The sequence below is a fragment of the Equus quagga genome, chromosome 1 (assembly GCF_021613505.1).
Source record: "Equus quagga isolate Etosha38 chromosome 1, UCLA_HA_Equagga_1.0, whole genome shotgun sequence".
NCBI lineage: Eukaryota > Metazoa > Chordata > Mammalia > Perissodactyla > Equidae > Equus > Equus quagga.
Window position 1 is genome coordinate 165057788 of NC_060267.1, and position 144179 is coordinate 165201966.

Genomic DNA, 144179 nt, shown 5'->3' on the forward strand with positions numbered 1-144179 from the left:
TTTCACCAAAGAAAATCTATTTCCAATGGTCATTATGCTAACTAGCAAAACACCTGGTGTTGGTTAGGTATAAAGATAGTTGAAGCACTGGCAGTAGCCGTCCCTGGTGTGTGGCCTTTTGATTACATTGTACTTGACCATCCAGATTAGGCAATCCACTTCTCCTGTGGCATAGATGAAAACTGAAACCCACACGCCATACTGTGGGAAAATGATCTAAAGATTTTACCAACCACATTACATCCAGGATATGGGAAAATTCACTGTGCTCTATGTGGCTAATGTAGGAATTAAATTATAAGCCAGAATGTCTTTTTTTTTTTTTTTAAAGATTTTATTTTTTTCCTTTTTCTTCCCAAAGCCCCCCCGGTACATAGTTGTATATTCTTCGTTGTGGGTCCTTCTAGTTGTGGCATGTGGGATGCTGCCTCAGCGTGGTTTGATGAGCAGTGCCATGTCCGCGCCCAGGATTCGAACCAACGAAACACTGGGCTGCCTGAAGCGGAGCGCGCGAACTTAACCACTTGGCCATGGGGCCAGCCCCAAGCCAGAATGTCTTTAATCAGCCTTGATTAAAATTAAGTTTAATAATTTCCATAGCTGTAAATTTGAAAGGATAGTAAGTTGTCAATGCAAATGCCTTTGAGAAGGTAAAGCACTGCTTTACGTAGATTAGGAAGATTAGAAAATATTTATATACCAGCTGCAAAAAAATGGGATTAAACTTAATTTTTAACCTGTGTCTTGTCATCATAAAGTTTGGGTTAAGTCAGTTTTCTAGAAAAGCAGAGTTTCCTGTAATAGTCAAAAGTTTACTTAATATAACCCTTGGAAGGACCTTTGACTAGTAACCTTGAAACCATTAGTTTGTGTTATAAGGAACTATATTTGTTGGAATATTTATTATAGAAGAGCGCTGTTTACCACTTAAAATTGTAAACTACTTTTGTCACTGGAGGTTGAATTCATGGCCAACCTTGGGGTCATTAATCCCTGACTATGACCTCTTGATCTGATTGTAATTAACTAGTCATTGTATGAAAATTGAGCATTATTTTGGAGGGAAGAATGTTATTCTTCCTTGCACAAGTTCTACCCAAGTAAATGTTAAATACGTGACTTTAGCAGATAAAGACACAAAGCAAATTCTCTTTCTCCCACAATGGGTTTGGACCTGTTTCCCCGCAGCCTGATGAAGTTGTATAACAGAATTACTGAACTTTCTGGGTACAGCTTTGAAAGTGAAAATATCATATGAATGACCAAAAAGCCCAGGCTTTGACTGTGCAACGTTAGCTATTTTTTTGCTTATATTTGGTTTCTCAACCCCTTCCTGTCTGCTCTTTGTCATGGGGGCAGAAATCTTGTCTCTCCAAGCAGCATAGCTTTGGGGATTAGTCCTGGATTCCAAGAGGCCAGTGAAGTGCCACTTCTGCTGTGAATACTCAGCCAGCATTTGTTGGTGATAACTGGGGCTCTTCATCTCTCCAGGGATCCAGTTTGGCGGTGAGGACGGAAATTGGATAGTTTAAAAATCCTTGATGCCTTCCTCTCTGGGACAAAATGAGGAAAGCCTTTATGTCTCTGTGTCTTTAGGGAGTGCGAGTGGGGAACAAGACTGTAGTCCTACGTATCTTTTCCAGCTTCCAGATCCAAAGGAATTTGAGAGAGATGAGGCTGATGTTGCCAATGGAAGCTACTTCTTCCACTAATAAGCACATGTTCTTCTGATGGGGGTCTCATATTGGTTTATGGAATTGACAATGATTTCTCTTCTTCATGGCTGCCAGCGTCTTATCTCCCAAAGACCCTGCAAAGATATTCTGAATCACAGATTACATTATTTGAGTCATTTCCCCTCTTGCTATTTCTTACCCAAGAAGGGCTTGTGAGAGGTGGCTTATCACTGAGATTCTTCCACAGCCTGGTTTTTATACAGATCTAATTAAAAACAGTACATTACAAATTTGTGCCTAGCATTGCCTAATTCATTCTACTAGGTGTAAGTAAATGTCTTTAAGTTTTTAGAGGAATATAACTGTAACCGTGTTTTAGGAATTCCTGAGTTTAGTACCAAGTCTTCTCTTGCCAGTCTTAAAGCTCCCCCTCCCTGGCTCCTTAACAATCCCTTCCCTTTCGAAATCACTGTGAACTCCCTCTCTTGTGTAAACTTCCCAACTTGTGTAGGATCTGAACAGTATTAATTCCTTGGTTAAATCCCATTATCTCTGCCCATTTCCTTCCCTACTTTCCTGGGATCATCTCTTCATCTTCTGCCATCTGGCTTCACATCAGTGAAGATGAAAACGGAAATGCTCTTATTTGAGGCACTTTTCAATAAAAGAACAGAGAATGTAAAGAGAGTAGAGTGAATAGATATGATCAGCTATCCAAGAAAATGGCTGTTAATTGCTGATGTGTCCTTTGGGCAAATTGCATCACCTTTTTGACCTCAAGTTTTCTCTTCAAAATAACGAGTTTTGACTAGCTGATCCATAAGATCCTTTCCAGGGCTAAATTCTGTGAATGTACAGGCATTTGCTGCAGCTGGATGTTGTATTCAGCTCTAGGATTCCTGGTAGCAAAAGAAAATTGGAAAAGATGTTGAATTATATGGCGTTCATTGGCTGACAGAAAGAAGTGCAGGCTTGCATTTGCAGAGATGGAATAAAACTCAAGCAAGGAAGTATACTATAGGACCCTGGGAAAGGTTTTAAACTGTGTCTACCCAAAGTCATAGTGATGACTCTGAGTTACAAATGACCAAAATTCAAACTGAGCTAGCTTAAGCAAATAAAGTGATGTACTGACTTTCACCGAAAAAAAAAAAAAGTGGAAAGGCAGGCACTTGAATGTCCTCATGGTTTCATCTCTGCTTCCTTCTGTGTTTTGGGGTCAGGCTGGCTGTGCCACAAAGCTGAAACCATGGCAACAGGCAATCTTAGTGTTATATCTTTAAAACTTCTTAGCCAGAGATGTTAGGAACAAAATCTAAGGAAAGATTTTGATTGGCCAGGCTTGGGTCACATGATGATTCCCGGACCAATCATAATGTGGGAACTGCAGCTTCTGCTGGAGCAGAGGGCGAAATGGAAGTTTCCCATCGGCAGGGTGGTTACCGTTCCAGGAAGGCAAAGAGTATGACTGTTTCACCTTGTCTTGGTGGCTGCCTTCACCTCTTCTCCCCTATTCAGGTCTACCATCTAAATGTGCCCTTCTCAAAAGTCCATTATACTCTCAAAGCCCCTATGTCTTTTGAAGAGTTTACCTGCCCAGTCTTCTCAGTCTCCCTCTCTAAGAGCTCTTCATAGCGGTGACTAGCAACCTTGATAAATTAATCTGTGCTGCAAACAAATTGGCTAGAGGTGCTAAAGGCCATCTGATAGAGACCACCAAGGACACACCAACAAAGTTAGGTTAACTTGCTGAGCAAGGGGACCACCCACCAGACGGATGACTGGGCATGTCACCAGACAAAGGAACACATAGGCTTGCTATGTGATTGGGGGGAAAGGGTGAGGTTCTGGTAAAATTTTGACAAAGTAGTGTTGTGCTTGTTCAAAGCAAAGCAGGGCCGTGTATAAAGGGGTTGACATGAGGCCTGAGCTGAGATAAGAACTCAGGGTCCTGTTTCCTTGGAAACAACAAAGTTAAGATAAATGTGGAATGTTGTGTGCAAAAGCCTTATCTGAAGCTCTGCACCTGGGTTGGAAATTGAGGCTGTTTTTCTGTGTTACAATGACTTGGATCCTCCAGGGAAGAATGAGGTGTTTCATTCTCCCTAAATGTGGTTTCAAACAGTGTATGATTTTAGAGAACAAGTTTTCTCGTGTCTTTTTGTCAGTAAACAAAGGCATTTTTTTCACAGCTTTACAGACAAGATTCTTCCTCCTCCACTCATCGGATATACACTTGATCAGGGTCTCTCTTGACATAATAGCATGTCTTTTGTAGTCAAACATGAAGGAGTGAGTTAAGGTGGAAATGCCACGTCAGTTACAAGGAGGTTGGAGACAGTCTTTTGGTGTTTAGGTATATTATTGAGGCGATTATTTGCCGTTTATTCACTCTGCAAATACTTGTTGAGACTCTACGAGGTAACAATCATTGCAAAGGAGATAGGATTCGTATCCTTGAACACCTCACAGTTTAGTAGGGGAAGCATTGTGGAAGGAAACAAAGCCAGAACTCCACGGCTAGTGCAATAGTGCATTTTGGCATAAACGTTTGCGAGAGCAAAGAGGAAGTAGTGAACTCCAATCTGAGGAATTTGGTGCCATTCATGGTGAGTATAGTGTGGGAGGGGGAGTGTGAGGTTTTAAGGTGAGGAGATTTCGTTTTGAAGAGGTTGGCAAGTGCTGCAGACACTGTCCATTCTGCGCCTCAGATGCGCTCGGTGCATCTCCGAGCTCCGTGGACAGTTCCTGAGCATACGCGCAGCCTCCCACCGCAGAGCCTTCCTTTCTCCGCCGCTGGCTGTCTCCGTTGCTAAGGGAGTTTACTCAGCCTATTCACAGGCCAGCCTGGAAGTGTGGATCCCTAGGGGCAATCGTCAACCACTGACGGGTGGCGCTGGGTGACTAAATCCCAGCCATCTCTCACTGGGACGGTTCTGAGGGTCGTTCTGAGTTTCTCAGAGGGTCCCCAACAGGATGCAACCCCAGTTGCCTACAGAGGTGATGCAATTATCGAGGCACACTTTTTGGCTTTTATCCCTTCAGGTCTTACTTAGTTTCTTTCTTTTTTTAAAAGATTAGCACTTGAGGGCCAGCCCGGTGGCACAGCGGTTAAGTTTGCACATTCTGCTTTGGTGGCCTGGGGTTCGCTGGTTCGGATCCCGGGTGTGAGCATGGCACCACTTGTCAAGTCATGCTGTGGGAGGTGTCCCACGTATAAAGTAGAGGAAGATGGGCATGGATGTTAGCTCAGGGCCAGTCTTCCTCAGCAGAAAGAGGAGGATTGGTGGTGGATGTTAGGTCAGGGCTAATCTTCCTCAAAAAAAAAAAAAAAAGAAAAAGATTGGCACTTGAGTTAACATCTGTTGCCAATCTTTTTTTTTTCTTCTCCTCCCTAAAGCTCCCTGGGACATAGTTGTATCTTCTAGTTGTGGGTCCTTCTGATTGTGCTATGTGGGACACCGCCTCAGCATCGCTTGATGAGCGGTGCTAGGTCCGGGCCCAGGATATTAACCACCGAAACCCTGGGCCACCTGAAGTGGAGTGCGGGAACTTAACCACTCTGCCACAGGGCGGCCCCCAGGTCTTACTTTCTGTATTCCCTCTCTTGCTTCCTTGGATTGCTTTCCAAATAAATTGCCTACACTCAAGTCCTTGTCTCAGGATCTACTTTTGGGTGAACCTGAACTGAGATAGCAAGCTTCTCTCCTGTGGGAGAATAGCGTACAAGGAGAAGTGGGAAGATGGCTTGAGGATCAAGGAGAGGATACAGAGTAGAGAAAAGTGGTGAATGCTCTGGAGTAACAGAGGAAATAAGGACCTTGCTACTTAACCAGGGTCGGTGTTAGAGTTCAAGACCTTGAACCTAAAGTCATCTTGGTGTCTAAGCTGCTGCCTTGGGGAATGAAAGGGAGTCTAGAGGAAGGGGATGCTGTTGGGTGGGTGAGTCAGAGGGGAGAACATGGCTTCCTGAGCAGGAGGGAAGAGAAGACTAAAAGCACTGGTTGGCATTAAATATCTGAGCTTAACTGTTTTTGCTGAAGAATTTTACCTGTGATAGCCTAATTATTTCCCTGAGAGAATCAGAACATTTAGTGAGCGCATATGTGAAATGACTCTAAGTAGAACAAAGCTTTGCACCTGCTAACCCCACTTCATGAATAACTAAGGGATAATTGATGAAGAGTGAACTAGCCTATCGTTTCGGAAGTTATCTTCTGTGTAGGAGGCTCTCTAGGTTTTACATCAAATTTAACAATCCTGGAAAAACACAGAAAAGCTTGAATTCAACTCTGTTAATGACAGACTGTCCTTCTATTGACCGTTTGTGTCAGGAAACTTCATCTGACCCTGTTTCCTTGAATACTTATGCCAAAAACTAAACAACACTCCTTTGCAAGTATGAGTCTTTGGATTTTGAGATAATGGTGATAGACATGTGTACAAAATGTGACTGAGAGGGTAGCTGACCAGCTCCTCCTCTCCATCCATCCTCCCTTTCCTCTTCTATGGTAATAGAGTTGAGCTGGGCACATGGCTGCCTAGTTGGAAATCAAATCTCAGGTTGTTCCTGCTGCTGGATGTGGCTGTGGGACTAAGCTGTGACCAACGGAATGTGAGTGGAAGGAATGTGAGCAACTTCTGCCTCACTTTTTGGGAGGAAGTCTCTAGATTTAACTCTTTCACCCTTCCCAGTGGCTACCCTGGTGGTCCTTGCAGGAAGCTCAGATGCCATTAGCCTGGTTTCTGAATGATTGTGGAGGAAATCCTCTTGCTGACCTGGAATACCCAGCTTGGACTGAACCGTGTGAGAGGGAATTGACCTTCGTTGTTCTTTAGGCCATATTATTGTTAGGTCTCTTGTTACAGCAGCTTAACTCTTACCCTAACTCGTGTATGCACTCATATAAGTACTTGTATATTTCCTTTGCCTCTATCCTGATCCCTGATCCGGTTGGTCTAGGCTAGTTTAGAGCATCCAAGATGAATACAGACACTTGAGCTTTATCTTGCCAAGTAAAGGTTGTCAATGCAGGGAGTGTTTGTCATTGGTCAATTCATTAATTTATCCATCCTTCCATCCAAGCGTCCATCCATCCATTCATCCATCCAAGTATCCATTCACCATCCATTACACATGCTATTTTGAGACCTAATGTGTACAAGACTCTTTGCTTGGGGATACCCAAGGAATATGAATGACACAAAGATGAATGATACCCAGTCTCTGCTCTCAAGGAGTTCACAGTCTAGAGACTTTAGGTGGAGACTAAATCATTGAAATAGGAATAATTATAGTTAATTTTTCTTTTGTAAAATTTTAATCAAAATTGAAAAAGGTAGGCCTGGCCTGGTGGCAGAGTGGTGAAGTTTGCATTCTCCACTTCAGTGGCCTGGGGTTTGTGGGTTCAGATCCCGGGCGTGGACCTACACTCCGCTCATCAAGCCATACTGTAGCAGTGTCCCATATACAATGTAGAGGAAGATTGGCACAGATGTTAGCTCAGGGCCAATCTTCCTCAAGCACAAAAAAAAAAGAAAAAAATTGAAAAGGCTAGTTTCATTTATATTACTTTATTATTGTTATTACCACTATTTTTTGAGAATGCTGTCTGCTGTCCCTGGTGAATTTTTGTATTCATTTCTAAGACCAGCGTTTACAGAATGATCATTTTCATTTAATGGCAATAAAGCATGCTTAAGCACAAGTGATGTGTCAGTCACCATAAACACAGTCCTTGCTCCTCCCCTCGCCCCCCTTTCTTTCCCCCAGGAGAGTATTAAAAAGAGCTGGAAAAGCTGATGTGTCATTGTAGCCTCAAACCTTCCTGTACTCTAGGGAATTCCAGAGGCTCAAACAGTTTCTTAAGGGATGAAGATAAGAAGGAGCAATTGAAAGGACCAACCTGAAAGGTTTTGCCAGGTAGGAGGAAATTCCTTTTGCCAGGGACAATTTTGTAGGTGGGAAGTCTAGTTTGTTTCCATTTGTTTTTGCAAATGCACTGCTTCTCTTTCATTTCCAGGCAGAGAGAGGCAGAGACATAGACAGACAAGAGAAAGAAACAGAGACTAAAAGAGAGACTTCGAATAATGAAGAGATGGAGAGAAATTGAGACAGGGGTAGAGATGCAGAGAAAAAACACCCCAAAGTATCTGCTAGATATACAGAGCAAGAGTAACCTCTAAGATGAAAACAATGATAGACAGAGATCTGTAACACTCTGAAGTTTTATTGAGCAGGAAGATGTGAAATATTTTGAGATTGCACTTGGAATTTTCTGTCTGCATGGAAAGGGAAACGTGACTTATGGGGACTCATGCAAGTTCCACGAGTTATTTCATTGATGCATTATCTCTTTGGGGGATATTAAAAATGAAGAGTCGTGTTAGAATGGTAAGACCAAAGGAAGAAGAAAACACTAAACATTTAACAAATAAACAGGCTTAGTAGAGATATAAAACTCTGTTATAAAATGACTCTCCCTCTCAAAGCATCCCCATGGGCAATGGGGACAATTTTGAGTTAGAAATAGGAGTTCTTTTCTTCTGTCTAGCTTTCTAGGATTCATATAATTTGACTGTCATTTCTCTTTCCATTTGACTACCATAGACAATTTTAACAAATAATTTAAATGATTATTCAAATTGTTTATGAGAAATTTCAAACAGACATCAAAATTTAAAGAATTCACAGAAAATACGTGTATACTCACCACCTAGATTCGCCATTAACATTTTAGTATATTTTTATCACACACCATCCCTCTACCCATCCATTAATCCATCCTATTTTTTAATGCATTATAAAGTAAATTGTAGACATCAGTACACTTCTCCCTAAATACTTCAGCATGCATATTATTTACAAGAGTTCAAGAAAATGATCTTTTTATAAAGCACTTCAAGAAAAGTTATTGTATTGGGGCCGGCCCAGTGGTACAGCGGTTAAGTTCTCATGTTCCGCTTCAGCAGCCTAGGGTTTGCCGGTTTGGATCCCGGAGGGTGGACATGGCACTGCTTGGAAAGCCATGCTGTGGCAGGTGTCCCACATATAAAGGAGAGGAAGATGGGCACGGATGTCAGCTCTGGGCCAGTTTCCCTCAGCAAAAAGAGGAGGATTGGCAGCAGTTAGCTCAGGGCTAATCTTCCTCAAAAAAAAGAGAGAAAAATTAATGTGAAATTGATCAGGATTAGATTTTGTGTGCAATTTTTAGATAACTGGGGCTGATATTTCTACATTTAAATTGGCTGAACAAACCTGGGGACGGTGACAACTATTAAGATGTGAGGTGAAAGGATCAAACATTGGCAGAGAATTAATCCACAAGATCTACAGGAGAAAAATCGATTATACTTTTATTCTCTTTGTATTGATCTTCAGAGGCTCAGAAATAGGCCCAGGGAATACAAAATACAGAAGGACCCTTTTTTAATTTCAGTCCCTGAGTGTGTGGCCCACAGGCCTTTAAAATTTGTCTGCCATCACAGATTCCTGTTTGGTGGTTTCCGACTCATGAGAATGGGCTTTGAAAGGTCTGTGGATGTGTTTCTTCTGGCACTGGCCAAGAGTGATGGAGCCCTGTCTCCATTTTTGCAGAAACAGCAAGTATGGCACATTACAGAGTCACTAGGAAGTGAAGTGATGAATTTGTCTACCTGATATTTTGGCCTGAAATATCCTGAGCCTAAAAACACAATCACTCCTTTTAAAAAGATCATACAGAAAATTGTTTTGCCCAAACATTCCAACCTAATCTTGTATCTTATGTTTAAGTAACTCTCTATCTAAGTGAAATTTTTTGGCTGTGAGTTTTAAAAGATTCAACATCCTGGTCGCGTCTCTCCCCTGCCTCCTTGGGTGTGGGTTGCAGTCACAGTCTGGCTCCATTTTAGATTTCGCAGAGGTCTCAAACCAAGTCTCTTTTAAATACTATGCCCAGGATCTGCTTTTACTCATTCTACAAATTTGCCGAATGTTTACTTTTATCCTGTTTGTTATGATGATATTTTTAGCACAAGCGAATTAAAAATATAATTGTAATTAAAATATATAAGTGAACCCAGTTGGCTCTGAGTTCTCCGTTTACTAAAAAATAATGGCCTAGAGGGCACCAATCTTCCCAAGAGTGCCTCTAAGTCTTGGTATAGAATATTCTATCTTAAGAACAGCATGTCATTTTTTTGTTTTTCTGAGCAAATGAATTAATGCAACAAATATTTGTCAAACACCTGCTATGAGCCAGGCATTGGAGATGCATCAGGGAAACAGAAAGATTCCTTGTCGCTCTTATATTCTAGCTGAAGGTGGGGGCGTGACAAAAGATAATAAAAACCACGATAAATATTATATAGCGTGTTAGAAGGTGATAAGAGCTATGGGAAAAGAGGAAAAGCAGAGCGGGGTAGGGGGTTGGATGTGCCTGGAGAACAAGGGTGGGTAGCAATTTTAAGTAGAATGGCTAGGGTGGACCTCACTGAGAAGATGATATTAGAGCAAAGACTTGAGGGAGGTGAGGGAATCAGCCACGTGTATATATCTGGATATACGGGGAGAAGCCTTCCAGGCAGAGGAAACAGCACATGCAAAAGACCCTGAACGGGGAGTGTAACTGGCTTGTTTGAAGAACAGCCAGTTGGCCAAAGTGATCAGAGTATAACAAGTGAGGATGAGAGATGAGTCAGAGAAAAAACGGGGCCAGATCACAATAAGGCCTGTGGCCTATTTCGTCTTGAAACAGGGAACCAGTGGAAGGCTTTGAGCAGAGGCGACTTCGGTTTTAAAAGATCTCCCTGGGTATACGTTGAGAATAGACTTCAGAGAGAAAGGTTAGAAGAAGGGAGACCTATGGAGGTTGTTGCAGTCATCCAAAAAGAAAGATGATGGGGGCTTGAACAGGCTATTTGCAGTAGACGTGCTGAGAGAGGACCAGTTTCTGGATAAATGGCTTTAAAGGTACAGCCAACAGGATTTCCTGATGGCTTGGATGTAAGGGTGTGTGTGTGAGAGAGAAGTTAATGATAACTCCATGGTTTTGGGTCTGTGCTAGGAGAAGATTGCAGTTTCCATGCACTGGGAGAAATTAAGGGAGGGAGGGAGAGAAGAAAAGAAAGGGCAAAGAAGGGAACTATTCTAGGTGCTGAGCAAATATAAATGATGAAGATGTGGTCATAACAAATCCCAGTTATTCACTGAAATAAGTGTACAAAGTTCAGAGGAAGAGCAGAACAGGGGGTGACTCCCCATCAGCCTTGGGTTAGGGAGGTGACATCTGAGCTGGGTTTTGAAAGATGAATAGGAGCCTACCAGGTGTGTGCGAATGTAAGTGTGTGTGCATGTGTACTGGGGCCGAGGAGTGGCGTGCAGCCTTCTAGGCGGAAGTAAGGAATAAGTAACATATTCTGAATTTGCGATCTGGATGAACTTGGCATAACTCACCGTCTTATAATTGTGTAACCTTCGGAAAGTTTTGTAGCCTAGTCAATGCATCCTGCAAGTTTTAAAGCAATATTTTTATCTTTCTGAGGGCTGGATAGGTTTGTGTTGCTGCATTTAGTGGGTAATTTTTCAATTGTCTTTAAAAAACTTATTATACATGATTTGAGATATTCAAAAAGATACAAAGACTGCTTCAATGGCACTTAGTTATTTTAAGCTGAAGTCCTGGAGACAAAAGTGAAAGATTCAGCTCAAAGAACATAGACAGCTAGATTAAAAGAGCTTATCTCATCTAGATGACCACACTGCCACCAGCCTGGTGTCGCTCCTGGTACCCTACTCCTTCAATTTAGGAAATCTTCTCTCACTGCTGTAAAAAGTGTGTCAATCCAAACTCCCACTTTCATCATGGTGTGGTTATTTCCTAGATATAATGGAGCAAATATGTGTTCGCAGCTCTTTGATTTAAGCAAAGCATTTATCTTGGAATAGAAAATGCTGAGGTTTGGTTCTGTCAATGAGAAAGTTCTAAATTTGGGGGATTTTGTTCCATAGATGATTGCTTGACAAAAGTGATGGTAACCTCTCAAATCATGTACCTTTTTACAAAGTCCTTCCTCCACCGTTAGCTCTTGCTGTGCTCGCAACCACCCTGCCACGTGGTGGTGGCAAGGTATCATTGGCTCTATTTTATGCTGACAGAGCTGAGGCTTAGAGAGTTCAAGAGACTTCCAAGAAGCCACATCACAAGAATGTGGCAGGGCTGACACTTGAACCAGAAAATTCAAAGTCAACTTCTGTGCAATTTTTACTGCTCCGTACTATACTTTCTCTCCAGTTTCTGGAGCAACATTCTTCTTAAAGGACATAAAAGAAATAAAGGACTTTGTATATGATGCCCGGCTAGACAATTGCAGAGGGCCGCCAGACTTGCCCTTATTCACTATCATGACCTGCTCTTTCTGTTTCCTGGTGACAGGAAGTAGGGAGTGGCAGAGTGCCCTGACCTGCCCAGGGTGTTTGGAAAGGCCTGCTTTGCTTAGTAGATTTTAGACATCCTCCCTGAATGAAACACTTCAGAAAGATGGAGTAGTTATTCCTATTTCTCTGGCAAGACCAAGCTCATGAAATGCTTGGATGATGGAGTTTATAAGCTACACATAAGTAGAAAGAGTTTGAGTAAATATTCTTTTTTCTTTGGATTAAATCATTTAGCAGTTTGTTCAATCATTTATATAATGATCATAAAAGGAAAAGATTAATTAGTTGGATTCAGTGTATCCAAGACTACAAAAATTTCTCAGGCCGAGGCTCTGCCCTCTGTGTGTTCACAGCCCAGTGACGGAGATAACAATTAAGTAGACCATGACAATGCAATATGACAATTGGCGTAATTGAGGTATGAACCAGGCATTACGGGAAACCAGATGACTCAGGATATGAAGAGGGTTTAGAATAGTCAAAAACTGCCCAAGAGCTGAGATTGCGTTCAGTTCTAAAATTTTAAACATTTCACAAATTGTGTGCTAATCTTGTAATTACCACGGCTAATGGGAATATGATGGTCATCAGCACCCATTTGTCGTGTCGACGAAAATAATCCATATCCAATCTATAAATGAAAATTTGGGTGAGTTTATTCTGCACTTAAATCTGAGGATTATAACCCGGGAGAGTCTTTCCACAAAGGAACAGAGCACTCCAAAGAAGTGGGGGTATAAGGGTGGTTATATACCCTCAAAGAGGATGTTTCACATAGGATTGAAATGTCCCTCCCACAATAGTCGCGAGACTGCTCTGTCGGCACAGGGATTGATGGAAATAGCAGGTAGGTCTTCTGTCTCTGTGAACACAGCAGGGTGGCAGTCTGTTGTCTCCAGCTGGGTGGTCACAGGTGAGCTGGGAGGTGAGTGCAGTAATCAGTTCCTAGCCTAAAGAAAAATGCTAATGTCGGGGGGTAAGTTGCATCTTTATCTCAAGGGCCTTTGTTCTGGCCAAAGGAAATGTCTAAGCAGATATGCAATGCGTGCTCAATAGCCAGTCAGGCCCTTTTGGAGGAAAAAAAAAAGAAGTCAGGCCGAATTAGGTTTATACCAAATGGCTTCCTCATATACTCCAATATATCCTATTGCTTGCCATTTTTATTTGTCAGTCGCTTTGTACAATGCTCTGCTGAACTCTGGCATTCTAATCCTTATCCCTCCCTGGAAGAACACGCCAAGATTCTGCATCTTGTTATTTTTTTTCTGAGCCTAATGGCGCATTAATTGTCATTGAAATGTTTGACATAGCCTCCCTCAAATATTTTACAACAAAGTTGTATATATATTCGAGCCGTCATAAGATTTGTGAATGGGCACAGAAAGCAAATGTTACTGTTTATGCAATAGGTTAAGGTGAACCTTTAGTTTTTTTAACTGTCAAACATGCTGTGTGGATTCTAACGTGATGTGTACAGAAGAATCTGACCATGTCCTCCAATTGTTTGCCTTCTGGAGCTTCCTGTTGCCCAGATGTGGTACACTACAAGACCATCTTGTAAGAAAGCCAAAAATGCAGTGCTTAAAATAACCCTAAGTGACCAGAAAAAAAAAGAACATAGCTCTAGACTTTTGAGAATAATTAGAAAGCAAGTTGAAAAAAATGTGTTAAATTAGTTTTGCACGTTTGCGTTGGGTCTTTCATCCAAATATTTTGAAACTTCTGCTTATCCCTCAGTCATGTCTATATAAAGAAAACATTTTTAATAGGTCATCTATTCCCTTTCCCCACTTAGTTGATAGACACAAATAGACACTTGATTTTCTCCATATGGAGCTAGACATGCTGTTGAAGGTAAGTGGACCACACATATGCCTGGGTGGGAACCATTGCATGCTAAATGCATAGAAGAATGGTTTTCAATGTGTGGTCCCTTGGACCAGCTCAGCATGCAAATTCTCAGGCCCTACCTCAGACCTACTGAATTACAAACTCTGGAGGTGGGGTCCAGGAAGCTGGGTTTTAACAGGGCCTCTGGGGGATTCTGATGCTGTGCTCAAGTTTGAGAGCCGCTGGCGCAGAACATTAGTGATGGCATCTTTTCATTTTATAGTTGAAGGGTCCACAGAAGGAGAAGAGAAAACTTGAAGGAGACTGGGATATAAAACACTGTTGATTTAATTAAATGAAGTTAAGGTGGTTTATGGTTGAAGACTGAGAAACTCTTCCCAGATCCCCTCTTCTGTCCCACCTGCTCAGTTCAGGCATTTCAGGAAACCAAAGGTCTCCATTAGACTTACCACACCTTCAGAGCTTATACAGCACAGGTGTATGAGCTAGTGAAGGCTTAACTGAGTCCCCTACACTCCAAAACCTTAGCTCCCGAGGCTTTGGATGAGCTCTACTTGGGGTATCTAATACCTCTCCTGTGTTCTTGCACATGCTGTCCTTCTGCCTGGAACTCTCCTTCTCCACTTGCTCACTTGCAGATTTCCACTCATCCTTCAAGTCTCAACTCCAGTGTCACCTGCTCTGTGAAACCTTCACCCAAGAAGGTGCTCGCCCAGTGTGTTCCTCGGCACCTTCTATTTCTATATAATTCTATTTCTATATAATTTTACTCACCCTATGATATTGCAATTTATCCATCTCTCTCTCCACTAGAGTTCCAAGTCCTTTCAGGATCTCTCTATTCCATGATTTTTAGTGCCTAACATATTGTCTGGTAAACAGTAAACACTCAGTTAAAAAGTTGCAAGAGTATTGCAATGCTTTCCTCCTCTCTCTCTATGAATTGTTGTAATTCTGCTGAAGATTTGAGAGTAAGTTGCTGACCTCAAGACTCTCTGCCTGATAATATATCATGTGCATTTCTTAATAACAAGGATATTCTCTTACATGACTATGATACAATGACCAAAATCAGGAAATTTAACACCACTACAGAATTATTATATAATATTCAGTTCATATTAAAATTTTACCGACTACTCCACCAAATGTCCTTTTATAGTAACTCTTTCCAATCCAAGATCACGCTTGCCTTTAGCTGTCATGTCTCTTTAGACTGTTTTAACCTCAGCTGTTTCCTCAGCTTTTCTTTGTCTTTCATGAGATTAATGTTTTAGAAGAGCACAGACCAGTTGTCTTTTAGACTGTCCCCAAGTTTTGTATTAAATGATTGTTTCTTCATTACTAGATTTAGGCCATGGCTTTTGAGGAGGGCTACCATATAAGTGATGTTGAGTTTTCTCATGCATAACATCAGGAGAGATGTGATGTTGGTTTATTCTATTATTATCCTATTAATATTGTTGATGTCAACTTTGAACACTTGGTAGTGTCCACCATGTTTCTCCATTGTCAAGGTACTTTCTTTGCCCTTTGTAATTTATAAGTAATTTGTCAGGGGATACTTGGAAACTGTGTTAAAATCCTGCTCCCCAACATGCTTTTACCTGATGGTTTTAGCATCTCTTGGTGATTCTTCCCTGGATCAATTATTACTGTGGTGATTGCCAAGTACTTGCTTTAATTGAATGACTTAATCTTAAAAGATGGATTGTTCTGGTGAGTTAACTATTTGAACAGCATACTTTAAGAGAAGTTGCTCTCCTCCCCAGACCCATTAGAATTATTTCCAGAAAGAACTGACATCCTATACTATCCCTGCCTAATTACACCTCATTTAATCGCTTCATTTTTTGCTTCCACGATGAGCCCTACATATTCAAATGCAAAACCTCTTCAGCAGCTTAAATTAAATATAAACATCTTCATGAAATAGTATATATAATATAGATGTTAAGTCCTTAATCTACAGACATTTTTCTCTTCATTGAAATAACGCACACATAGACACAGCTGTGAAATGTTTATACACTTTTGACTTTCCCACTAGATTTCCATAAACAGCTCTAGTGCTTTATTTACAACTAACTAAAAATACTTCTCATTTCTTATGACTAAGTGCATTAATGCTAATAATTAGGACATAATGAAATATGAAAATGTAGATACCATACTTGAAGCTTTTATATTTCATCTAACTTTATTAACCCGACTTTAAAAAATTGAAGCACAGTATTTTATTGTGATAGTAATCATCATCATCATCATCATCATCATGGTAAATTTATTTTGGAACATTCTTCCTGGTACTTTCAAACTTGCCAGCTCTTTACCCTCATACTGTCCCTAATCCATTAGAACAGTTTATTCTTTAAGATTCATCCATCCATTTATTTGCCATTAGATGAAAATTTACTGGGGAATAGGATATTTACAGTCTTAGAGCATCTTCCCTCAAGTTACTTATATGCCTCCTTGAGGTATTAATGGGAGGTTGACATAGAAACCGAGGAACAGAGAAATCCAATTATATCACATCTATTTATTGGAAAATCACTGGATGACTATCCTGGGGAATGCTTATAATATAGTGGGGTATATAGTAGGTGTCCCAAAGCAGCGCGAAGCTCTCTAGAGTCATCACATAAACCTTGAAAGGTGAACCGGCTTGCTGTGGTTCCTGGAGCAAATGGTCAAGCTGAAACCAGAATCAAGGCCTATGGGCTTCCTCTGAAGTCAAGACTTCTCCTGGTATTTTCTGTGGGCATAAAATAATAAAATAGATGCGGTTATCTCCATCCTCTGGTTACTCTGAAGGAGTAAATTAAACGTGCACAGTAGCAATGTATCCTTAGGGAAGGAGGGTGGCTACGCTTATACTTTCTGGAAAGAGGCCCTCAATCCTTGGGGAGCTGCTATTTCTAGGCACCACGATGTCATTTCCACACAACATTTTGCTTAAAGGTCCCAAGACTGAAAAGCGATATAGGTACTGTGAGATTCTTGCTTAAACTCTTTGATACGTTTAAGAATGTGCTTTAAAGTTTACTGAATTTCTTATTGTTTCCAGTATGTAAAATTTCTCTTCCCAAATAGATTGTTCAGTTCTCTAAACATGAAAGCAAGGTTTATAATTCCATTCTCTGGAGCACCAAATACAGTGTTTTGGATATAACATTATGCTCTTTGAAGACCTAATTGGTGGGCAAAGGAACTTATGGCTTGAGCTCACGTTTTTACCCCATGGTAAATTGCTCCTAGGTCCTCATCTTACAAGAAGTGGACTCTGGGGGATCGGTGACAGTCTGGACTTGGAGACTTTCATTGAAGGGTTTGAAGCAGAGGTTTGAGGTCGAGCCATGCACTAGAACTGGAGTTGGGTTCCCTGGGACAGAACCTGACAGTGCATGGCTGTGTAGCTCTGGTACGCTACTTAACCTCTCTGGGACCCGATTTCTTTATTTCCATCAACAAAGTGAGCAGACTAAGGCCTGATCTGCTGGCCTTTCCCAGGTGTGAGGTGAGGAACGTAGAGATATTAGTCTAGTAACGTACAAAGCAGCAATCAATTGAAAGTGAAAATTAAAGGAATTAAATAAAAAATATAAATTAAAATATACAGAATGAAATAACTGCTTTCTTAATACACAATGCAAAACATTAGTATCCCTTTACCTCTACAGATTTTGAGTTTCAAATTAAGGAGAATACTTTTTTATTCTTACATAGTGGGTTTCCAAGAAGACTTACTTTATTTAACAAACACTTAAAGAGTGCTTTTTATGTGCCAGGCATAGGTACGGTGTTTTACAATAATGAACTCACTCAGTCCTGATTACAAGACCATGAGGTTGATGCTATTATTGCCCCCATTTTACAAATGGGGAAACTGAGGCACAGAGAAGCGAAGCCACTTGCCCAAGATCAACTATTAAGTAGTGGATCTGGGATTCAAACCCAGGCAGTCTATCTTCAAGAATCCTTACTTTTAACCCCATTACACTCTGCTGAGGATGGCCGTGAGGTTGGCTGGTTAAGAAGATAAAGATGAGGTGTCCCCTGTTCCAATTGCAACATCTCAGTCAATGTGATTGTCATGTTGGTCTTATTTTTCAACACATGGGCTTTCTTAGAGCCGAAAAACAGAAATGAAATTGGGAGGGGATAATTTTTATGGAGGCCTTTGAAATGGGATCCAAATTTAGGGGAGGGAAGTATGATGTTCTGCTTCTTCTGGGAACATATAAAATATTTTCAGGCTAGCTTGATGTTATCAGGCAGATGGACTCCTGCAATATCTGAATATTTCCGTCTGCCACAGATGTTTACCAGGTCCTCCAACACGTGTATAAAAATACAAGCAAAACCATCCAGAAATGTTTATGTCCCACCAAATGAATTCAGTGTGTGAAGCGGAAGTTCAACCCCACGCGCTATATGCTTTCTCCTTTTATAGCCATATCTGGGCAACTTCAAACAGTGGAATCTGAGGTATACACTGTGGGTGTTTACAAAATTCTTCCTTAGTTAGGTCAGCAAGACCATTTTCCCTGCACAGTTAAGATGATGTGGCAACATGTCCTTAATTTTTATAAAGCTTTCATTGGTCTTGGGAAGGACAGTTGTGTTTTTTTAAAATCAGTTTTATTGAGGTATAATGAACATACAATAGGATGCATTCATTTTAAGTGTGTGAAGACGTAATTTTAATTCTGAGATTTCTTTTTCTGTCTAGGAACATATCGAGAATGGAGACTTGGAAGACGTTTTGGGGGCTCATCTTCTTTGCAACTAATTTTGGTTTTATCAAGTCACAGAGAATTGGTAATGCATCAGATTCTTTAAGCCGAAAATGATGACCTTGCCTAGGAACCTAGAGATAGTGACAATCTTAAAAGCACATATTACAGGAGCTTCATAATTAACAAAAGGAAAATGATTCTTTCAAGGAGAACTTAGACTCTGGAAACTTCTAGTGAATAGTGGGCACTGATTTTTTCAAAGCTTAACTTGGAACGAGAAAACAAAAATATTAAAAAATACTATACTTTGGACTGCGTTTCCAGGCTCTCAAATGCTTTTGTAAACATGGGCCTGTCCTATTGACTCTGCATTTTGCTTTGTCTCCTTCTATTCCGAGGGGTAATTGTCATCACAATTACCTAAGCTACTGATAGATAGCTTCACCAAATGCTGGTGACACCTCTGCAATTTTTTGCAGTCATTAACAGATTGTTGGGACTTTTCAAGATGAAAGTCTCATCAAGAGAAGATTGTTTGAGTAGCCTGAAGCCCCACTGAGACAGTATTGAGGTTTAAATATTCAAATACAATTACATAGACTGTTACTTGTTGGGAAAAAAACATGAAGCTGTCTAAATTTTCCCTTTGGCTCCGACTCCCCTCACTTGTGAACAGAAGCTGTGACAGTCAGTCTTTTCAGGTTTCAAACACTTAAAATGACAAAGAACTAGTGGAGGGGTTAAGAAAGTAACAACGTATGAAAATGTAATACATTTCTCAAGTTGCACAGGATGGAACCAATACTTATTTGCCTGAAAAATATTCTCTAGGAAAGATCAGGGAGACATTTGTTAGATCTCTTCTGAAAGAGATGTTAAGGGGACAAGCCAGTCAGCCACCCCTGGAGCATTCAGTGAATTCTCTCCTCTCAATAGGATTGCATTCTGGAGGGCCAAAGGGAAACAAAGCTTAATGGGCCTTAAGCTCATTTATTTTCTGACTTTTCCATACTCATGACTCTACTTGGCTTTATGACCAAAATCGGGCAAACTTCTGAGAGAGGTGGGACTCAGGACTCTCGAAGTGGACAATGGATTTAATGCCCCTGGAGAACACCAACCTTCCCCAGCCCTCTGGTCTAAACTCTCACGTGGTCTTTGCCTCTCTCTCATATGGACTTTTGATTTAATCTTCTTTATGGCAGTCCAGGGTGTGGACTGGATGGCAGGAGACCTGGTTTCTAATATAGTAGTCCCCCCTTATCCATGGTTTTGCATCCTGTGGTTTCAGCTACCCATGGTCAACAGCAGTCTGAAAATGTTAAATGGAAAATTCCAGAAATAAACAATTCATAAGTTTTAAATTGAGAGCCATTCTGAGTAACATGATGCAATCTTGAGTTGTCCCACTCCATCCCACCTGGGACACGAATTATCCCTTTGTCCCGCATATCCATGCTGTATAGTCGCTTAGTAGACATCTCAGTTGTCAGATCGACTGTTGAGGTATCACAGTGCTTGTGTTCACGTCATCCTTATTTTACTTAATAATGGCCCCAAAGCCAATTTTATTATTAGTTATTATTGTTAATCTCTTACTGTGCCTAATTTATAAACTAAACTTTATCATAGATATGTATGTACAGGACAAAACATAGTCTATATAGAGTTCAGTACTATCTATGGTTTCAGGTACCCACTGGGGGTCTTGGAATGTATCCCCTGTGGGTAAGGGGAGACTACTCTACTGGCTTTTTGAACAGATTTACACAAGTTACTTTGCTTTTCTAGGCCTTATTTTCTTTATCTATGAGATGGATGAATTGGTTTCATTATTCTATATCCGTACAGTTCAAATACATGGCCACTAGCCACATGTGACTATTGAAATTAAAATTCAGTAAAATTTAAAGTTTAGTTTCCCAGTTGTGCTAGCTACATTTCAAGTGCTCAATAGCTACGTGTACCTAGTGGCTACAGTATCGCGTTGCATAGTCTCATGGGATTATTTCTAGTTCTAAACTTTTCTAAGTCCCTTATTTGGTTTCATTAATGTTCAATATTTCCCTCCTTGTAAGTGATGTCTTCCTTCCTCCCTCCCTCTCTCTTTCCCAAATATTTCCTTCCTCAAATATTTTTTGAGTGATGGCTCTATGCTAGACACTCAAGTGGTGGACAAACAAACAAAAGATATGGTATCTGTTTTCGTGGAGCTCACAGCCTGGTGGGGAAGATTGTCATTAACTGAATAAGCACACTGATAAATGTTACATTACAAACCAAGATCAAAGAACCTGATTCTATGGAAATTTACCAGAGGAAAAAGAAACCCCATGGAGGGATTAGCATGTTAAAGGCCAGTGGCAACTGGGAGCATGAGAGTTTGAGAAACCAGATTAAGGAGCCTGGAACCCAGAGAACAAAGTGGAGAGGGTGGAGAGAGAAAGCCAGAGAGATAGTGCAGGGCTAGTCCCAGCCAGTGTTTTAATCCTCCTGGCACAAAATCAAATGCAAGTATGTTTGACCAGCGTGGGATAATTATCCCTGGTTTTCCAGCCACTTGAAACTAAAATCTTCGTTAGCTGGTTTCTGCCTTTGTTCCTCCTCTCATCACTAACTTATGTGTTCTCTTCCCATCATCACAGATAATCAAATTGTGAGATATGAGGGTCTCCCCCATGAGAAATAGATAAATCATAATCTCCTCTTCCTCTTTTTGTCCACACGAGCACTGTACTTAATCCACGTTTTACTTCTTGTCACAGAAAAGCAAAGTTTGAGTCAGAAGAGGCCAGGTCATCTGGTCAACCCCTTATTCTAGAGAACTGCAATCTGAGAACCAGAAGATCAGCTATTTGCTCAAGTCCTGTAGCCACCTGGTGCCTGATCCCTTCCATGCAGAAGACCGGGGTGGACCCAGCTGGAATACCACTTGGTCTGGCCACTGTTGGGGTTGTGGTTCCCAGGATGAGAGCTGGGTTCGGGAGAAGTAGTTGCACAATGCAGCCTCGAGTTCAGGCAGCCAAAGGACAAACGTGAGCCACACATGTGGTAATGCCATGAGTCAAACTAACAGAGGCTGGTGGTAGCCAGGCAGTGCCAGAGATGAAAGCTGGAGAGCTGCTGTCTTAGGTCAGGTTTTCTAGAAGCAGATCTTAGGACTGGGATTTGGTGGGCATGTTATCTTGAAGGAGTGCTCTCTAGGACAAACCTGTAAGAGAAGTGAGATAGGGTAGGGGGCAAGGAAGCCAAGGAAGGATGTAGCCGTAGGTAAAATCAAGCCTTGACCTGAGCCACACGAGATGCTGGAGCATAAATAGCACTATGAATTGTTTCAGTTAAGGCAAGGGGGCCAGGTGTTTGTATCCCCACGTGATCAAACATTTGCCACCCAGGGTGGTGGTGGTGGTCGTGTAACTTCCTGGGTGTCTCCAGATGAGGCCACTTCCTTCAGCCAGGAGCAGGTCTCTGGACAAAGTCTCACAGGGGAGCAGTTAACTGTAGCACTTGAAGCAGCTGTGGAATAGATGTGCTAGCCAGCAAAGGAGATCTGGGGGGGTGCCAACAGCATCCTCTACTGGTAGAAGCTGGTTTCTTTTATCAAGTTTAAGCAATGAGTGGAGGGCCACGGTCAGGAATCTAATTGAAGGGTCAAATGTCTGTTAGAATGGAACAGAGGGTGGCAGGTGAACAAGGGTAGATGGTGACCGTGAGGGAGCAACGGAAGATGATGGCGTGCCTGGGCTGTGCGCGTATTGGCCATCATCAGAGAGCTGGGCAGGCAGATCTGTGGGGGGTAAAGGCAATGAATTGGGAAAGATGGATTCCAGCCAGCCAGGAGTTGTCAATTTTGTAATGTTTTATCTTAAATTGACCCTATTCCCCAGTCTGCAGGGAGGCCTCTGTGGGAGATGTCGTGTTGCTGGTGGATGCCAACGTCAACCCCCAGCATGCCCGCAGCATGAGGAACTTCTTGTACACCCTGGTAAATGGCTTCAATATCAGCAGAGAGACCATCCGTGTGGCGCTGGCCCAGTACAGCGATGTGCCCCATTCAGAGTTCCTACTTTCCACCTACCACCGCAAAGGCAATGTGTTGAGACACATTCAGAAGGTTCAGTTTAAGCCTGGGGGCAACAAGTTGGGCCTGGCCCTGCAGTTCCTTCTAGATGACCACTTCCAGGAAACAGCAGGGAGCCGGGCAAGCCAGGGTGTGCCTCAGGTAGCCGTGGTGATCAGCAGCGGCCCAGCTGAGGACCACGTGTGGGAACCTGCTGAGGCATTTATGAGGGCAGGCGTCCTGCTTTATGCCGTTGGCCTCAGAAAGGGAGCGTTGGCAGAGCTCCGGGAGATTGCCAGTAGTCCTGTGGAGAAATTTACCTCCTTTGTTCCCAACTTCTCTGGTCTGGACAGTCTCGCTCAGAAGCTTCAGCAGGAGCTCTGTGATATTTTGGCAAAGGCAGCTCAACCTGCTGACCATGCCTCTCCAGGTACAAAGGCTTTTCCCTTTTCCTTTCTGATCAAGAAGTCACTGAACTCAAAGCTTTCTCTCTTATTCATCCTCCCACCATCCTTCTTATTTTCCGTGTGTGTGCATGCTTAATTTTACTATTAAAATTTCACTAAACCATCTGTACTCTATGCTCCTCTCCAATCATTGATCAAAAACTTATGAACTCTTTTTATTAATCCTGTGGGCATTATGCTGGTTTTATATATGGATGTAGTGTAAGTCCATTTTTGAAGGAAGATATAGTTACTCCTAGAATGATGTTATTCCTAGATTAACTTACCCATGTTGCCTGGATGCAGGGCAGAGGAGGGGAAAGGGCAGTAGATCCCCCAGGAAGCTTGCTTATTTTATTGCCAGTGTGTTGCTATGGTACTAGTTAAGAGGATGAATTTAGGGAAAAGAAGCATCTGGGTTCAAATCCAAGTTCTCTACTTTCTGTCTCATCTTGAAGAAGTTACTTTATCTCTCTGAATCTAAATTTTCTTCGTAGAATGAAAGTATCTGCCTCAGAGAGTTTTTAAAAGCATTAAATAAAATTATGCAAGTAAAGTACTTATCACAGTGCTTAGCCCATCAAAGGTGCCTGTTAGCGTTATGGTCATTACCTGTGATGATACACCTGTCCTCAGCTTTGTACTTCTGCTGGTGGTGATGGGGCATGTAGAGGAGGAAGAGAAAGCCTCTACCATCTGGGTCCTTCTGGCTGGTCTACAAATTAAATTGACATGAGACAGAATAACAGGAGAAAATCAAGCGAAGCTTTATAACATGTATACATGGGAGAAACCCAGGAAAACTGGGTAACTCAGCCAGCACGGCTGAAGGTCTCACCTTAAATACTGTCTGCAACTAAAGACAAAGGAGGATGTTGGGGGTAGTGCTTTGGGGCTTCAAAGGGGAGGAAGGCAGTTCACATGGAAAAGCAAATGTTTGGTAGACAGAACTTTGATAAGGATGGGCTTAGCAAGGACCCTCACAGTCTACTGATACCCAGAGTTATCTGTGGTGATGGCCTGTCCTGGGGATGGGGCTTTTAATCTTTTTTTTGGCTATTTTGTGAGGAAGATTGGCCTTGACCTAACATCTGTTGCCAATCTTCCTCTTTTTGCTTGTGGAAGATTGCTGCTGAGCTAACATTTGTGCCAATCTTCCTCTTTTTTTTATGTGGGATGCTGCCACAGCACGGCCTGAGTGTTGTGTAGGTCCGTGCCCAGGATCCAGACCCACAAACCCTGGGCTGCTGAAGCAGAGCATGTGAACCTCATCACTATGCCACCAGGCTGGCCACGGCCACAGGCCTTTTATTTTAAATTCTTTTTTTTTTAAAGATTTTATTTTTCCTTTTTCTCCCCAAAGCCCCCTGCTACATAGTTGTTTTTTTTTTAAGTTGTGAGTCTTTCTAGTTGTAGCATGTGGGATGCCGCCTCAGCGTGGCCTGATGAGCAGTGCCATGTCCACGCTCAGGATTCAAACCTGCGAAACCCTGGGCCGCCGAAGCTGAGCACGTGAACTTAACCACTCGGCCACAGGCCCGCCCCGATCTTATATTCTTTTAGGCAGTTAGGGGGAGGGTCAAAGTTTTTTTTCAGAGTCTTTTGTCTTTAAAATTAAGCCAAAGAGACACATTTTGCGGTGGCCACTTCTGATCCCCCACGGGCATTAACTGGGAAAATTCTTTATAAATCAATTACTAAACTGTATAAGAAAGCATAGAACTTTGAGCAGAGGGGAAGATTGCTTGTGGATTCCATCAAAACCCACAAGAGGTTAGAGCCTCCGTTACTTATTCATTCTTTTGGTATTTCTGCATGGGGGAGGTGAATTGGAGGAGGTGCTAAAACTTTCGACCCATTTGATGCTGCAACTGTGTGCTGGTAGATTGCATTTGTACAGCCAGATTACATACCTTACTTTGGTATAGTGCTTTAAAGTTTACAAAGAGGTTTTATATACATAGCAATGATAACTACCATTTGCTTGGTGTTATATAGTTTCCAAAACTTGTTTACATGCCCCATCTGACTGATAGTTAGATACATGAGGCAATTTTTGGTTCGATACATAGAAATATGTATGATACATAGGGCAATTAGTATTTGTTTTTACATGGATATGTAAGGCACTTAGTATTATTATTTGCATTTTTTTTTTTGAGGAAGATTAGCCCTGAGCTAACATCTGCCACCAATCCTCCTCTTTTTGCTGAGGAAAACTGGCCCTGAGCTAACAACTGTGCCCATCTTCCTTTACTTTATATATGGGATGCATGTCACATCATGGCTTGACAAGTGGTGTGTAGGTCCACACCTGGAATCTGAACCAGTGAACCCTGGGCTGCCGAGGGGGAATGTGTGAACTTAACCACTGCTCCACCAGGCTGGCCCCTATTTGCATTTTTTTATGTGAGGAAACTGAGGCCAAAGGTGCTATAACTGGATGGCAGAGCTGGGACTTGATCCCAGGTCTTTCAGAGCAGATCCATCCCAATAGAATGGTTATTACAGATTGTGTCCCCAGAAGCAGAGCCTGAGGCAAGGATTTGAATACATGTTACTTCTTACAGAAGAGCTCCCAAAGGTGGTTGATAAGGATGTGAAGGATGCAAGACAGAAAAAGTAGAGGAAAGTAAGGAAGGGTGTGATCTCAGGCAAAAGTTCCAAACAGAGTAGTTTTAGCTTGATCTTACAGGAGTTCTCAGGAGCATAAGTTATGCCTCAGGGTTGTCTTGACCTAAGGCAAGGAGATAGGCTTTTATATATTGCAGGCAAAGCAGCTCCAGTAGCCAAAGAGAAATCCTCCAAAGATCAGTGTGCAGAAATGGTAAAAAGAAATCCAAAAGGACTTGTGCAGAGTGTTGCTATTGTCTGCTGTGATAGATTATCTTATTTTATCCTTAAAACAACCCTGTGAGAGTATGAGCGCTGGTGTAAAGATTTCAGTGCTGCTGCAGAGAAGAAAATTGAGTCTCAAAGAGGTGAGTGATAAATAGGTCACAGCACTACTAAGTGGGGAGCTACAATGAGATTTACCACGGAACATGGACTACATTCCTGCTCTCTGAGCTGTTGGTGCCAGCACACTCCCAGAGATGAAGTTTATTCCCACTGGAAAGAGGACAGCCCCTTTCTCAGTGTGCTGCTACATTTATAGAAGTGTTTTTCTTCTGAATGCAATTCAGGGGATTGTTCGAGTGGATTTCAAGATTGGAGGTCTCAGTAGAGCAGGTTAGAAGCCTCAGAAGGTGATGGAATGGAGGGAAGGAAGGCACAGGGGATGTTGTTACTTCTCTGAGCACACTGTCATTTAGGGTGTCTAAGGACCACTGACTATAGGCTTCCTGGCATTGCTCTCCTTTCTGTACACCATTTAGCTCCATTGGCTCTAAGAATTTTGAGTGAAAGCCTGCAGACCTCATCCCTTTTGTCCTCTCTCTTACAGCTTGCAGAGAAGCAGTCCTGGCGGACATTGTCTTCCTAGTAGACAGCTCAACCAGCATTGGACCACAGAACTTCCAGAAAGTGAAGAACTTCCTTCGCTCTGTTGTCTTGGGGCTTGACATTGGTAGTGACCAGGTCCAGGTGGGACTTGCTCAGTATAATGACAACATCTACCCAGCCTTTCAGTTGAACCAGTACCCTCTGAAGAGTGTGGTCCTGGAGCAGATCCAGAATCTACCCTACCGTACAGGAGGCACAAACACAGGGAGTGCCCTGGAGTTTATCAGGACCAACTACTTGACTGAGGCAGCTGGAAGCCGGGCCAAGGACAGGGTTCCTCAGATAGTTATCCTGGTGACAGATGGGGAGTCAAACGATGAAGTCCAGGAGGCAGCTGACAGGTTGAAAGAAGATGGAGTTCTTGTGTACGTGGTAGGAGTCAACGTCCAGGATATCCAGGAGTTGCAAAAAATAGCCAGTAAGCCATTTGAGAAGTTTCTCTTCAGCACTGAAAACTTCAACATCCTGCAGGATTTCTCAGGAAGCATTCTTCAGACTCTGTGCTTGGCAGTGGAGGGTGAAATAAAAGGTAAGAAGCTGTGTGAAAACCCACCCTTCCAACCAGGACACCTAATTCCAATGTGAACCAGGATACGTTGAATATAGCGGGAGGGCAGGAGAAGCTGTCCACCACTGCGGGACAAGCTGGGGAGCCTTCCTAGATGAAGAACCATTGGACATGGGGATCGAAGGATAAATGAAGTTCTCATGGGTAGGAAAGAACATGGGTTTTAGAGTCCAGAAGACCTGTTTTTAATCCTACCTTTTCCACATTTTAGTTATGTGAGCATGAATGAGCAGCGTCACTTCTTCACTTCACTTTTCTCATCTGACAATGAAGATAATAATACTTGCTTAGTAAGATGGTTTATGAGGATAAAATCAAATAAAGTGCATAAAAATCTCTAGCACAAAGTGGTGGCTCAGTATGTGTTAACTTCCTTTGCCTCCTCTATTGGTTGAGGAAGAATAATTGGAAGGTGCTTTAGCCTAATAAAGCAGACAACAGTGGCAGCAGAGTGTGAGAGGGAGAAAGCTTCGTGATAGAGTCTCATATGGAGGAGGTGAAAGTATAATCTACACAGTGTTGCATAAATAGAGTACCTCTCCCTCTTCTATTCCCCACACAAACCCCTCCTTGTGTTCCATTTTCGTGAGATCTTGACTTGATTTACTTTCTCCTTTCCTTTTCCTTCCCCCTTCTCTCTTCAATTCCAGAATCCACCCAGGCCTATGCAGATGTGGTTTTTCTTGCTGACACCTCACGGAACACATCATGGACCAGTTTCCAGTGGATGCAGAATTTCATCTCCAGAGTTGTTGGCATGCTGGATGTTGGCAGGGATAAGTACCAGATTGGGCTGGCTCAGTATGGTGATCAAGGTCACACTGAGTTTTTGTTCAATACGTACCAGACCAAGGATGAGATGATTGCTCACATCCACGAACACTTTGTGCTCCGGGGTGGCTCCAGGAGGACAGGCAAAGCTCTGCGATACCTTCATCAGACCTTCTTCCAGGAGGCAGCGGGAAGCCGGTTTCTCCAGGGCATTCCCCAATATGCAGTGGTCATTACCTCAGGCAAATCTGAGGATGAGGTCCAGGATGCTGCACAGACATTGAGGGAAAAAGGCGTGAAAGTCATGTCTGTGGGCGTACAGGACTTTGACAGGAGAGAACTGGAGGGGATGGGGACCCCACCCCTTATTTATGAAATGCAAGGACAAGATGGAGTCAGACAGATGATACATAATGTGAATGCGGTGATTCAAGGGACTGGGCAGCCCGAGTTCAGCACTCAGGCAGAGAAAGAGGCTGCAGTAGGTAAGATTTGGTCTCTAGGTGTGTAAGTCACTGAGAGGTCTGTGCATAATAGAGAAGTCTGGGGAAAGAGCAGAGAAGAGGGTGCATTCTGGATTCTTCAGTTCTGGGACATTAGCACCAGTAGATGAGGAAGAGGAGGATGCCTGGGCTACCTCAGGCACATACCTCGTATTAGTTAACTATGGTCACAATGATGTTGCATAACAAGCCATCCAAAAAGTCAGTGGCTGAACAGAATCATTTATTTTCCCAGATGTGCTGGGGGTCAGCTGATCTTTGTTGGGTTCAACTGAATGGCTTTGCTGATCTTGCTTGGGCTTATTCACAGATTTAGCATTTGGCTGAGGGTTGGCTGATCTACATTTGGCTTTGCTCCGTAACTCTCATCTTCCTGGGATCATCAGGCTAGCATGGGCATATCCTTCCTATGGTAATTGCAGAGGTGCAGCAGGGAAAACCCAATTGTATAAGCACTTTTCAGATTTCTACTTCATCATCTGCTAACATTCCATTGGCCAAAGCAAGTCATATAGCTATGTCATCATCAATGGAGTAAGAAAGTATATTCCACCCATAGAAGTGAGGTGTAGGGAATGAATATTTCTGAGCAATAATCCAAGTTACTCCATACCTTTTCCAGAAGAAGGAGCATTCAGACTTCTCTCCAGAGATTAAATAAAGTCCCTCCTTAAGTTGGTATTCAAGGTGCTCAAGGGAGATGCAAATTGGCATTTTGGGTGGAACAATTCACAGTGTAGTTTTTGTCCTGTGCATTGTTGGGGTTTTAATATCCCTTGTCCCTGCCAGTAGCATCCCTGAATCTTAAGACAATCCAAAACATTGCCATATATTTCCAAATGTCCCCTGGGAATAGGTACCACTGTTGGTTAAGAACCACTGAGTCTTATCTCCTGCCAAGTCCTTTCATATATTATAAGGAGTAGCCTAGATGAACTATTCACCACTTGCTGTATATATGTCAGATGTTTTCACCTCTGTCTCTGCCCTTGAACACACTATACCGTCAGCTTGGAATGCCCACAATCAAAACATTATCCTTCAGTTCTCAAGTTCCCCTTAGCATAGTGTCCCTACAACTAGAATCTTGGTGGAACTTCCAGTTGATCCCCACAAATGGGAGTGACCAATCCTTCCTTTCTCTGAACTATCACAGCTCTGCCCAGACCTCTCAACATCTAGAGCCTGAGGGTACTTGGAATTTTACAGGCATAAAAGACAAACACATGTGAGACAAGAAGAAAATCCAAGCAGAGATAATAAGGAACTAAGAAGCACCTTCTAGACATTACATTAAGTAGAAATAGAGCAAAATGAGGGTATAGTGGAGAACCAGGCCCGGGAGGAATTGCATTGGCCCCTCAATAATGAATGTGATTTTAATATATAGGGAGAAGGGAGGAGGGTACTCTCGGTAGGGGGAAGAGCGTGAGTAAGAGTGTGGAAGTGGGAATGGGCTGAGTGAATGGGGAAGCAAGTGAACAAATGGAGCCAATTGGGGTTGGGAGGAGGGTTTAGAAGTGGTGAGGGATGAGATTGGATTAGGTAGGATGGACCCTGATTATGGAGTCCCAAAGGCACTGGAAAGTAACTGTAAGCTTTTAAGCAGGAAAACATGACATGACCAGAGTGGTCTTTAATGGAGACTTCAGTGGGCAGCCTGGATTCCACATGATACTTCAGACTCTGAAGGACTTTAAGGCTGAGCTGTCATCTGTCTACATAGGGAGGATACCTGGCTCTAGACCAATGGTGGCTCTGACAATAAGGAAAGGGGATGAATCCTGAAGAAAGCTCAAAAGGACAACAATAGCTCTTGGTACCAGTACTAGGTGAAGGAAGGGAGAAGTCAAAGATGCTTGCAGTTCCTAGAGAAGGTGTTTTAGACTTGGCAAAATCATAGGCAACAGCCTCTTTTTAAATTGAGCATTGTTTTGGTTCTTTATAAAAAAGGACCAACAGGGAAATTTCATGACACCAAGAGACCAAAGATAAGTCAAAAGATTATACTGTTGCCCCTATATTCTCTTCTCTAAACTTTGTTCCACAATATTCAGTTGTGTACACATTGGTTTCAACCTTCTGTACATGTGGTTTTGGCTCTCTGCTAGGGAGATTTCTTTTTTTATATATCAAAGCAGATTTGGACCTTTTTTGTATGTGGGCACAGTGGGTTTCCCAACATTAGTTACTGCCTTAAATTGGGAGGGAGGTGTCTGGACTCCTCTCGGAGGGGAGTTTATGCAGTCAGAACTCTGTGACCCCATTTGAGGCAGGTTGAAGGGAAGACTGTTTCATAGCAAAATGAAACGGCCAGTTAGCTCAATTTTTGGTGAAAGATTTTTCATAGGAGCTTGCAACATTTCATGTTACCTCTATTGAAATGACATAAAATTTGTCAGAGAAAGGCACGCGAATTAATAGTCATAATTTGTAATTTCCATTTTTTACCGAGAGAGGAAAAATGATTAAGTCAAGGAAGTTTCAGGCCTATAAAAAAGAATTTGATCCAGGGTTTCCTAGCACTGGAAAACTGAAGAAAAAATTAGTTCAGCAAGACTCAAATGCTTTTAATGGACTTAGATGAATTGAAAAATCATTTTAAAGCACTTGCTTGTGGGTGTTCGTGTATTTACAGATTTTGCAAGTGATGTGAATACTTTTTCATGTGAAGAATTTTGAGATAGGTAGGAACTCTGTGATGCTCTTTGACCATCGTGCCAAATGATGGTCATAAAGGCTTCTACTGAATTCTAAACTGCATTAATATGTTAGTATAATATATATTATTACAATTCATAGTAGTAAATATATTATTACAGTATATAAAATATAGCATAATACAACTTTTATGTACAAAATGAGTGTTGCCTTTATTCCCCTGTTCTCACGCTAAAGCCCTTCTTTCTGTTTTGTTTCTTTACAGTGTGTCCAGTTGCTATCCCAGCTGACTTAGTATTCCTCATTGAGGAATTTAGCAGGGCTGGACGATTGAATTTCCAACAAGTTGTCAATTTCTTGAAGACCACCATCAGCTCTCTAAGCATTCATCCTGATGCTGTGAGAATTGGCTTGGTCTTCTACAGTGAGGAACCACAACTTGAGTTTTCACTGGATACATTTCAGAATTCAGCCAAAGTCTTGGAGCGTTTGGACAAATTAACCTACCAGGGACAAAGAGGAAGGATCAAGACTGGGGCTGCTTTGGATTTCCTAAGAAATGAGGTTTTCATTCAGGAGAAGGGCAGCCGGTCCAAGCAAGGTGTACAGCAGATAGCTGTGGTCATCACGGATGGCTTCTCCCAAGACAATGTGTCCAGACCGGCTTCTCTCCTCCGGAGGGCAGGGGTTACTATCTATGCAGTGGGCACCCAGCTTGCCTCAGAGAGTAAGGACCTGGAGAAGATAGCCTCATATCCTCCTTGGAAGCATGTCATCCTCCTGGAATCATTTTTGCAACTCTCCGTTGTGGGAAGCAAGATTAAGAACCAGCTCTGCCCTGAGATTGTGGGCACAAGGGCTTCCATTTCTAGGATGGGCAATGCCCTGCAAGAAGGTAGGAAGACCTTTCCCAGATTTGATTGTTTTTTAAAATCTTTACTCTGCTGCTCCATTCATTCACCTACTCTACCCTCCATCGAAGAAAAGATTTTGGAGTCAGATCATTGAGAAACAGAAACACAAACTTGTAAAATCCTTATTTTGTCTTGATTCCAAATAGTTCAGAGAATATGAAGTAAAAAGTGAGCGTTCCTCCCTCTTCTGTCTTACCCTCATGCCTTTTAAGAGTTTGATGAAAATATGCGTATGTGTATTTACAGTAAAGCCCTGGGGATCTGAGAATGGATTGACCAAACCTTTAATCACTTAAAGAAGAAAATTATTTCTAAAGAGATAGACACATTCTTGAAATTGGAAAATTTTAACTTAAAGCATAATAAATGAACATTAATTTGGCAATCTTTTGTGTAAGGCCAAGGCTTCTTTGAATATGAGCCCTGCTGATTGGAGTTCCCTATGTTTTCTTCATCAGTCATCCAATATTGTATTTCCTATAATTTCCAGTTTCAGTTTCTTTGAAGTGAGATGAGAACTTAGCCACTTTTGAAACAATCTGAGTATAGAAGTCCTTATTGATTTTTTATGATCTCAAAAATTCAATCTTTGTAGTGCTGTCTAGTACACCAATAATTTCTTTTAAAACACCTTGCCTTTATTGGTTTTTTTCTAAGCAGTTAACCTGATTTTCAGAGACACAATAAACCTGTTTTATTCACACTCATGTCCTATTGATTTGTACCATATTTGATTTGTTGTGTTATTATAATAACAAAACTGCCATAAACAGGCTGGGGACAAACCCACTTTGGTCTTGGTCGGCTTATTCTTCCACTGAGGGGAGCAGAACTGTATGATGTCCTACTGCTCCAGAGGAGGGCTCTGGATGTACTGGAGGAGCATCACTTGTGTGTTACAGAAGGAAGGGAGAACGTCAATTATCTGGTGAGCTATTTAAGAGGAGGTCAGTTAGGAGAGCTCCTACTATACACGTAGTTAAAAAAAAAATACCAGAAAAAACATAATGGTTAAGTATATACACCTTGGAGTCAAACTTCCTGAATTTTAAATCCCAAATTTGCCACTTACTGGCTCTTATAAATATCTGTGTGTCTGTCTACCTACTTGTCTATTTTTGTCTACCTATGCTAGTATTTCTTAGATTCAAATCAGAATTATAGAAAGAAGATGACAGCTTGAAGTGTAGATAATTAACTTAAAAATTCAAGGCTGTGATTATATCATCAGGGGGAAATCACTGAGCTTTCCTTTTTTTTTTCTTAAAACAATCATTAACTGATCCTGTAGTTTCTTGATTACTTGTGCTGAGGTCTAGAGATTTGAAATATCTGAATAAATTCTCCTCTTTCTCTCTGGCCTGTATTTTCAGTCCCTTTCTCTTTTCTGGGAATGGGGAACAAAATTGTTAAATATGAATTTTATTTCCTTGTACATCCCCTGCCTATATTCTGTAGGGGAGAAGAAAACACAACTTACAAACAGTATAAAGAGTTGAGAGTTGATTTCTTTCCCAGACTGCATAGCAGCTAAAAATAAACCTGGAATCAGGAAAATCAGCCCGAAGTCTAGAGTGGTTGGGGGTGGGGTAGCTTAGGTAAATAGAAGTTGGGGCAATTTTACCAGAATTCTGTCCTGGGTGATCATAATGATCATCATATATACCATTTGTTGGTCATTTGCTATGTGTCAGACACTCTGCTAAGAACTTTGTGTATGTAATAGATGTGGATGCATAGCAGCATCCAGCTTGTAAAAAACATTCTCTTTCTCTCCCCTGACTCGCCAAATTTCCATCTGCCAAGATTAGCAGGAACGTGTAGTGCCAGACAATATTCAGGACTCTTGGCTCCTCTGGACACTGTCAGGGCAAAGGCCCTGGGCTGCAGGGGAGCCTCCTCGACCACTGCTGCCCGGGGCTGGCTACAGAGATGGCCCTTCCTGCACAGCGGTCCTTTTCTCAGCCTCAGGCAGCCATCCACCTGTCACCAGTGGGTGCTGGCTTGCTACAAGGTCTGAATTTCTGCCTTCTTTTTCTATAATTTCCCCTCCATTCTCCAAGCATTCAATGAACACTTACCATCGGGGCAGACCACTCCTCTTCGCATCCCTTCCAGTGCCTGCCCCTCTAGGGGAGGGTTGCCAGATAAAACACAGGATGTGCAGTTAAATTTGAATTTCATTCAGATGAACAACAAATACTTTTTCTAGTCTAAGTATGTCCCACATGTTGCGTGTACAAGCTCTTTCCAAATGAAGGTCTGAGCAAGGGAGCCCAGTGCCTGCCTCAGACCGTTTCCCTCTCAACCAGGAAGCATGAAAAGGCTTTTGATCCTTCCCTGAGTCAAGAGAATCCAGAGATTAATAACAAAGACTGGGCTGCCCTTAATGAAAGGGGCAAGGAGAAAACTATGTTTCATTCTTTTTGCGAAATCTGCTATGTGACAAAAATAGAACACTGGATGATCTTAACGGTGAATTTTTAATACTCAGCTCGGCTGTGTTTCCCTGACCTTATTTCATCCTCACAATAAACTTACTGAGTAGGTGTTAAGATTCTTGTTTGACAGATGAGGCAATTGAGATGCAAAGGGACAAGCCGGCTGGTAAGTGGTGGAGACAGGATCTAAATGCAGAGCCATTTGCCCTTTGGAGTCTAGGCCTTAATACAAAGCGATTCATATGAGAAAGCCTCAGTTAAAACAGAAAGTTTTAAATTAATTAAACTAAGTTAAATTTCAGAAAATGCAGTCTTTTGCCCATGTATTTAAAAAGTGTGACTTGCGTGGGAAGCAGGAATATTGGATCCTGAGACATTTCGTAGCTTCAGATATGCTCTGATGTTTTACTCTTAGCTTGTTCTAAACTTCCTCATTTGAGAAATGTCAAGTAATATTTACTTCATGTTTTAAGTGAGGTTCTTCAGAAACAGACTCTGAGATAAGGATTTGGATGCAAGTGATTATTTGGGAGGTGACCCCAGGGGACACTGCTGGGGGAGTGGAGATGCGAGAGAGGAAGGGAAGACAGCCAATACAGGCTGAGTTAGCATGAGCAGGTTATTGTAGGTTATTGTGGGCAACTGGGTCTCAGTTCTGCTGGGGCCTCAGGGAAACTATGCAGAACTCACCTCCCAAAGGGCAAGGAAGCTGGGGTGTTTATCCATCAACCCCTGTCAATCATTGGTTGGTGGTTGCTCCCAAATTCACTCCCAGGTATTCTGGCCTGCCCAGTGTATGGGCTGATCAAGCTCCTGGCCAGACAATAGCCTTGGGCAGAGTCACAGGTGCTTTCGGTAGAAAGCTATTGGTTCTCAATGGAACAATGAGTGCTGCGGGGGTGTGGATGCAGATCAGGATCAACAGCTTTGGCTGTGCCGTCTCACACTCTGTTCTAATGGGTTGCTCTTCTTATTGCCTAGGCTGTGTGCACATTGAGAAGGCAGATATTTACTTCCTTATAGATGGATCTGGCAGCATCAATCAAGAAGATTTTCTTGAAATGAAGGCATTCATGAAAGGGGTGATAAACGAGTTCCATATAGGACCTGACAGAGTACGGTTTGGAGTTGTTCAGTACTCAGATGGAATTAATAGTCAAATTATCCTCAGCCAGTATTCCAGTGCAGCAAGGATGAAGGTAGCCATTGATGGCATCCAGCAGAGGGGAGGCGGCACCATGACAGGTCGGGCCTTGAGTAATATGGCTCGAGTCTTTGCAGACACTGCTCGCAGCAATGTACCTTGGTATCTCTTAGTCATCACTGATGGTAAATCTGCGGATCCGGTGGCTGAAGCTGCAGAGGCACTGAGGGGAGATGGAGTCATCATTTACGCTATTGGAGTCAGAGATGCTAACACTATTCAACTTAAGGAGATAGCTAAAGACAAGATGTTTTTCGTGCATGAGTTTGACTCCTTGAAGTCCATTCAACAAGAAGTGGTACGGGATGTCTGCTCCTCAGAGAGTAAGAACTTTTTTCTTTAATCTTTCTCTCCAAGTATATATGTCTAATCTATTTGAATAGGTTTCATTCTCGAAGTGTGGATTCACTGATCCAAAAGTGAATATTGGACACAGAGTGACCATGGCCTAGTATGAACCAAGCCGGTCAAACTTTATGTCTTTATCATACAGCTGTGTCTTATTTTGAGACTGGTTTGTGCTGGGTCACAGAAAATTTATTTGATTGACTTCCTCTTTGACCCCCTGTAAAAATATTTTCATGTTGTGTATATGTCACCCCAGACTGTCCCTGGGGCCTTGTAATTAATTGGTTTCAGGCTCTGAGTGAATGTTCTGTTCTGCTCCTTTTTCCCACAGCCTGTAAGAAAAGGAAAGCTGACATTATCTTCCTGATAGATGGTTCAGAATCCATCTCCCCAAAAGACTTTGAAAAGATGAAGGCATTCATGAAGAGGATGGTGAGCCAATCCAATATAGGTGCTGATGAAATTCAGATTGGCCTTTTGCAGTTCAGCTCAAGCCCCCAGGAAGAATTCAGGCTCAACCAATACTTCTCAAACGTGGATATTCAGCGAGCCATCGAGAATGTTCAGCAAATCTATCATGGCACCTACACTGGGAAAGCCCTTGATTTCACTCTGCCCTTTTTTGACAGTTCAAGAGGAGGGAGACCCAGTGTTCCTCAGTATTTGATTGTGATCACCGATGGGGTGGCCCGGGATGATGTAGCCGTACCCGCTAAGGCTCTCAGGGACAGAAATGTAATTATTTTTGCCATTGGGGTGGGAGAAGCCAAAAACTCTCAGCTCTTGGAGATTACCAATGACCAGGACAAAGTGTACTATGAAGAAAAATTTGAGTCCTTGCAGAACCTGGAGAAGGAAATTCTTTATAAGGTCTGCACTCCACAAGGTGAGTGACAGAGGGTTTGTTATTTGATCCATAAGCCCGTCATAGATGTCAGGGACACTGTTGGCTCTCTCAATGAAACAAAACTGATCCTTCCAGTTGGAGGAGTGAGGGAGGGTCACTGTGTGGGGAGGACATCTGGCCTGAACTCCTGATGCTGTGACTTACCTTCCCCTGGGGATTCTTTTAATCATTCCCACGGCTGTCGCCACTCTGGACTCCAGAGGCCCAAAACTTCTCAGAACTCTGTCTCTCGAAAGTCCTCCCTTTCTTCTTTGTAGATAGATGAAACCGGAGTGGAATGTGTAAACACAACTTACTGAAGATTTGGGCATATCGAAAGGGAAAACGAAGCAGAGAGTATCAGTCAGACAGGCTGTCTTATGAGATAGAACACACTGTCTTTTCTCTGTGGCTCTGTACAGGGGTCTTCTCTCTATGTTGTTGCCAATCTGCTCCCATACGACTGAGGTCATCCTCAGTCCTGTTTTATCTCCTCAGGCTTTCATCCCAAACAGCAAGGCCCAGAGACAAGGGTTCCTCCTCCTGACAGCCTAGGTCTGCTCTTCTGCTCTTTTCCTGAGTCCTGCCTTTCAGTGGGTGATCGACCCAAGGTCTTCATGGATGAACCCACATCTCCCCCACAAGTGGTGAGATTCTGTGGCACAACTACGTTATGAGCAGAATAGCTAAAGTTTAGATAGTGCTTTCTTGTGCCAAGGGTTGTTCCAAGGGCTTCCAGATATTAAAACATTTAATCTTCACAAAACCCTATGAAATAAATATTATTTAACAGATGAGGAAACCAAGGCACAGCAAAGTCAGATTATTTGGCCCAAGCTGAGATCTGAACCTGAGGCAGTCTGGGTCTACAGTCTGTGTAGTAAATGCTGTCCTATATTGCCTTTTGGTATAGTACAGTAGAGCATAGCGGGGACTCTGAAACTTTAACGTGCATTTGAATCACCTGGAGATCTCGTTAAAATGCAGATGCTGATTCAGTAGCTTGAGGTGGGGTTCTGCATTTCTATGAAGCTCCCAGGTGATGCTGATCCTGCTTGTCCTCAGAGCACACTTTGAGTAGGAGGGTAGTATAGTATGGTATGGTGTGGTGTGGTGTAGTATAGTGAGGTATAATGAAGCATAGTATAGTATAGAAGTATAAAATAGTATAGTATAGTATACTATACTATATATCGTATAGACGAGTATATAACGGAACCCATAAAGCCTAATATTTCTAAATCAGCCCCATGGGAAGCAGATGCTATTATTATGATACCCAATTTCCAGATCAGAAAAACAAGAGAGAGGGTAAGAAACACAGATGGGAAATAGTGGCAGCAGAGTTTGAACTTCCCTGTAGCTTAGTGTCAAAAGCCTGAGCCAATTTTCTGGATTATTAAATCAATATTTTTGCTTATACCATTTAAAGAGTATCACTACTTTGCAGCGTCCTTGGTGAATTCAGAAATCAATTGAGGGCCAGCCTTGTGGCTAGTGGTTAAGTCTGGCCTGCTCTGCTTTGGTGGCCCGGGTTTGGTTCCTAGGCGTGGACCTACACCACTCATTGGGGGCCATGCTGTGGCAGGAACCCACATACAAAATGGCAATGGATGTTAGCTCAGGGCAAGTTTCCTCAGCAAAAAAAAAAAAAAAAAAAAAAAAAAAAATCAATTGAAAAGGAAAGAATACATGTGTAAAATTAGTTTTTAAATAAGCATGGATTATGGGATATCCTGCATTAGGCAGTTCAGATTCTTCAGGGATCAAAGTCTCATTTTTTTGTTTATAGGCACCTGGGTATTATCCTGGGAGAAGAGAAGAGATATAGGATTCCAGCTTCTCTTTTCAGTTCATTTTGCTCCATGTAGTAAATTAGGATTTATATTTATCTTTGTCTTTTAACATTTTTGATAAAATTAGCTGGGTACATTAATAGTGGCTTGAACCTAATTAATTCTAGAATTCTAGAATAGTAAAGCTGAATTATAAAAACTTCAGAAGTTATCTGGCAATGTTCAACCCTCTCCACTACAAAATAAACCCAGCTGACAAAGTTCCTGGGGAAAATGTAGATTAGAAATGTTGGAATAATACACTATACTACAAAAAGGAAATTCCTTTTTTTCTGAAATTAGATCCGATATAGAAATGAGATTTACATCTGTGAAAACTCCTTTTGGTGAATTTCAATTAGAGATTTAAAAAATTAAAACAAAGCCAAGATGTTTTACATGAAAGGAGAGGAGGAAGTCATTTTCTGTCTTGGCAATTCCAGAAACGTATCTGGCCAGCTAGCATGGAGTATAATATGTCGAGGATTGAAAACTCACAGCTCAGCCATGACTCTCAGGTCCCTGAGAAAGTTTAAGCCACCATCCATGACCTTTTTCATTAGTGAAGAGTCTAGTATTTACTTATTTTCCTCAAAATTGCCCACCCCCAATAGCTGCAGTTTTATTTTTATTAATTCTGAGCCAAATAGTCCAATGAGTGCTGGTCTAAGGAGAAAATGTCCACATGTCCTGGCTTGCCCTGGAGAGTCCCAAGCTATGCTTTTTGTCTAGAAGTAGTTAATAATTGTGGCCCTTTTATAATTGACATTTAAGTCATTGACATTTTAAGTCATTCATCTAGATTCTAATGCAGGTGTGTCTGTGACAATCAACTTTTGCCTCCTCAGTGGAATTTTGTGGATGGCCTTATTATTCACCTGTGAGAGGGTGGGTGTAGTCTGAAAGATCAATGGGCCTTCAGATTCTGGCTGTACCCTTCTGTGAAGGCTTAAAAGTTTTCAAGTAGAAGAAACAGAAATTGAGCGTGATTTTCAGTCTTGATCTTTTCTGATATGGTTTCCTGAAACAAGGTCTATGTGTGGGTGGCGAATGAGGAAGGAAACTTCCAGAGGAGAAGGAAATAGTACAGCTAGAGCTGAAAGAAACTCAAGGCTCATTTATATTTCTTTCTTCATTCATTTGTCAAACATGTGATGAGCTTCTGTATTAGGCATGGGAAAAGTAAGATGACATAGTCCCTACTATGAAGGAATCTTTATTTAGTGGGAGAGAAGGTCAAGTAAAGTAACAACGGACATGCAGGGGCATTTAATAACTTGATTGAAGCGCTAGGGACATGAGTCAGACAGGCTTTGAGAGGGGGTTACGTGACCTGCTCCTCGAAGGACGTGTATGAGTTAACCAGACTGGGGTGGAGGGGGCGGGATAGGACACTCCAGGTAGAGGGAATAGAATCTGCAGCAGCGTAGAGGTATGAAACAGTATTTATTATATCAGTTAGCTTTGGCTGTGTAACAAACCATCCCCCCCCAATTAAACAACAACCATTATTTAGTTTGCACTTCTGTGGGTTGGCTGGGGGTTCTTCTTTTAGGGCCAGCTTGGTTGATATCTTCTGGGCTTGGTTGTGCCTCTATAGCTGACTAATTTGATTTACTTCTCTTCCACTTTCAAAGGATGCAACGTAGAGTTGTCTGTAGGAATTGATATCTCCTCCCCCACAAGGCAAGTTCAGCAGAAGCTTCAAAGGTTGCTGCCACAGCTGATGCAACAGCTGGCCTTGCTTTCCAACATCAGCTGTAGCGTTTCTGGGCAGTTCAACATGATGTTCCGCTATTTGGTTCCTGGCCCAAATGGGCAGCTTATCTTTGACTCAGGCTTTGAGAAGTACAATGATGAGATCATTCAGAAGTTCTTGGTTCATCAGGCTGCCAAGAGCAGCCATTTGGATGTGGATTTTTTGCAGTCCCTGGGAGATAATTCTATTCGCCTCTCTTCTGCTAAAGTGAAGGTAATAAATGCCGAGAATCCATGTCATGGGGGCCATTGGGCAGGGTTGGAGGGATAATGCTTTTGTGACTGAGGCCAAGGAAACTGTTCTTCATTGGAGATCCTACATAGTCTTACCCAGAAAAGACCAACAAGAGAAGTGTTGTCATTCAATCAACAAATGTTTACTAAGCCCTAGAGGCTCTGTGCTGAATGATGCCAGTAGGCATAAAAGGATAAAGACCTTGCTCTCAAGTTGCCCACAGTTTAGTGATCCAGAGTCTTCCACTGAAGAAATTCATTCCAAGACAGCTTGGAAGATATTTTAAGACTCCTTAGCTCCTATGGTCACTCATTGCCATGTAGAGTAGAGCCATATTTTTCTAGCCAGCAGTTTGAACCATCTTTAGTGACAGCTAATGACTGGCTAGCGTAGCCCATCTCCTCCCTTGCTGGTGCCCCAGAATTATACACCCACAGAAGTCCACAGAGCTGGAAAGATCTCATGTGATGTCTGTTAAGGAATGACATCCCCAAACTTTGACAGTTACATTTAGTTTTCCCTTCGATCATACATCCAATGGATTTATTTCTTGACTAATGTAATTCACTTTTTAAATTAAATTTTTCTATGACTAACAGTGACAGATTGTAATTGTAGAAAATACAATAAAATTTTGGTATTTTTGCATTGATAAAGATGAATATTGTAAGATAAAGATAGAACGCCTTTTTGGAAGGTATTTTTAGGTGAACACATTAAGCTGGTTCAAATTCTTTTTTTGGGGGGGGTGGGGAGGTTGAAGTAAAAGTGAATGGGTAATAAAAGAACAAGTAAATGAAGGGGTAAAAATGAAGAGGGTGAAAGGCGGGATACAACCAGAAAAGCTAAGCTTACTCTTGTATTTTTAAGAAATGTGTAATTTATAACAGCCATGTTTCCCATCCCCCTTCCCCTCTCCGTCTCCTTCCTTCCTTCCTCACTCCCTCCGCCCTTCCCCCTCCATCTCCCCTTCCTCCATCCCCCTCTCTCTCATAAACAATAGGTCCTCTTAGTGTTTACAGATGGACTGGATGATGATTTAGAGAGACTGAAGAAAACATCGGAGCTTCTCCGCAGCAAAGGTAGGTACAATGAGTTGCCCTGCGTGGGCCTCGCTCCTCCCACAGGGGCTGAGATACTCTTTCAGATTTCCCGATGCACTGGACTCCATTAAGCCTCCTGTATGCTAACCCAGGTGGTTGGAGCTCAGTGCCCCTGAGGCTGATGCCCAGTCTCCCTCTTTGTACAAAGCAGGGGGCTCTTCAGGGCTGAGAGACCCCAGGGCCCCATATCCCTGACACTGACCAAGGGTCTTTCTGACAGAGACAGGACTGACCAATTACCACCCTGGCATCTGCTTTGAGGGTTGAAGGTACAACTCCTCCTTGATGGCCAATGGATGTTGTTTGCTCTTTTAGGCTGCCTAGGGGTTGGTATGTCTCTTTTTCCTAAACTCTGGAGTCAGCCTAAAGCTGAGCCTTGCTCTTTCCACTGCCCTTCCTCCATCCTTTGCTTCCTAATTCTTCCTCCTTTTCCATCTCCAAGGCCTGCTAGTCTATATGGCATCCTTGTGAAATTAGGAAAAGATGCCCAGTGCTCTGGGTGGAAGCAACTCCTTCACCTGGCTCCGTGAGCGGCGTGCTGGCTGGATTTCGGTGCCCGCCAGCTCCCTCAGCTGGGTTCTTGGGCAGCACCACCTGTACGACTGTGAGTGGTTGCTCTGGCTGTTCCCATTTTGTGCCACAGTAAGGCTCCAAAGCAAACGTGGGATGAACAACCAGCAACTCGACTTGTTCAAGCTCTTTTCACCCTTCTCCCTCCTCAGTAGAGTATGTTCAGTATTTTCTTCTGGGGATGATGTTTTCCATTGGTTAACAATGTGCTGGAATATTTTTTATGACAACTTGTGCCCAAGTGAATTTATCTCACAGGTTGCCACTGGAAGTTTAAAATGTTGCATGTTGCAACTTTTCTGGAAGAGATTTGGGAGAATAGGACAAAAGTTTGCAAACAGCCCATGTCCTAGGTTGGCAATTCCACTTCCAGGAATTTATTTTAAGGAATAATTAAGAATATATATACAACTTTAACTACAAGATTGTTAAACAGCTTGTTTACAATAGCAAAAAGCTAATGTGCGCTTGTGAATTTACCATTCAAAATATTAACAGTAATATTTATTCTGAAATTCTACAAACAGTGATTTCTAGCCATATTTGAAAAACATCCTTGTCCATTTGTTCTGTATGTGGACAAATCCATGTGATCTTCTAGCGCCTGCATCAGTAGGATAGGCTGGGTTATGCTGCAATAACAAACAACCTCCAAATCTCAGTAGCTTAAATCAGCAAGAATGTATTCATTTCATGCCTCATGCCCTTTCATCTCTGCCTGATGCTCACCATCCAAAGACCCAGGCTGAAGGAGGGGCAGGGGAAAGGCTACAGGGCGAATTGTGTATTGCTCTTAAAATTTCTCCCAAGGAGTGACACATGTCGCTTCTGCTCATATTTCATTGGTTAGAGCAAGCCATATGGACACTTTTAACTTTCAGGAGATAGATAATATTTTTACAGGTAAACAATTTAAGCTTAATGAAAATTTACAACTTTCTCAAAGAAGTGAAATCCTACCATGTGCCCTTAAGTAGAAGAACCGGAAAATTCATGAACAGTCCCAACGACTGCCATACTTTCTAAGAGTAAACCAAGTCTATTTCAGGAATGGGTTTAAAGGATGTATCTTAATACAATAAGAGATGAAAACCCTCTGCGAAATAGAAGTAGCGGCTATCAGAGAGCTGAGAATCCTTTGTGGTTCTACCTAACTGCTTAACTTTCAGCCGGTAGGACTGAAAGATTATCAGATCAATTCTTTAAGAAGGCACGCCATAAGCTAGTTCTGATTTTAACAGAAGTGCAGTTTGAGACAAGACAGGTGAAAGATATGGGAAGGGTAGGATGATGGACGAAGATCTGAGGCTGAGAAAAAGACAGACCATTCAGAAGACATGCAAATAAATTGCCCACCTGTTGGTATTTTGAAGGATTCTCTGGACTCCTCATTATTGGCCTGGAGGGTGTGCATAGATTAGAAGAGCTCCAGGAGCTAGAATTTGGCAGAGGATTTGCATATAACCAACCTCTGAGTGTCAAACTGCGATCCCTCTCAAGCATCTTAGTGAAGCAACTTGTAAGTATTTTTTTTTTTTAACACCATCCTTCACTAGGTCTATTAATTCTAATACTTTTTAAAACCTTGAGGGAATTTTGTCTCTTTAGTGTGTAGCGTGATGTAGATTAACACAGGTGAAAAAATTACATGTGATATGGATTCTGTTTTTCAGAACACAATCGTAGAAAGAACATGCTGCAATATGTGTGTAAAGTGTTTTGGAGAAGATGGGCACAGAGGTGATGGTGGGAGCCCTGGCAGGAAGGTGAGAATTCCTTGGGTGTGGATGGGGGAAGGAGAGAGATGACGTTTTAGTATCTACAACATATCAGGCCTCGTGTTATGTCTTTGACACACCTTTTCTAATTCTGTCCTCTTACCAGACTTTTGAGGTAAATGTTATATTACAGGTGTGAAATTGAGGGTCAGAGAGGGAACATCACTTTCCCAAAGTCACACAGTTGAGAAGAGGCATTTTGGGATTTAAACCCCTATGCCAACCTGACACTAAGTCTCACATTCTTTCCACTATAGGATGCTGCCTACTTATGTTTATCTGAGAAATGCTTTCACATATTCCACCACTGCACAGACGTTTCTGCTTGTCTACAAAATTGTCTCCTATCTAACATTTTATATTATAGCATTCAACTCTGAGGAAAGATACAGTCAGTGGTTCATGAGTGGTTAACTTGCATTTCTCTAGCTCCAGGGTTAACTGATAGGAAAATTACTACTTCACACTTTTAAGGGAGAATATCTCGTTAGAAACGGTCCTCAGATATCCAGGGCTGACAAAGTTCCATTCTCGCAGGGACTATAGCTTTATGGGGGGGGTATCACCACAAATCCCCATGTAAGGTTGAGTCAAATCCACCGGCTTTGCCCATCATTTTACGTTCTCTCTTTCTAAGGTTTTCCATGAGATTGTTGCAATGAGCTCTTAATGACTTTGCGGATCAGTCTCATTTTAGCACAGTATAAAGTGTATAGTTACTTTTTGAAAAATAAATTGTAGTTATGACTTAGCACTGGATTCTGCCCCCCCGCCCCATTGTTCTTTAATATCAGGCTGGAGAATCAGAAAATCAAACTTGGGAACCTGTTGATATATTTTCTCTGCAACTCAAGGGCACTGAAATCTTGACTTCTCCGCTCTTTCTGTTTGCTAGAATTCAGTGGTTGATTGACTTTTATGTCTTTCTTGATCACAAATAGACCATGGCTGCTATATCTCATTGACCAGTTTTTAGACTAAATAAACACATCCGGCTATAAAATGGCAAGCCAAACTTCCTTGCGAGGAAATGGTTTGTGTGTTTAGGTATCTCAGAAGAAGTATTTAAAAAAAAAAAGGAGACTAAATAGCTGAGTCATACAGAAGTAAACAACCATTTCTCATCATGGGCATTAACACCTTTGCTTACTGATATTTTGTAAAATAATGTCAAAGACCTCTTGAACAGTACTAACCGTTTTCCTTAAACTATTAAGTAGAAACTAGCTTTGGTTTGGATTTTCACAATAGGATGGCTTAAAAAGATATTTTAGAAAAATAAGAATATGTTGATGTATGGACTATGAAGACAAACAGGTATTCAAGTTTTTACTTTAACACAGACCAAGACTCTTTGTCTCTGTAGGTCTCTGCACATCATGCCCACCACTTAGCAGAATCTCAATGAAATGTCAACTCAGTGAGACCAGTGTATCTACTAGTAACAATTTTTATTTCAGGTAGATTTGAGAAATGAAGACTTTAGAGTTTAAGCTATTTATTTCAATTGGTTTTCTTCTCAGGGAGAGAAGGGTTCTGACGGATTACCTGGTTATCCTGGTGAAGAAGGTGGACGTGTAAGTACTGAGTCTTGTTTTTTCCTTCAAAGGAATGTGGTAAAATGGGTCAGGTATTAGCAAAACTTAATTGCGCTTAAGTCATGAAAGTTTTCTCATCTAAGCCGTTTAAAGTAGGTATGCCATCCATCTAAAAATAACCATTTATTATAACAAATGTCAAGTGGATAAACTTTGTAAAGATATAGTCTCAAAGATGTGCAGTGATGAAGTATGGTCATTTTGTTTTTTAATCAGTGAACTTGAGATAGCTGAAAATGTGGTCTGTGTCTAATCTGCTGCATGTAATAGTAGTTGTTAATCATGAGCTAAATTGTAGGTAATTTATTACTGTTAATGAGGTAGCTGTGTTTGTAGTGGTTTGACTAAATTGTAAAGAATCCAACGCCATTCTTATAACAAGGCCGCTCAGATGCCTCTCTGAGTGGGAGAAGATGGTGGAGGTGTCGTTACCCACCAATGGCTTCCCTATGACCATGGACACATCCCGGGGAATGAGCTGGGCAAGGGAAAGCTATCTATCGTGTGCGTGTGGAGAGAGCTGTTTATACAGAGAGAATTATTAGCTAGGCGACTGGGATGTGGGAGGGACCATTTTTATTACAACACATAGATAACAGAAGGATTTAAAAACCCCATGGTTTATTTTAGTTAATTTTAAGTTACAGAAAACCTCTTTGCCACAGGTGTCTATTTTAAAACTGACTTATACATACCACTGGTTCTCAAACTCTGTGGTCTCAGGATACCTTTATACTCTCAAGGATGGTTGAGGATCTCAAAGAGCTTTTGTTGATGTGGTTTCTATCTACTGATATTTACCACATTACAAATTAAAATTGAGAGAATTTTAATTTTTTTAATTTCAAAATAACAAAACAAAACCCCACTATATGTTAACATAAATGACATATTACTTTACCAAAAATAACAAAATATAGAGTGAGAAGAGTGGCATTGTTTTACGTGTTTTCAAATATCTTTAATGTCTGGGTTATTAGGAGCCAGCTAGATTCGTGTATTCTGTATTCAGTCTTGTGATGTCACTTGCTATGTGGCCTCTTAAAAACTCTTCTGTACACTTGGGAGAGAATAAGAGTAAAAAAAGATAATAACATTTTAGTGTAATTGGGAAAATAGTTTTAGCTTTGTGAGCACCCCCTCCCAAAAGGGTTTGGGGGACCTGAGGGGTTCTCGAACCAAACTTCAAACTGCTAGTCTATATAAGTATTAGTGTTCTCATTGCTCCATTTAGAGTAGCCCACTGTTTTATTACTCTGAACCTTAAGGCTGCCTGAACTTGAAAATAAGCAGAAATCAGAGAAAAATGCAGCTGCTGAGACCTATGTAAGCCGATCCATTTCTTTGATTATGTTTATGGGAGAACTACTCAACTTTTCTCTCTTTATTTTACTTCAGTAAGCATAGTCTTAGACGTTAGAAATACATTCAGAAATGTGAATTGTGGACTTTTGCTACTTTGTTTAGGAGTAGTGAAAATATTCCTTCCTATTTTTTTGATGTTTTAAAATATACTTTAAGTGTTGTTTTATTTTTTTTGCTTGGCCTTTGGTTCAATGAGCCTGGCCAAAGTTAAGAGGATAATTTAAGGTGACCAACCCATTATTAGCATCATTGACACCAATTTCAGACAAGTGGTATAAATAAGCCCTTGTCGGTTTAGGGTGGGAGATGGTTTTGTCCTCCTTCTCTGCTGTCTTAACATCCTAAAACCAAGATGTTTTATAAAGACCCTCTAGTACAGAGCTATAAATATAATGCAAGTGACATATATAATTTAAAATTTTATAGCAGCCACTTTAAAATAAAAAGAAACAGGTGAAGTTAATTTTAATAATATATTTTATTTAACATAATATATCCAAAATATAATCATTTCAACATGTAACTAATATAAAAATTGATGAGACATCCTACTCTTTTTAGTATACTGTCTTTGAAATCGAGTGTGTAATTCACACAGCACATCTCAATTTCGACTAGACACACACATTTCAAGTGCTGAGTAGCCGCGTGTGATTAATGGCTACTGTATCTGCCAGTGCAGCTCTAGTTGGTCTCATTTTCTTTTCATTTCATTTTTCCCAAGAGAAGGTGACTTCAAAATGTGTTGTCCTCTGAATGGCTTTTAATACTGTTTCCCTGCAAAGCGGGTCAGATTGTTCTGCTCAGCAGCAAACATCTCTCTTGCAGATGGAACAATTTCAGAATGGGGCTCATAATTTGTAGTTCAAATTGAAAGCGTATAGGGACAAATAACTAACTCACTGTTCTTGTTATTTATTACTACTCTCTCCTCCTTTCCCTCCAAAAAAATCCTTAGTGCTGTAAAACAACAATTATTTTACTCAAATAGTCCCCCACCTTATCCAAAGGGGATATATTCCAAGACCCCCAGTGGATGCCTGAAACCGTGGGTAGTACAGAACCCTATATATACTATGTTTTTTTCCTACATATACACACCTATGGTAAAGTTTAATTTATAAATTAGGCATGTAAAAGATTAATGACAATAACTAATAATAAAATAGGACAATTATAACAATATACTGTAATAAAAGTTACCATAGATCTTAGCTACCTCAGGATATGATTTTTTTTCTTTCGTTAAGTCGAGAACTTTCACCTTTTCACTTACAGCAGCACTTTACAGTATCTCTTTGGCAAATCCAAATTGCCAGCATCACTACCCTTGTGCTTTGTGGCCATTATTAAGTAAAATGAGGGTTCCCTGAACATAAGCACTGGATATGGGAGCCAGTCGGTCTGATAACTGAGATGGCTACTAAGTGACTAACGGGTGGGTAGCATATATAGTGTGGATATGCTGGACAAAGGGATGATTCACAGTGGGACAGAGCAGGACATAGCATGAGATTTCATCACACTACTCAGAATGGGTGCACAATTTAAAACTTCTGAATTGTTTATTTCTGGAATTTTCCATTTAACATTTTCAGACCATGGTTGGCCACAGGTAACTAAAACCATGGAAAGCAAGAAGTGGGGACTACTGTACATTCAGGGACTCTGTGAGTGGAGAAACTGAAAAGGGAACAGTGGGGCAGCTCTTTGCTATGAGTCTGGGGGCTGAGGGGCTGACTAGACCATCTGGGAGGACCAACTGCCAAGATGGCTTCCCCTCTAATGGGTCCGGTGCTCGGCTAGGCTGGGATGGTGGCAGGACAGGCTGAGTGGGAATTGTATTGTGGCTGGGTCTAAGAGGGAGCACTCAACAGGGAGGGTCCATCCTGAGACTGAGTATTGCAAGAGACCAAGACTGAAGCTGCAAGGCTTCTGAGTGAGCCTCAGAAGTCAGGCAGTAACTTGTCTGCCACATTCTATTGGGTACAAGTGAGTCACTAAATCCAGACCGTATTCAAGGGGTGATGTTGAGGAGGGAGGAGTTAGACTCCTCATCTTGATGAAGGAGTGGCAAAGCCACATAGCAGAAGAGCATAGAGATTTTGTTGTGGCCATCTTTGGTCTTTCCGACTCATGAATTCTTATTTTAAAAATTTGCCTACTATGAGGTGGTGGTTTGAATAGTAACTTATGCATTGCTTACACATTGAAGACTTAGTTATATATTAAGTTAATCAGATATTCTAAGGTCATAAAAAATTATTACATAACTTCAGTAGTAACAAATACAACTAATGTATATTGAGAGCTTCCTATGTGCTGTACAGAGGGCTGAACAGTTTGTATACGTTTCCACATTTCATCTACAACATAGGATATTATTATTAATGTTATCCCCATTTCTCATAAAACAACTTGAACCAGCCCAGCATTTGAATAACTTTTGGTGATGTTATTATTTCCATTAAATTGTGGTTATAATCAATAGCTTTAAGAAACTTCTGTGAGGGAGGCCAATTTTTAAACATGATAGATCTTAATATCTGAATGAGAAACACAGTCAGAGCCAGCCTTGATGGCCTAGTGGTTAAACTTTGGTGTTCTCACTGCTTCAGTGGCCCAGTTCCCCAGTTGCAGAACCACACCACTCATCTGTCAGTAGCCATGCTGTGGTGGCAGCTCACATAGAAGGATTTACAACTAGAATATACAACTGTGTACTGGAGCTTTGGGGAGGGAAAAAAAAAAGGAAAGATTGGCAACAGATGTTAGCTCAGGGTGAATCTTTCCCAGGAAAACAAACAAACAAACAAAAACGAATAAAAAGGCAAAAGGAAATTATCTAAAAAAAAAAAAAAGAAACAGTAGAGTTGGTGTCAAGATGATGGTGTAGGCAGACTCTGAACTCGCCTCCTCCCATGGACACAACAAATTTACAATGGGAACAATTATCCCTGAGAGAGAACTGAAAAGCAGATAAAAAGAACCTTTGCAAAAATGGACAGTGCTGACTGAGGTAGAAGAGGCAGAAATTCCTTTCTGGAGACAAAAAATGCCACCTTCATGAGCTGCAGTGCTTTATGGCTGGCTGGGAGCAATCTTAAGGTATGCAGCCTTCCCTGGAGGAGTGGGGGAGCTGAGCAAAGGAGTACTACTGCTATAAGGAGCTCTTGGACTCAGCACAACCAAGACAAGTGTCATAATATCTGGCTTTGCTGGCTACTAACAACAATGGGGAATACCCCCAGAAAAGCTATTGGACATAAGGAAAAAAAAAGCTTGCTCTTAAAGGGCCCACACACAAATTCAGCTATTTTGGAAAGCAACCTGAAATCACCAGAAAGAAAGATGTACAGTCCTTTGGTGAAGAGACTCACCTGACAGGCTCTGGGAGCAACTTGGTGAGAGGTGAGACCTCTCCAGGGACTGAGACATTGGTGGCAGCCATTATGGTGACCTAGTACAGGTGTGCTGACACAGACACTGGCAAATGCCATTGGAATTCTTCCCCTGGCTTGTTAGCCCAGGGGCTTCCCCACCCACTAGAGTACCAATTTAATCCAGCTCTGCCAGGGCAGGCAGCCCACCCAAGGACTGGCCCCACTCAACAGCAAGCCCTAGGACAAATTGTGGGCCTGCATATTTGGGGTGCCTGGGTCCTCTGCAGCTGCTGTGTGAATGGGTCCATTTCTGCAGGGCAGAGCATGCACAAGGTGTAGATGGAGTTTGTGGGGCCTCTGCAGTGGGGCTACTGGGTCCACTTCAGGGGGTCAGGGCACATGCACAGGGCAGGACTGTGTTGATGGTGTGTGTGGCCCTGTGGGTGGTGGGACCTGTCAGCTACAGAAGACTTGGACTACTCAAACAGCCACATAGGTGATCGGCCCCACCTTCCAAAGCCTGAAATAATTGGGTGCTCCTGTGCCTAGGGGGCTGACTCCACTCAGCTGAAGTCCTGAGATAGCTGACAACAGCGTTGTGGGCTGGAGGCCTACAGCAATTGTAAGCCCCTGAGCCTAACAACCAGCCATGCTGGGGGCCTACTCACTTAACAGAAAGATTGCAACAGAAATGTGTTATTAGACCTTGCAGCCAACTGTTCTGGTGCTCTGCACATACAATAATGTGACTTAAGGGTCCATAGCAATTACACACAGCTGTGCATGCATTACAACCAGCTGGCCAGGGGGATAGCCTAGCCTCCCTGGGCAGCTGCAGCAAGGGCAACCCTACCACAACAGAAGGACATACGTAGCCCACACATGGGTCACTCCTGGAACATATGGAACTGGTGATGAGAAGGAAGCACGCTGTTGGGCCTTATAAGGCATCTCTGACATAAGGCCACCTCTTGAAGATCAGGAAACATAGCTGATCTACCTAGTACAAAGATATAAGCACAGAGAAAGAGGCAAAATGAGGAGGCAAAGGAATACATTCCAAGTAAGGGAACAGGACAAAACCCCAGATAAAGAACTAAATGAAACAGAAATGAACAATCTACCTGATGAAGAGTTCAAACAAAAAGTCATAAGGATGCTCACTGATCTTGAGAGAAGAATGGATGAACTCAGTGAGAACATCTACAAAGAACTGGAAAATATAAAAAAGAACCAATAAGAAATGATGACTATGATACTGAAAATGAAAAATTCACTAGAGGGACTCAATATCAGAGCAGATGATATGGAAGAACGGATGAGTGAGCTGGACAAAAGACTAGAGGAAATTCACTCAAGCTGAACATATAAAAGAAAAAAGAATTAAAAAGAATGAGGACAGCCTAAGGGACCTCTAGGACAACATCAAGCACACTAATATTCATATTAGAGGTGTTCAAGAAGGAGAAGAGACAAAGGGGAAGAGAATCTATTTGAAGAAATAATAGCTGAAAACTTTCCTAACCTAAGGAAAGAAACAGACATCCAGGTACAGGAAGCACAGAGAGCACCAAACAAGATAAACTCAAAGAGGCCGACACCAAGACACATTATAATTAAAATGTCAAGAATTAAAGATAAAGAGAGAATCCTAAAAGCTGCAAGAGAAAGGCAACAAGTTACATACAAAGGAAACCCCATAAGGCTATTAGCTGACTTCTCAGCAGAAACCTTACAGGATACAAGGGAGTGGCACAGTATATTTAAAGTGCTGAAAGGAAAAAACCTATAGCCAAGAATGCTCTACCCAGCAAGCCTATCATTCAGAGTGGAAGGAGAGATAAAGAGTTTCCCAGAGAAGCAAAAGTTAAAGGAGTTTATCACCAAAAAACTAGTCTTACAAGAAATGCTAAAGGGACTTACTTAAGTGGGAAAGAGAAGACCACAGATAGGAATAAGGAAATTATCCAAAAAACAAAAAGCAATGAAATCACTGGTAAAGGCAAAAATACAGTAAAGGTAGCAGATCAACCACCTATGAAGATAATATGAAGGTGAAAAGACAAAAGTACTAAAATTACCTATTTCCACGATAAGAGGGTAATGGATACATGCACACACACACAAAGAGGTTAGATATGATATCAAAAACATAAAATGTGGGAGGAGGGGAGCAAAAGAGTAGAGCTTTTAGAAAGAGATTAAACTAAAGAGACCATCAACTTAATATAGATTGCTATATATGTAGGTTATTATATATGAACCTCATGGTAATGACAAACCAGAAACCTATAATAAATACACAATAAATTAAGAGAAAGGAACCCAAACATAATATTAAAGAAAACCATCAAACCACAAGGGAAGAGAGCAAGAGAAGAAGAAAGGAACAGAGAAGAACTAATAAAACACCCAGAAAAAAAGTAACAAATGTCAATAAGTACATATTTATCAATAACTACTTTAAATGTCAATGGAGTAAATGCTGTAATCAAAAGACGTAGGGTGGCCAATTAGATAAAAAATAAGACCCATATATATGCTGCATACAAGAGATGCACCTCAGACCTAAAGACATTCAAACTGCAAGTGAAGGGGTGGAAAAAGATACTCCATGCAAAGGGCAAAGAAAAGAAAGCTGGGGTAGCAATGCTTATATCAGACGAAATAGACTTTAAAACAAAAACTGTAACAAGAGACAAAGAAGGACGTTACATAATGATAAAGGGAACAATCCAAAAAGAGGATATAACATTTGTAAAATATCTATGCACCCAACACAGGAGCACCTAAATATATAAATCAGTTATTAACAGACATAAAAGGAGAAATAGACAGTAACACAATAATAGTAGGGGACTTCAACACTCCACTTACACCAATGGATAGATCATCCAAACAGAAGATCAATAAGGAAAGAGTGGTCTTAAATGACCCATTAGACCAGATGGACTTATATACAGAACATTCCATCCAAAAACTGCAGAATACACATTCTTTTCAAATGCACATGGAATGTTCTCCAGGATTGATCACATATTAGGCTACAAAATGAGTCTCAATAAATTGAAGAAGATTGAAATAATACCAAGCATCTTTTATGACCACAAAGGTATGAAACTAGAAATCAACTACAGGAAGAAAATCAGAAAAGCCACAAATATGTGGAGATTGAACAAAGTGCTATTGAACAATGATTGGGTCAGTGAAGAATTCAAAGTGGAAATAAAAAAATACCTGGAGGGGCCAGCTCCGTGGCGCAGCAGTTAAGTTGGCACATTGTGCTTCGGCGGCCCGGGGTTTGCCGGTTTGGATCCCGGGTGCGGACATGGCACTGCTCAGCAAGCCATGCTGTGGCAGGCGTCCCACATATAAAGTAGAGGAAGATGGGCATGGATGTTAGCTCAGGGCCAGTCTTTCTCAGCAAAAAGGGGAGGATTGGCAGCAGGTGTTAGCTCAGGGCTAATCTTCCTCAAAAAAAAAAAAAAGAAAAACCTGGAGACAAATGAAAATACAGCATGCAAAAATTTTGGGATTCAGCAAAAGCGATTCTGAGAGGGAAGTTTATAGCAATATAGGCCTACCTCAACAAACAAGAAAAATCTCAAATAAACAATCTAACAGTGCACATACAGGAACTGGAAAAAGAAGAGCAAACAGAGCCCCAAATCAGTAGAAGGAAGAAAATAATAAAAATCAGAGCAGAAATAAATGAAATAGAGACTAAAAATATTATAAAAAAATCAATGAAACTAAAAGCTGATTTTTTGAAAAGGTAAACAAAATTGACAAACATTTAGCTAGACTCTCCAAGAAAAAAAGAGAGAAGAAATGAAAGAGGGGAATTTACAATGGACACCTCAGAAATACAAAAGATTATAAGAGAATACTATGAAAAGCTAGATGCCAACAAATTGGATTATCTAGAGGAAATGAACATGTTCTTAGAATCATACAAACTTCCAAAACTGAATCAAGAAGAAATTGAGAATTTGAATAAACCAATCACCAGTAAGGAGATCTTTACAGTAATCAAAAATCTCCTAACAATTAAAAGTCCAGGACCAGATGGCTTCCCTGGCGAATTCTACCACACATTTAAAGACTTAATACCTATTTTTCTTAAACTCTTCCAAAAAAATTGAAGAACAGGGGAAGCTTCCTAACTCATTCTATGAGGCCAACATTACCCTGATACCCAAACCAGACAAGGATAATACAAAAAAAGAAAATTACAGGCCAATATCACTAATGAACATCAATGCAAAAATCCTCAATAAAATACTAGCAAATTGAGTACAACAATACGTTAAAAAGATCATACACCATGATCAAGTGGGATTTATTCCAAAGATGCAAGAACGGTTCAACATCCGCCAATCAACCAATGTGATATAAGACATTAACAAAATGAAGAATAAAAATCACATGATTGTCTCAATAGATGCAGAGAAAGCATTTGACAAGATATAGCATCCAGTTATGATAAAAACTCTGAATAAATGGGTATAGAAGGAAATCATCTCAACATAATAAAGGCCATATATGACAAACTCATAGCTAATATCATTCTCAATGGAGGAAAACTGAAAGCTCTCCTTCTAAGAACAGGAACCAGACAAGGTTGCCCACTTTTGCCACTCTTATTTAACATAGTACTGGAGGTCCTAGCCGGAGCAATCTGGGGAGAAAAAGGAATAAAAGGGATCCAAATTGGAAAGGAAGGAGTGAAATTGTCACTATTTGCACATAATATGATTTCATGTATTGAAACCCTAGAGAATCCACCAAAAGACTTTTAGAAATAATAAATGAATATGGTAAAGTTGCAGGATACAAAATCAATATACAAAAATCAGTTGCGTTTCTATACACTAACAATGAAGTAGCAGAAAGAGAAATTAAGAATGTAATCCCACTTATAATGGCAACAAAAAGAATAAAATACCTAGGAATAACGTTACCCAAAGAGGTGGAAGACCTGTACACTGAAAACTATAAAAGATTTTTTAAAGAAATAGAAGACACAAAGAAATGGAAAGATATTCCATGCTCTTGGATTGGAAGAATTAACATAGTTAAAATGTCCATACTTCCTAATGCAATTTGCAAGTTCATTGCAATCCCTACCAAAGTTCCATGACATTTTTCACAGAAATAGAACAAAGAATCCTAAAATTTATATGGAACAACAAAAGCCCGAATAGCCAAAGGAATCCTGAGAAAAAAGAACAAAGCTGGAGTTATCACACTCCTTGACTTTAAAATATGCTATAGTAACCCAAACAGCATGGTACTGGCACAAAAACAGACACACAGATTAATAGAACAGAATCAAGAGCCCAGAAATAAACCTACACATCTATGGACAGCTAATTTTTGACAAGGGAACCAAGAACATACAATGGAGAAAGGAAAGTCACTTCAATAAATGGTGTTGGGAAAACTGGACAGCCACATGCAAAAGAATGAAAGTAGACCATTATCTTACACCATGCACAAAAATTAACTCAAACTGGATTAAAGACTTGAATGTAAGACCTGAAATCATGAAACTTCTAGAAGAAAACATAGGCAGTACGCTCTTTGACATCAACAAAATGAAAAGACAACCTAAGAATTGGGAGAATGTCTTTGCAAGCCATATATCTGATAAGGGGTTAATGTCCAAAATATATAAAGACCTCATACAGGCACATGAAAAGATGTTCAACATCTTTAGCTATCAGGGAAATGCAAATCAAAACTACAATGAGATGTCACCTCACTCTGGTCAGCATGGCTATAATTAACAAGACAGGAAACAAGTGTTGGAGAGGATGTGGAGAGAAGGGAACTCTCATGCACTGCTGGTGGTAGTGAAAACTGGTGCAGCCACTATGGAAAGCAGTATGGAGATTCCTCAAAAAATTAAGAATAGAACTACCATACAATTCAGCTATTCCACTGCTTGGTATTTATCCAAAGAACATAAAAACAAGAATATGTAAAGATACAGGCACCCCTATGTTCATTGCAGCATTATTCACAATAGCTAAGACTTGGAAGCAACCTAGGTGGTCATCAAGGGACGAATGGATAAAGAAGATGTGGTATATATCCACAAGGGAATACTACTCAGCCATTAGAAATGATGAAATCCGGCCATTTGTAACAACATGGATGGACCTTGAGTGCAATAAGTCAGAGGGAGAAAGTCAAATACTGTATGATCTCACTCATAAGGAGAAGATAAAAACAACGACAAACAAACACAGAGAGACAGAGATTGGATTGGTGGTTACCAGAGGGGAAGGGTGGAGGGAGCAGGGTGAGAGGAGTGGTTAGGCACATGTGTGTGGTGATGGATTGTAATTAGTCTTTGGGTGGTGAACATGATGTAATCTACACAGAAATTGAAATATAACGATGTACACCTGAAATTTATGTAATGTTATACACCAAGGTTACCATAATAAAAAAAAAAACACAGTAAGCCCAAATTTTGTTCTCAAAACAATTTAACACATATACCCATTATACAGTAATTCCCATTTTCTCACAAGAAAATCCTAAAAAATATTTTGCCCATTTAGAGTATATGAACTTTTAGGGATATAGGCAAACTAGACAAATGTCTACTTGTTATATTTAACTTATTTAGTTACACATAAGCATTTTAAAGTCTTTCATTAGGACAAATGATACATCACATTAGAAATTGTGGGTTTTTTCTCTCATAGTTTATCAAACTATTTTATTGAAAAATTCTTCCGATGTAGTTTTATATTTATTACTGGAACCACTTTTTGGAAACATCTCACCCGGTTTTCTAAAGAATTTTGTGTTTGCCTCTAAGTTCTGTGAGAGAAATCGCTTTTTAGACTATTTATGAAGTCTGTTCTTGCAAAGTTTAAAAACTTATTGCCTCATTTTTCTTGTAGGAATATTTTCATGATCTCCCCAATGTAATCACGAGTTCCATTGCTCATAAAAGTGATTTTTAAAGGCCTTGTTTGGATAGCACTTAACATTGGTAATCGTGATGTCTGTCCTCAAATATAATAAATAAATCTCAGATTTCTTTACTTCCTTTTTTTAGCTGATCTGATAGGTTCTATAAACATACATATATATTCCAAAAATATCTCAAATTAACACTGACCTGGTGTCAATACTATGCTGTTCAAAGCTAAGTAATGGAGAGAGTACTTTGAAATAAGAAACTTTATGCAGACTTTGTGAAGACTCAAATTTAAGAATACTCTTTTTTCTGAAGGCTCATTTTGGGAAAACACATGCCTAATCATGTGTGAACAGCAACTGAAACTTTAGAAACTGGGAATAAAAGTCATAAAAGTAGGTTTTTTTCTTTTTCTTCACCATTAAAAAAATTTAATTGTGATAAAATAAACATAACATAAAATTTACTATCTTAACATTTTTACATGTACAATTTAGTGTTATTAAATACATTCATATTGTTGTCCAACCTTCACCACCATCCATCTCCAGAACTCTTTTTATCTTGCAAAACTGAAATGCTGTACCCATTAAACACCAATTCCTCATTTTCCTCTCCCTCCAGCCCTTGGCAACCATAATTCTATTTTCTGTCTTTGTGATTTCAACTGCTCTAAGTACCTCTATATGTAGAACCATACAGTATTTGTCTTTTTGGCTTATTTCACTTAATGTCCTCAAGATTCATCCATGTTGTAGCATGCCAGAATCTCCTTCCCTTTTAAAGTTGGTGACTATCCCATTGTATGTATATGCCGCATTTCATTTATCCGTTCATCTATCAGTCAAATAATGGAAGTTTTGCCCATGATGCTTGATTGAATTGATGAAAATATAGATAATTTGGATTTGTATGATTAGGGGTCATCAATATGGGCAGTTGATGGATGAACAATCTGATTGCCTTGAGGTGATCTGGTCAAGTCTTTGAGGACGTAGAAGTAATTGTAAGGACCATCTCATATTTTAGTCATTCTGATTGTCATTATTGCTGGTTTGAAATGGTTGGGTGGGGATAGAGACAGTTCCTTGACTATTTCCACTTGTGTCTTTATTTCAAAGGGAGAAAGAGGCCCCCAAGGTCTTCCTGGACTCCGAGGTGAGGAAGGATGCCGGGGTATAAAAGGACCTAAGGTAAGTGTGACCTTGAGCTGTGGAATTCTTTCCCCTTCTCTGTTTCATCCCTTGCGTTTGAAGAAAATCTTAACTCTTCAGCATAGCTATAGCATCTTAGCTCCTCCTCTGAGTGAGGGTTTCCCAGCTGTAGAGCCTGAGAAAAAGAATCAAGTGCAAATAGTTTCCTGGGAGGGGCTCTCACTGCAGATAGTTTACTAGTAGGGAGGTAGGGAAGTTAGGGAGGGAAGGTGGCCTAAAAAGGATGCGTTATCAATTAGGTTACCACTGTGGGTAGACAGACCCTAATCCTGCTGAGGAACTCTGGGAGCCAGTGTCGAACATGCCCCTCAAGGTTATCCCACTAAAGAGGTGGGGGAGCTGGGGTATTCATACACCAAATCCTATCAGGCATTAGGTGAGGCTGCTCCTAGGGAGCATGAATTCCCCAGCACTTCTGGCTTGTCCTGCATGTGGACAGGCTCCGGTACCAGAAAAACCCACAGGAAAAGAATCACAGTGCTGGCCGCTGAGAACATTGGAATTTTAAAGGCTAAAGGATAATGGGTGGGGAGCCCTTTTTGAGTGGTTGCATTAAATATCTCCTAAACTTCCAGGATTAGAGAATCTCCTTTAATAAGGCCAGAGAAAATTTTCTACAACCTCAGAGACCTATAGAGAATTTTCTCTGGTCACAAAGACCATATTCTGTATGTTGTAGCAAGTTACTCTTTCAATTAATTTGTCCTGCTGTTCCTGGCAGCCCTCTCATGCTTGTTAGCCAGTGCATTATCATTTTTGTTTGAAAAACCTGATTGTTATAATAATAGGGGGCATGCCACTGCTGTGTCTTGCTCACCCCTACTATGAGAGGAGTTACAGGGTGCAGGTTTCTCCAAATCACAGGCAAAGGGGCATGGTAGTAATCAGAGTGCTGTGACATCCATTACAGTCACTGGAGAAGAAATCTTCATTTTGGTCTAATAATTGCATTTTCTTGAAATTAGAGAACATATTGTTTCCTAAATGAAACAATGGTTTAAGAGTCTCATTCAAGCTCAATTTTTATTTCTTCCTAACTTTAGGGAGCAAGAGGATTTTCGGGAGAGAAGGTAGGTGACCTTCCTTACTCTGCTTATACTGGAGAGCAGTTTCTTTGGGAAACACAATACTGAGTCCAACTGCTTTTCCTTTACTTGAGTGAGGTGGGCTTAAGACTTTCAAACGAGGGGCTATGTTAGATGGTATTAACAGCCAAACTGCCGTGCTAATGAATGGTTATTTGTAAGACACATATTTCAGGTTTAAGGCGGGGGCACGTATTATCATTTTCAAACCTTGCTGACTTTATAATAATTGAGCCACCGTATTTCTCCCATGATGGTTTGGAAGAGTTGGTCCTGGATTCAAGTGGTGATCAGGAGGGTCTCAAAGTGGGTGTCAAATGGGAGAGGGATGCCAGGACAGGATTGATAGGAAAGGAGCTGGCACAATACGGAAATGACTTTACATTCTGATTCAGAAGCAAAGTATCCATTTGCTCATTCATTCATTCAAAAAATATTTATTAGGTATCCACTTTGTTCCGCACATTATCGTAGGGAGTGGTTCCAAAGTGATGAACAAGACAGACAAGGGCTGATAGAGCTTCTTCACTCACATCTCCTGGTACCACCCATGTACCCTCTATGGCCTGTGGCAAATGTATCATGTGACTTCAGTCTGAGAGTTTCTTCTGCTTATTTTCATGCACTAACTCAGCTGTACTTTCTTTAAAAAAAATGCCCGAAAGATGACTTCCTCGTGTAGACAATAGGAGTAGATCACTATTCCACACATGTAAAATGCATTTTATTCTGCTTGCAAAACTCTGGATTTTTTCCCCCAAAGATACTTTATAGTAAATATATTAACTATCATCTTGAGATAGTTGGCAAAACCAAGGGCCAACTAATTTGAAATAATTTGAAAGTGATGGAATATTTGTTGAGATGTCACTATGCAACTGCCGGTTTTTACTCTTATTATCTAGTTAGACTCAGTTTTTCAATTCTTTTCTTAAGGAGTTTTTTTTAATTGTAAATCTCCCAAAATGCACACATATGGATAAACTCAAATTTAATTCCTCCTTCATCTGAGATCTTCCAAGTTTCCATTATGCAGGTTAATTCAGGAACATTTACCAGTCTTTTGAAATTAAAAAAAAAAATCAGTGACAAGAGGACCATCTTTAACGTGCAGACAACCCATGGGAAACGTTTCATTCAGCTTTGTGAAAGTGCTGCTTGTTCCCAGTGCAAAAGTTTAAAAGGAAGTGTTACTATCCATTCAAAATTTGCGTTACTTTTTTTCTTATGTTTTTTTTTTAGCATCTGAAACTGTCAGGAAAAACAATAGGTAACACTAATCACTCTTTCTGCAAGAAGAAAATCATTGCTTTTGAATAATTGAATGCAGTATATAAATGTTGTTTTGGAAGTTCTAGAGTCTTCTACCAACTGAAAAAAGTATTAGCAAGGAAATTAACATCAAAGCAATAAGCACGTAAGAGCAATAAGCACGTACTTCTGGTCCTCTTGTTGCTAACATTCTCACCTTCCTTTGTTCCACAGGGAAGCCTTGGTGATGATGGTGTTGATGGCTTGGATGGAGAACAGGTACAGAAAGTTTCTCATCCTGTTTCTCTCCTCTACTAGTTTGGCATTTATACTCTCTATCTGTATTTTTCACGATTAGTCTAGAAATGTTAACATGCATACTCAGCAATGTCTAAAGTTTACATATTTGCCCTTATCCCCAAAATACAAGGACCCTAGAAACTTAACTCTAATCAATTGCCTCCCATATTACCTATTATTGTTCAGTATTTTATTTCCATTTTTTGTGAAATTCTACGTTAGACATCATTATTATTATTGTTTTATTTAGTCAATGCTCATCTAGCTGTCCCCTCACATTTGTTACTTTCACTGGTGCCTTCAAAAGAACCTGAAAAACGTCATGTTTCTTTTGCGTAAGGTACACCTTTTAGAATTTCCTTTAGTGAAGTTCATAAACTCCCCTGGTTTCTTTTGTTTCTCTAAAAATCTCTTTATTTTATTTTTTTCTTGACGGAGTTCTTGGGTAAATAATTATTTTCTTTCATCACTTTGAAAGTATAGTTTCAGAGTCTTCTGGCTACTGTTGTCTTCTGTCTTTCATTATTGCTGTTAAGAAGTTATCCATCAAATGAATTGTTGTTCCTTTGTCAGCAATCTTAAAAAAATTTGTCAGGCTGCTGTAAGAGTTCCCCTTTGTTTCAGTTTTCTGCAGTTTCAATACGATGTGTCCAGATGTGGATTTCCTTTTATTTATCTACTTGGGACATGTTAGGCTTTTGAATATGAGCAGTTGCACCTTTTATAGGTTTTGGAAAATCCTTAGCAAATTATCATTTTGAAATTTTTATCTTTCCCCTTCTCTCTATTGTCTCTTTATGGATGTCCAATAAGAAATTTGTGAGAACCTCTCTTTCTATCCTCAATGTCTCTTAACCTCTCTTTCATATTTTCTATTTCTTTGTCTTTCTGTGCTGCCTTCTGAATAATTTCTTAGTTTCTATTTCACTATTCTTAACGTCACTTGTGTTTAATATGCCATTTAACCTGTCAATTGGATTTTTAATTTCAATTATTCTAATTTTCACTTCAAGAAGTTCTATTTGATTCTTTCTCGAATCTGCTTGAACTTTTGAAAAGTTGCTTACTTTTTACTCATTCTTTTTTTTACTTATTTAAATGTATTAAATATAATTAATTTATATTCTGTATATAATAATTCCAATATCTATAGTAATTGCAAGGCTGATTTTGTTGTCTGTTGTTTCTGCTGGCTTCGCCCCCATGGTGTCTCCCTTGTGCATGTTGTGACTTGATTTAAACTCATTTTTTATTAAACTTGATCTGTGAGAAGTCATTTAGGCCTGAGTTCAGGTTGTTTGCTTCTGCCACGTACTTGATGGCACTACCTTCTGGAACCACTTTAAAATAAATGATCAGCTTGTGGTTTTTCATACACACACATCCAGAGTGATCAGAAGTCATCAGGACAGGTGGTGGCTATGACTTCCCTGGATTCCTGCTTTCTCTTTATTCTGAACTCTAAGGATTTCTGTTTTTATTTATCAGCTCACTAATGTAAATGAAAGATATTTTAATTTATTTTCTAGAATTTTGAGTTGTTTTACAAAGGGAAGATTGCTCAGGGCATCTAGTCTGTCACATAGTCAGAAATAGAATGGTAAATAAATTTTTTATTCTTGGTTAGAAGGTGAAACTACGTGAAAAAAGTTTCTAGTGTGACTAATATAACAAAGATTCTTTGTATATTTATTTTTTTTTCTAGGGTAATCGTGGAGTCCCAGGGTCATCTGGAGAAAAAGGAAATAGGGGAAATAGGGTAAAGTATGAGGACATTCTTCTCTCATATTTCTACTTCATAAACTGATCTTGAAAGTTCATTTTTAAGCTCTGGGAAAGAATCATCTAGTGCCTTAAGTACTAGATTGGGAGATAAAGGGGAGTAAATATTAGGTGACTATTTGGAACCTTTACTTAAGGCTTGACTCTGCAGATAGTGAAATGAGTAATGTAAACCGAGTTACTCGACCTATCATGCTTTAGAACAGTAATCCTCATTCCCTCTCTCACAAGCTGTTCGTGGCTTCTTGCCCCCAATGATTTAGTGTTACATTCAAGGCCTTTCAACCACATCCTTTACTAATCTCAGTCAAGAAGTATCCTTCCCAGTCAAGTTGTACTACTCATTGTCCCCTGAAGATTCCTTATGCACGCCCTGCTCTGTGTCTTGGCTCATGCTAGGTACCCCATCCTGGAATACCTTTTCCTTGCCTTCATTTTTAGTGCTTCTTTGAACATCACTTTTTCTTCACTTTCCAGCTCCTGACTTTCCTCCTCATGATGCCCTCCTTGACCATGTCAGTCTATAGCGATCTCCTCCTCTACATCCTTCCAATGTACGTTATTTGTACTATCTCCTTGACAGTGACTATACACTGCCTTGTGCTGGTAATTATATTTCTATGTAAGAGAAAGCAGATACTTGGCATATGTACTGTAACTCTCCCTTCCTGTTCCCATGGCAGACATTACTAACTGATTATGGAATCTCGTCTAAAGGATGTGTCTCAACACAGTACTATAATCAGCTTCTGTTGATTGACTGGGTTATATAAGAGGGGTGAAATTTATTTACTTACTTTTTTTTGTATCCTTCATGGAATTAGAATGCTGCTTTTACCCCAAGGTGTGGATTGATTTCCTGATAAGTAAAACAGGGAGTCACAAGAAATGGCTCTTTATTGAGGTTTAATTTCCAACCTGCAGTTTGTGGATCAGATTTTGGAGAAGGTGGACAACACCATGCTTCCTTCAAGACTGGGGACTTCGAGACTCAGTTCCCACTGAATTTAGTTAAACTCAATAACCACCTGTCAAGTGCTTCAGGGCATTTTGCTAGACACAGGAAAGGGTTCAAAGATAAATAAGTTATGGTTTTGACCAACAAAGAGCTTATTATCTGGTACAGGAGATAAGATTTATATAGGGAGAACTATAATACAAGACAGGATGAGATAAAGGCTGTTAAGAATGGTTCAAATAAAGAATCAATGGGAGCACAGTGACTTGGAGAGGAATCTAGAAGAGAGTGGTATTTTTTCATCCAATCTATCATCAAAACTTATTGAGCATCTATCATAATCCAGGCATGACTGTAGAATGGGGAGCAAAACAGATGTGGGTTCTGTATCTCAGAGCTGGCCTCTTTAGGGAGATACAGACATTAATGAAATAATTATGGAAATAGATGTAAGATTACCTCTGAGATAAATGCATGAGGGAGGGGTAAATGATGGGGATCCGCTCCAGCCTGTGCAGTCACAGGGGTGAAGATGGGATGGTATTTAAAGAATGAGTAACAATCAGATGATGAAGCAGGAGGGAGGGGCCAGAGACCAACCTTCCATACTGAGGTCCTATGGCATTTGAGAATGGTGCCGAAGGGTGGAGAAGACTCTAGAATTCCAGGGAAATCAAGACATTTTTCACTCAGACCTCTGTGAGAGACACACACAGGATATTCCAGGTTAAGAAAGAAGGTAGGCTTAGAGTTAGAAGAACTCAGGGTAGGTTTGGACAAACAAGGATTCCAGTTCCATAGGAGTGGAGGGTGAGAAAGAAGTATAAAGAGTGGGAGGAAAGTCTGAAGTGGCAACTTGGAGTCAATTTAATGCCATGTTTGAGGTTTTATTTTTTCTACTGAGTAATCACGTGCTATCAAAGGTTTCTAGGCAAGGAAGACACTGTATTTTGTATCTGTGGAAGATTACTGTAAAGCCAATGTCTAGTCAGAAAAGGAGGGACTAGGAGTTGGGCAAATCATAATAGGAACCATATGCCAGGCTCTGTACTCAGTATTTTAATTTATTATTCCATGTAATCCCTATAATAGCCCTATAAGATGGGTATATCTGTTTCACAAATAAGAAAATTGTGAGAGGTCAAAGAAATTTTCCTGGCTAGTAAACTAAACAACAGGATTGCAATTTTGAATTAACTAAGTCCCTTTTATCATTATATCAGGCCAAGTAAGAGGTAAGGAGGAGTCTTAAGTAGCATTATGAGGTGGCTTCTTTTGGGGCCTAGAGAACATTCCATTCCCTGTGTGTCTGAGAGCCAGATCTTAGAGAGGGGTCCCAGTTCGCTATTCTCAGAGTGTGGTGTATCCCCTCCAGAATCAGGCACATAACATCATCTGAGGAAGTTTCCTGGGGTGGGGGCTCTCCCCAACTCTGTAGGAACTACTACACAGAGATGGTTCCATTAATGGCAGGTTTTAAGAGAAGAAACTATTTGCTTATCATGTCATAGTCTCATGGCAAGTTGCTTCACTTCACTGGTCTTCCCTGTCTACAGCAGTCAGGAGCTCTGGAAGCATTTTTTTCTTTTCTCTTCTTTTTCATGAGATCTTGCTCTCCTAATGCTGCCTATGCCCATGAGGGAGAAAACCTTCTTTTTCTTATATGTGTTTCTGCGTGGGAGCATCAGGGGGGAGTGGAAAGATCAAGGGACTTGGTAGTAGGGAGTCCTGGGTCCAACTTCTCTGAACCTCAGGTGCCTTGTATGCAAATAGGGTAATTTCTGAGTTGTGAGTGTTAAATGAGGTAATGCACACCTAAGGCCAAGCATATCATCGATTTCTAATGAAAGTGTGTTCTTTTCTAGTCTCAACTTCACCTCTTTAGTAGCAAAAGCTTTAAGTTCAAGTACTAAATTGCTCTTTTAATGGGATTCTCATTTTTCCTCATAATGTTCTCTTCCCTAGACAATAAGTGATTTTAAAAAGTGACACATTTTTTTTTTGTGTGACTTAAGGGCTTGATGGGACCACCTGGACGACCTGGAGAGCATGGACAGCCTGGGTTAAGGGGCGATCCTGTGAGTGGTGGTTGGGGGGATTTCTGCTGCTTTGATCCAGGGACTTGTGAACTATTTGCTTATGGCACAAAGGTGGAGAGAAATTAATTACTCATTAATGAGACATCTGCTCAGCCTATCTTAGTATTGCAACAAATAAGAGATTTGAAAGGAAACCCATCCTATAGAAAATTTGGGTTCTTAAAGAGTTTGGAATTTTAATTGCGTTGAGTATTTGGGAATTATTGAGCAGGCCCAGACAATTAAAAGGGTCCACTTTGGTTTGCCTTTCTTTTTTAAAAAATCATACTTCCTGTCATTTCTTTTCCTTTCTTTCCTGTCCATTTGAGGTAAGCAATCTTTTATTTTCTCAGGGGGATCCTGGAATTGATAATTACATCCAAGGTCCTAAGGGAGAAAAAGGAAGGCATGGACATCAGGTAAGATGGTCCCTGTTTGCTTGGCAATACTGAAGTGCTTAGGAACAGATGCTAGCTGTGCAGAAGATGTGGGTATTCTGGTTGGATCAGTATAGAAAACCAGAGAGCAAACCTGTGGGATTCCATTGTCCACGGAGACAGGAGCTCTGAATGTTAATCCCCACTTATATCCTTGTCCTTGCATCCTTGTCTCCTAGGGATTTCCTTTTTCTTTCTTTTTTTTTTTTGTACAAATCTTTTGTCCCACAACACCAGTAATACAGGTTACTTTACCTCTTTTGTCCTTGGTTTCTTCATCTCCAAAATGAAACCATCAGACTCAGTGATGCCTAAGATCTTTCCAGTGTTAAAATTCCCCAATTTTATAATAATGTCTTGATTTAAAAGATACTCAGGGTCATTACCCTGTTGGCTTCCTTTCTATTACTGACAATGTTGATTGATGTGAATTGGGTACTAGCCATTTTTAAAGATAAGATCCTTGTCTAGTTCTGAAGACTAGGAGCATCATGACAGAAGACATCTTAGAAAGAAAGAGACTTGTTAACTTGACAGATGCTGACTTGTTGGAAGCCACTTTCAGATTTTTACGTCCTAGATATTAAAATGCATGACTCTGAAAAATGATTAAAATAATACAAGTGCCTCAGTCCTCATATCTCATCATTGCCAATTTCCAGAAATGAGGTCTGCATAGCAAAATGTTTACAACTGTAGAGGAACCTTTATTTGCTTTGAGCTCCAATTTTGCGTCCTTTGACAAAACCTTAGGACATCTGTTCTCCTCCCTGGATTGTGGCAAGTTAGCATCCATTTCATATATGTACAAGTCCTGAATAAAATCCAGTTTGTAACAAGAGCATTACTATGTAGCTGTGTGAGAAAACTGTCATGACTTGCTGCAAGAATTTCTCATTTTGTGGCTAATTACAGTTGGTTTGGACAAAGTAGATTGAGAGAGTTCTTTCCGGTGAGTTGAGATCAGAGAGCCCTGTGAATAGCCACTCAATCAGCTCTGGGATTGAGCTAATAGCACAGCAGGTCAGCAACCCTTAACCAATCTGGGTTCCAGTTTCCTCCTCTGTAAGGTGGGAAGATTAAAGAAACCATTTCAAAGTTTCTATGAGTTAGTGATTGTCATTGGAAGAAAGGTTGTAAACTGAGCTTTGGTTTCATGGTTCACTCACAGTTTTACTGCTGGGAAGGAACTCAGGCCTCTAGACAAACTGTCCAGGGCTGTGTCCATCACAGCACCACAACCATGGGAAGAGCCTCACACTCAGCTTTCAGAGGTCTCTGTTGTTGACTTTAGCTAAGGGTCAACCTTGAACATCAGACCTCTGAATTGTGCGCACAAACAAAAATTGTAACCCTCTGAGGCAGTGCCATGCCATTTTGCATTTGTGTTCCCCAAGGTTTCTATCCCATGCTGAGCTCAAACAAGGGTGCTAACTAAGTATTCTTTGAATAGACTTGGTTAACAGAAGTCACTCCCATCAGTTATGTTGCAGCTGCTGGATGCTGAAAATTCTAGCCTGCGAAGTGCTATTAGAAGATAGTCCTCTAGGGGACAATCTTTCCTTGCAATTAGTTTAGCATTGAACCAAAGAGCACATTCCACGCTGCATGTTGGATGGAGAAAGTGCCCTGGTGAAGCAGTCTTTCAAACCAAACAGAGAACCTTTATCATATTCCTCGTATTGGGAAGGAGTGGGAAGCCAGTCATGCTTTCACACTTCTGGGGAGAATGAAAACCAGTACGATCTTTCTGGAAGTCCATCAGGCAAGATATATGAGTTAGGACTGCTTTTTTCTTTTTGTTATGTTTTTTAATATACAAATGACAGAAAGCCTGAATGGCAGTGTTTAGCTAATAACCATATTTGATAATCCAGGCATAGGTGATTCTAAGTTTGGTACACGAGCTTGATGATTCCATCAAGATCCACTGATGTCATCAGGGGCTCAGCCCCTCTCCTTCCATGATGCCATCCTCGGTGTGGTCCTTAGGCTTGGCAGCCCAAACATTTTGTCTTCACCTTTATGTAAATTGCCAGAAGGAAAGGGACATTCCTTTCATCAGAGCGTTCCCAGCAATATTTTCTTTATAGCTTACTGGCCAAAGCTAGGTCCTGTACTCCCCACCTGCCCTTGCCCCATTTTAAGAGAGCCAGAGAAAGCAAGTCTCTGACAAAGGAAATGGGATTACCATGATTGGCTTAGACCTGTCATCATCATCTCTTGGAACTAGGCATGTTGTTTCCTCAAACAACACTAATGTTTTCTTAGTATGGAAGAGAGGGGAGAGTATATTGTATAGGTACCAACTGTGTCTACCATGGCTTAAGATGTGTATGTCCTTTGATCCAGCCTTTCCAGTTCTAGAAACTTATTCGGAAACTAATCATGGACCCATACAATGATTTAGCTCCAAGGATGGTTAATGTCGTGATTTTTAATCACTACAATGCTTAAATTTCCAATGATAAGGGATTGTTTAGACAAACAATGCTACATCCACATGATAGAATATTATTAACCCGTGAAACAGTTTAGAAGACTATCTTAATAAAGAAAACATTCATGATGTAATATTAAGTGAAAAACCAGATTATAAAATACTATATTCAACAGGAATCCAAATTGGTAGAGTATATCTACATCTATTTATCCTGGAAGGATAAACACTCGGAAATTATGCATTTTTTCCCTTAACCTTTTATTTTCTGAAGTTGTTGAAATATCTGTGATGAAGCTGTATTGCTTTTTACCCCAACTTTTCACTTTAGAAAATTTAATATCTACAGAAAAAGTTGTCATTGCAAGAATAGCACAATGAACACCAATTGTTATCATTTAGCCATATTTGCTTTATGTCTTTCTATACATATACATAGATTTTTAAAGGTATATATATATATTTTTTTCTGAATTATTTGAGCATTAATTGAAGGCATCATGACATTTTGCTTCTAAATATTCAATAGGTATCTTTCAAAACAAGGACATTCTCCTATATAAGTACAAAGCAATCATCATACTCAAGAAATTTAATATTGATACAATATTACCTTCTAATATACAGTCCATATTCAAAATTCTCCACTTGCCCCAGTAATGCCCTTTCTGGCTATTTTGGTTGTTGTCGTCATCGTTCTGGGATCCTATCAGGGATCATGCGGTGTGTTTAGTCACCTTGCCTCTGTACTATCCTTTAAATACAACTGTCACTCAATTATTTCTTTGTTTACATGACCTTGGTATTCCAGACCAATAATTTTGCTAAACATTCCACAATTAAGATTTGTCTATTTCCTCATGACTAGACTCAGGATAAACATTTTTGGCAGCATATTAAGTAATGCTGTGTCCTTCTCAGTCACGAGGAGGGACACTGTGTCAGTCTGTCTCATTATTGGTGCATTAATTTGATCACTTGATTAAGATGGTGTTCACCTGATTTATCCATCATGAACACACCTTTCCCCTCTTTCTAATGATTAAGTAATCTAGGCAGTGATACTCTGAGACTGTAAATTTCTTGTTTCCCAACAATCTTTTATTCCATGGTTACAGTATCTGCCCAGATCATTCCTTTACTGTGCTGCCTGTAAAAAACTGTTTACTATTGAAACGAGAAAATGATAAACATTTTAAGAAAGAATCCTTATTATATGTAGACCAATTGTGAGAGTGCTTTATCTAAAGCTTTCTCCCTCATACAACCTACTTTATTTTTTTAAAATTCCCATTATAAAAGTAACATTTACTACAGATATTTGGGAACACAGAAAAGTCAAGTGTATAGAAAACAAAGCATCAGTAGTTCCAGTAAGCAAGAAAACCATCAGTTTACTGAACTTTCCTAACTTGTGGATGACAAAGTTACTGTCCCTGAGAAAGGCAGATGAGGATCCCACGGGCTGATTAAGAAATGTTCTAATATAATAGGAAAAAAAGAGGAATCATCATTTTGTCTTTCTCTAAATTTGGCATGACTTATTCTTTGAGAGAATTTAGTGTACTTGAAAAGAACAACACTGTAGCACAGTTTTTTCTACTTTATAAACTTTTGATAAACAGAATTTTTAATTGTTGCATTCTATTTCAGTATGTGTTTCTACCACAATTCAACTAGCATTTCCCTCATATTAGATTGTTTTGGAATTTAATTTATTATAAATAACAGTAGGAAGAACAGCTTTGCACAAAACATCTTTGTTTCTGTATTTCACAGTCTTTCCCAATTTATGTCTTCTTATTGAGTTATTATGTGACTTCACTGAATAATTATATAAAATGTCCCTACCTTGTTTTTCCTACAAGATGATTTCCAATTCTCCTGAAAGATGGACTCATTCTTTCTCTGGACACCACTCATTTTCCTACTTCTGACCTGAAAGAAATGAGAGCATTGGAGAGTTTCCTTATTGTGACTGTGTTTAACCTCTTTCTCCATCACCATGTGCATCTATTGACATTCCAAATGTACAGAGACACACTCTTATACCTTCTGTTTCTGTTGGCCACTCTGTACCCTATACAATGCAGGTAGAAAGGAAAGTGCCGATATTTTTCAAATATTAAGCATGGCTTGTTGGAGAATACATACAACTACTGTTCCAGCATGTTGAACCCTGAGGAGTCATCAAATGAACAACCTTTGGGGAAAGATACCTACAACAGGGATATTTTTAAAAACCAGAGTTAAATCCATTTGCTTCTAGGAGCAAATGGAGCGTTGACCAATAGAACTTTCTTAGATCACGGAAATATTCTGTATCTGTGATATCCAATATGGTAGCCCCAGCCACATGTAGTTATTGAACACTTGAAATGTGCCTAGTATAACTGAGGAACTAAAATTTTAATTTAAAGTAATTTTAATTAATTTAAACTTAATATTGCCTGTGGCTAGTGGCTTCTGTATTGGATAGCCCATGTGTAGAGAACAAATCCAGAAGTGTGTAGACATCTAAACTGATCTTTCCTTTACCTCTTACTTTTCAGGGAAGCTCTAGTTTCAGTGGACCTCAGGGAGAAGCTGGAAATGTTGGCCCCCAGGTAGGTATAACTGCTTGTTGGATATATTTCACCTGCTTTTGTGGAAGAGAGCGGTGGGTGGGGGTAAAAATTGGTTTATTTCCTTCTCTAAGGTCTCTGCTTCCCGTCTATTCTTAGGGGTCAAGAGGAAGACGAGGTCAGCCAGGGTTGAAGGTCAGTGTTTTCTGGAAAGAGTTGCTTTTTGTTCCACATACATGGCTACCCTAAAGAGCTCTCTCTGAGGTCAAGGGGAGTACTGGCTGGGCTGTCTGAGGGTGCGTGCATATCACTGGGAAGTTTCTCTGGGGGCTTTTTCCATGAAACAAGGAAAGCTCACATGGTTCTTCTCTGCTCCCTCTCCAGCCTGCTGTAATATTCCATTTAGATCAAAAAGAAGCTAATACCTTAGAGAATGGCTTTTGCCTCTGAAATAATGATTTTTCCATTTAAAGAAGTGGGACCTCCTAAAAGTGCATAAGAGGACCTCATAGTCACTAAATAAAGGAAAAAGATTGAGTTTTTGTTATTTCCAAAGGGGAATGATGTGATTTGAGGGTGGGATGGGGGATATCTCTGTGGAGGAATCATATTTTACTGAGCATTTATCTAGTACCAGTCACTGTACTAGGCCTTTATTTATATTACCTCGTGTAAACCTCTCTAAACTCCAGGAGTTATGAGCATCATTGGTTATTTTTTATGGATAAGAGAGGAAATATAGGTTTAGCAAAGTGAAGTTGCTGGTCGGAGGCCACATAGCTAGTAATTGGTGGAGACAGACAAAGATCAGGATGTTGTTGGAAATTTTTGTGCAAAATAAGAGTTAAGTTTATGAGGTAGACTTCTCTCTAACATAGTCTGGTCATGCTCTGCTGGAATTATTTTTTCTAGCATTCTCATGATTTAGGGATTGTGGAAAAGTAAGAGATCAATTTATGTCATCTCTGAGTCTGGGAATGGATGAGTGTGTGTGCGTGTGCGTGTGTGTGTGTGTGTGGTGGGCAATGACCTCCCAGGTACAAAAGAAGATGAGTCTCCTGTGTCTTCAAACCAAACATGTTGGAAAAGCATGGATATTGAGAAAGCCCAAGTCTCAAAAATCCAAACAAATTTTGTTGACACCAAGTAAAATATTATTTCTCATAAAATGTTAGGATTTGAAATAAATTCTTAAATAGATAATTTCTTGTGCCGTTAATTCAATTTTAGCAATTGTGAAATAAATAATATCTTGAACTATCATTTTAACCTATTGTTTTTAATACCCAAAAAAGCAGAAGGAAATAGACTACAAGTTGACTAGGCTAAGTTTTGGAGAAATTAAGTGACTCTGGGCAGTGGAAGGAATTTCCTACTCCTGAATTCTTTAATTCTTTTGTGGTGCTATGTGTAGTTTATCTAAATGTCCATTAACAGTGGGTCCTGTGCTCAGTTGAGTCTTGGTTATTTTTGGTTCCCTGTGTCGCTCCATTTCCTATGTCTTTCTTTTTTATTTAATTTAAATCAGAGCTCAGCATGTGCACAAATTTAAAGTCAAATTGCACTTGCAAGCTTATGATGAAAAATATTTCCCTGCCCATTCTAACTGCCTGCTCCTGATTCCCAGCTCTTCAGGAGTGCTTGCTTTCATCTCTTTGGGCTGTTTCTTCTGGTTTATTGACATTTTTCTAAACAACATGCTTAGTTCGCTGTTTCTTGGTTTTCAGTTCTGGATGTTTTTCTATTGATTTTTTACTATAGAGGATAAAGATTTTTCTTAACCTGTTCATCTCCTTCTCTGTACACTTCCTCCAAACTCATCCTTGCAATACACTTATTTTCTCCACTTTTGATTAAATCAATTCATTGTTCACACACTGACTGGGGAGATATTCTTTACAGCTGCAGAACTTCTGTTGGCCTCCAGTCGCCTTTTCTCCCGTTTGCTTTGTGTTCTAGGTGCCTGTTACTAGTTAATCATCTTTAACAGAACTGATAACTTCCCAATACATTCAAATGTGTGAGGGTTATTTTTCTTGTATTCCTCCTTCCTGGGCCCTCTGTCCTGCTCTAATCCAGACTGATTGCTCTCTGGGCCTCTGCACTCTTGTCTTATTGGGACAGATTTTGGAACAGCAAGCTCTCATTTTGAGAGCAGAGAAAAATGTGTGCAAACTGCTGTTTTTGGTAGGATGCCTCTCCCTTTTTAATACACGGTAATCTTGATGAGTCTCTTTAGTTCTTTGCTCTTTTTCCTATTCAAGCTCTGATTTTTAAGTAAGAGATAAAATCATAACTATTTGCAGAATCCAGGGTGAACTGAGTTTATCTAATATGTCGATGGTTTGCTAGTTAATCCAGGGTTGGAGAATTGGTCACATAGACTTTATGTTTTTGAGGCTACAACTTGCTAAAGATCACCAGTACTTTTTGAAGAATAGAGCTTACAGAGGTGCTGAATTCCAAATTACAGCATCCCGTGGACCTTGGGAAAATGTGGCTCATATTGTCTGAAAAATTAGGTATGCTGGCTTTTGCAAGATGCATAATAAAATGGAATTCTAAATAAGATTTTATTTATGGAAAAGATTGTATAATGGCAAACAAATCAAGGCATAAATTATTTTGGCAGTAAGAGAAAACTTTAATTTGTTAATTATGATAAAACTAAGAATATCATTAATTTTTTAAATGTCTGTAAACACACCATCCTCCTGCAATTGTTTTCATGTTTGTGTATTTACTTGTATAGATAATAAAGGGTTATCATAACGTATATACTATTTTACATTCTGCCTTTCTATGTTTCCAAATCTTCTAATTATAATTTTAATATACCATATCTTACTCTGTTGAAGAACAATGACTGACTAACCGATTCTTATGTTAAACATTTAGATTTATTTATTCTATTTTGTTAGATGACATGGTCAGTGATGTAAAGAAAAATTGTATTACAGATTTTTTGCTTTGTTCGTACATTCGCTTTGCTGAAAGTGTTTCCTTACTATAAATGTATAGGCATGGAGTTGCCATAAAAGAGTGTGAACTTTGCTATATGGAGCCACATTGTTTTCAGAAGCGTTGCAGTACTATGAATGTCACTAATGTGATGTGCAAATTAGGTAATATTTCACACCCTGTTTCAAAATTTCTAGCTACATGCCTTTTAAAACTTGGTTCATATTTTTAAGTCTAGAGATCAACTCTTGAAGAGCAAAATAATAAAGCAGTAATGCTTAATAGAAGTGCTTCCCAATTATCTGAATAGTTTACAAAACTTAAGAAGCACAAGAAATTGATCCACATGTTGATTAATTCTGAGTTGAAGCTTTTTTTCTCTCTGCAAATCTATGAATAGTCAGTAACCTACTCAACATGTGAGCAACAAGAGCAGGAAGGGGCAGAATAATTCACAAAATGGGTCTTATCCTCAGTCTTGGAAAATGCATCTTTTCTGTAGAAATGAAAATATTAATTTGAGGGAGAAATTAAATCTGTTATCAGAGAAATCATTTTAACAGCCAACTCTTTGCCTAGAGAGCTAGCTTAATGCTCTAAGAAACTATAGGTTTTTAAAGCCAGTTTTCTGCTATTTCTCTGTGTGTTTTGTGCCTTTGTCCTAGAATATCACACTTGCTACTGTGTTCAACATTCTGAGTTTCCTCACGTGGGGTAAGAGTCCTTAACACCAGTGAGCATTTTACCCATATCCCTTAAAAGGATGGATGGGCTCTTAGGAACCAGTTATTATGTAAGATGGGAGTTTGAGTTATTTAAACAAAGTACTTTTGCTTCCATCACTAGCTGAGGCATTGGAAGATGTGCAAAGACTGGGAAAGACAATAAGCATCTGGTCTTGCAATTTCCCAGCATAAGTAGACTCTCCCCATTTCCTCTCCAGCTCCGTATCCTAAGAGGACTGAGCACAGATAGTCAAATCTTGGTTGTCTTTCTCTTGTGGCTTTCAAGTTTCGTCTTGCAGGGAAGGCTGCCTTCAGTAGGAAAACTAAAGATGCCTGGTGAGCTGACTACATTTTATTTATTTTGACAGGGTGTACATGGAGAATCCGGTGAACAGGGTTACCCAGGAGAGCTTGGGTATCCAGGCCCACAGGTTGTATCGGTGAACTTGTTTTTAGTGCTAAAGGATATTTGTTTGAAATTTTAACTTAGATTCTTTTATGGAGATTTAACATCTATCAGAATGACCTCGGATACCTCCCCCTCAGGACCTCCCAAAACAAATTGTGTAACCTCTCTTCTGGGAGGATTAAACCCCAATAGCTATTTATTGAGCTCTTACTATGTCCTAAATATGGCCATAAGCACTTGTATTATCTCATTTAATGCTTCAATGGGGCTAAGGCATTATTATTCTCATTTTACAGGGGAGAAATATTGGGGGGATGAAGAAGTTAGGTAAATTGGCCAAGCTCACACAACTAATAAGTGATAAAGATAGGATTCAAACTCAAGGAGTCTAGTTATAAAATCTATGCTCTTAATTACTGCGCTGAAGCTGTGTATTCAAACAACTCAAATAGTATTTAATTTATTAAAATTGTATTCAATCTGGCAGGAAAATCAGCAAAGTGTTTATTATCTATTATACACAGGGTGCTTTGCTAGTGGGCCTGGGACGTTCAGACCATTAAGGCAAGGGTCTTGCCCTCGAGGAGTTCAGTCCAGTGGGGCATTGAAAACTATTCAGTGACAACCAGAAATTTAAACTTCCAACCAGTGCTTTTGGAATCTTCTAAGCATAACCCAAAGCTGTCATTCTGTAAGCCCTTCTGGAATACTTTCTACATCTTTCTTTTAAAAGCCAAATTGTTTCCGAGTATCCTCAAATGGGGGAACTTTAAAACAACAAATTATAGAGGCCGGCCCCGTGGCTGAGTGGTTGAGTTTGGGTGCTCCACTGCAGTGGCCCAGGGTTTGGATCCTGGGCGTGGACATGGCACCGCTAGGTCACGTTGAGGTGGTGTCCCACATCCCACAACTAGAAGAACCCGCAACTAAGATATACAACTATGTACTGGGTGGAGTTGAGGAGATAAAGCATAAAAAAAAAAAAAGATTGGCCACAGTTGAAAAAAAAAAAACCAAAAACCCCCAACAAATTATACTAACACATTGAATCATTCTCCATAACTTTAAAAATCCTATGAGTGTCAGATGATAATTCGAGAAGGTTTCTGCTGCTGTTCGACTTAACAAAGGTGCTAAAGGAAAAAATGGGTAATCAAAGTGTAATTAGAGATTATATTTATTTTATGATAGAAAATAATATCTGAACATAAAGGGAAACAACTGAGAAATGTATTTTTGCCTTTTCTTGTGATTACTGGCTTGAGTCAAATTTGGACCCCCCACCACTGTGGTGTCCTGATCTTCTCCTTTATAGTCACTTTATTACACAGCTGAGTGCAAAGGGAGCAAGTCGTGCTGTGAGCCATGAGCAAGATAGTCAATAAAACCTCTCCTTAATTCTCACTTCCCGCTGGGGTGTGGGTATGATGGTCTATTTAAGCACACGGTTACAATACCGCATCCAACAGTACAGAAGCCGTGATCAATGCTTCCAATAGGAAAGCATTTCTCAAAAAAGTTGGAGAAAAATTCAAGTGTCAAAAATCAGTAAAGTAAAATAGATTGGGGGAGAAATGAGCAACTCCTCAGCAATGTGCTCAGTGAGATTAGGCCACTTAAATGTGCTTTTGGTTCTTGATAAAATCAGAATGCAATCGCTTATCTTTTGCCTTTGTATGTACAAGGAAAAGGTTGATTTTTCAAAGGAGATCAGCATCTTAGCAGCTCCTCTCGTTCACCTTTTAGGATTTAAAATTAGTTGGGTGAATTAAAATATAAAAGCAATGTTCTCAAACATTAGTGTTCATCACATTTAACTGGAGAGATGGTTGAAAGTCTAGATCCTGGGGACTCATCCTGTGCTTTGGACGGAGGGAGTTTGGAGGGAGTGTGTGGGGGTGCTTCAGAGTGAAGATGCTGCTTGATGGAAGTGTGATAAAGGAGATAGTGATGCATCCGCGCACCTTAATTGGCGTTTCCATCCGCATCCAAGATGATTTTGTGGGTACAGGGAAAATAAATAGCTCTGTAAAAGTTGGTTGAATTTTATTTTCATCTTCGGGCCAGGGACCAAGAGGAAGGCAAGGAGTACCAGGAACTTTTGGACAGAAAGGTTCACAGGGTGCTCAGGTAGGTTTGAAACTCTAACAGCTACAACACAGCTGCTCGTTAACAATGGCCGGTTCGTGTCCCTGAGTGCTCCTGGACAAACGACATAAAGCTACATGGTTTGTTCTGGGATCTGTGGGTATCAGGACTTTCTACAAATAGCTCATTCGACACAATAGACATTGATCACCAGCTGTGTGCCCCCTTCTACTTTAAGTGTATTGTGGGAATATAGTGATCACTGAGATTGGATTTGAGCCTCAAGGTTGTGTAACACAGCTCATACTTCCCTATAGTGCAAGAAAAAACAGTTCTGTGAAAGGGGTATAAATGACTAATTTACTCCTCATAAACATACAAGGAAGCATTACTATACCAATTTTACAGATGAGAAAACCAAGGCTCAAAGGGATTAAAAGACTTCTCATCTGGATAGTAAGTGGCCAAACTAGCTTCCAATTTGGGTCTTTCTAGTGTCTATTCAGCTCCCCACCCAGTATCCCAGTGCTTTATAGAAAGATCAGACCAGATTGAGACAGGTGGTTAGGAGTGGTTTCCTGAATAAGGTGGCATTTGAGATGGCCTAAAAACCTGGGCAGCATGATTAATTTAGGGATGAGCATCCCTATCTGGAGATTGAAAATAGCAGCTCCAGGATGGCCTAAGCCCTCGTTCTGTCCTCGATCTCTCTCTTGGTCGGGAAGAACTGGCCCCATAAGTGATTGTATTATTTTCATTCTCATTTGATAATATTTTCTATTTGGAGAGGGTATAAGTTCAGGCGTTTGTCTTCCCAATTGCTTAATCAAGTGACGTTTTTCCCTCTAGTAGCCAGGTAATTCCTCCAGTTCTCGGTACATGGTGATGTGGCCTTTCGCACAGAACACCTTACTCCCCCACCCCAACACCCAGCCCAGAGATTAAAAGTGTATGTTATGCGTTTTGTGTGTAGGAGGATAAAACTGTGTAAAACATTAAAGGTGCTTCACGAGCATATTACCAGTTCCAGACCATTTCAATAATAACAAGAGAGTCAGATAGTTAACTTTTTGTACCTTGAGGTGATTTTGGTCTTGGTCTTGTTGCAGGGGAATCCTGGGCCTCCAGGGCCTAATGGTTCAAAAGGAAAAGCTGGACCAAGAGGAATGAAGGTAAATGTCAGAGAACACAATTTTCCTTGATTCCAACTCGGTATTCTTACAAGAATCTCTCCTCACGTGATCATTTCCAGCATGAGTTTCTGATGTGGTTGGTGATGTTATTGACTGTCCATTACCTTATAGCTGGATAGATGGATACAGAGAAGGAAAAATTTATAGACAGACATATAGAAAGATGGATAGATAGATGGTCATATATATCAGTAGACCAAACATATCAATAGATAGATAAACTTATGGCCTGATCACAAATATAGATTCACACACCCATACCTAGAAAAAGCCATAATAATATAGCATGCTGGAACCAGTGCTGTAAACCTGGTTTTGCTGATTTTCAGTACTAAAATCTTTACTATATCTGTTAGTTATCTATATTTAACAAAATTTAGAGGAAGATATTTACCTTGGACTGTATGGTGATGCTAACAGGACTTGAAAAGATTGACTGTAAAATCTAAGGAAAATGACATAAAATCACATGAACTCACAGGAGAAATTAATTTAATCTTTATCCTTTACTATAAAAGGGAGAGCTCGGTGATGAAGGGGAAAGAGGCCCACGGGGTCAACAAGGACCAAGAGGGCAACCTGTAAGTCTAATTTCTCTGTTCTGGACTCTTGATTGAATCTCTTGTTTGTTATTTGTTCTTGTTTCACATAAAATTCTAATGTTCTTAATGAATTAAGTTTGGGATCACAAATATGATGTGATCACTAGAGCTGCCGTGAATCTAAATACTCAAAGATTCTCAAACTCCTTGTATAAAGAAAGACTCCAAAGATGTCCTGGGAATTATTTTGCCTTCTCACATGTTGAAGAAGGAAGTGCCAGTCAGCCTCTGCTGTTTGACAAAGAGATTTTGTAAGCAATTGAGTCTTTTAGGAATACAGAGATGTTCAATGAAACGTTTTTTCCTGGGGAACAAATAAGACAGCCAATCAGAGTTGCAGTCTTTTAAGGTGTGAGTTCAATTATCCAGAGCACAGAAATGATCTTTGGAGCCCAAGGATCATAAAATGTTTGCTTCACAGATAACATTTCCAAAGACAGGACTCTACATTTTTACCTTAATCATGAGAGCGAGTTAGTTATTTTATCGATATTTTCAATTCACCACCTTATTGGAATTAGCTTTATGATGCAGTAATGTTGTCTTTCCTGCAACTCATATTTCTGAGATTTCTTTCATCAGCAACGGGAAGGACCTGAAGTTGTTTTGCACTCAGCACTCACACTGCATTTGAGCAAGGAGAGAAAACAGAAACTTAAATGTGGAAAGGGAAAGAACAGAGTAAGATTACCATCAAATGGAGTATAGGGCAAATAGTGTTTTGTACCTACACTCAATTCAGATGATGAAGTTAACACTGCTTAACTTTAGTAAAGTATCCTGATTTAAAATAACAGAAAGCTTGTTCCTACTGACCTCTCCCTGGGACAGACTAAGCTGGGGAGCAATGCCTTTCTTGACGGTGTCAATCAGGTGTCACATCACATCAGAGGGGACATCTCCAAAATATACAGTTTGGGTTTCTGGGGTTGCAGATGCTGGAGGCTCTGCATGTCCTTCAGCAGAGAGAAGCTGGAGTAACAGCAAATGAACCTCATTCGCATCCTTCTTTTTCTTCAAAATAATTCATTTTTGGTGATCTTCTTTATCTTATTTTTCTTTCTTTTCTAATACTTCGCTCTCTTGTTCTTAGGCCATAGGAATGATCTTTGTGGCTTAAAATTTTTAATTTTTCTTCTCAGTTGACTTACTTGATTTTGGTGCAGTCCTTGTCCTTTCAGCAAAAGGCACCTAACAGGTTCTGAATTCACTCTTTATTACAGGAAGCTCGCTGTACATATAGATGCTAAGATCTCCAGTAGTATCATCAAAATTTTCATAATTATCATCATCACCACCACCTCCACTCCACCATCATCACCAATGCCATCACCGTGACCTTTATCACCACCACTACCACTACCACTCCCCTGCCGAACTCATCACTGCTACTGCCGCCATCAGCAGCAGAATAATGACCACTTATAAGTATTTTCTTGGTGCCTGGCATCATGCTAAGTGCTTTCCATGCACGATCTCACTTAATCCTTCCCCAAAGCTTACTATGTAGATGATATTATTATCCTCACTTAGCAGATGTGGAAACTGAAGCTTAGAGAGGTTGAGTAACTTGCCCAAGGTCACTCACATGAGTGTTGGAAGTGGAATAAAAACTCAGGTCTGTCTGGGCTTATATTCTGTGCACTTATTCACTAAACTGCATTTCCTCTATTCTGGTCTTTTCCCCCCAAAGTCTGTCTTTCTCCCTAGAGATTTACCAATTCTGGAGCTTCTTCCATTGTTACTTTATACTACATGGAAAGCAAGTTTAGCCCAATGGGAACTTTGTACAGTGATTTGGCTTCCTACAAACATGCTCTTATCTTGCTGAGGTACAGAAGCTTGCTGAAGAGGGGGTTAAAAATTTTTTTAAAAACCCACAAAAAACTTACTTATATATGGTCTCTCAAAGTTTTCAACCCTTATCCCCTCCTTATCCTGTGAAAGTCGTCTAGTGGTCCTCTGTGAAGGTGGGATACGCCTCCACCCAGCCCCTCCCGCCTTCCCCACCTCCTTGTGCTGCTGATGTACCCAAGAGTTCGGAGAATATTACCAACCACGTGTTAATCTGGATGACTCTACAATTTATCGTGTATCCTTTTCTTAGGGTCTTTTTGGTCCAGATGGATATGGACGTCCAGGAAGAAAAGGAACAAAGGTGAGGGTTACCTTACAGAGTATGCTGAACTAAAGACATGGTTTTTATTTTATTTTACTAAAGTAAGAGTTATTACCCAAGTGGTCTGCCAGGACCGGTTTCTACATGCTGTTTATAACATGTTGTAGCTGCCAGAGTTTCCTCCTTAAAATGTAAGAGCTGATTTTTATCACTCCTTTATTTAAAAATCAGACTCCGTATTCATCTTCCACCTACACCCCATGTTCCCGTCCCAGCTCTGGGAACGTCAGGCCCTTTCCCAACTCCTCGCCTTTGCAAACACTCTTGCCTCTACTTGGGATGTCCTTCTCATCTCCCTCCTTTGGGCAATTTTTACTCATTTTCTAGGATCAACGCTAATATCAACTTCTCCTTGTGCATGCCTTATTGGACTTCCTCAAACAGAATTTGTTGTCCTATACTCTGTGTTCCTAAAGCATCTTGTTCATATTTCTGCAGTAGCCTCTTTCCATCTAGGTTGCATTATCACTTATCCCTGCATATGTGTCTGCCTCCTAGTTTGGGAACTTGACTGCAGGATTACATCTTATTCATTATTGTATTGCTGGAACAGAGCCTGGCACAGAGTAGGTGCTCAATAGGTATATTTGAATAATGTATTTGAATATCTCCACTCCTATAAGAAGCTGGTATTTTAACTTGTAGTTAATGGGCTCCTGACAGAGGTTTCAAAGCATGGAAGCCATGTGAAGCTTGTTGAACAAATCAAATGTCAATAGTCATGGTTATTCGGGGTGCTTTAGTCTGGAAGTTACATTTATTGCCTCACAAAATAAGAAATCACTGGAATGTTTAGTGATACTTAACAGGACTCTGGGCTGGCTTCTCTGCAATTCTCGTTTCCCTTGTGGCTGCAAGATGGCACCAGGAAAGCAGGTTATCAAGCAGGAAAATGCCCAAAACACGGTCAGCTCTTGGTGAATATCTGTAGAATGATGGAATAATGGGGGTCCTTAGTGATCATCTAGTTCAGCCTAGTTGATTTACAGATAAGAAAATTGAGACTCAGAGAAGTGAAGTAACTTGGCTACCATCACACGGCTAGTTAGAAACAGAGCTGAGTGTGGAAGGTAGCCATTGGAGCCCCATCCTGGCAAATGAAGTCTTTTTTCTCTAGGGAGAGTTTGCATAACAGGGGAATCCTGGGTAGAATTCAAATATGCGTGTTTTGAGCCACATACCATCTCTGAGCTGAGCACAAGGGCAGTCTGTGCTTATTGTGATACAGTTAACACTCTGAAACACAGAGATTCAATCCACATTTGCATGATTTTTTCCTGGCAAAACATAACGGTCTCCCTTTAAAGGGCCCTTACTGCCGCTTGGCCTGCCGACTATGCTTTCCTCTTCTGTTCACTTTCTTCCTCTCCGAATCGACTATTTCATATCCTTTCCTCTCCCCTCAACCTCCAAGATCTGCTTTCTCTCCTACATTTTCAGTGGAGGATTGTGCTTCCTATTTCATTAATTAAATAGAAGCAATGAGAGGAGAACACCTCATACATCCACCACCACATAGGCCAACTTACTTGCCTCTCTACTTGTGGACCCTGCCTTCCCCTCTACTGATGGGGATGACAGTCCATGCCCTTATCTGAAACTAATCTCTCCTCTCATGGCCTGGATTCCGTTCCCTTTTTGCTTCCTTAAGGCCCTGGCTCCTGCAGGTGTCACCTTTCTTTCCTGGATCATCAAATTGTCTTCCCTTCTCCATAGACCATTACCAGCAGTATACAAAGATGTTCCCACAAAGAGGTTGGAAAATCTCCCATCTAAAAAACCCCAATAAACAAAAAACCAAACCCTCACTTAACTCCGAGCTCACATTGCCCCATTCCTCTCTGGCGAAACTCTTTGAAGGAGTAGGTCTATACCCGTGGTTCTCATCCAGGGGTGATTTCACCCTCCAGGGGACATTTGGCAATGTCTGGAGATGTTTGGTTGTCACAGCTCGGGGAGAGGATGATACTGATATGAAGTGGGTAGAGACCAGAGATGCTGCTTTTCACCCCATGACACAGAGGACAGCCCCTCACGACGAAGAGCCATCAGGTCCAAAATGTTAGTAGTGCCAAGGTTGGGAAACTCCACTTTCTTTCCTCTGGTTCTAGCTGATGACACTTGAGTCTTCACCCCTCGGCCCTCCCCACTCAACTCCATCTGCTTTATTGTGGTAAAACCCATGGTGCTAAATCCAATGGTCAGATCTCTGCCCTCATCGTACCCCAGCTCTCAGCAGCATTTGACAAAGGTCATCATGGGCTTGTTCTTGAAACCTTTCCTCTCTTGTCTCTCATCACACCCCACTTTCCTGGTTTTCGCTGGCTGTTCTTTCTCAGTCTCCTTTGCTAGATCTTCTGAGTGTTCTTGACCTCTAAATATTGGAAGACTCAGGGCTCTATCCTCATATTTCTTTCTCTCTTTACTCACTCCTCAAATGACCTTATCCAGTCCTGTGGCATCAAGTACCACTTCTCCTGTGATCTCCAGCTTGGACCAATCTCTTAAACTCCAAATGTCTCCACTTGGTTATCTAACAGGCATCTTAAAATTGAGATGTCCCAAAACACCTTTTTTCTTCTTCTTTTGTTGTTAACCTTTTATTATGGAACAATTCAAACATATATACAAGTGGCAAGACTAATATAATGATATCGCCCCCCCCCCCCCCCCCACCATGGACCCATCACCTAACTCAGACAATGAAAAATCCTTGGCTGATTTTGTTTTGTTTTATTTATACTCCTACCCGCTTATCCCCCGCACCCCAATTATTTTGAAGCAAACCTCAGATATCATATATTTCATGCATAAATTTTTCAGGTTGCTTCTCTAAAAGATTCTTTTAAAGTAGAACCACAATACCATTATCACACCTAAGAATTTACAATAAGCCTTTGATATTATCAAACATCCAGTCAGTCAAAACTGATTCCCCTGACAACTTGCCCCCCCTCCAGCCTTCCCCGTCGCAGGGAGTGAAGACTCCATCCTGCCAGTTGCTCAAGATGGATACTTGCACCATCTTTAATAAGTCCCTTTTTCTCACCTCCTACATTTAATCCATCAACAAATAATGGTGAGTTGAGTCTATCTTCAAAATACATCCAGCATTTCATTACTTCTCCCCACCACCACTACCACCCTCTGGGCCAAGCCAATATGATTTTCCACGTGGATTACTGCAACAGCCACCTTACTGGTCACCCTGTTTCCACCCTTGCCTCATCTAGTTAGTTGTCTATGCAGCAGCCAGAGCCGTCTTTTAAGTGCATAGTCAGATCATGTCACTCCTGTACTCAAAGCCCAGCTGTGGCTTCTGATGTCATTCAGAATTAACCCCACTGTTAACATGACCTACAAGAATCTACACAATCTGGCCCCTCTGTCAACTCTCTGAGCATCTCTTGCTGCTCCCCCCACATTCTCCTTCAGTGTTCCTCAAACACAGCACACAGTCATACTCTTGCCTCTGCCTGAAATGCTCTTCTCCCAGATATCTGCTTGGCTTGCTTCCTCAATTTGCCAAAATGCCACCTTTACCAAAAGGCTTTGCCTGACCACACTACATAAAATAGTTACCCCCCCCGACTCCTACCCATGTCATTCTTTATCTCGTAATCCTCTTTCCAAAATAGCGTTCATCTCTCCCTGACATATTATATATGTCTTCCTCACTAGTGGGTAAGTTCCATGATAGCAGGGTCTTTGTTCTATTCACTGCTGAATTCCCAGTGTCTAGAGAAGTGCCTAGCACATACTAGTGCTAAATGAATATTCGTTGAATGAATAATTGCTTTGTAGTAAGCCTTTGACCTAACAATGAGCACCTGCTTCCCAAGAGTCAATCTGGTCCCCCTTCCCTTGGCTCAGATCTCTGGTTATTTAAACCAACAGATAAAATGCTTAAGCTGGAAGTTTCACTACACAATATCTCAAGGACAGGGAAGAATTTGTAAAAATCATTTGCAAGTTGTTTCACATTGAATTATAGAAATAAAATATAGCCACTTGGGAGTAGCTCAAGACAACTGTTCCTGTAGCTGTTTTTCTGGCACTTGTTTTGAGTCTATTTCCTCAAAATTATAGTTTCCTTTTTCTCTCCAAGGAATATCAAAGAAAGACTTATCACAGGACGTTAAACAAGCTCTTTTCTCATTTCTGACACTAGGGTGAACCCGGATTTCCTGGCTATCCTGGAGTACAAGTAAGAAGATATCTTTCTCGGCCTGGCAACCGGTATGCAGCATGTGTCATTTGTTTGTACTTATTTTTATTTACACTCAAGCTTCTGCTTTTGGTTCTGTTAAGGGAGAAGATGGTGACCCGGGCCACCAAGGAGAGAAGGGGGCAAAGGGAATCAGAGGGAAGAGGGTAAGAACCAAAGCAATTTCCCAAGATCCACAGAGGCCCACATCATGGGACTCTACTCACAGGAACATATTTCCATTGGCTTAGTGACTTCTTAGCAGGAAGCCCATGTCCTCCTCAGTCAGTGCACATTCCACACCTTCCTTGGGCTACCTCACTCCCCACTTAATCCCACTCTCATTTATCTTCTGAATGCAAATGCAGCTCACCAAACCATAACAACAGGCAATCCAAGTTGGAGTTTTGGTTATGCAATATCAACCTTTTAAAAAGCAAGTTTGGGGGCAACCCTGTCTTTGGTAAGTCTAGATATCATTTGGCTAATTTAGCCAATTATCTGCAGTTAATTTAGCTGTAGAGCAAATGTTGCTGTTTCTTTAAGATTCTTCCAAGCCTTAGCTTTCTCTTAGCTGTTTTGGGACTAGACTGTCAAGAATGTGGCTACCATCTTGGTGGACTTTGAGCCATGTTTTCACTGTGCTTTATAGAGTCTGTCACTAAAAATCCATTTCTAAGGTTCTGAAGATTCGATCTTGAAGAGTTGCAATCACTGGCAGCTCTTTTTGGAAGGAGTAACCCTGTGGATATCTAAAACCTTGGTAGTGTTTAGCTGATAGACATTAGAGAGCAAGGCCTTCTGGGAAAAGCACACAGACTAGTGTTCAGTGCAGAAACGAGGCAAGGAAAGAGAATGTATATTTACTAGGCTCTCAATAATTGATATTTTCATATATTGGCAAGGACATAAGGAAAAATTTGATCTATGCCTAACTTGGCTTGCTGCTGGCTAATATTGCCCTGCTCAGCTAAACTTATCTGTCTGGTTTCAAACAAAAAAGCTAAAGCATCGATTACGTACAGATAATGCTGTGTCGCTTCATATACCTGTAAAATGAGCAATGAGCCCGTCGTCAGTGTAAACCTTTTCTGAGACACTGAAGACCAGAGAGTGGTGGAGGAATTTTCTTGTCTCCTGATGCCAGGCCCTCAATGCAGATTTCCTGCATTCTTTTAATTATATGACCTGAAGACTCAACTGTGTATTGAGTCATCTTTTAAGGCTCAGTTTGGAAGTGAGTGTTTGTGTGTGTTTGCATCTGTTGGCTGGGTTTAGGTAGATGAGGGGAATTTAGATAAAGAGATCACTCATTCTAGTCTCCATGTCTCATGCCACTGATCATGGTTTATAAACTAACTGGTCCATAGCAGACTCCTTGGACCTCAGATGTGATGACAAGTTGGTATCACAAAGTGGGTCTCGTGGTTTTAATCAAGTTGTATTGAAGAGGGGATGCTTATTCCTTTGGTTTGGTCATTTTTAGGGCAATGCTGGCTTTCCTGGATTTGTCGGAATTCCAGGTGACCGAGGCCCACCGGGACCAAGGGTAACATGGACTATTCTCCTTTCTTTGATTTTCAACCTTTGTGTAAAAATGAATAAGGATTTGATAAGAGGCATCTCTAAGAAGAAATAAGCATTTGGGACACATAAGAAGAGCTATATAGGAAACGGGCCAAATTTGCTTTAGAGGACATCAGCTTCAAGTCCTTATACAATATATATATTTAATATATATATTTTACTTGAATGTGGGGAAAATGTTAGAGTGACTGGAGATTTACGAATCTGTCTAAATACATAAAACATGTATAAAACTCACTGGAGAGTGAGTTTTTCAATGTAAACAAGATAAAAACAACATTTATGCAAAAATCAGAAGGAAATCCTAATAAAAGATGACATTTATATAATATGAACTGATGTAGCAAGCCCACATATATTTTTAAAAATTCCCTGGAAAGTCATTTGGTATGAAAGGATAAGACTGAGCTTATTGTTGTTTTGCCCCATGGCTCATCCTCAGAGGCTAGGCTATCAGTCTATCGTTCTAGGGCAGACTTGTTGAGTACTAGGGCAGAGATAGGGGTGGTGCCTGAGCAGAAGGGATGGAGGACAGACTGGGATCCACTTTAGAACTGCCTATGAATGGTCCTGGGATCCTGACTGGCCTTTTTCTGAATTTGATCCTAAATTGTAGCTTAGTCTCAAGTGATATTGTCTTCCAGGAGTCTGTATGTACCATCTACCTGGGCATCCTGGACTCTGAAGTCTGGGATATACCTCCTAGGCGCTCTGACCTCCTTCCTTATGGGGTCACATAGAACTCCAGGGCCAGGAGTGAAGGGCAGAAGGTGGTTTATGTACTATGGTGAACTTTCTCGGAATTTCTTGCCAACTCAGGAGAATAATGTGTGAGACCTCAGAATCTTGCGTTTTAAACGTGTTTCTGTTCTTTCCAGGGCATCAAGGGCCCCAAAGGTTTGGTAGATATGACGGTAGGTGAAGATTTTAGTTTTAAACATCACTCTTTCCAGAACACACAGCTTTCCGTTTTCACAAAATAGAAATCAGTAAAGATTCTTTACTTTCTCCTCTTACAAATTCTCTTAGTACTTGAAGTTTATAGGTTTTACTCTGGAATATTATAACCATATCAAATAAAAAGAGTAGAATAATAGTTTCAATCCTGGAGGGAATCTGGATGTTTTTGAGTAACATTAGTTGACAAAAACGGAGACTTTGAGGCTACTAGCCTGTACAACATGCCTTTTTGTAAAGTTCAAAAATTGCTTATAAAGTATTTATAAGCCAGCACATGGTATAGTACAGCACTTTGTGTCTCATCACACACCTGGAAACAATTTCAAAAGTCATGATGACTTTCCATCTCACAAGTACAAAAATATTATGGTGGGGGACTAGGGGCAACTGAGGAGCAGGAAGTAATGGGGTTGAGGGAAGAAAAGAACAGGAGGAAGGGATCAAAGTAATGAAGCAGAATTCTAGGGGAGGCGTCTGGGGTATCTGTCTTGGCACTCTAAAACAGTGTTTGAGCAATGGCTAATTAGAGATTCAAGAATTGGAGGCATTTCTCTGCCCTCTGTGCTGAATTTCCTGGATTTAAACTTCTTCAAAATCAGATTTGATTCCATCCTTTTGTGATGCAAATTAAAAAAGAGTTCCTCTTATCTACCTTTTTTTTTTTTTTAAAGATTTTGTTTTTTTTCCTTTTTCTCCCCAAAGCCCCCCGGTACATAGTTGTATATTCTTCATTGTGGGTCCTTCCAGTTGTGGCATGTGGGATGCTGCCTCAGCGTGGTTTGATGAGCAGTGCCATGTCCGCGCCCAGGATTCGAACCAACGAAACACTGGGCCGCCTGCAGTGGAGCGCATGAACTTAACCACTCAGCCACGGGGCCAGCCCCTTATCTATCTACCTTTAATAATATGGGCACTATATTGTATACAAAATGCTTTAAATGTTTTAAAATATCCACTGGATCCAGAAATAGAACTGCTGGAAACTTTCATCTGCTTTAACAATTTCAAGGTTTTCTGTTGTAGATTAAAAAACTTGAGATAGGCACTGATAACATCCATATGACATTTCTAAGTCATGAGGGTGAGGAGAAATATGCTTCAAATTAAATACTTTTTCCTTTTTCCTTTCTCCATCTTTCTAACAGCCGTGTGAAATCATCAATTTCATGCAAGAAAATTGCCGTAAGTTGTTTGAGAAAGGCTCAAAAGGAGCCAGTGATGTGAAGTGGGGATGGATCATGGACTGAGGACATAAGTCACTTGTGGATTTGGTTGAGGTTTGAGAGGTGCCATTGTCCATCATGAAATGCTCTTATAAATTAATATATTCAGCTCAGTCAACCCTTGGGTAAATAATCTTCCCCAATGTGGTCTCAGAAATGAAGTGATCAAAAGGCGTGTCATCTCAATGGTGAAGAAAAATTCCATTGTACAATATGGTGCCTCATGAAATGCCAATGATAATTGCGCATCTGCATATCTGCATTTTGGTGCTTCTTATCACGAAACAGGAAAAGAGAAGCTTTGTTCTTTTCATCTCATCCATTCAAACAAGAGGAATCAACAGTGAGCCTTCAATAAGAAGTGTGTCCTATTTTATTTACATTCATGTTTTAGAAATGGAAATATGAATCATCAAATCTTAGGTAATATTTTCTCACATTCCCAGATTAGAACTTATTTGCAGTCTTCAGTAAATTTGCAGGATATGTATCCCAGGATATTTGCATCCTATGATATACATATTTCTCCACTTACTGGCAACAGGGAGAGAACACTGACTTGGCAAAGTGCTTAGTTTGGGAGCTTAGGTTTTCTCCACAATCATCTGCTTCTCTTACTCTGATTCTTCTGTATACTGTCCATCCCCATCCAGTTTCTGTTCAGGGAGATTATGGAATCCTTTTTCTAGGAAATCATAAGGAATAATACCATCCTCTTGACCGCAAAGGAAAAGAGTGTCAGAGTTGACCATGTGAAAAGCTAAACCCCCTTTTCATTGAAGAGCCCTGTGAAGTCAAATGCAAGCAGAAAAATGGGAAAAAATATATGCGATATAAGCAGTGGACCCAAGCAAAGGACCTAACTTCCTTTCTCTATCATGTTGAAATATATAAAATTATTGCTACTCAATCATTTTCATCAGCAAACACAGATATTTCATATTTGCTAAATATAAAAAACTCTTAGACTGAAAATGGGCAAAACACCTGAATGGACGATTCAGAGAAGAAAAAATACAAATGAACAGTAAACCCGTAAAAATGTTCGACCTCACAAGAAGACAAAGAATGCAATTTAAAATAAGATACTCTTTTTATTTCTCAAATTGGAAGTATTTTTTAAATGACAAAAAAATGCGTATCCAAACGTGGGAAATGTATAAAAGTACACATTGCTGGTAGGAATGTCAATCGGTACAACCTTCCTGAAGAGCAATTGGATAATGCATACAAGGCCACAATTATAGAGCTTTATAGAGGGCTGGGTTGGACAGAAGATGCACAGATATATCTACAAGTGCACTCATCAAAAGGGATGTTGGCAGAAGAAATCATGAGACGTCTCTAGTAGACCAGATGATATTGCTCTAAATTTCTTGACAGAAAAAAAATAGATGTTCCTGAGATACTAAGCGAAAGAAGATGGAGAATAGAATATATCCTGAGCTCCAAGTTTTATAAAATAAGTTGAAACAAATTATATATATATCTACTCAAACATATATATGATGAATGAAGGGTAATTTTAATTTTTTGTTTTCTAATATTTTCCATGAAAATATATTACTTTTGTACACATGCTTATATAGTATATAATTAATATATATTGTATATTATATATATAGATAGTTTTAGGTATGTGTGTATATGTGTATGTATGTGTGTGTGTATATACATATATATATATATATATAGTTTCAGAATAGCTCAGTGTATTAGTTAGATGTAAGTTCAGTACAGTGTGACCTCAGTGCTCAATAGCAGTGACAAACGTATTTCTCAAATCTAAACCTGGAAGTAGCCCGTCCAGTGTTGATACGGAGCTCCTCGCTGAACACAGGGATGCAGGCTCTTGATATTTTCTTGTTCTGCCATGGGGGCGAGGGTGCTCTGTTTCCCAAATCTCCTCCTGATCTAAGATGTCTGTCAGGCTTCAGTCATCAGGAAAGGAAAGGAGAAGGATACTTTTTCGAAGTTGTACCTACCATTTTTCTTATTCTATTATCCAGAACTTAGCAAGATGGCCACCCCCCTGGGAAATGTAGCCTTTGTCCTACGCAGCCATATGCCCAGCCAGAGACTGGGGTTCTAGCACTTTAGAACAATGGGAGAATGGATACTGGGGAGCAAGCAGAGGTCTCTGCCACACTCAGGCAGGAGTTGGAGAAGGCCACTGCTTGAATTTCTCAGAGGAGGTGGTTTTTCATGTTGAAGCACTCAAGTGGAAAACATGCCTCTGCCCATGTAAACTAACGACGTCTTCTTTTCTCTCCAAAATAATTTCCCTTCCAGCTTGTTCAACAGGTAAGTAATATTTCTTATTCAGTCAAATCTTCACCTGTTTAGAGGCGTTACAGAAAGTCTTAAATCTGTGTATCCATTGTGTCAAGGTATTTCCAAATGTCCAGCGTTCCCCACCGAAGTGGTCTTTGCCTTGGACATGTCAAATGATGTCTCCCAGTTGGATTTTGAGAGGATGAGAGACATTTTATTATCTCTGTTGATGAAGATGGAAATAAGTGAGAGTAACTGCCCAACAGGTGCCCGAGTGTCCATTGTTTCGTACAACACCAAAACAGATTACCTGATTCGCTTCTCAGACTACAAGAGGAAGCCTGCGCTCCTGCAAGCGGTCAGGAAAATCCCCCTGGAAGTGTCATCTGGCAGCAGGAAACTTGGGGACGCCATGAGGTTTGTAGCAAGACACGTATTCAAACGTGCGCGCTCAGGCCTGCTCATGAGGAATGTGGCTGTGTTCTTCCAGGCGGGCTGGGCCCATGATACAGATTCCATCAGTACTGCCACACTGGAGCTCAGTGCACTGGACATCATCCCTGCAGTCATCGCCTTCACAGAGGAGCACAACCTCCCAGATGCTCTGCTGGTATGCGGGGGAACCGCTGGTGGGCAGGGACACGGGGGGCGGGGGTTAGTGCCTGGTTCTTACTCCCCCATCAGGGACCACATGAGGAATGAGAGCTGTGCAGGGGAAGAATTCCCCAGAGACTGATGTGCATGCATGAGGGAGTACGTGTCTCTTTATGGACTCTGCTACCAGTGCCGCTACTAGTACTGCCTTGGCCGTTCTTGAGCACTTATTCTGTGCTGTGTGCCTCATAAGCATTATCTTATTTAATTACCCCCCAGACTCAATAAGGTATGTGTCATTGTATATCTCCAATTCAGAGATGAGAAAACTGAGGCTTAGAGAAGTTAAGTATACCACTGAAAGTCAAATGTCTAGTTAGTGGCAGACCAATGTTATCAGCCTTCAGAATCTATGCTTAACCACTATGTTAAATTGTATCATGAGGGTCCATAGAATGTAGTTTGCCTTCTTTTTTTTTTTTCACTTGGGGCATAAAATACATGCCCATATAAGAAAGCAGGTGAAGGGCATTGATTTTAAGTGTATAGCTGGATGGATTTTTATATATGTTTAAACCCCTGTGACCAAGATGTGCTTCAACATATTGAGCACTCTGGGCATCCTATAAGTTTTCCTCATGTCCCTTCCCAAACCACACAGTCCCCAGAGTGTGGCTTTCATCACAATCAAATCATTTGCTCTCTTCTGAACCTTCATATCAGTTGAATCCTATAGCATGTACTCTGTTGTGTTTGGCTTCTCTCACTGCACATAATGTCTATTCTTGTTCAACCATGTTGTGTACATGGGTAACTTGTTCTTTTTTACTGCTGTTCTGAAGTATTTGAGTGTGTGTATTCGCCACAATTTCTCCAGACTTTACTTTTCTAACTGAAACTCATGTAGCACATTCTCATGGAATATCTGGGATGATTTATCAAAATGAAGGGCAATTCTCTATTTAAGAGATTCCAGGATGCTTATGAATGTCAGGTTGAGCCATGTGACATTGCCAATATTCAACTGTTTTGACAGGAAAAAAATGGAAATGTCATATGGTTCAACCTAATAGCTAATTAACTAAGCTGTGCTAGACCGTTTAATTTTCCCTTAAGGTTGAGTACACGATAGAAGTTGTAGGTGACAGATTTGTTGACACAGCTGTGAATATGCTTCTAACAATCAATAGGTAAAACTGTGATAGCTTGCAAACAGTTGGGAACGATGCGCTAAATATCTTGGGTTCTGAGAACAAAGTTAAAATGCAGTGGATAAGTAAGTGCCTGGTTCACTGCTCCATCCCTCTCGCCTAGAGGGATGTCCGACAGGGATGGGCTGGTGAGAGGCAGCTCTCAATAACTTCCTGAATGGATCAATAAACTCAGAGTATTAACAAATAACAGTTTAAATTAGAGATGTAGCTTTTATCTTTGGCTCTTTTATGAATAATGAGGTGTCTCTGGAAAAAAATCTCTTCATCTTTCTGAGTCTCATTTTGCTCAGCTCTAAAAGGGAGAGAGGGTCACAACTACATGTTATCTAGGCTCCCTTCGGGGTGTAATTATCTATTTTCAAAAAGGCATTTTCCCTAACATTTGGAGAGTGTTACTCAGGGTACAGTTACATCGGCACAAATGCTCATCAGCTCTGCTCTCTGAGAGGGGATCCTGGGTAGACAGCGAGCTGATGATCCTTTGTCAAGAGTTTCTTGCCCTCTAAGCTGCCTTATGTTCCAAATGAAAGGATGTAATGGTGCGTGAAAAGAACTTGCCAGCTTACATATACTTGGACCTCAGTTCTGTCATTTCTATCCACTCTCCTCTCCATTTCTTGGACATATTCTTGCCCAGGATGCCTGGAGACACCTCTGTGCCTTAAATTTAACAGTGTAGAAAGGATGTTAAATGGTGCTTTCCAGATCAAATGTAATGAATGACCTCATTTCTGGTGACACTGGCAAGGAGAGAAACCATAGAAACAAGAACCCCCTCCTCAGGGCCTTTCAGAAAATCCTAATTTCTTCACAGCTGGGCATATTGCAGCCCTTAGCATCCTCCACTCTGTGCTGTATCCTTATGGGAATCCAGGCAGGAGAGTGGGAATATCCTACAAGGCTCCTTCTGAATTATCTACCTGAGGGCTCTCTTTGACCGTCCATAGGCTTTGTCTTTCATCTCTATATTATTTTATTTTCAGAACAACACCTGTATGCTGCTTCTGGAAAAATGATGGTGGTTCAATTTGAAATGATTATATAAACAGTTGCCCTAACTTCTCAGTCCATTTAAACATGCTCAGAGGCTGTGGGGCATAATGAAAAGATTTTTAAGCCATCCATTGAGTCATATTAGCCCTAAATAAAACAGTTATAGCATTTGGACTATTTGCGCCTAATCTCATTGTTAAGAACTGTCCGGTTGCCTTGTGTCTCAAAACAGAAGACTTTATTTGCCCATTTTTTAAAATGAAAAAGCTGAGAATTACAGGGAAAATGCAATTTGTGTGTCGGGTTTCAAATTTCATTTTTCTTTTCTTTTTTTGTTTTTTTTTTACCATTGATACACTTTATTAGAAATTTTAATTTGGTTATGGAGTTCACTAATCAGTAAATAAATGGTCAATGTTTAACAATTTAAAAATAATTCTGTAATTGCACTGAAATGTTCAGTAATATCTTGTTGCATACTCTGAGCATTGCTTAAAAGAACATTTATTCAGACGAGGAAATTACTGGGTGGTATAAAATATCTAGAACAATAACATGAACTTTGTGAATTCTTTTCTTTTTCAAATTTCATTTTTATTTATAAACAGTCTAGCACATGTTCCCTTGAAATAATCCCTAGGAAAGTAACTCACGTTTATGGATCCAGGCACTGTTCTGAGATCTTCCCACTTATTGATTCATTTAATCCTTACAAAAACCCAGTGACAAAACTATTATTATGGGCCCATTTTTAAGTTGATGAAACTGAGACACAGAGAAGTCAAACAACTTGCTCAAGGTCTGGAATTCCCATTAGCAATGAGATTTTGAATTCAAAATTCAAAAATAGGAAAAGAAGAGTTTAGAAGTTTTTTCTTTCCATGTATTCATTTTATCTTTATAATAATACTATGAGATAAACCTATGAACTGGCTCTATTTCTGTTTCTGTGTATTGCTCTTGAAAAAAAAAAATCCAAAGAATGAAATGTTGGCTATCATGGAGACAGAACAACAACAACAACAACAACAACAACAACAACAACAAACTCATGAAAGCATTAAGAGGAAGGCCAAAGGGATTTTTTGGGTAATTTTTAATTTTGGCATAAAATTAGAAAAGTTCCAGGAGGACGTTCTTTTTTTTGAAGAAATTGTTGAGTTGCCTAGATAGGCCCTTTCTGAGGCCAAGGATGACCCGCTGTGGAGGTTTTGTGGGCTGCTGTTTTCCATTAGATTGTTACTCTCCTAGGGCCAGGATCAACAACCGAGGGAAGGAATTAGGCAAAGAGGCTTCAAACTCTGGCTTTGCCCACTTTGTAATCTGGACATGTTACTTGACAGTGGGGCCTCAATTTATTCAGCTGTAAAATGAGGATAAACTCACAGGTTTGTTGTGAGAATTTTAAGAGATAGTTCCTACGGGGACATCTGGCACTTCCCGTGTGTATACTCAGTGTAGGCCATTATCATCACCGTCTTCACCAGGTCTTTAAGAGTGCCCCTTTATCCAGTAACTATTTATTAAACTGGATAACTTCCATTTAGGGAGGGCCTATGAAGTTCCAACCACCACGCTACGTACTTTTCATGCTTTGACAGCTTAACTTCTCACTACTTAAAATGTGGTCCTGGGACCAGCAGCATCAGCATCGCCCAGCTTTGTGAGAAATGCGGATCTCAAGCTCCACCCCTGATCTAATCAATCAGGCTCTGCATTTTTAACAGGTTCCCCAGATGGTCTGCATGAACGGTAAAGTTTGAGGAGTGTTGGTCTGATCCTCATAACTATCCTACAGGTTAATAATAATAATCTACGTTTCCCAGATGAGGTAAAGGAAGGTCAGAGGTGGAACAACTTGTTCTAAACTACATAGTCCTGGAATTTGCACTCCGCTATGTCAGGTTCCCAAGTCCCACTCTGCCACCTGACACCTCAATCCAATGCCGGATGCTAATGGTTGCTGGGGAGTCCAGGAGGAGTCAGTTGGTTCTCGGAGGGACAGTGCCAGCTGGCAGGAGCCAAAACTGGACTCAGCTCCTGGAGTCAGTCACAAGTTGCATGACAACTCTCTCCTTCTGCCTCCTTCCCCTACGTTTTTCAGTTTTCCCTTCTTGTTCCCCAAACCCTTACCTCAACTGGATGCCAGATGGTTTCTAACTCTCCCTCCTTAGGGTCCAGTTAGCTCTTCCTCTGTCCAAGGCAAATCATCCTCCCAGCTTTTGCTTCCTTCCCCTCTACTCCCATCTGGCCAAGCCAAGAGCCTCCCCCAACCCAGTTCCAGGAACAAACACTGTCTCATGGCCTCTGGCAGCTTAGAACAGCAGCTGAGGACCTATGGGGCCCTCCAGCTCCTGGTTCGTGGGGAGTCCTTTAATACTGGCGGCTGAGGTTTGAGGGTTGTCTATATCCTTTGAGAAAATATCTGTCTATTCAACAAAAGGGGTTGTTGATGCAAATCCCCATGCCGCATCCTCGTCCCCTCCATACACTCCTGTTGTGAGTACATAGCTAGTTCTAACAGACCACAACTGGACATTCAGGAATGAAGTTGGTTGAGGAAATCGCCAGAAGTGCTGATTTAAACTACAGTAAAGCTCTGAGCCTCCAGCAGATCGCTGGGCTTGTGTTTAAGGTCCTTGGGTTTGAAATTGCCTTCTCTAGCACTGAGGGGAGTTTGCAGGATTCAAAGGGCCCGTTTTCTCCTCGCCTTCTGCTGGATTCCCTCCCACACTCTCTTTCTGCTTGAGCTTTCTCAGGCTTTGTCTTGTCCACCTTGTTAGTGACTAGGACCATGCTGGCAAGTCCACAGTCAAAGTAATTAAGTGATAATTAAGAACAACTAGGTACAGATGCATCTACGCTGAATCATAATTCCCTGTGGGGTTCCGCTGTGGTTTTGTGTACTTGTTGCCACGATATTATTTTTGCAAGGACAGTGAAAGTTTTCAGCGTGATCACAGAATTATTCTTCCTAAGAAAAGTTTTAAAAAGATGCAAGTTTTGTAGCTCTTCCAGTTCAGTTGAATTTGGTAATTTTCCAACAAGCAGAACAACAGATGGAAGAGTTACATCCTCTGAGCTGCTCAGAGTACAAAAGGTAACACAGTGTCCTGAACAAGAGGCAAATCCAGAAGGCAGTACCCCAGGGCCAGGCTGTGCTCAAACAGAAAGAAAACTCAGAGGCATTGACTCCTACATAAAACTCCATCACTGAGGCAGCTGAGGCCAGCGGCTTGTTCAAGGTCACTCGGCTAATTATGGCAGTTCAAGATTAGGACTCGGATTCTGACACCTAATCCGTTTGTGCTGCCTAGAACTTTTCCCATGAACCATTCCTTTGTACAAACTTAGGGGAACGTTTGAATTATTTCAAGTCTTCCATATTATCTTAAAAATTCATGCAAGTTCTGCATTTTGTAACACACTTCATCTATGTTTCCTGTGATTTAAAAATAGCGCACACAAATTTAGCATTTCTCCACAACTCTTGGTGATATTGAAGCTCCTAGGGTTAGCCCAGTCTCCTCATATCTCCTGGAACACTGCTGTGGATCCAAATTGTCTCATGTGATTTCCAGTAAAGCTATCGATGTGACGTATCCATGCCTACGCTGTTCTGTTCTCTCTAATCATTGATGATTAGTTAGGTCCCTTTGTTTGGTCAATACGCAGATATGATGACCACGTGCAGTAGATCTGCACTCATTCTTCATGTCAACCTCCTCCATCTGGAAAGGAGTTCCAGGGTTTCAGATGTGCTTTGTAGCTGCACATCAGAAGTGGGTGTCCTCTAATCTCTGGGCAGGGGGGCATTGAGAAGAGTTCTATAGATAATCACTGCCTACCTCAGGGCCTTTGTACATGCTGTTCCTCCACACTATAACATTTTTCCCTGCATCTTTGCCACGTACATATCCTACTCATTCTCTCAAATGTGCCAGATGCCATTCTCTTCATCAGGTTCCCTCTATCCCTTCCCCTTGAAATGAATCTCCTCTTCCTGTGTTCCTGAAACATATTATCGGACCTCTTTCTTTCTCGAAAATTGCTTTCTCGAAAATGGACAATTCACATGGCTTCTTAAGACTTTCAGGTAGTAGCTGTTTAATCAGTCTTGGTCTATTTGAATTTCTAGGTCAGGAAAAAGCATAATTTAAGGTTGCCTTTGCCATGTGAAGAACGAGAGAGAAGAAAGTTTTGCCTTTCTTCTCAGGAGACTTAGGAACCTTCCCATGGTTTTTTTTGTATGTGTTGCATTAGTTCAACTAATGTAATTAGTAGAATTAGTTACAAAAGTTCAACTCTATATATCTTTCCTCACGAGGGTTTTTCCTTCAAGTAAGCTCACTGTGAGAGACAAGGTTTGGGATACGCTGCAGTCCCAAGCAGAAAGGGTGAAGGGCCCCATAAGGAATATGTGTTACAGAAAATTCTTTTCCAAAGTAACCCTTGCCTATCTATCTCCCTGAGGGCTAGCACAACATCTGTGGGTCCCCAGCACCTTGTTACCAAAGGACGGTCCAGAGCCTGCTTGGTCCTGGCCACAGGGATGAAGGAGGAGCTGACCCTCAATGGGGCCCTGTCCTACATGCTTTGGTGAGAGCAAAGAGATGGATGTGACTAAGCTAGGATAGCCACCTCTTTGCAAACCACACCTCATGTCCTGAGAGAAATAATTGGAAAGCATTCCTAATTTCATCATGAGGTGGAAATCCTGCAAATAGTATTAGTCCCTGTATTAGTCTTGGAAGGTTAACTGTGAAAGCACTCATGTCCCAGTCTCAATGGCTTAACACAGTAGGTCTTATTTCTGCCATCTCTCACAAGTGAATGTGGGTCCTTGGGGGTGTGTGTGGACCAGAGGAGAGTTTTGCTACATGCAGCCATTTCAGGACCTGGGCTGCTTCTCTCAGTGGCCCCATCATACCCTAGGGCCTCAAAACCTTTCTCTGGATCCTCTACATCTGGCTGGCGGATGAGGGCCGAGGGAGCCTTGCAGTATAGTTTATGAACTGGAAATGGCACATATCACTTCCACCTCCATGCCATTGGCTAGACCCCAGCATATGGTCCCAATTAACTGCAAGGGAGGGTGGGAAATGTAGTCTACTTTTAGCCCTAGGAAGAAGAGGGAATGGGTTTATTGATTATCTAACCAGTTGTCACATGGACCTTTTCGGATTTCTTATTGCTATTATTACTATTTGATATCAGTTATTAAATTGGAAAGGTTAAGTGAAGGAGATAAACAGATTTGCCATCCCTACAAAGCTTTCCCCGATTCCTCCTTACTCTTGCCTTCTGGCTTTGATAAGTCCCAGCTCTGAACACCAGGAATACTCTAGAGGGACCTCCCTTATAGTATCCACCTCTTGCCATTCTAACGGTATACGACCTATACGACCACCTCCTTGAAGGGTCTGCCTGTTTGTGTTTAACTCCCACCACACTGCACCTTGTTTACTGTGGACAATCAGTAAAGATTTAAGAAACTTATCAATGATTGAACCCTCAACTCCCTTACCCTCATTCCAACTCAGCATGACGCTGGCTGAGTTTCACACATTGGGAGTGTGAAGACCCACAGCTCTTGCACCCACACCAATGCTAGTCCAACTTCCATATTAGAGCTAAAGAACTAAATGACTATAAATAACTGTAACAGATAATGCTAAATTCTATATACATGTATAATTATATATATTCGTCTTTAAATAGCATAGTAAGGTTTTTCTCATCTGAATTGGAAAAAGCATGAAAAACATGGCCTGAAATTTAATTCAGCTAATGATAAACTCGTGTATGTGTTCGGCTTAGATGGATGGAGCCAACAGATTTCACCTGTTTGTCTGGGAGACCAAGGGCCAGCAGGACGTGGGGCATGTGGCCCGCTGCACTCTCTGCTATGGTAAGCCTGGACAGCATTTCTGGCCAGACTCATGTCTTTAGAACAGGATGAATGAACTGGTGACCAGAGACCAGGTCTGCTCTGCAGATGTGTATTTGCAGTCTGGGAATCTGAGGATTTCCTATTAAGTCCAGATTTCCAATTTTTCTTAAGAAGTCAGAATAATCTTGAGAATCACAGACACTGCATTCCTTTGTGGCCACAGTCATGGCCACATGTGGCCACAGTCACAGCTGAGTTATGCCTGCCCCCTTTTGATGGGGGAAGTGTCTGCTAGTGCCCCACAGTCCCTTCCCCTCTCTATCGTCTTACCCCTGGCCTGCTCTGCTTACTTACCTATCCTGCCAGGCTCCTATAGATGGCTGGGCTTGTGTTCCTTCCTCAGTGGCACCTTAGTGTGAAGAGTAGACTACTGAACTAAGGGTCAAGAGTCTTGGGTTCTAGGCCTGGAACTGCCATTGACCACCAGCAGGATACTGGCAAGTCATTCAAGGTCTCTGTGTCTCCAGCTTCCATCACTATATCCCATACCACACACCAGCCTGTGCCAGAGAGAACTTTGTGCTGAAACCTGTGGATGCTCCATGTGAAGAGCTCTCGTCATCAAGCCCAGGCCAGACTGAGTCCTATAGGGGAAATCAAAAGGGGATTTAATTGTTCCCTCTACTTGATCCACACTAAGACCTAACACTGCCATGAGAGATTTGGTTCTGAGAACTTGCTCCAGTCAAATACAGTAAGTGCCATTTGTAGAGTGTGTTAGAGTTGATGAGCTGCTTTCCCATCCATCCTCTCATTTGATGATGAGACACGTGCTCTCTCTGGGCCCCAGTTCCCTCTCCTGCAGAAGCATGAACACAGCTGCTGTTGACTGAGCTTGAGCTCTTACTATTCACCAGGCCTTGTTCCAAGCTTACATAGAACTCATTTTTTATTTAAACCTCACAAACAACCTCATAAGGTAGGTACTATTATTATCATTATCTCCATCTGACAGAAGAGGAAACTGAGGCACAGGGAAGGCTGAGTATTTGCCCAAGGTCACTTACCCAGTAAGAGGTAGAGCCTGCATTGAACCAGACGAGTGTCTGTGAACCTAGAGATTACGAAGCCATATGGCTTAGTGGTTAAAAACATTAAATGTGCAATCAGATCATCTCGATTCTTTCTTATGAAAAAAGGGCACGCAGAGTGCCCATTGGCTTGCCTTGTCGAGACAGTGCAGGCAGCGCTCAGCAGCAGCTCTCCTTAACGAGAGCCTGGAAACGTGTCTGCACAGAAAGGAAAGGGATGCGTTGTTTAACTCTGGCCTCTCCTCGTGCTTCCTCCCCAGACAAGTGCCGACCAGCCCCAGAGTGCAGGCTGGGCACTTCCGGGCCCCTGGCTGTGGACGTGGACGTGGCATTCGTGGTGGACAGCTCCCACGGCGTTGGCGCCGACGAGTACCGCGCCGCCTTGAGGCTAGTGGATGCTGTGCTCGACGACCTGGAGGTGGCTGTGCAGCCCAGCACGTCCCCCAGTGGGGCGCGCGCAGCCCTGGTGATGCACACCACTCCTGGCTTCCTGCCGGGCGCCGGGCGCCCCCCTGTGCTCGAGGGCTTCCACCTGACCTCCTACGGCCACCGGACACAGATGCAGAGGCATGTCCGCGAGGCGTTGGGCCGCCCCCTGAACGGAGCCCCTGCCCTGGGACATGCCCTGGAGTGGACGCTGGAGAAGGTGCTCTTGGCAGCCCCGGTGCCCAGGAGAGCGCGGGTCCTCTTCGCCATCGTGGCCAGCGAGACCAGCAGCTGGGACCGTGAGAAGCTAAAGACTCTATCCCTGGAGGCCAAGTGCAAGGGCATCACTCTATTTGTGCTGGCCTTGGGCCCAGGCGTGGGGACCCGCGAGCTGGCCGACCTGGTCCACGTGGCCAGCCTCCCTTCAGAGCAGCACCTGCTGCGCCTTGAAGGAATCTCAGACCCAGAGGTGACCTACGCCCGCAGATTCACCCGGGCCTTCCTGAATCTCCTAAAACGTGAGCAGTCCCCAGCACTAGAGATGCCCTGGGTAGGGTGGGGATAGGAAATGTCAGAGCCTGGCATTTGGGCGAGTAGGTGCCCACTGCCCTTTCACTCTAGCTGAGGTGTGTGCAGCCTCACAGCCTCTGAGGAGCCCCCAGAGAGCATCCTGTTTCCTGAAAACCTTGAGCTGTCTTGTTCTGACACCATGCCAAGCAGTGGAACCTCTCATCTGGTGGCTGGGAGGCCTCGGGTTTCCACCTAACCTCTTGATTTCCTCATTTACCAAAATGGGAATTACAATCTCTTCCTTATTTGTGAAGCCTCTATTCAAATATGCACACGGAGGGGCTTTGAAAGCACCAGTACTGTACAAATGTAGGGTGTGGTTATTGTTCTTACAACAGCCAGTGATCCAGACTCCAGAATCCAGGTGTATATATAACAGCGCTTCTCAAATTTTGATGTGTGCACGTAAATGTGGGTTCTGATTCCATAGATCTGAGTTGGAGCCTGAGATTCTGCGTTTTTAACAAGCTTCCACGTGATGCTGATGTTGCCAGTCTTCAGAGACTTGCCAGGAAGTGAGGGAGACAGAACAGAAGTCCCGGGTTTCCCATCTCAGGTTGGGTGGATGAAACCAACAGTGAAGATCAAGGGGCACAGTGACAGTGTGACCTGGGTGGAATTCCTCCCTGCCTCCTGTCCTAGTATCCTCACCTCCAATCAGAACTAGTTGAACTCCATTCAGGGGCAGCCAGTGCCACATCTGTATCCCTAGCATGATAATGGAGATTGCTGGGATTGGGGGCGGGCGGCGGTGTTATCCTGGTCACGCTTCCAGGAGATGGTCTTGGGCTTTGTCCAGAGGTGCATAATCCAAAACAGCTCATGCAGGGGGCCTTGTGACATGTGAGGCCTTGCCCTCCTTGCTTGTTAGTTTCTGGGTTTATAAGTGGATGTGACAGCCTGTTGGGAGCCTTGAGGGACGTCTCCCCCTTCCTCACTGAAGGAATAAAGGGAGTCTGATGGACGTCTCAGAAGTATTGACATAGCGTTCTGCCTCTCCAATTCAGTACAAAGACCAAAGAATTGCTTCTTGTCCTAGCTTTGCCACTACGTAGTGAGCTGTGTGATCCTAGAAAGGTCAGCGAACTACTCTGAACTTTAGATTCCTTGTCTTTGCAGGAGGTGGAGGAGAGAAGTGCAATAGGTGGCTGATGGCTTAGTGGTTTTTTGAGGGAGAAGCAGGCTGAAGGAATCACTTTTTAGTTTGTTGTAATTTCATTTTACTTTTTTTTTTTAAGATTGGCACCTGAGCTAACATCTGTTGCCAATCTTTTTTGTCTCTTCTTCTCCCCAAAGCCCCCCAGTACATAGTTGTATATTCTAGTTGTAGGTCCTTCTGGTTGTGCCGTGTGGGACGCCATCATAGCATGGCCTGATGAGCGGTGCTAGGTCCATGCCCAGGATCCAAACTCGTGAAACCTTGGGCCGCCGAAGCAGAATGCCCAAACTTAACCACTCAGCCACAGGGCCGACCCCTTATTTTACTTTATTTTTATGTTTCACGATGTTAGGTTGCATTTTATGTTTTGTTATATCCTTTTATGTCTTGATTTTATTTTATAGTATTTATATGATAGGTTGCATTTTATGTTTTTATTTTGTTTTTGATTTTATTTGCTTTTATTTTTGTATTTATTTTATGCTTCTTTACATCTTTTTGATTTTATGTCAATGGATTTTTTTTGGTTTTAAGTTTTATTTGAGTTTGTATTTACTCTGTTAGGATTTTTGTTTAGTTTTATTGTATATTTTGCTTTATTTTATGTCTTTTAAATTTTATATCTTAATGGATATTTTATTTTTATGCTTTATTTTAATTTATTTTATTTTTGAGTTTTGTATTATTTTATGCTTGATTTGATTTGATTCTTTAATTTTATTTTTAGGTGGAACAAACCAGTACCCACCCCCAGAGCTCACTGAAGAATGTGGGGGCCCGAAACGAGGGGACACTCGGAGGCGAGGAATTACACCTCTCAAGAGGTAGGCCAAGGGCAGAGCTGAGGTTGTCCCATGGCTCTGCCTCCTGCAGGAGACTGTCTCCCCAAAGAAAGGTCACAAGCAATGCCAGTCCTTGATCCGACCCAAACCATTGGGGTAGGCTGCTCCTGTGTTTGACAACTCTGATATGGTTTGATTTTTCTTTTCTTGTTTTTTAATGTTAAGAGTAATACAGGACCAATATAAAAAATGCAAAGAGCACGTAAGTGTATAAAAGCAAAAAATGAAAATTTTCTGTTCTGCCACATCCCCCCATCCTCTCATCCCATGCCCCAAAGGTAAAATTGATAATGCTAAGCATGTTATTCTGAGGTTTGTCCAAACACCTCTGCAAACCCAGGAAAATAGCTAAGGCAACAAGTGAAGCCATCAGGAAATACCCAAACCTAGAGCTTACTGAGCCCAGCAGTGTGAACTGGGAATCCAGCTCTCACCCCAGGGTTTGGTTATGCAGTCTGACATGGTTTGTTTCCGTACAGGGTGCCCGCGCGCCAGTTTGGCATGTCTGGCTTTGCTGATGACTTGGAAGCACTTGAAGCCACAGACTTTTTTCTAGAGGAAAGTAGAAAAGCCACAATGCCATCTATGATGCAGCAAGAAGCACTGGAAAATTATGAAAAGAGTGGAGATGCCGCTGAAGAAAATAAATCAGAAATGCCTGCAAAACCAAAAGAAACTGGAAAAAAAATAAATTCAGACACTGCCTACGGTAAAAACCAAACTACTTCTTATTCTTTAGGTTGAATTCACTTTTTAAAATTTTTATTTAAAAAAAATTGCTGTGCACTGTGTTAGCGTGCACGTTTTGGCTTTTAATACACTTTCATTCCAAATGTACAGTTTCGTGTATGCAGCTAAAGAAATTAGGAAAACACACAAAGGCTCCCTTTCATCTGACCATAACACTGGGGCTGAATGGAGGCTATTTCTGGGAGTATTGGGGAGGCGCACCCTATGAAGTGTCTGTGCTTCGTTGTGGAGAGGCAATGATCTATTGCAGAAATAGCGAACATACTCCTGACCTTGAGGGAAAATGCACTGGCTTGTAGAGGCTCCTTCCTCCATGAGTGGCCACATGCGTTCTGACCATGTTTAAGGAACATTTGGATCCATCTAAAACAACTGTAGCATCAGTTTTGGATGACAGCATGTAGTGATGCAAATGCCCTGTTACCTCTTCCATGGGATCAATAAATTAAGCAAAACAGTAAACACAGAAAGAGATTTGGGAGGATTTGACTCTGAAGTTTTTAAAAGGAGGGAAAAGATAGCTGAAAGAGATTCTAACAAGTGGTGTGGTCAGTCCTGCTTAGACTAAATGAGAGAGAATTGCCCAGAGGTTTTGAATGTGTGAACGTTTTAAATGTTCTCCATCTGGGGCTGCCAGCAAGATGGCCATGGGAAGTTGTTTAATCTTTCTGTGCCTCGGCTTTCTGATCTATAAAGTGGGGATAATGCAAATATCTACCTCACACGGTTGTTTTGAGAATAAAACTTGATAATTCATGTGTTTGGTGCATACTAAGCATACAATATAAGTTAGCTGTTAAGATATTGATGTTATGTCCTGCTTTTTAGCAAACACGTGTCCAAAGGAAATAACAAAACCAGATAGCCAGAGGAATAGGCACTCCCAGCACAGACAGTAACGTTTCCTCTCCTTAGAGTAAAAGTTAAGCATGGAAGAACTTATCTTGTTGATTATTATATTTTCAGTGTATAATATCCTTAGGTAATGTTACTAAGGCAGTGATTTTCAGTCTTGGCTGTAAATTAGAATCGCCTGGGAATCTTTAAAAATTCTCAGTGCCTTGACCTCACCCCAGACAGATTCAACCATCATCTTTGGGGCTGGGACTTCCCCCAGTGAGTCCATGAACAGTCAAGAGTGAGGACCGCTGCTCGGAGGCATCTCTCCCCACAAAGTTAAGGTGAAGAGATGGAGGAGAGCTGATCAAATCCATCTAATCTGACCCTATTCACAGACAAAAACTGAGGCCTGAAGATTCCCACAGTGTCCCACCTGCTCTGTAACGTGGCTCCGGCCAGTCCCTCTCCCATCGCATTCCAGGGCCGCTCTAAACTTCCCCACGTCCTCTAGCTCCTTCCTCCGTGTCTCTTCCTCTAGCAGATGCCCTTATGTTTTTGCTTTCAAAAGAAAGAAAGGCGGCCAGCTCCACCCTCCTCCAACATCCTATATTGCTGCACACCCGCTCTTCCTGCCCTCCAGTCAGAGAAAAGAGCTGGCCCTTGTCTTCGAAGGTGTTCTGAACTGCCAAGAAAGACCAAAGGGCTCTTTCACACCTCACTGACTTGAGCTCCTTGAGACACGGCCTCTGTTGACCGCTACCTTCTTCTTCAAACGCTCTCCTCCTCTCTTGGCTTCAGAGACAGCATTCTTATCTTGTTCTTTTACTTCTGCCCAGTCCCTCTCTGTGGGCTCCTCTTTCCAGGTCCATCCTCATAGGGGGATCCTTATGGAACCTGAAGTTTACACAATTTAGGGGGCCTTCTTTTAATTTTATGAAAGAATATAAAATTATTAAAATTAAGTACAAAAGTGAATATTTAGAAGAGGCTCATGCAAATGAGGATCCCTGAAACTTGGGCTTCATTCATTTCCTGGTAGGCGTGCAATGCCTTCCCCAAGGTCCTTTCTTCAGTCCTCTAAGCACTGCACACGCTACTGGGGCAAGCTTTCCTACTGTAACTTCAGCTGTCCCCTTTGTACTGATGACTCCAAATTAGTATCTTCCACCTTTTACTCTCTCTTGAGCTGCAGACCAGTATATTCAACTACCCTCCAGATTGCACCATTGCACATGCCCACAGTCATCTCAGCAAACTCAGGTAAAGAAACTGGACTCGTCTTTCCCATTCGAACCTTCTCCTCCTTTGTTCCTTTACTGGAATAAAACACCATTGGCCAGGAGTAGAAAGCCAACACCAAACATCACTCTAGTTGTTCTCCTCTCCTCACCTCCCACCTCCAGCTGGTGACCAGATCTTGGTGTGACTTCCTCCTCAGCATCTCTCAGATCCACCCTCTTTCCCCACGTCTTCCCTCTTAATACCTTGGCTTTCCTGTGAGTGTAATTGCAGTGCTCTCCAGCTAGTCTCATTTCTTTCAATTTCTCCTCCTGCCAATTCCTTCTGAACACCAAATTAATTTTCTTCTAAAATGCAAATATGGTCGTGTCATTTCTCTTCTTCTATAGTTCCCCATTGTTTATCTGATAACGTCTGGGTGCCGCGGTAGGGCACACAGGCCTCCGTGATTACAGCCCTGAGTGGGCCTCTGGACCTCACTGGCTGCTGCTTCCCTCCATAGGCCTTTTGTGCTGTTTGCAGTTGCCTCTCAGGCCCTATTATTCATCCCAAGTCTCCCTGCCATTGCTCACCCTTGCCTGCCCGTCCCCGTCCCCTCTCTCCACAGTGTCCACCTGGACCACATCTACTCATCTTTTACTACTCAGGTCAAGTTCCACTTCTCCTTAGAGTCCTTTCTGGCCCCCGGGTAGTATCAAATTTTTATGGCCTCCTTTGTGTCCCTGTATCTTAGCCCGAATTCTGCCATAGCACCTGCAACTTTTTATTGCACCTACTTGTGAAGAATTAGTTGAGTGTCATGTCTCTTCACAGAAGCGAGGCTGATCTTGGTATATTTTCAATTTCAGTGTTATCTCTAAAGCACACAGATCTATTTTTTGGTTTCTCCTCCAAGTAGGGCTACATTATAAGACATAAATACCAGAAGACAGAACCAGTGTAGGCAAAATTGCCGTTTCGTTGTGGCTACTCTTCATACCTCCCCAACTCCATGTTTTCTCTCTCCCTTTTCTTGCCTTAATTCCTGGATTCCATGGACTTATTTGAGTAAAATTGACTGTGCTGCAGGGTTCTTCCAAGAAAGCAAAAGTTAATACTCATGGGAAGAATAATGCTAATGTAAAATTGGGGGCTAGCAATAATTGCTTGGGTGAAAACTGACTGGCCCCCCAATGCCATATCATTGTGATAAAAGAAAAATTAAGACTCTGAGGTTTCCTGGGAGTTATATTACAAAGAATACCTTAGAGATAATTAGTTTAAAGCATTGAGGATTTACTCACCTATAGCTGTGCTGATCAACCACTAGCCACATTGGCTATTTAAATTTAAATAATTTGAAATTAAATAAAACTAAAAATTCAGTTCCTTAGTTGCAATAGCCACATTTTAAATACCCAGTGGCCACACAGGCAGTGGCTACTGTATTAAACAGTGCAGGTATGGAACAGTTCCCTCATCGCAGAAAGTTCTGGACAGCGCTGCTCCAGAAGAGTAAACTAGGGGAAGCAGCCCCTGATTGTCTCCCAGACTAGAGGCAAGGGTGGGGCTTCTAAAGACAACAGCTGTGATGTCTCACTAGGAAAGTGAATGATCTGTTTGGACAAGTCCTTGGCTTGTCAGGTTGAAATCAGTTCGTAATGGTAGGGGTTGGTGCCCCCTGATTACTGAGGCCCAAATCCATCTGTTGAACCTACAAAGTATGGTCAAAAGTTCACAACTGGAGTGTTTTTCTGTTGACTCTGACAAGTTTTTGGAGAAGCATTTGCTCTGGTTTCTTCTGGGCCCTCGCTGCTTGCTGTCTTACACCTTCCAGAGTCAGTCATGCCATAGGCCAAGGCATAGGACAATTTCCATGATCAACTCTTTACCCCACTAACAGTGCGTCTCACTCTCTTGGGTCCAGTACATCTGGTCACTCCTTCAAGAAAACTGATCTGTGCTAATTATACTAATGAGAGGTTAGTAGGCAGCTTCCCAGGAGCAGACCATGAATTTTAACTGTTGCTTTCTGAAGACATTTCATTTGCAGGGGCTTGGAAGGCCCAGGGAAATGAGCTGGAGGCTGCCATTATTCTGCACTGTAGGGCTGACCTGAGATGGGAATATTTTCTGTGATATAAGGGTGCCCAGAGAAATCCCCTCCCTAGAAGGCAGAAGTTACATACCTGGGAAAGTTAATGTCTGATTTAAAATTCAAGGCATCCCAGATCCTGCTCTCTTGTAACGTGTTGACTCTCAATGCTATTTTTCATTTTCCAGGAACACCATGTTTTTTTTTTTACTAGATATCTTAACTTGTCAGGTTACAGTAAATAATAAACAAGCTGGATTTGCTTCGGCCGTTAAAAGGCTGGATGGCTTAGACGAGGGATTGAGATGGTTTGAAAAAAGAAGGAAATAAGCATAATAAGCAAGTGAGGAGATCTCAGTATCAGAAAGCTCTATTCATTCATTCATTCGCTCACTCACTTATACATTGTCTGGTGTATCTGCCATATGCCATGTACTGTGCGAAAGAATAGCTCTAACTGTCTTGTACCTTTCACATGTGTTATGTGACACCTTACAACAACTTTGTGATGTAGGTTTTTAAAAAAAATATTGCTTTTATAGTTGAGGAAATCGAGGCCCAGAGAGGTTAGGTTATTTGCTCAAGGTCACAGAGCCGGTTGGTGGTGAGGCTAGATCTGTGACTACAAACCATTGCTCCTTTCCTGTCATGGTCGGGCACGAAATTCAGCTGTCTCTCTATTTGTTTTGTTGCAGGTCCTTGTTCTCTGGATCCAGTCGAAGGCGAGTGCCAGGATTATGTCCTGAAGTGGTACTATAACAAGGAAGAGCGGGCTTGCCAACAGTTCTGGTATGGCAGCTGTGGGGGCAATGCCAACCGGTTTGAAACCAAGGAAGAATGCGAGGCTCACTGTGTCCCCAAACCCCTGTAGAGTCAGCTGAGCCTCATTACTGCTGCCTCTGTTGTAATAGCTGATGGAACTGAGATGACCTTTCCTGACACAGGGCCACACTGCTCATGAGTGATGACGCCCGTTCTATAATCTCAGGGGTCGGATTCCTAACCCCCTGAATTTTTCCTGCCAGCCAGGGCTTAGGCCAGATGATTTGTGATGAGAAGGACTGCATTCTACTAGTTACAGAAAGTAACCAAAACTTTTTTGAAAGTCATTTAAATGATTTAGAACTGAGTGAAAAAGAAACTTGAACTTGACCTATAAGATTACTTTAAAACTTCTTTTGGCTATGTAGCAACAGAAAAATCAATGTAAGCAATGAATAAAAACTATTTTGGAAATGAGTTTAAACTTGATTTCTTTTTTAACGCTAGAGAACCCGAAAGTATTAGTCAAAGCGGAGGTCTGGAAAAAGGGACGTCTAATGTGAAATTTCATCCTTACTACTTTGTGTCAAAATAAAGGCATTGCTGATGAAATCATTTGGTGTGACACTGCGTGTGATACCTGCTCACTGAAGTCTTTGTGACATAACAGTTGATGGAGAGGAAACAGCAGTGACTTTGCCATGGGACCGATCCTTTGTCATCAATTGCAGTGACTCTTGTCCTTCAAAACTTGGTGACTAAACAATTAAGGCTGGTGTCGTCAATGCACAGATGAAGCGAATGGTCTAGGTTCATCTTGGGTGAAAAACTAGATAGTGAGAATAATTGTGATCTTGCAGGATCTTCCTCTAGTTCACAGCTTGATTCTCCAGGCCTCTGAACTTGGGCCCAGCTTCAGGACAGAACTGGGCATTGTGTGGAATTCTAGAGCTGCTGGTATTGAGGGTGCCGGGCATGGGGCCTCTGCAGGACCATGTGTTAGTCTGCTTGGACTGCCATCATAGAATACACACACTGGTGGCTTAACCAACAGAAATTGGTTTCTCACAGTTTTGGAGACTGGAAGTCCAAGATCAAAGTGCTGGCCAATTTGGTTCCTGGTGAGAGCTCTCCTCCTGGCTTGCAGACGGCTGCCTTCTTGCTAAGTCCTCAAGTAGGCTTTCCTCTGTAGAGAGAGTGAGCAAGTGAGAGTATTTGGGAGCCCTTGTGTCTCTTCTTATGAAAACACTAACCTTACCGATTAGGGCCCCAGCCTTACGGCCTCATTTAACCTTAATTACCTCCTAAAGGTCCTATTTCCAAATACAGTCACAGTGGGGATCAGGACTTCAACATATGAATTTTGTGGGGGACACAATCATTCAGTTCGTAACAGATCACAAGCAGCTGGTGGTTGCCCCCCAGGGACCCAGAGTGGAGCTTGCTTCTGGAAAGTTCCTGATTCAATAATGAAAGCTGTGATTTATAGAATTCTTTTTATTCCTTCTCTGGGCCCAATGACACTGGAGATGGGCTAGGAACCAGCTTTATACAAAATGATCATAGAAATACTAAAATTCTATTTTTATGACAATTATTTTTATTTGATCACAAAAAGTATAACTATTGATGGTAGCAAATTTGTAAAACACAGAAATGCACATGGAAGAAATATAGATCAAGTATAATCTTTTCTCTCAAAGGTAACCATTTTGGTATAATCCAGGTTTTTCCTATTCCTGGAATACTATCTTTTTAAAAAATTTTCTTCCAGAACACACTATATTGTAACTGATTTTGGCTAAAGCATTTTCACGTTGGGAGTGAAATGGCATATGTTCATCTTGCTTGGCAGAGCTGCTCGTTGTGTATTTCTCTCTTTTAGGCATAACCTCGGCTACCTGGGCATAAAGGGGCCAGGCTTACCTATCCTGAGGATGGTATGCAATTGGAGCTGTGATCTATCTGTTTTCCACCTATCCCCACCCTGCCCTTCCCATGTCCAGGAGTTGGGAACAAAGGCAATGATTCCATAATAATAGGACCATTGGGACGAGACATTCAAGCGTGTTGGCTGTTCCCATCCTTGGAACACTTGTGAGGTCCTCCTGCAGTTCTCCTTGCATTTACAAGGCAGTGGTATAACCCTTCCACAGAGCTCCTCTGACCCCAGCAGAAGTGACTTGAAAAACCATGAGGAACAGAGACAATGTGACCAAGGAGCAGAAGCAATTGACTATTGTTTGAGATAGAGTTCAGCCCCACCCGTGTATACACAGTTTATAAAGCACTTTCCCACATTATCTCATGTATTTCTCCTCTCCCACCGCTAAATCATGGATGTTGGCATTATTCTTCCCAATTTTTCCTGTTGTTCTTCCCATTCTCAGAGAAGTGAAGTGGCTTGACCTAGACACCTAACAGAAACTGACCTTGAACTGTTCTACTCCATTCATTCCGAAACATTAGCTGCAACCAGAGAATTCTGAAGGTCAGAGCCACAGGGGAAGGAGAACAGGCTGAGACAGAAGAAAGGAATTTCCTGGTTGACATAAAGGAGCTTGACCTTGCTGTCTGCCTCAGATGCTCCCCTCTCACCTCTAGGAGTTCTGGTTTGGGAGAGGAAGAAGAAGGAATGGACCAAAAGGGAAGTTGAACTGAGATGCAGAACAATCCTGATGACAGCCTTGGCCAAGCCCACAGGGAGCTCTGGAACTAAAAGAGATTGTCAGAGTTGCTCCAGGATGGCCCAAAATGGCTGGGCCTCCATCAGCCATTGGATGTGGGCTGCCCTGGAAAGAGCATGCTCACGAGTGAGTCAGCTCTGCAGCTATGGCAGAGCCTGAAGGGGCCCAGCTGAAGGTCGTCCACCAAGAGCAGCTGGGGCAACAAGTCCTTCATTGAAAGGAATTTGGGTGGCGCATCTACCTGGAATGTCCTTTTGCATTCTGTTTCCAAATTTCCACAGCTTCCTAAATCCAACAGGACACATTTAGAAGCATTAGTATGGCATGCAAGGCCTCAGAGATCTGGTCTTTGCATCCATCTCCAGCCTCACCAGTGGTGGCAGTTGTTCTGTCCCCCCAAGCTTTCACTTGACCGATACTAGGTACATCACTTGTAGTTTCCTGGAAATTAGACATTCCATCCATCCGTGCTGTTGCTCTCGGGGATACTTCTGTGGGTAATACCTTTAATTTATTAGTTTGAAAAATATTTAATAGGCATCTGCTATCTACCAGATCTATTACCTGTGTCAAAATCCAGCTCAGCTCTCATTGCCTCTGTGAAAACTTCTCTGATTTTCCCCTTTCAGGAAAGAATTAGTCATTCTCTCCTATAGGCTCCTATATACCCTTTTCTTTTTGCCCTTTTCCCATCATATTTATACCATTTGCCCATTGGTCTCCCTTGACTGTGAGCCTTTTCGCCTTGGAATTGCCTGCCTTGCGCAGAGCCTGACAGATTTCCTTTTGTTTCTGATTTTTTAACTCTTTGCTTGTTTTCAAAGACTATTGGAAATGTCCGCCCAACAATGTGTGACACTTTCTTCCCTTCCATGTCTCTTGCTCTAGAAAAACTCTTTGCTTTGTGGACGTTCTGCATTTATTTCAGACACCAGGGCATCAGTGCCCCATCAGCCAAGTGGAAAAGGTTTACATGTTTTTAATTCCTCCCTTGGATCTGTTAGCTCATTAATTATCGCCATGCACTGCTGTGAGGATGTTAATTTTTCTGATGAAGGAATTAAGACACCGAAAGTTCAAGTGACATCAGATCTCATGCAGTGAATCAGTCGGTAGCCTTAGATGAGAATTAAAATGTATTTGGAGCTGACTTGGCGTCTGCTTGGTTCACTCTGCACAGGTTAAGGGTCTTCATCATTGTGTGACTTGACTGCTTTTTACTTTTAACCATATAGGGGATTTTGTTGATGTTAGAAAATAGAAGGATTTAGGATTACTAGGCTCAGAACTTGGTTCCCAGCCATCTATCAAAGTGTATAAGTGAATCCAAGGATTATTCCTGAGCTCTCCTGAGTGGAGCTCTTGCTGACTGGGCACTTTCCAAGGTTTCTCCTTTTTTTCATTTTTGCCATCTTGTGATCTTATAGTGGATTATTCCTTTAATTTTTGTATAATCTCAAAGGTATATTTTATACAGCTAGGGATTCACTGTTGGGATTATGGTGTTATGGGAAATACCAAGTCTGGGGCACCTGAATTCAGCACCTAGTTCCCTCAGTGGAAGAAAAATTCACTTCCATCGGCAGAGATATCCAGTGGGTGATCAATACTGAGTTATAAGGGCCCCACAATTTTGGACAACTCTTTTTTTGTGTGTGATTCCTCTTCTTTTTAAATTTCTTTATTTGTTTTATTGCAGTAACATTGGATTATAACATTATATAGTTTTCAGATGTACATTGTAATATATTTTGAATTCTGCGTAGATTACATCATGTTCCACACGCAAAGACTAATTATAGTGCATCCCCTCACATGTGCCTAATCACCCCTTTTGCCCACCCCCCTCCCCCCTCCCCCTCTGGTAACCACCAATCCAATCTATGTCTCTCTGTGTTTGTTTGTCGTTGTTTTTATCTTCTCCTTATGAGTGAGATCATACGGTATTTGACTTTCTCCCTCTGACTTATTTCACTTAGCCTAATACCCTCAAGGATCATCCAAGCTGTCACAAATGGCCGGATTTCATCATTTCTTATGGCTGAGTAGTATTCCATTGTGTATATATACCACATCTTGTTTATCCATTCGTCCCTTGATGGGCACCTAGGTTGCTTCCAGGTCTTGGCTATTATGAGTAATGCTGCCATGAACATAGGGGTGCGTGTATCTTTATGCATTTGTGTTTTCAAGTTCTTTGGATAAATACCCAGCAATGGAATAGCTGGATCATATGGTAGATCTATTATTAATTTCCTGAGGATACTCCATACTGCTTTCCATAATGGCTGCACCACTTTGCACTGCCACCAGCAGTGTACGAGGGTTTCCTTCTCTCCACATCCTCTCCAACACTTGTTGTTTCCTGTCTTGTTAATTATAGTCATTCTGGCCAGAGTGAGGTGATATCTCATTGTAGTTGTTTTTTTTTTTCCAAGGAAGATTAGCCCTGAGCTAACATCTGCCAATCCTCCTCTTTTTTTCTGAGGAGGGCTGGCCCTGAGCTAACATCCGTGCCCATCTTCCTCTACTTTATATGTGGGATGCCTACCACAGCATGGCTTGCCACACGGTGCCATGTCCACACCTGGGATCCGAACCAGCGAACCCTGGCCACGAGAAGCAGAATGTGCACACTTAACCGCTGCTCCACGGGGCCAGCCCCTTATTGTAGTTTTGATTTGCATTTCCCTGATAGTTAATGATGTTGAGCATCTTTTCATACGCCTGTTGGCCATCCGTATATCTTCTCTGGAGAAATCTCTGTTCAGATCTTTTGCCCATTTTTTAATTGGGTTGTTGATTTTTTTGTTCTTGAGCTGTATGAGTTCTTTGTATATTTTGGATATTAACCCCTTATCTGATATACGGTTTGCAAATATCTTCTCCCAATTTGGGACAACTCTTAAAGGGCCATCCCAGATCAGAGTTGCTTGTAGGATTGGCTGAGACTTTCACTGAGAATATAGCACAGCCAAACTTCTCTCTGTGTCTAATTTGACTTTCTTCCCTTCCCTTCCACAGGGGTTGGCCTCAAGGGCACTCCCTTATAAATATCCTACATGCTCATTTCTGTTTCAGAGTCTGCTTCCTGGGCTCCCCAGCCTGTAATCCCTTTGCAGAGGGAGGTGCCTGGGACTGGGAAGCAGAACATGGATGCTAATAATGTTCTATTCTTCTATTGGATTTGTATTTTCCCAGGTATTTACTTATATGTATTCATTAAAGTGTACGTATGTCTTTTATGCAGTTGGTTTATGTTTTATGCATCACAGTAATCCAGAAATTCCATAGAAACACAACTCATGCGCTGATGTTATCTTCATATGACTCCTGATTCAGGAAAGTACCACAAATTTTATGTTGACCTAAGTTAATCTTCTTCCTTGGAAGTGGCAACAGACTCTTCATTATGTATTTGAGTGGGCACATTCTAAAAGCATGACTCCTCTGTTTATCAGAACACAGCAACTGCATCCGAATTCCTTTTGTTAGGAAAAGAAAAACCCAGATTGGGTCCTGGTCTGATATCTTAATCTGTCTCCTCAGGGAAACTACAGAGCAATGTCAGAATGTTTGGTACCATTTTAATCTTAGGGTCCTTTAGAAATACCTTAGTTTTGACTCTTAGAAATGGACAGGGGATTAGAGAGAAACTTATCAGCGTTGATGTCAGAAGTAATATCTATTCATTCAAAAAAATATTTACTGAGTGTTTATTGAGTTCTTATATGAGTTCTTCTTAACAGAAGAACTCTTCTGTTAGCTTGAATATATCAGTGAAGAATAAAGAAGTCCTTGCGGGGCCAGCCCGGTGGCTCAGCGCTTAAGTTCACACGTTCTGCTTCTTGCGGCCCAGGGTTCGCCGGTTCGGATCTCGGGTGGCACCACTTGGCACGCCATGCTGTGGTAGGTGTCCCACGTATAAAGTAGAGGAAGATGGGCACGATGTTAGCTCAGGTCCAGGCTTCCTCAGCAAAAAAGAGAAGGACTGGCAGTAGTTAGCTCAGGGCTAATCTTCCTCAAAAAAAAAAAAAAGGAAAGAAAAAAGAAAAAAAAAAAAAGAAAGAAAACAGTCCTTGCTCTCATCTGCTCATAGTTAACCACTTTTTGGTGTGTGGTAGGAGCATCTGAAATCTACCCTCTTAGCAAATTTCCATTGTATGACATAGTATTAGTAACTGTAGTCATCATGCTGTACATTACATCTCCAGACTTGCTTATCCTACATAATTGCAACTTTGTACCCTTTGACCAACAACTCTGCCTTTCTTCTACCTCCCTCACCTGGGTTACCACTGTTCTAACTCTCTGTTTCCAAGTATTTGATTTTTTTAGATTCCACATATAAATGAGATCATGCAGTATTTTTCTTTCTGTATCTGGCTTATTTCCCTAGCGTAATGTCCTCCAGGTTCATCCATGTTCTTGCAAATGGCAGGATATCCATCTTTTTTAAGGCTGAATAAGGTTCCATTGTATATACATACCATCATTCTTTATCCTTTCATCTGTCAGTGGACACTTAAGTTGTTTCCCCATCTTGGCTGTTGTGACTAATGCTGCAGTGAACATGGGAGCACCAATGTCTCTTCAAGGTACTGATTTCAATTCCTTTGGATACATACCCAAAAGTGGGATTGCTGGATCATATGGTAATTCTATTTTTAATTTTTTAGAGAAACTTCATGCTATTTTGCATAATGGCACACCAATTTACATTCCCACCAACAGTGTACAAGGCTTCCCTTTTCTCCACATCCTCACCAACATTTGTTATCTTTCGTCTTTTTGATAATAGCCATCTTAACAGCTGTGAGGTGATATCTCATTGCAGTTTTGATTTGCATTTCCTTGATGACTAGCAATGTTGAGCACCTTTTCATGTACTTGTTGGCCATCTCTATATGTTCTTCAGAAAAATTCTTATTGAGGTCCTTTGCTCATTTTTCATTGGTTGGTTTTGTTTTGGTTTTTTTTTTTTTTTGCTATTGAGTTGTATGAGTTCCTTATATATTTTGGATATTAACATCTTATCAGTTATATGATTTGCAAGTATTTTCTCCCATTTGGTAGATTGCCTTTTCATTTTGTTGATTGTTTCTTTTTCTGTGCAGAAGCTTTTTAGTTTGATGTAGTCCCACTTGTTTATTTTTGCTTTTGTTGCCTAAGCTTTTGGTGTCATAGTAAAAAATCATTGCCAATCAGCAAAATGGCAGAGTAAGAGATACCAGCCTTCATCTCCCCTCACAAAAACAGCAATCAGACAGCTATCCATGAACAAAAATAAACCTGAGCATGCTCAAGAGTTTAGTTAAGAACCCACAGTAACACAGTGGACAAAAAAATGGAGAATAACTACGCAGAAAGGATCACTGTGGAGACTGCCTTAGCTGAGATGTCTGGAGATAACTGGAAACAAACAAGGAGGGCAGGGGCTACAGGATCAGCCATGCAGCCCCTGCCGTCTGCTGTCATCTTGCTAGTGGCCTGCTCTGCAGAGGACCCTGGCAGCCTCTGCCACTGAGGGCTTCACAGCTTCAGTGACAGCCACAGACTCCCAACAGCTTTCATAGCAAAGGACCTTGCAATGTTTGTTGGTACAGACCCTAGCAGCCTGCTCCACAGAGGTCATCAACAGTTTTCGCCACTGAGGAACCAACAGCCATAGCCATCATGGACCCTCAGAAGGGAGATGTGGCTGTGCATCCCCCAGAAGGAGGTACTGTCATGCTGCCCTGGGACTAGAACTGCCAGCCCCTCCAATCCCATGCATGCCTCAGATCCCAGAGCTGAGGCTGCTCTGCATGTGCCCACGCTCCAGACCTGGCTCCATGGTTGCTGTGTGCACACCTGTGTCTCAGACACCAGAGCCACTGCTGCTGCAGGCTAACCAGAGCCCCAGACCCTAGGGCAATTGTCTCTTCATGCATGCCTGCACTCGGAAACTGACTCCATGGCTGTTTGGTGCTTGTCTGCATCTCAAGCACCCAAGTCACTATATTATGGGCTAGCCAGTGCCCTGGACCCCAAAATCACTGTTTCTCTGTGAGTGCCCATGCTCCAGACACCAGCTCCATGGCTGCTCAACAGGCACCCACACCTGAGGCATTGGAGCTACCACCACTGCAAGCTAGCCAGTGCTCCAGACCCTGGAGCCACACACCACCCAGTTGGTGCCCTAAAACCCACCTGTAGGTGAACGAGTGTGTATATCTGGAAGAGATGACTGCTCCAACAAATGGGCAGACATCAACCAAGGCTACAAGAAATAAGAAAAATCAAGGAAACATGACACTGCTAAAGGAACACAATAATTTTCTGGTAACTGACACCAAAGAAATGGATATCTATGAATTGCCTGAAGAAGAATTCAAAATAATTCTTCTAAGGAAGCTCAGCAAGTGATAAGAGAATACATATAGACAACTTGATGAAACCAGGAAAGCAGTATATAAGCAAAAGGAGAAGTTCAATAGAGAGACAGAATCTATAAAAAAGAAAAAACAAATTCTAGAGCTGAAAATACAATGAATAAAATTTGCAAATGCAACAGAGAACATCCGAGAGCAGACTTGATCAAGAATCTGTGATCTCCAAGACAGATGATTTGAAATTATTCAGTCAGAGGAGAAAAAAAGAAAAAAGAATAAAAAAGAGTGAAGCAAGCCTATGTGAATTATGGGACCATGAAGCAAAACAATATTTACATTATGGGAGTTTCAGAAGGAGGAGTGAGAAATTATTTGAAGAAATAATGGCTAAAACTTCCTAAATTTGGGGAGAGATATGGACATGCAGGTACATAAAGCTCATAAGTCCCCTACCAGGGTCAAGCCAAAGAGAACTTCACTAAGACAAATTATAATAAAACTGTTAAAAATCAAAAAGAATTTTGAAAGCAGCAAGAAAAGAAACTCATCATATACAAAGGAACCCTCAATAGGCTATGAGCAGATTTCTCAGCGGAAACTTTGCAGGCCAGGAGATAGTGGGGCGGTATATTCAAAGTGCTAAAGGAAAAAACTGCCAACCAAGAATACTTTACTGAACAAAGCTGTCCTTCAGAAATGAAGGAGAGATAAAGACTTTTCCCAGACAAACAAAAGCTGAGGGAGTTATCACCACTAGACCTGCCTTACAAGAAATGCTAAAGGGAGTTCTTCAAGCTGAAATGTAAGGATGCTAATTAGTAACATGAAAATACATGAAAGCATAAAATTCATGTTAAAGATAAGTGTATAGTCTAACTCAGAAAATTCTAATACTGTAATGGTGTGTGTAAATCACTTAACTCTAGTATAAAGGTAAATGAAAAACTATTAAAAATGACTATAGTTACAGTAATTTATCAGTGGATATACAATATAAAATATGTAAACTGTGACATTAAAACATTAAATCTCAGGGGGGAGTAAAAAGGTAGAGTTTTTGTATGTGATTGAAATTAAGTGGTTATCAGCTTGAAATAGACTATTATAAGATCTTTTATGTGAGATTTATGGTAACCGTAAAGCAAAAACCAATAGTAGATACACAAAAGATAGAAAGGAATCAAAGCATACCACTATAGAAAATCATCAGTTCACAAAGAAAGACAGCAAGAGAGGAAGAAAAGAACAAAAGAACTACAAAAGAGTCAGAAAACAATAAACAATATGGCAATAGTAACTAACTTGCTGATAATTATTTTAAATGTAAATGGATTACATTCTCCAATCAGAAGACATAGAGTGGCTTAATGCATAAGAAAAACAAGACTCACTATATGCTGCCTACAAGAGACTCACTTCAGCTTTAAGGACACACATAGGCTGAAAGTGAAGGGTTGGAAAAAGAGATTCCATCGAAGGGGAAACCAAAAAAGAGCAGGAATAGTTATATCAGACAAAATTGATTTTAAGTAAAAAACTGTAACAAGAGACAAGATCATTACATAATGATAAAGGGATCAACTCATCAAGAGGATGTAACAATTATAAATATATGTGCACCCAACATTGGAGCACCTAAATATACTAAGCAAATACTAACAGAACTGAAGGCAGAAATAGACAGCAATACAATAATAGAAGAGGACTTCAATACCCCACTTTCATCAATGGATTGATCATCCAGACAGAAAATCAAGATGGAAATACTGGACTTGAATTACACCTTAGACCAAATGAACGTAATAGACATATATAGAACAGTAGTAGAATACACATTCTTCTCAAGAACATGCAGAACGTTCTCCAGGATAAATCATATTTTAGGTCACAAAACAAGTCTTAACCATTAAGAAGATTGAAAGTGCTGAAGTGCTCAAGTATCTTTTCTGACCACCATGGTACAACACTGGAAATCAGTAGCAGGAGGAAATCTGGAAAATTCACAAATACGTAGGAATTAAGCAACACACTCACAAACAATTAAAGATCAAAGAATAAATCAAATGGGAAATTAAAAAAATACCTTGAGACAAACAAAATGGAATCATAAGATACCAAATCTTATGGGATATAGTTAAACCAATCCTAAGAGGGAAGTTTATACTGATAAAAGTCTACAATAAGAAAAAAGAAATCACAAATAAACAACCTAACTTTGTGCTTCAAGGAACTAGAAAAAGAAGAACAAACTAAGGCCAAGGTTAGCAGAAGGAAGTAAATGGCAAAGATTAGGGCAGAAATCAATGAAGTAGAGACTAGAAAGACAATCGAAAAGATCAATGAAAATAAGATCTGATTTTCTAGAAAGATAAACACAATCGTCAAACCTTTAGCTAGACTAAGAAAAAAAGAGGAAATTCAAATAAATCAAATTGGAAATGGAAGAGGAGGACATTATAACTGATACCACAGAAGTACAATGGATCATAAGAGATTACTCTGAACAATTATATACCAACAAATTGGGTAACCTAGAAGAAATGGATAAATTCCTAGAAACATACAACTTACCAAGACTGAATCATGAAGAAATAGAAAATCTGAACACACCAATAACTACTAAAGAGATGGAATCAGTAATCAAAAATCTTTCAAAGAAAAGTGCATGTTTTGTGTCGGTTTCAGCCTATTGATAGCGATGCTGTTGACTAGAAATGCCTGGGGCGCTTACCTGGGCAGACCCTACTTGTGGCAAGCCCCTAGAGACATATACCAGACCAGAATCAATGTTGTGGCTGGACAGCCCTTGTGGTTCTTATTATGATTGCAAGATGCATCTAGCAACATTAGGAACTTTGGGAAAAAAACCCAAAATTTATTACTCACAAGTCCTAGAGAGCACACAGTATGGCTGGGACCACACAGTGAGGTCATGGGGAGAGAGAGAGCGAGGACCCAAGGTTCTGCCTTTATAGGGGTTGAAGATGGGGTGCCTAGCGTTTCATAGGTTCACTCTTTGTTGGTGAGTTTAAAATGTAAGAGTGGGAATTAAATTGTAGGAAAGAAAACCATAGGGTCAGTCAATAGTCAGTTATCTAGATTGCCCAGGGCTTTCTAAAGGGAGAACTTAACAGGTGGGGCAGCCTGGCTCTTTATCTAGTTGAGTAGCTGGCAATGTGTTCACTTGGGACAGATGTCTATGATGTGGATGTCTCAGGAGCCAAAAGCTTAATGTTAGGCAATTTTATTACAATAAAAATGCCAAATGTCAGGCACTTACACTACAGCCCAGAACCAGATGGCTTCACTAGTGAATTCTACCAAACATTTAAAGAATTAACACAGTGCTTCTCAAACTTTCCCAAAAAATTGCTAAGGAGGGAATACTTCCAAACTCGTTTTACAAGGCCAGAATTATCCTGTTACTAAAAGCCAGATAAGGACATCAAAGAAAAGAAAACAACAGGCCAATATACCTGATGAATGTAGATGAAAAAATCCTCAACAAAATGCTAGCAAACCAAATTCAACAGCACATTAAAAGGATCATACACTATGATCAAGCGGGACTCACCCCTGGGATGCAAGGATGGTTCAACATATAGAAATCAATGAGTGTGATACAACACATTAACAGGATGAAGGGTAAAAATTATGTGATCATCTCAATAGATGCAAAAAAAAAATCACTTGACAAGATTCAACATCCTTTCAAGATAAAAACTGTCAACAAATTGGATATAGAAGGAACAAACTTCAACATAATAAAAGCCATATATGACAAGACCACAGCTAACATCACACTCAATGGTGAAAGGTTGAGAGCTTTTCCTCTAAGACCAGGAATAAGACAAGGATGCCGACTCTCCCCACTCCTATTCAACAAAGTGTTGGGAGTCTTGGCTAGATAAATTAGGCAAAAAAAGGAAACAAAAGGTATCCAAATCAGAAAGGAAGACGTAAAATTGCCTCTGGTTGCAGATGACCTAATCTTATATATAGAAAACCCTAACGACTCCACCGAAAACCTGTTAGAACTAATGAACAAATTCAGTAAAGTTGCAGGATACAAAGTCAACGTATAAAAATCAATTGCATTTTATACACTAACAACAAGCTGTATAAATTTATAGTCAAATTTTGTGTAGTCAACTTACCAATCATTTCCTTTGTAGCTTCTCTTTTGTGTGTTTTTGTGTGTCTTTTCTCCTGCATTTTAAAAATAAAAAAAATTATATGAATGATATTTGCCACCATCACTTCTCTTAACAGTAAGAGCCCCCTGCCCCAATCTGTACCAGATTCTCCAAATTTGCAGTGGGAAGAGAATCTCCCAGCTGAGAGGACAACTGACAAACTGAACAAACTCTACCCCTTGAGTTTTGACTTCCTTTATAACTGCCTTTTTCTCACTGCTGCTACCACGTTGTCTCTTTGGGTTTCAACCTTTCCAACCCTACTCTACTATGCAATCTGGAAAGCAGAAAGCTCAATTTCCCAGACTCTCTTGTTGCCAGGGAGGCTGTGTGACTTCGTTGTGGCCAATGAGAAGCATATGTGAGCCTGCTGGTGCTGCCTTTTCAGCTTCCTCTTTTTTCACCTAGAACATGGACATGAGGCTGGAGATGCAGAAGCCTTTGCTAAGGATGGCAGACAATTGGAAAAAGTCTGGATTCTTGATGGTACAGACCTTAGACCTATGGGCCCTGGACAGCCTATCCTGAGCTTCCTGTCATAGAAGACAAATTCCTTGTTTGTTTGAGCTATTGTTTATCAGCCTTTCTGGAACTAGCAAACAGACAGGATCCTAACTGATATGAAGGCATTCAAAGCTCCTCCTTTAAATCTATAATTCAAGTGTAGACAAGTCCCTCATCTCTTCTGCTTTAGTCAAGACCCTTGGACATAAGTGACAGAAGTGAAACTCAAAACAGTTAAGGCAATAAGAAGAATTCATTGGCTCATGTATCCCTTTGAAGGAGTGTGTGCAGTTGGGTTTCTGAACCAGAGACTCAAACACTGACTAAACTGCACATTTCTATCTTTTTCTTTTTTTCATGAGGAAGATTGACATCTGTTGCCAATCTTCCTCTCTTTGCTTGAGGAAGACTGTCCCTGAACTAACATCCGTGCCAATCTTCCTCTATTTTGTATGTAGGTTGCCACAACAGCATGGCTTGATGAGCAGTGGATAGGTCTGTGCCAAGGATCTGAACTCAAGAACCCCAGGCGGCCAAAGTGGAGCATGTGAACTTAACCACTATGCCACTGGGCCAGCCCCTCCATATTTCAATCTTTAATTCTATTTGTCCCTGTGGGTCTGTTCTAGTTTTTCAGGCCAGTTCTTTCTAGGAGTCTTGAACCATCATCCCAATGCTTCCTTGGTCACATCTTCCTAGCTAAACCACCAGAAAATGAGGATCCTCTTGCTGTCTTGTGATACTGGCACATTTCCACAGATCCCTGGGGACTTCTTCACTCCAAGGTCTCCTTCACCTGGTGGGTGTCATCCGAAATCTACCACTAAGAAACTGCTTCTTTGACACTCTGACTCTGAATGATTAAAATTAGAGTCTTCTGTGCGTGCTACCTTGGTCGCCCCTTCTAGTCTGGATTTCCTGTGGGAAAGACTTCTCCTCTCCAGCGCACACATATAAGAGGACAGCTTTTATCTTGAAGTATTATCAGCGTATCTTAATAAAATATAAGCATCCCTCTAACCATACCTACATACCTAGGTAGGAAGAGAGGAGCAAAGCATGTTGTTTTCCCATGGGTCTCCCCTATCCTTGCTCCAAATTATGTGAGAATGTACTTTTCTAAGGAAAACCATGAAGGAAAACTCAAACCATTTACCATAAACTAACTAAGGCTTAAGGGGACTGGCAAGAGTTATGTGAGTCACAATGTGGTTTCTGGCTCAGGTTGGATTCAGTACAATGAAACAGTGGTTGGATTTCAAGAATTTTCCCACAATTGATAGAAACAGAATGAGGCCAAAATAGAAAAGCAAAAAGAGACGCATCGCTACAAATTCATCGAAATTTATGAAATAAGTAGATTGACGCAAAAAGATGATGGAAGGCTTCGAGTTAAGATTAGCAAAATCAAGATAAAGCAACATTATTTTTCTCTCTGCAACAACAGAAAAACAGTAAAGAGACTATAGGAGAACAAAATCCCAAGCCACAATCTATAAAGAATAGCTGCCAAACGCAGTGAAATCTAGGCAATTCTATTTTAAATTGAAACTTCTTTATCCCCTACCACTCCTGATTCCCCCTTTCTGCCTCCCAAGCATTTGTCTCCTCTTATCATACTATATAATTTATAACATTTATGTTTTATCATCTGCCACTCCTTCCACTCAATAATATAAATTCTACAAGGACAGGGATCTTTGCTTCTTTTGTTCACTAATGTATTTCGAAGACTTATAACAGTGCCTGGAAATGGTGACCCCTAAATAAATACTCATTGAATGAATGAAGATGCTTCTGCAGGTCCTAAAGGTATAGAGAGTTCTCCATGAATATGTAGTGTAGTGAGATTACCACGTGGCAATCCCTGATCTTGGAGTAGATGGTTTGCTAGAATTTCCTTGAGCCCCATTTGACGCTAAGTTGTAGTAAGAAATTTCAGGCTTAAAGAATAGCAGGCATGCCGTCTCAACGCGAGGCAAACTGTTGAGTGGCAGTTTAGAGGAGAAATATTGGAGGGCAAGTTCCTTTAAAGGGAAGGAAGCACAAAATCACCACATGAAGAATCTGTGATATTGGCTTCACTGAGAGCCATGTATGGCTCCTGATAGCTGAGGCAAGGGAGAAAAGCCTCAGGGAAGAGCTGGTGGGAGGACGTTTCAGGATAACAGACCTCAACCCCAGTTGCCAGCTGCACCAGCTCACCCAGTCTGATTAAGTTGCTGTACTCTGTTCTTCAGCAAGTAGCTGTCCAAGAAAGACTGGCTCCCATGAGAAGATGAGCAATAATCCCAAAGAAACTAGCTGGTGGGGTTGGCCTGTTGGCATAGTGGTTAAGTTCAGGTGCTTGGCTTTGGCAGCCTGGGGTTCATGGGTTTGGATCCTGGGGGCGGACCCACACACTGTGCATCAAGCCACGCTGTGGTGGCATCCCATGAACAAAAAAATAGAGGAAGATTGGTAACAGATGTTAGCTCAGGGCCAATCTTCCTCACCAAAATATAATAATGATAATAAAGTTAAATTAAGAAAAAAAGAAACTAGCTGGGTACTGTGAGAAAAATATTGAAAGATAAAAATGGAGAAACTTTCTATAATAAGAATAACAGGATAGTGATTTTACAAAGCAGAAGAAAATGTTGAGCAAATAGTTTCTTTGATATGAAACAAAGAAGATGAATTAAAGGAAATATGGCCTTTTTGCACCAAATTGCTCAGAGAAGCAAGGGTACAAAAAAGATAGGAAAAAATGCTAAAAAGAGAGAAAAAATATGCTGGAAGAGCTCAGGAAAAAAAATTAAAGGGGAGACTGAAGCAGTTATACAATGATAGCCTTTTTGTTGTTGTTAGTGCTGCCCCTTCGATTCCAACTCTTAGCGACCCTTAGAGTGGAACCCCGCGTGGTCTCTTTGCGCCATCCTCTCACCTTCCTGTGCTCCGTCAGACAGTGCTCCACTGCTATTCACAGGGTTTTCTGTTTGTCATGCTCACAGATTCTGTGGATCATGACTATGGACTGGGCACAGTGAGGAGGGCTTGGCTCTGCTCCACAGAGTCTGGGGCCTCTGCCTGGAGATGTTTCCTCCAGCCTTTGAAGCTACTCCGTGTCACTTCCACTGCCTCCTCTTTACCAAGGCAGTCCCGGAGTCCTGGCCCTCTCTCCAGGAGAAGGGAAATGCATTCTACCACTTTATGGGAGCAATCAAATTCTGGAAGAGCATTTGAGACTGAAAATACTGCTGTGACCAGTTTTGGGAGACAATCTGTCACAAAAATAAAATATGAGATATAACTATAGATATAATAGAAGTGTAGGAAACCTAAGAAAATACCACAATGCAATGTCATTAAATTTGAAAATTTAGGTGAAGAAGATAATTTTCTAGAATATAGCTTAGTGAAATTGACAAAAAGAAATAGGAAAAATGGAGTAAATCAGTAACCATTAAATAAATTGAATCTGAAGTCAATTCTTTCACTTCAAAAGACACTGAGCCAGAATCTTATAGATAAGTTTTATCAAACTTTCAAGGAATAGATAATCCCTATCTTACCCAAACTAATTCTAAAGACAGGGAAAAAACATTTACTCAACTATTTCCTAAGGCTAGTATACTTACATCAAAGACAAATGGAACTATAAGATAGAATAAAATTATTTCAAAAATCTTAAATAAATTATTAACAAATTGACTTTTGTTGCAAATAAAAAGACATGACATATTCAAACAGGATTTATCCCTAGACCCCAGGATGGTGTCAATGAAATCCATCATGGTAAGACATCAACAGATTCAAAATTGTACAATCAGCTCAAAATTGCAGAAAAGCAGGTGATGAAATGCAACACTCACTTATGATTTAAAAAAATTCTTCCTTTATTAACCCATGAGGAGGAATTATCAACAACTATAGTAAACATTGTACTTAATGGTGAAATTTTGAAATATTTGTTAAGTAAGGAACAAAATCTTGATGCTCACTCTCACTGCCTCTTTTCATCATTTTACTAGAGTCTTACCAATGAAATAGGACAAAAAAAAGGAAATCATAGGGTATAAGAATTGGAAAGACACAACTAGAAGGACCCACAACTAAAATATACAACTTTGTACTGGGAGGACTTGGGGAAAAAAAGCAGAAAAAAAAAGAAGATTGGCAACAGTTAGCTCAGGTGCCAATCTTAAACAAAAAGAAAAAAGAATTGGAAAGAAAGAGACAAAACAGAAGGCAAATGTTAAAAACCTTGAAAATAATATATTATGTATCAATTGGGAATAGGAGTGGTGGTGAAAATTGTAAGAGTACGAATGTCCTCATCACTCATAGCAGCGTGTCAACTGGAACTGTGTAAAATCTATCTAAACAAGTAGTTAAAAAAAACATAACCTGCTACTCTAAACCTCGTAATGCTTTTTTCATGACTACTTTTTTCTTTTTTTCAACTTAGGGAATATTTTAAGCAATACTTTTTGTGATGAAGAAGCATCTGCCTTGATAGTCAGCAATTTTTTTTTGCTTTTATTCACTTTCAGTTTCCTATTCTTATGTTACATTCAAGGTTTAAGACTTTTTTAAATTAAAAAATGGCGCATGGACTTCTGTTTCTGACCGGGATAGAGTAACAGATGTTGTACTTGCCTCCTGCTGTAAACTATGAAACTGGGCAAAATATATGAAGCAAGTATTTCCAAGCATTGAACAGTAGACACTGCAGGGCTGTAATCTCAAGAGAAGGGAGAACAGGTGGTGACCTCCACATTCATGCCAACTTTCTGCGTTGGAGACTTTTCCAAACCGTGGCACAGGAAAGTGGATCCCCAGAGACCACGGAGCTGCTGAGGCAGCTGGAATTTGTGTGCCAGAGAAACAGAGAAGGAAGTAGCTCGGAGAAGGATCTCTTCAGAAATTTTCAGCAATCTTCTGAGCCTTTGGCTGAATATTAACCTGAGTCTACACAGACCATGAGGATGGATGCAGAACGGCTACTGGGGGTTTGTGAGCTAAATGGAGTTTTCTGAAATCACAAAGTGCTAGGAAGCATGGGAATTCTAACCAGCCAGGGTGGAGAGGACTCACGAAACAGAAGAGGCATTCAGCTGAGACCTCAGGAAGGCTGTAACTTAAGAGGAGAGCGACACAAGCCCTGATGCGGGCTGCTCTAGACTTATCCCAACAGTCCAGAGGACGAAATCTGGCCTGTCAGTAAATTAACTGCTGTATACAATAAAACAGCATTTGTCATTCTTTCTTTTAAGTAATAGTTTCCAGTATACTTCAGATTTTGTTTACACCTAGTAATTCCATTATCTGAAGTTCTGAGCCTCTAACTTTGATATACATTGTTTCTGAAGATCTTGCTCATGGTAGCTTCATATTTGTTTGAGTTTTCTTGTTGCTTTTTAACTTGTTTTCCAATTTTGTGTTTGGCCTTATGTTAGGCAGAGTCTTATTGGCCAGAATCTTGTGAGCCCAGGGTGAAGTGTGTGTCTTTCCAAAGAGGATTTGTTTTGGCTTTTGCCAGGAATCCTAGGGCTGTTTTTAATCCAAGACCCCTTTTTACGATAATTTCTTACTTGGGCATCCAAGATCACACATAGGACATTGGAAACACTATTTTGTGTGAGAGTAAGACTTTGCCTATAAATTCTCAGGTGAGACATTTCTTCTTCCCACTCAGGGCCCAGGCCAAGGCGGATAAGTTCCTTGTCATCTCTTTCTTTTCTGGAAAGAGTTGTTCTTTTCTAATACTCTGTTTCACGAAGAGAGTCTGTCTTTGAGAGTCTTGGTTTCATCTAAGGGTTTCATTCCAACTCCTGTATAGTCACAACACCTTATCTTCTGTCCCTGAGGGGGTCATTAAATTTTAAGCTCTTTGGATCTGCAATTGGCAAATGATGCCAGAGCAAAGATACCTTCTGCTCTTCAGTTTCTTTTTGGTTTTGCCAGGGGGTTCCTTTTACTTTCTTTAACCTTAGGTATAGAATTAAAAGGTTAGTGAATTTCACCAATATTTCTCATTGTTTTTTAGTGAGAGGTTCCCCCCTCCACCATATACCTAGCACATTATATTAATGGAATTGGAAGACTGCCACACAGTATTTATTTCTTCTGTTGCTAAAATTTAACTTTAATTTTTAATACAATTTTGTATGTACATAGATTAAAAAGTCAGTTGGTTCTGCTAAGTTCTGTTAAGGTACTAAACTACAAAGGACAGAATTTTCTTGCCTCTTACCTCCTCAACTCAAGCTCTCCAAAGACAATCACATTAAACTCTCTTTTTTTGTATAATATTCTTACCCAAGTCTTTCTCAATTTTCCAGTTTTAGATATTCTCTGTTGAATTTCTACTACAGGCTTTCTTAATCTCGCATCCATTTTCCTTCTCCTCATCCTCCAAATAAATGTATCTATTTAAATTAGGTCAATATTCAGTGTTTATATTACTATGATTATGTCAATATTACTCCTATCAGAGCTATGTCTTGTACTTTTCATACAAGTTATTGTATTTGAGAATAGTCACCTTTTTTTGTTTTGATAGTCATTTATATATGCATCACTATTTCATTGCCAAAGGCTGTGAGAAGCGTAACTCTCTCCTCTGATCTATTTGAACACTTTAGTTATTCTATCAGTTTTCTCTCTTTATATCTCTCTTGGAGCTCTTTGCCTTTCTGCTCTAGCTGGGACTGGTTGCTCTTTGCTACATAGCTGTCACCTGAGAATCGTGGGGGAGAAATTGGAGGGTGGTGATTGTCAAGAGCAGGGACAGGGATGGGTGTTTGGGTTACACAGGTGTATGCTTATCAAAGCTCAGCAAATGTACACTACCAAAAAATAAATAAAAAATGGTGTGTTAAAGGTAAGCTTAGCTCCCTGACTTTACCGTGTAAGTTTTCAGCAATCTGTCTTGAATATGACCCAAATCCAAAGGAACTAATACGTTTGTCTGCGTCTCTTTCCAGGAAGAGTCAATAGAGCTACAAGTGAAGAGGAAAGTAGAAATCCTAGAGATAGGAGCGACTGTGTGCCCACAGAAAACACTCTGCCCTTGAATGTCAGCTCTCCCAGAGATTCAGAGCTTCTATCCAGCCTCAGGGTGGAAGATTCTTTGAGTTAGGAAAATTGTCACACTGACAGCTTTATTTTTACCAGTGACATAGATAGTCATCAACATAATCATACCAAATAAGCAGTGTGTTCAGAAGTCAATTACACAGGGCTCTGGGTTGTTATGGTGACAGACCAGCCAGCCAGACCTGATATTTCTCCTTCCAATTTCTTACTAAAATAGCCTTAAAAAGAGTAAAAGGTAAAACCTGGCAAGTACACTGGAAAATGGAGATGTCAGAGTTGGAGTGGAATTTCTTCTGAACATGTCATTTTAGGATGATTGAGGAGCATCATCTTAGATTGTTCACCTCCTTGTGCATCTTTTGTAAATAGACAGTTCATAGCCCCTCAAAGAATTGAGGAAGGCTTTGAGCAATGCATTCCTAAATCTAGGATTCAGGGATTCACTCATTGAGCAATAGTGAACTTCACTCCAAAATCTAGACTGCCATCCTCCGCTTGCCCCATTAACATCTTTCTTTCTGTATTCACTGAGAGATTAATACTCCTAGCAACAAACATGGCAGAGTAGAAGATGGGCAGAGGTTCATTGTGTCCTAGGATTCTTTGTCATTGAAGAAACTCACCAAACAGCTACAGAGACAGGAAGAGTTCTGGGAGCAGTGCTCACACAAGGCTTAATGCTCCAGGGACTGTATTTTACTGAAAGAAAAGCTGTAAACATCTGACTTAGAATTAGAGATCTCCAACTGTCAGATCCAGAGAACATCCAGTCTCAGGCCAGAAGACTCATGCTGAATGAATGCAGTTAGACTTTACTAATTAAGTTAGTGGCTGTCCAGGTTTATCTGACATTCATGTCTAGGTCTGAAATGAGGAGGCTGCCACCACCGGAGAGGACAGTGAAAGGAGCTAAGGACATTCCACATTGTTGCCAAAATCCAGGTATCTCTCTCTATATTCAAAGTAAGTAAACAGAAAAACTCCATGGGTACTCTACAAAGATAATGCAACATATGGAGAAGGAAATGCTTTCATGAGGACTCTGAGAAGAGCAAATATCTGAAAATTATTTTTTCACAAAAAGACAGAACCATGTTTTAGAATGCAGTTGTTGGTTATCCTCCCAAAAGATGAAAAAGATAAAACCTCTATAACACAAAGGTGAGTATGAGAAGAAAGAAGTTAAGGTGAAGGCAGAAATGCATAGTGTGCTGGCTTATATAAGGAAATAATGCAAGGAAGCCCAAAATATGGTAGAGTGTTATTACAGCATGACAGTCAAAGGCAGAAAACTGTCATGATATAGAGAACAAATGTGGAACACATCCAGAATACAGAGGAGAAAGATGAAGAGAAGAAAATGATCAGGAAGATGATAGATAAGGGAAAGAAATAATAGCAATTTTATTTCAATAAATTAAATGAGAAAAGTAAGGACATGGCATTGTCTGGCAGTGAGGAAAAAACATCCAGAGCTAAATAAAACCTTAAATTTAAAATTTGAAAAGACTTTGTTCTGTTGTTGGAAAAATTAACAAAATAGACATCTGGAAATATTATGGCAAAATTTTTAACACCAAAAGAGGAAGAAAAAATTTCTTAAGAATCTAAGTTGAAAAGAAAAGTTACATGTAAAAATGAAAACATTAGGCAGGCCTCAGATTATTCCCCCACAATATTTAATATCAGAGGACAATGGAGTAATATTGACAATGTTTTAAGGAGGAAAGAAAATAATCCCCAAATTCTATGCTTTGTCAAATGCTGTGGGTGTTCAAATGTCAGAGACAGCGGTCAGCCCAGTGGCAAAGTGGTTAAGTTTGCACGTTCCACTTCAGTGGCCCAGGGTTCACCGGTTCTGATTCCAGGTGTGGACCTATGCACTGCATGTCAAGCCATGCTGTGAGAAGCATCCCACATATAAAGTAGAGGAAGATGGGCATGGATGTTAGTTCAGGGTCAGTCTTCTGTAGGGAAAAAAAAAAAGAGGAGGATTGTCGGCAGATGTTAGCTCAGGGCTAATCTTCCTCAAAAAAAAAAAAAAGCCAGAGACGTCCTTAGATAGGTAAGAACTCATACAGCTAGTAATTACTCTTCCTCTCTTAAGAAAACTTCTCAATTGTGTGTTCTAGTTAATAGAATGATGGAAAATGGAAGAAAGATTTCTGGTTCTCCGCTGGTAGTATAAACTCCTACAGCCTATTGCTCTTACTGATTACAATGAAACAATCTGGAAAAAATACAAAAAAAAAACAACTCCTTGAGATCTGGAAGGTAAACACTAGGAGGCAGGTTTTGGAGGGGAGCCAAAGCTTGAAGAAGTGACCACATGATGTTATATTTGTAGTTGCCTTTTTTTTTTTTGATCCCTCTATTTAGGCTTGGTTTCAGGGCAGACCCTTCTTCATGGAAAGGCAAGATAGCTACAGCAGTGCTGGTGCCTAAATCTCTAATAGTAACCTTGTCTTTTTGGCTAGGAACCAGAAAAAGTAGACTCTGTGAGCTAGACGGTATGGGGAGAATTTCAGAGCCCAGTCTAGGTCTACATTTTGTAATCCCTTGAACAACTGCTTAGAAAAAGAAATACAGCCAAAAGCCAATAGATAAATTAAAATAATATACTAAATATATTCAAATAGTCAAAGAGAAGGCAAGAAAGTGGGAGCAGTGTAAACGACATAGAGGGAACCAAAAAAAACATAATAATATAATGGTAGACTAAAACCAAACATATTAATAATTACTTTAAATGTTAATAGTATAATCACTCCAATTAAATGACAGATATTAACAGAGGGATGAAAAAGCAAGACACTACTTCATTCCACCTAAAGAGACACACCTTGTGGATAAAGACACAGAAGGATTAAAAGTAAATGGATGGAAAAAAAGGCATACTGTGCAAACTGTAAGCATAAGGAGAATGAAATGACTATTTTAAAAATTACATGGAATAGAAATAAAGACAAGAATATTACCAGAAGTAAACAAGGATATTTCATAAGGATAAAAGACACAGTTCATCAGACAGACATAACAATTATAAATACATACACCTTTAATAATAGAAGCTCAAAATACATGTAGCAAAAATTGATATAACGAAAGGAAAAATAATTCCACAATTATAGTATTGTGCATAAACACTCCTTTTCTAGAAATTGATAGAAGAACTAGACCAAAAAAAAAAATTCAGTAAAGCCACACAACATCTGAACAACACTGTGGACCACTTTGATATAATTGATATTTATAGAACATTACATCCAACAAATGTAGAATATGCATTCTTTACAAGTACACATGGTATATTCACCAAGATAGATCATATGCTGGGCCATGAAACAAGTCTCAGTAAATAGGATTTAAATCATACAGAGTGTTTTCTCTGACCACAATAAAATTAAACTAGAAGTCAATAATAATAAGCCAGCTTGGAAAACCATGAATAACTGGAAATGAAACAGCACATTTCTAAATGATTCATGGGCCAAAGACAAGATCACCAAGGAAATTAGAAAATATTTTTAATTGAATGACAATGAATGCAGCATATCAAAGCTAAGAGGATGCAAAGAAAACAGTCTTTAGAGGGAATCTATAGGCTTATATGCTTATATTAGAAAGAAGAAAGATTTAAAATCAAGGACTAAGATCCTACATTAAGAAACTAGGAAAAGAAGAGCAAAGTAAACACAAAGTGAGTAGAAGTAAGGCAATTATAGAGAGAAGAGAAGAAATCATTGAAAGAGATCAGACAATAGAGAAAATTAACAAAGTTAAAAGCAGATTCTTTGAAGAGATCAACAAAATTACAAACTTTCAGCCAGACTGATGAGGGGAAAAAAAAGAGAGCACACAAATCACCAATATCAGGAATGAAGGAGAGATTATCAACCACAGATCCTTTCAAAATTAAAAGGATAATAAAAAAATGCTATGAACATTTTCTTTGCCAACACATTAAAAAACCAGACAAAATGGACAAATTTCTTAGAAAATACAACTTACTAAAACCGACACCAGAAAAACAAAAAATTTGAATGGCTTGATTATATATTTATTAAGGAAATTAAATTTATTATCAAAAACTGTCCCACTGAGAAAACTGTAGGTCCCACTGGTCTCAACGGTGAAGTCTATGAAAAATTAAATGAAAAAAAATCCTTCTTACACAAACATTTTTAGATAATAGAAGAGATAATTGCCCAACTTATTCTAAGATGGCAGCATTACCTTGATACCAAAACATTCAAAGACATCATAAGAAAAGAAAAATACAGATCAATATCCCTCACAATTATAGATATAAAAATCATTAACAAAATATTAGCAAACAGGCAAAATGGGTGAAGAGGGTCAAAAGATACAAACTTCCAGTAATAAAATAAGTAAGTCAAGAGGATGTAATGTACAATGTGGTGACTATAGTTAATATTGTATTGCATATTTGAAAATGGCTAAGAGAGTAGATCTTAAAAGTTCTCATCAGAGCATCATGGTGGAGTGAGCTCTCCCAATAAACTATCCCCTCTAAGGTACAATGAAAAGGACATTCATATTCCAACAGAGGACATGCACACAACACAAAAGACGTTTGAGAGACCCACACAGCCATACCTCAGAAAGTGGGGGTGCTGGAGCCCCCTGAGGAAGTGGAATGAGGTAAGAGAAATATTCTCTTCCTCCTGAAGGGCATTGACCCAGGGACTGCATGAATAGGGGGAAGGGGCAGCCCTCCCTGGGAATACCATCACTCTCTAAGGTGTCTCACAGTCTGGAGGAAAGCCCCACACACAGGTGACTAGCTATCACAGGGTTGTCTTCATCAAGCTAACATCCCAGAAGAGCAGATATCAAGGGCAGGGTGAGAAGTCCCTGAGATTACACAGGAGAAAAAAAGCACCCCCCCAGCATCCCAGTTCAGCAGCTGGGAGCTGAGTTGCAGATTGCAGCAGGCTCAGAATATGCAGCTCTTGACCCCAACCCAGCAGCAGCAGGTAGAAGTGGGGATCAAATGCTACCACAATGCGGAAGCACAAATCCATGCTGTCTAGCAGTATGAAAAAATACCTTAAATCCCCAGACCAGAAGGAAAATGACAAGTACCCAAAAATCAATCCCAAAGGCACAGAAATCTATAACCTAATGACAGAGAATTCAGAATAGCTGTCATAAAAAAACTCAAGAAAATACAGATAGTTCAATGAATTTAAGAGTTACTTCACAAAAGAGATTGAAACTATAAAGAAGGACCAATCAGGATTATTGGAGATGAAAAACACAAAGGATGAAATAAAGAAGAATATGAATTCCTTGAAAAATAGAGCTGATATTATGGAGGAATGAATCAGCAATATTGAGGACAGAAATATAGAAATGCTTCAAATGGAGGAGGAGAAGGAACTAGGGCTAAAAAGAAATGAAGAAATTGTCTGAGAAATATCTGACTCAATAGGAAATACAACATAAGGATTATAGGTATTCAAGAGAGAGAAGAGAATGAGAATGGAGCAGAAAGCATGTTCAAAGAAATAATAGCAGAGAACTTCCGAAATCTGGTGAAGGAGCTGGAAATACAAGTGAAAGAAGCCATTAGATCTCCTAACTATATCAATGTAAAAAGACCTACTGTAAGCCATATAGTAGTGAAGCTGGCAAAAGTCAATGACACAGAATAAATACTAAGGGCAGCAAGGGAGAAGAAAATAAGTTACAAAGAACCCCTATCAGGCTTTCAGTGGATTTCTCAGCAGAAAGCTTACAGACTAGGAGAGAGTGGAATGATATATTCCAATCTCTGAAAGACAAAAGGTTCAGCCAAGAATACTCTATCCAGTGAAAATATCCTTCAGATATGATAGAGAAATAAAAACTTTCCCAGATAAACAAAAGCTAAGGGAGTTCATCACCAAAAGACCCCCTACCCCCAGGAAATCATCAAGAAGGCCCTCATACCTGAAAAAAAAGAAGAAAGGGTTACAAAGCCCTGAGTAAGGAGATGAATAGGTAGACAAAATCAGAAAATTGGAGCTATCCATCAGAACAGGTTAGAAAACACTCAAATATAGCATTAAGGGGCTGGCCTGGTGGTGAAACGGTTAAGTTCACATGCTCTGCTTTGGTGGCCTGGGGTTCACCAGTTCAGATCCTGGGTATGGACATGGCACCGCTTGGCATGCCATGCTGTGGTAGGCATCCCACATATAAAGTAGAGGAAGATGGGCATGGATGTTAGCTCAGGGCCAGTCTTCCTCAACCAAAAGAGGAGGATTGGCAGATGTTAGCTCAGGACTAATCTTGCTCCAAAAAAAAAAAAAAAATTAAAAATAACATTAAAGATAAAGGGAAGGAAAACGCCAAAAATAAATATAATGTTGTCATTTTAACCACAAACTCACAACATAAGATGGAATAAGATGTGAGAAAAACAATTTAGGAGGCGAAGAGGAAAGGGATGGAATTGGCTTAGTCTAAGGAAATAAGAGGTTATCAGAAAATAGACTATGCCATCTATGAGATTTTTCATACAAATATCATGGTAACTATTAAACAAATAAGTAGAACAGAGACACAAATAATAACTAAGGAGAATACTAAGAAAAATAGCATAGAAAACTACCCAACTGAATTGGTAGTCTGAAGTACTCGGGATGAGAAACAAAGGAAATGCAGGACAACTGGAAAATGAGTGATAAAATGGCAACATTAAGCCCTCATATATCAATAATCACTCTAAATGTAGACGGATTTAATTCTCCAATAAAAAGACACAGAGTGGCGAGATGGATTAAAGAACAAGACCCAAAGATGTGCTGCCTCCAAGAAACATATCTCAGCTCCAATGACAAACATGGGCTCAGAGTGAAGGGATGGAAGACAATACTCCAAGCTAATGGCAAACAAAAGAAAGCAAGTGTTGCCATACTTATATCAGGCAAAGTAGACTTCAATATAAAACAGGTAAAGAGAGACAAACAGGGTCAGTATAGAATGATCAAAGGGACATTCCACCAAGAAGATGTAATACTTATAAATATCTATGCAACCAACACAGGAGCACCAAAGTACATAGAGCAACTATTAACAAACCTAAAAGGAGATTTTAACAACAACACAATAATGGTAGGGGACACTCCATTCACATCAATGGGTAGATCATCCATATAGAAAGTCAACAAGGAAACAGTGGAATTAAATGAAAAACTAGACCAGATGGACTTAGTTGATATGTATAGAGCACTCCATCAAAAAACAACAGAATATACATTCTGCTCAAGTGTGCATGGAACATTCTCAAGGATAGAACATATGCTGGGAAACAACCAAACCTCAATAAGTTTAAGAAGTTTGAAATAATAGCAAGCATCTTTTCCAACCATAATGCTACAAAACTATAAATTAACTATCAGCAAAATGCTGAGAAAGGTACAAACATGTGGAGACTAAACAACATGCTATTGAACAACCAATAGATCATTGAAGAAATTAAAGGAGAAATCAAAAAAAATCTGAAGACAAATGAAAATGAAAACATACCATACCAACTCATATGGGATGCAGCAAAAGCAGTCCTGAGAGGAAAATTCTCCCAATACAACCTCAATTTAACAAACAAGAAAAATCCCAAGTAAGCAATTTCAAAGTACACCAAACTGAATTAGAAAAAGAAGAACAAATAAAGCCCAAACTCAGCAGAAGGAGACAAATAATAAAAATCAGATCAGAAATAAAATGAAATTGAAACAAAAAAGATGGTAGAAAGGATCAATGAAACAAAGAGCTGGTTTTTTGAGGTGATAAATAAAATCAAGAAACCCTTAGCCAGACTCAGAAAAAGAGAAGGAGAGAAAGCTCAAATAAATAAAATTATAAATGAAAGAGGAGAAATTACAACAGATACCACAGGAAAAAAAAAGAGTGTAAGAGAATACTATGGAAAATGATATACCGACAAGTTGGACACTCTATAAGAAATGGATAAATCCTTAGACTCTTACAACTTCCCAAAGCTGAATCAAGAAGAAATAGAGAATCTGAATAGACCAATCACAAGTATAGAGATTGAAACAATAATCAAAACATCCCAAAAAATAAAAGTCCAGGACCAGACACGTCCCCTGGAGAATTCTATCAAACTTTCAGAGAGGATTTAATACCTACCCTTCTAAAGCTATTCCAAAAAATTAGGGAAGATGAAATTATTCCTAATACATTCTATGAGGCCAACATTGCCCTGATACCAAAGCCTGACAAGGACAACACAAAAAAGGGAAACTACAGGCCAATATCGCTGATGAACATAGATGCAAAAGTCCTCAACAAAATATTGGCAACCTGAATACAGTAATACATCAAAAAGATCATACGCAATGATCAAGTGGGATTTATACCAGTGACACAAGGATGGTTCAACATCTGCAAGTCAATCGATGTGATATACCACATTAACAAAATGAGGAATAAAAACCACATGATCATCTGAATAGATCCAGAGAAAGCACTTGACAAGATCCAACATCCATTTATGATAAAAACTCTTAACAAAATTGGGATAGAAGTAAATTACTTCAACATAAGAAAGGCTGTATATCCCAAACCCACAGCTAACCTCATACTCAATGGAGAAAACATGAATGTCATTCCTCTGAGAACAGGAACAGGACAAGGGTGCCCACTCTCGCCACTCTTATTCAACATGGTATTAGAGATTTTGGCCAGAGCAGTTAGGGAAGAAAAAGGAATAAAAATAATCCAAATAGGAATTGAAGAAGTGAAACTGTCGCTGTTTGCCGACAACATGACTTTATATATAGAAAACCTTAAAGAATTCATCGAGAAACTATTAGAAATCATCAAAAACTACAGTAAAGTTTCAGGCACAAAATCAACTTACAAATCATGTGCATTTCTATACTCTAATAACAAACTAACATAAAGAGAACTCAACAATACAATCCCATCTACAATCACAGCAAAAAGAATAAAATATCTAGGAATAAATTTAACCAAGGAGGTGAAAGACCTATACAATGAAAACTATAAGATATTACTGAAAGAAATCAATGATGACATCAAGAAATGGAAAGATATTCCATCCACATGGATCGGAAGAATAAACATAGTTAAAACGTCCATGTTACCTAAAGCAATCTACAGAATCAATGCAGTCCCAATAAGAGCCCAATGACATGCTTCACAGAAATAGAACAAAGAATCCTAAAATTCACATGGGGCAACAAAAGACCCCAAATAGCTAAAGCAATTCTGAGAAAAAAGAACAAAGCTGGAGGCATCACAATCCCTGACTTCAAAATGTATTACAGAGGTATAGTAATCAAAACAGCACGGTATGGCACAAAAAGAGACACACAAATCAATGGAACAGAATTCAAAGCCCAGAAATAAAACGACACATCTATGGACAGCTAATCTTCGACAAAAGTGCTAAGAACATACGATGGAGAAAGGAAAGTTTCTTCAATAAATGGTGTTGGGAGAAGTGGGCTACCACATGCAAAAGAATGAAAGTGGACCATTGCCTTTTGCCATACACAAAAATAGACTCAAAATGCATCAAAGACTTGAAGGTAAGACTTGAAACCATAAAACTTCTGGAAGAAAATGTAGGTAGTACACTCTTTGACATTGGTCTTAAAAAGATCTTTTTAAATACCATGCCTTCTTGGACAAGGGAAACAAAAGAAAAAATAAAGAAGTGGGACTTCATAAGACTAAAGAGCTTCTGCAAGGCCAAGGAAACTAAGGTCAAAACAAAAAGGCAATCCGCCAACTGGGAGAAAATATTTGCAAATCATATGTTTGACAAAGGGTTAATCTCCATAATATATAAAGAACTCACATAACTGAAAAACAAAACAAAACAAAAAAAACCCGACCAAAAAATGGGTAGAGGTGTGAACAGACATTTCTCCAAAGAAGATATACAGATGGCCAATAGGCACATGAAAAGATGTTCAACATCACTAATCATCAGGGAAATGCAAATCAAAACTACACTAAGATATCATCTTACACTCGTTAAAATGGCTATAATCACCAAGACAAAAAATAACAAATGTTGGAGAGATGGTGGAGAAAAGGGAACCTTCAGACACTGCTGGTGGAAATGCAAACTAGTGCAGCCACTAGTGTTTAGCCACATGGAAAACAGTGGAGATTTCTCAAAAAATTAAAAATAGAAATACCATATGACCCAGCTATCCCACTACTGAGTTTTTATCCAAAGAACTTGAAATCAACAATTCAAAGAGACTTATGCACCACTATGTTCATTGCAGCATTATTCACAATAGCCAAGATGTGGAAGCAACCCAAGTGCCCATCACTTGATGACTGGATAAAGAAGATGTGGTATACATACACAATGGAATACTACTCAGCTGTAAAAAGAGACAAAATTGTCCCATTTGCAACAACATGGATGGACTTGGAGGGTATTATGTTAAGTGAAATAAGCAAGACAGAGAAAGACAAACACCACATGATTTGACTCATATGAAAGATAAACACATGGACAAAGAGAATAGTTTAGTGGTTACCAGAGGGAAGGGGGCTAGGGAATGGGCACAAAGAGTGAAGGGGTGCACTTATATGGTGATGGACAAATAATGTACAACTGAAATTTCACAGTATTGTAAACTAAGACCTCAATAAAAAAAAGTTCTCATCACAAGGAAAAAAGTTGTAACTATGTATGGTGATGATGTTAACCAGACTTACTGTGGTGATCATTTCACAATATATACAAGTATTTAATCATTATATTGTATACTTGAAACTAATATAATGTTATAGGTCAATTATACCTCAGTAAAAGAAATTAGCAAATGGAATCCAAGAATATATAAAAAGGAAGATACATCATGGCCAACTAGAGTTTATCCTAGGAATGCAAAGTTGGCTTAACATTTGAAATGGGTCAACGTAAATCACCATATTAATGGTGATTACACTAGAAAAGCCATACGATCATATTAATAGATTATGAAGGAGCATTGACAAAATTCAACATCCCTTGATGATGTATACTTTCAGTAAACCAGAAATAGGAGGGAACTTTCTCAGATTGATAAAGGGCATCTACAAAAAACTTACAACTGACATCATGCTTAATGAAAAAGGACTGACTTCTGTCCTGCTGGGGTTGGAGATAAGGCAGGAATGTGTGCTGTCACCACTTGCTGCAATACAGATCATGGTGGTCAGCACTCTACAGGACTGCATTTATAATCTTGCCTTGCCACTTCAAACCATATAAGCTTGAGCAGTTTATTTAAACTCTCTGAGTCTCAGTTTCTGCATCTATGAAATGAGTATAATAATGCTTACTTTGGGAGTTAAGTGCCTAGAGAGAAGCCTTAATTAATGACCTAAGTACTACGTTTTTACCTACTCAATGGACTATAAGCTCTCTGAGTGCAGAAGCCATTTCTCTTTTACTTACTTCCATATCTTCGGTGCTTAGCTCAGAGCCCGGCGCATAGTAAGTATTGCGGAAAATTTTTTTGACTAACTTACTGAGATTAAAACATTGATGAAAGGGACCTTAAAGATTGTTTAGCTTTCTAAATGAAATCCCAAGACTGGCCATTGCCCCTGAAAAATAGTTTTCTTTAATTTTGATGAAGCTCGTATTGAGTCATTTATCTTCACTGCATACTTGGCTGCTTTTGGAGAGTTCTGTTCATCATGAATGCTTTGTTTACAAGCTCAAAGATGAGACAAATACTTTGGCATTGATCTCAGGAACCTCTCTCCTAAATCTCTTGCTCTCAAGTGAGCAGACCTCCATTCTAGCTAAGTTGATTTCCCCTTTCTTCCTCGAATGTTCTAGCATTGTACCACTTTAGATTTTGCTTGGGTCATCTTTTATGCCTGAAATTCTTCCTTTCCTCTTCTCTTCAATCGACATCCTACCCCATCTTCAAGGCCTTCCCTTCTCTTATCTGACATTTACCTTGTCAGAAATGTTATTTCCCTAACCTGAACTTTAGGAGAAATATAATTAAGAATAAAATCTCCTACTAATGCAGAAATTCCTCTCCACAAAATATAGGAAAGACAGAAAACCAGTTTTATTACTGAACAAACATTAAACCAGACAGTGATATGTATCATAGACAATCTGCTATAGAGATTGCAAAGACAACAAAATCTTACCTCTTTGTATAGCCAAGTAGATGTAACCCGTTGCACACGTTCTCAAGATAAATGATAACTAGTCAAGTAAGAAGACTTGAGAGCACCATTTGTTACATATAATTCATCCTAAGTTCACCTGGTAATTGGGGTGGCCATCTGTGTTTGCTAATTGCCTTTATCCAAAGGAAAGTTTTTGTATCTTTACCACAAGAGGTTCTTTTGAACTTGAAACCAGGTGCTCTCCCAAAATTAGCATCCTGCCCTTCCACAGAAACTGGGAGATAGGGGTGCTATCTTCCCTGATGATTACATTTTAAACAGATGGTTCCCAGATCATTGAGGAAAACATTCTGGGGCTGTAAAACTAGCAAGAGGCTTATTTAGCTTTTAAAAAGATTTACATACATCTCAAAGAAGCAGAAAAAGAATTTACAAATACAAAAGTAAAGGCTCTAAGAGAAGGGAGGTGGGGAGTCTTTTCCCCTTTTTTGTCCTAGGGAGACATTTCTTTTTCTTATTTTTAATTTGTATTTGCCCTTACCAACTCACGTAGCCTTTTTGTTAGTGCTGTTAAAATGCTACTTCATTGCTGGAGGTATTTGTATACTCCTCATCTCTATTTTCCTGCTAGATCATGGCAGAAAAT

General features: G+C 40.5%; 2 protein-coding genes across 2 annotated transcripts; both read left to right on the forward strand.

Moving 5' to 3' along the window:
* Positions 1-18692: 18692 nt before the first annotated feature.
* Positions 18693-104845, forward strand: LOC124227056 (collagen alpha-4(VI) chain-like). The gene is made up of 35 exons (XM_046640992.1): positions 18693-18768; positions 22574-23176; positions 26638-27225; positions 27915-28520; positions 31465-32094; positions 35536-36081; positions 36438-36992; positions 40465-40799; positions 41824-41902; positions 43867-44012; positions 44167-44259; positions 45795-45848; positions 58682-58753; positions 59818-59844; positions 61345-61389; positions 63116-63169; positions 66166-66228; positions 66582-66647; positions 71658-71711; positions 71829-71864; positions 75724-75786; positions 77832-77894; positions 78962-79024; positions 79564-79626; positions 81755-81805; positions 85998-86033; positions 86138-86200; positions 87520-87582; positions 88499-88534; positions 89726-89762; positions 92096-92107; positions 92194-92687; positions 100699-100789; positions 102123-102806; positions 104745-104845. Exons 1-35 carry the CDS (start codon positions 18693-18695, stop codon positions 104843-104845), a joined length of 6648 nt encoding a protein of 2215 aa, XP_046496948.1.
* A 524-nt stretch (positions 104846-105369) lies between these two features.
* On the forward strand, positions 105370-110681 carry LOC124234924 (PI-actitoxin-Aeq3b-like). The gene is made up of 2 exons (XM_046652555.1): positions 105370-105568; positions 110458-110681. The coding sequence occupies exons 1-2, from the start codon at positions 105436-105438 to the stop codon at positions 110631-110633; spliced, it is 309 nt and encodes a 102-aa protein (XP_046508511.1). The 5' UTR covers positions 105370-105435; the 3' UTR covers positions 110634-110681.
* Positions 110682-144179: the final 33498 nt, after the last annotated feature.

What these genes read in the sequence shown, in the direction of transcription:
- LOC124234924 (XM_046652555.1), top strand. Translation starts at nt 105,436, where the DNA reads ATGCCATCTATGATGCAGCAAGAAGCACTGGAAAATTATGAAAAGAGT. An exon ending in AAATTCAGACACTGCCTACG is followed by an intron (nt 105,569 to 110,457) that starts GTAAAAACCAAA and finishes GTTTTGTTGCAG; the next exon opens with GTCCTTGTTCTCTGGATCCA.
- LOC124227056 (XM_046640992.1), top strand. Translation starts at nt 18,693, where the DNA reads ATGGAGACTTGGAAGACGTTTTGGGGGCTCATCTTCTTTGCAACTAAT. An exon ending in TATCAAGTCACAGAGAATTG is followed by an intron (nt 18,769 to 22,573) that starts GTAATGCATCAG and finishes CCTATTCCCCAG; the next exon opens with TCTGCAGGGAGGCCTCTGTG. An exon ending in ATGGCTTGGATGGAGAACAG is followed by an intron (nt 61,390 to 63,115) that starts GTACAGAAAGTT and finishes TTTTTTTTCTAG; the next exon opens with GGTAATCGTGGAGTCCCAGG.